The following is a 144,179-nucleotide window of genomic DNA, read 5'->3' as shown; positions in this document are numbered from 1 at the left end:
TTCATAACAATACTTTCCCATTCTGCCTATTTTTATTCATTCTTTTCCATTTTAGAATTTCATCTTAGGTAATAATGAGAAATAATGAAAATTGAACCAAACATGGCCTGTCCTAATACTTTTCACATTCAACGTAGTAGCTTTTGCAAACAGGTTCTCATTTCCTTTCCCTTTCCCATTTTTTTACTCTCTTGTCTTTCCCATTTCAATTCTGTCATGAGGTTTGATTTACTATCTCCATTCCTCATTCTCATCATTCAATCTGAATTGGCTTGTTTCAACTTCACTATTTTGAAATTTTGAAGAATTATTAAGGGTATGGACTTTCTGATGATTTTGTTAGGAACAAATAAACTGAGAAGGTTTTTATAAACATATTTTTCCCAATGGGATGTGCCTTGAATCACAAATTGACAAAACATCAACTTGTAGGAACAAAAAAGTGTAGTAAGTACTACATACCAATTTTAATTGAGCCGATCAGTTAATTTAATTAAACCAATTAATTGATTTTTCTTTACTTTCAATATAAATGGTAAAAAATAGTACATTCCATTTTCATATTTCATTCATCCAAGTATGAAGTATCCAATCATTGTATGATTTGTAATCTGTATCATTCAAATTTAAATGAAATAAAATTTATATTTGAATTGTTTTATTTATTTATTTTTTAGGTAATTCATTTAGTTTAGCCCTGTTCGGCCCAAGCCCAAGGCTTGTCCTATGGCCCAGCCCGGCATGGGCCTGGGCCGTGCCAGGCCGAATCCCAAAATTTTCACCAGGGAGGGCAGCACGGCCTACGGGCTGTACTGTACCAATCCGGCATGGCCTACTTTATACCTCTATTAACGTGAAACCTTATCATTGACTCCACAGCCAGCCGAACAGCCATCGCGTTCAGCTAATTCAAATTTGCATTCAGACAAAAGATTAAAACAGAATGGAAAATGTGTGAAGAGCTATCACTGATAGAAAAAAAATGTGAAGAGCTAATGGAATAAACTATAAGGGCATAAAGCATGTTAAGGACACGGTAGGCGATTGGTAGAAATGAATGTTGGCAGAAAATCTGGACTCGTATCTGGGAAGAATTGCAAATCACCATATTATTTTTTAAATCGTTTGAAAAAGTAAAAATATGTCAAATTTGACTTTTTCACACTCAACGTTCTCCTTTTTCTTTTTCATTAAACTAATGAGGAGGCAAACAAGATCCATGAAACTACTGAATAGTAAATAAACTTGTCTTTTTTTTTAATTATAAAGTGCACCTTACAAATGGAGAGTAGATCAAATATGTAAAAAAGATTTTGTTATTTCAGCGGGTCCCTCCATTGGCTTAAATGTTCAATGGTCGAGTTCACGGGTGCCTCTTCCTCGTTTAGCATTCTACATTGTTTTTTTTGTTTTACTTTTTCCCCCCTCTATTTGTTTGCTGTTTTTTAGTCAAACAAACACACACTCCCCATTAACATTACACCTATCCCATGCCCCCATGTGCTCAATCAGCCCAAAATAGTTGTAATTAAGGACCTGTTGGTTTGCTTTGAAGGTTTACATCTAAAAATGCAATAATTACATTAAGAGGTATATTGATTTTAAAAGCATAAAGAATATTGTTTTGAATTCTGAAAATGATCAAATATCCATTTAGCCTTATATATGAGAGTTTTTACTTATCTTTTTGGGAGTATCATTGGAAAATAAAAAAGTGTATGATTGCACTTTAATAGATAAGAGTAAACAAATAACCATTTTTCTCTTAAAGTTAAAATAATTCCTCTTAAGAGATAAGAGTTAAGAGGAAATGAACATGCCTTAAGAGTCAATTTGAAATTATAAATACAAATATATACAAAATAATACAAAATGCATGGTTTTGCACTCTACATATTTGAATTTGTACTCCTTCCAAATGGAGCATAAAGTTGTGTTTGATTTGAAAGAAAAAGGAAGATAAAAAGGGAAAGATAGGAAAAATCTATACATGCAGGGGTGGGAGAGGGGGGGGGGGGGAGGGTCCTTCGCACCCCCAAAACTTGTTAAACCATAATTAATTATTTAATTAATTATGTCCTTGCCCCCTTCCCCCTCCCCCCAAGCACACTTCAGTGTCCCACTAAAAGTTTAAGAATCACTCTCTAATACTTCTTAAATTCTTAAAATAAATAATATTTTTTCTTAAAGAAATCTATAATAGATCCAAACTTTAATACCCATTTCTCTTCAAACCCTACCTCTTCTACTCCCCATCTCATTTTATCGTTCAACTCCCCCCTCCCTCCCCCAAAAAAAAGAAAATTTCTAGCTCCGCCACTATATACAAAGTTTATTAAAAAATGGATTTCCTGCCCACTACTCTCTACCCACACTCTACCAGCTATGAATTGCAGCCACACATTATCATCTTGTGATTGCAATTTAGGGTGAATAAAGTGTAGGTTAAAAAAGTGAATAAAAAATCTGGGTTCAGTTTGTTATGGTTTCCTGTCTTTTCCTTCTTTTTCCTATCTTTATTTTTTTAAACCAAATACAGGCTAAATTCTAGATTCAGGATTACACTATGGTAAAATGTGTTACACGAGCTGCATGACTATGATTAACTCGTTGGTGGGCCATGAACACTATAGAAAAAGCCGTCTTCACCAGGGTATGGGGGTGGGGGGATGGGCAACCCTTCATGGCTTCATTGTGTAATTCAAATACTATTGAGTAGTGAGTTTCAGTTGTATTTGAAATTTATTTACTTAGCTATAACGCACAAATATTCTAGGCCCTGGCTGTCTTGATGAAGCAGGACCATTTTAATTGATTGCATATTTATTCCCAAAAACCAAAACCACGACTGTGCACAACCACAGTCCCCAACCTGTGATCAAATAGATTCTCTTTATGAATCACTACTGCCAAATCAACAGTTCAGACAAGTGATGCATGGAGAAGACATGGATTATGGTACATTCAGTCTGGGCCACTTGGAGTGATGGGCTCATCTGAATTCTGATTTATAAAAGAGTGACCACCTTTATGGTTAGGTACATAGAGCTTTCCTAAACCCGAGTTTGCTGGTTGAGGAGATGATGTTCATTCCTAAAGCTAACCATACGAGCAATGGTTCAATATTCGGCGCCCATAGCGTTTCTACCTGTTGAACAGTTGCCAAGAAGTTCTGCTTGATTTTCTTAAAGTATTTTCAAGTCTAATCCAATCCAATAAATATTTTAGACCATTAAATTTAGACAGATTCGACCCAAAATCGGTCCATTGACATTTTTATTATGAACCACTCACGACCCGCCTCAGCTACCAAATTTAATTTAATTTAAAAATTGTTTGACATAGTGAGGAGAAAGTGATTTACGCAAAACAAAAGGAAGTTAACGTAGGTTGTGGCATGGCCTCCCATCCCACCTAGTTATATATATATATATAGTCTCTGCGCATTGCTCTCATTCTCCATTGTGGTTTTAAGCAGTATTTTCGAACTGTTGTTGATTTGAAGAGTCAGGTGATAGACTATTTGGCCGGTTGGCCCGAAAATTGTCTAGGCAAGTGATTCAGTTTTACCCTTAATCTGCTTTTTGGCAAAAAATTATTAATTTGATTAATAATTTTATTTGAGCGATTGAATCATTGACCTGTTCAACTCGGATAATGGTTTTGGCATTTTTTTTATTTTTAATTATTTTTTAATTTAAAATGGGCCATCCATTTAAATAGGATAATTGAACCAATAACTTAAAAGCCGATGGCCAAAGTGGTTGACCTTATATTCTCCTTCAATCCCAGGGACTATCACAACAATCTAAATTAGATATGCCATGCAATTTTGATTTCATAATTTTAACAATTGAACAAAACATAATGGTTAAATAGAATTCATGAAGTTTCCCGTTGGGATTAGACCTGGTCATGGGCTTGGGTTTGGGTTTGGTTTTTGTCAAAATTTGAATGAGCCCAGCCCGAAGCCCAAGCCCAATACAATGTAAGTCAGGCCCAAAACTTGGTCCATGAATAGTTCTTATTGGAACAAGGCCTGGACAACGATGATGATAATGAATTTACAGTTTTTGTCTCATATAATATAGTGAGAAAATGTGCTAAAGTAAGACCTAAATAAGTAAATCCCTGTTAAGGGAGGGGAGTTTCTGAATCAATTAAGAACTAGTTGTAAAAATGTCATAAGGGATATCCTGATTAATCGACAAAAATCTATCTAGCAAAGTGGCTAAACTGAAATCTTTTAGTTAATAAGTTAATAGAGAGACAGTAAGCTCATTTTATTATTTAATTATTTTATCTACTAAAAGACAAAAAAGTGATGAATAATTCGTTCAGCCACTTCAGCGCCTCTAAGAGAGATCTCAAAGCAAGAAAAAGAAGCCTAGTACATATGAATAATCCTTTCTTATATTTCCAAAATTTTCCAATGGATATTGTATTATATCATGTCATCCTATTCGATTCAGACTTTCCAAAAGAAAACGATGACGCAAGAAGAAGGTAAAATATATAACAGAGAAATTAATTCGAAACTATGGAAAACGAGAGAATCCTTTTCATGAAAATGTATTCTCCAATTTGAACCATTTTCCTTGTTTTGGTTAAAAAAAGGGTTTTGATTATGATACGTAAAAGATATGATATTTAAAGTTTTTTGACCAATCAACTGATATCATAAGCGTGTAGTAAAAAGTGTTATTTATCAAAATTGATGAATAAATTTTGATTGGTCAAAACTCTTCTGATACCATATCTTTTTTTATTATAGATTTTTCGAAAAAAAAAAAAAAGTCCCGACTCACAAATGTTTTTGTTCTTATTTGTCAGACAGGAGGTCTAAACGCAAAATAACAATAAAAATAAAAATAAAAAGCCTTTTCAGGAGGTGTTCTCCCATATGAATAATTTTCTTTGTTGTGATTGAAAGAAAATTAGACCCCGACCCACCCACAAATGTCTTGTGTAGTGGATTAATTAAAGAATTAGAATAAGGTTGTTAATAGGCACAACGATTAGACTAAGGGGGTATAATGTCAACTATATTACTAATGGTGCACAAGTGTGCAACGACATCGCTACTTGTCTCAATGACACGGCATGAACTAGAAAAAGCAAGGTGCCCAAGTAGGGCTGCTGATTCTTTAATATGGTAGGGTTTGAATTGAATTGAAAGGAGCTATATAAATTAAATATAATGTGAACGAGCATGCTAAAAAGACAACAACATAAACAAATTTTCAACATCTGTGATGAGGATGGAGCAGACCGCAGAGGTTTTCAACATGGAGATGCTTTGGTGACGTCAAATTAGTTCTTTAATAATACAGAAAAGAAAAAAAATCTCAGGCTACGTTTGGTAGAAGTGTAAATACAAAAGTCCATCGGTGTAAATACGGAACCGTCAAATGTGTCAGTGCAAAAGATAAACCGGCCGAATGCACCTTTTACACTCTTTTACGTTTGGAGGAACGGTATGAAAGATCGGTGGATATTTTATACGCATTTGGAGTGAACAATGGGGTGAACTGGTGTAGGAGGCGAAGGCATCTCTGATCAACGACTGGATAAGGCCAATGGTGGATCTATTGGAGGAACGGTGACCGAAGCCCAACCTGTCAACGAGTTTGGCCATCTCTCTGTGGTCTAGATTAGAGCTAGAAGAGTTGGATTTCAGAGAAGGGAAGCTACCGCACATGCATACAGAGCCTCTGATACCAGAAACAGATTTATGTCTAAGGACCAGCAACAGAGAGTGAGATTGAGAGGAAGAGGAAGAGGAAAAGAGATAGATAAATAGATAGAGAGAGAGAGAGAGAGGACAAATACTGGCAGGGGAATACCTTCGCTTGGGCTAGATTTGCAAATGCGTATACCAGAAACAGATTTATGACTATCGGCTGCGAGATGAATGTGTATCTGTTCAGTTGGGTTGGATTTACACCGATGTTCACTAGCGCCTTTTTTTCCCCTTCTAGGTCCTCTACGGCTCTCCCTTCGGAGGTGGGATTCAGATCTGCCGCCGCAACTGCGCAATGACGGAAAGAGAAAAGGAGGGGAAGAAGAAAAGAGAAGGAGAAGAGAGTGAGAGAGTGAGAGAGAAAGAGCAAGCGAGAGAGAAGGAGAAGAAGAAGAGAGAAGGAGAAGAGAGAGAGAGCAAGCAAGCGAGAGAGAAGGAGAAGAAGAAGAAGAGAGAAAGAGAGGACGAGCGAGCGATGTAATAATCGATGTAAATTTAAATCAAAATGTAATTTTACACCGATTTTCGATGTAAAATTATGTGGCTGAGAGTGTAAAAACCTTTGATTAAGAATGTAAATTCTGATTTTGTCATGGTGAAAGCATTGTTATGACCGAAGTACCTCGAAGCATCTGTTATCCATCATATTTTGATTATTAGACTCAGTTTGGAAGATTATAGATACAAATATATACAGTACAAATATATATAAAATAATAGAAAATATAATATTTTTTACTCTATAAATTTATATTTTGTACTCCTTCCAAACCGAGCTTTGTAAATCAACTCAATCTACACGTAAATTATATGATAGATACAAAACTATGGTAACTGCTCATTCTCCAATGCTTCCTTCCAAGTATCCAATTATTATAGCCCATCCAAGCCTGATGATCCACCCTTAAGTCCTAGTTTTTGCACCGGCTGGGCTTGTATTTTGGGTTCTCTCTGGGCATGAACCTGAGATATGGGCTTGATCTCAACATGGATTAGACTTGTTGTTGAGGTCTCCATTGGGTAACCCAAATCTGAACTAAGTCTAGCCTGAGTCCTGACCCACCCTTCCACAACATATTTACTCCATGTATCCTTTCTTGTAAATCAAAACAAACTAGAGCCGCTCATAGTGTGAACTGTGTTTCTTTTGTTCAAAGCAATGCATTATAGAATTAATGGTAAAGCTTTTGTGTTTGGTACCTTACATGATACATGAAACGTTTTGGGTTGATCAATACAAATTACTGAGAGATTGCGTTCCTACATCTCATGTGAGAACTACTTCAACTAGAATGGTTAGATTTCACCTTCTAGAGAAAGAAACACCAATTTGATGTTTCTACAAACAGCCTCTCATACATGCATTTTTAGGTATGCCAATTTATATTGACCAACCCAAAACTTTTCAGGTAGAAACAGCAAAGGTACCAATATAACCTAAACCTCAACAAAAATTGAATCTCAAAACCTGAAAGCCATCCATCATAATTTGCAGTCAACCCATTTCTTAATCTCACCTCAGAGTCCAAGTAAATCCCAACCATTCAAATCAACACCAACAAAACGATCACAAGTAACAGAAGAATGACCACCCCATTTTCTTAATCTAAGGTAACATATCCAAACTTGTTGTTGCATTTGGTCCCCCCCCCCCCTCCACAAGAACTCTACCCATGCCTACCCACAAAACACTACCTCCATACATTGGGGACATCTTCCCCGTGTGCATAATAACATGTAAGAGGATGAGATGTTCCCTGTGGCTGTGATGCTACGTGGGTAAAGTTTTCATGGGTAAGAAATCTGGACTTTTTAAAAATATGTTTTCATCTGATTATTTAATATCATATTCCATAAATCATATAATTTTTATATATATATATTTTTTTGTTTTAAAAACCATTATTTTATTTGTTCAAAAACATGTATTGTTTTTTAAACAAAACAAACATGTTTATTTCTTTGAAAACAAAAACAGAGTTCAAGAACTTTGTTTTTGTTTTTTGCTGATGTGGCGATTCCAAAAACCAATGAAAACAAAAGCATTAGTGTTGTAGAACACCCCCTTAATTAGTCAAGTTTCTTTTGAAGCTCCCTAGTCTACCTAATTTCTCCTGTTTTCTGTTTTTGCTTTGCAATTCTTAGATCAACCCTTGTTGAGTTGGGAAGTTTTGGGGAAATAGAAGCAGCTTAACAGGAAAGGGTTTCTTATGATGACGCGTTGGTGTTAAGAAATCACCACATTCAGTGGAATCTCTTCCATGATACTTGTATGATGTACCAGCTGCAATTCTTATGGTGTAGAGCTGAGGTTGGTGTGAAGAAAGATCTAAGCAAGGTAGCAATTTAAATTAGTACCCGAAGTCTCTGAAGGAAGATCAGCTACTTAGAGATATAACTTTTTTAAGCATGGAGACATTGATGCGTTTGTCACATCCCAGATATGTGTTTATCACATGAGCTGCTACGATGCTATACTATTATACTGAGTATCTGTATCAGTCTGGAGTATGCTATTAATCCATTTTGAAAGGTTCACATTGTAGATTTGATTATAGATCATTTTGGGATTCTGAACTCTTTTGCTCAATTGGTTTCACTGATCACCTTTTAAATTACAGAGTCGGCAGGTATATATATACACAGATCACCACTGAATAGGGCATGAGGTATTGCCCTATATATAGATCACAGAACAATGTGAACCTCTCTTTTTTTATCTTGACAGACACAATACATAATTTAACTTAGTGGTTTTGTGGCACAACTTCTCACTACTTGAGACATCACCATATGGGGATCGATGCACGAATGTACAGTGGACACAGTACTTAAAGACATCCCATGGACGCGAGACAACCAGAACACTGTAGTCTCCCAACTTTCCCTGCACCGAAGCAAACTGGTAATATGATATCTAGAGGGGTTTACTTGTTGACCGGCCTAGACATGGTGTTGACATTGAAAACTCCATTTGAGAATCCTCAAGTTAGCTGGTTTATCTCAAACAAGTGTCGATCTATTCTCCATTAATTTGTCGCTTGGTTTTCTCTAACTCAAAGTTTGCATTGTTCTGATGATGGCTGATGATAAATTAGAAGCGTTTTCTTTTCTTTCATCTGTTTGCCTGATATTTGCTGATATACAGTGAATGAGTTGACCTCCCCACTGGGCTGATAAATTAGGTAGGATAACGCAGGTGAATCGATTCCACTCACACTCACACGGGGAATTAACCAAGACAGTTCTCCCCTCTAAATCCCCTATTCAACTATATGAAACTGTCCTCTAGAAATACATTAGCAAACTCAAATGAGTTGACCTCTACATCAGTTGGCGAGGTGTCAACTGATAACAGGGAAGGCATCCGATGCGTTTACTCGATCGAGTAGTGCCCAATATAATAGCTCGACCGAAAACATGAGTGGTTGCCAATTTGTTACTGATTGAACCAAAATTTCAAATTCATGATTCATTGTCCCGCCTTCCTGTAATGGTATTACCATGGATGGTGCTCAGATTCAATGCCGTACGGCTAATTAAGGAGTTTTATATCATTTACGTTCTAGATGGAATCCATTAATTAAATGGAATAGGTCTATTTCATTCTCATGCACGCACCACAACGAGCATCCAGTTAAAGTGTAGCTTATACTTCATTGCCTTCGAGGACGGTGTGTACGAAGTAGTAATAGATTCCCTAAGCTAAAGAGGTCTTCGTCCCAATCAAAATCAGGCTGAGCATGGCTAATGGTTTCCAGTTACGTTCCTATCTAGACGTCTAACATGGTTGACATTGTCGTGGGTGGTGGTGGTTGTTTTTTTTTTTTTAATAGGGGCCTAGCCGTAAGTCAGCGGCTTGTAATATTTTTGTAAGAAAAGGTTGGCAATGAAAGTGAAGTGTGGTAGTATGAGTACTGTCGAAATTGGAACCGAGTATATGTTCTTCTGATGTGGTCTCGTCTGGGACGTGGGCTTTATTTCCTTTTCTGATAATGCTTCTTTCTTTAAACTGAACAAAAGTAACTTATTCCATGGATGGGACAGACTGGGTCACCTCTCTGCCCTATAAATTGGTGCTCTTCAACCCGGTATTTGGTTGTGGTATGTACCCATTAACACACAAACACGCAAACACAAGCATCAAGCAGTCTCTTGAGACAAGATGGACAATTCCACTCAAATTTCTAGGAAATACGAGCAGGATTGCCAACATCTCCATTGTTGTTTCTCAGGTAGTACGGATCTTTCTTCGCAGGCCAGGGGAGAAGGGTAAACACTATCGATTCTTGGTTGGGTCATGGGTGGGTTGCTTGTAGAAAGGATAGCTTCAATTTGAATTGGGTTAGCTTTTGTGGGTGCAATTGTAAACTAAACCTTCTTGCTTTGTACTATATATTTTAACCACAGAAGCGTTCCTCTTGGACATTTTTCTCATGAAAATTTTCTGTTCTTGGGTGCATACTAGTCAGTTCTCCATATATAATATTTCTGATCCACTCTTGGCTCTCTTTCAACCAAGGAACTAGTAGCAAGTGTGAAGGCTAGGTTACAAGTTTTCTTCTATATATTGTATTGTTTTTTGATGCCTTGATGGATGATGATTAAGTCAATATTAACTGATGACTTGATTACTGATAAGCAGGAAATGGTGTAACGAAAGATGGAAAGCTAATAGAGATCCTTACACATAGGAACTTCCAAGAGTACAAGCTTATTCGCCAAACCTACATTGCTCTCTACAACCAAGATCTTCTTCACTTCCTCTTTACCTCTCAGCGGAACAACCCATCTGCTGTAAGCTTTTAACATGGCCTCAAGTTCAGAGTTATATCTATGATTTCGTAGATCTACATTGTACTGCCGATGTTTATTATATGTGTTTGATCCACAGAGGTTGGTGTATCTTCGTATGAGTGAACCACAGGAGCGTGATGCTGAGATAGTAAGGTTTGCACTTTTCGGAGGAGATGTAGACCTGAGCACCCTTACTGCGATAGTCTGCACTCGTCCTTCTAAAGACCTTCACTCTATCAAGCAAGCATATCGCCCTCGATATAATTCTGATCTTGAACATGATGTTTCCCTTAAAATTGGTGGTGGTTTTAGAGAGGTAAATATTAGCAAAGTGAACAAAATTGAGCTCATATGTCTTTCTTAATTCAAACATTTCTTGTGGTTTATAGCATGTCTTTCTCCAAACAGTCAAGGAACAATCCATCAACATCTCAATTGACTAATCATCTTTGGTGCTCTTCCTAGATTCTACTGGCATTTCTGAGGTCTAGTCACCACTACAGTGGCAAAGTTGACATGAGCATGGCCATGTGTGACGCAAAGACGCTGTATGAGGCAATGGAGAGTGGAAAATCTGTTGACGAAAGGACTATTATTACCCTACTGAGCCAAAGAAATGTGGAGCAAATTAAGGCCATTCTTATCTCGTACAAGCAACTCTATGGACATGAATTCTCAAAGTCACTTAAGCGTAACAAGTGTGGAGATTTTGGAAAGGAGCTCCGCATCGCGATTCGCAGCATGCAATATCCTGAAAAGTACTTTGCAAAACAACTTCGAAGAACATGGAAGAACAATGGCACTCAAGAAGTTCTGATTCGAACAATAGTTACACGATCAGGAATCGATATTGGTGATATTAACAACACTTTCATTGCCAAAACAGGATGGTCCCTAGAGAACCTTATAAGAAGGGAATTTAACCCCACTGGCAGGAACAGTAAGACTGATGGGGCACTTGGTTTGGTGGTTGAATGTCTAATTGGACTTGTTAATGGTTGTTGACAAAATTTTCATGTTTCTATGGATGTTTCTGCAGAATTTGTGTCAGTTTATAGTTTTAGTCAAAAATACTATGTAAGATAATTGTCAGCTTCAGTCAACCTATGAATTTTATTACTTATGAAGACTTGAGAAACATAGGTGTTTTTTGGTAGGTTTTGTTAGTTAGAACAGAACATTTTTGTTGTTCCAGTGACTAGAACAAACAAATTATTTTTTTCCCCTCAGAACAGTGGAATATAGATAGCCAAAATTTTTAATTTTGCATTTTTTTCAAGGAAAAGTGGAGTTCAGGTTTTTTTGCTCAAGGATGCAAATGCCATTTAGGCTTCTCTAACTGAAGTATTACAGAACAATAATCTTCTGCTAGCTCAAACTAAAATGACGGCCCTTTGTATGGATACACAGCCCAAAAAAACAAGCACAATTCAAACCACAATACCTGAAACCTCCTAAATTGAACTGCAATAAGAATATCATACCTCGATAGTATTTCCAAAACAAGATTAAAATCTCAGAAGAAAAATGAAAAGTAGATGGTTCCCGATTAAGGAGATATTCTCTGCTTTGAATCTAAAAACTCCATTTTGTGAACAAGAATGTGTTGTTTTCCTCTACAAACAAATTGATGGCAGAAACCATTATATTTCTTTTAGAATTTTATGACTCCCTTGAGCATATGAGCTGCATCATTTAGCTAAAAGGATGAGCAGACAATGTAATTTAGCAAGTAGCTACATCCCATCAATATTGCACTCTGAAGGTGTGAAAGATTACTCTATTTGTAATCCAAGGTTCATGGTTGGGTAATGCTTTTGGACTATTTGTTTGGACTTGGCTCAAACAGGTTACAGGGACCAGCTGGAACCTCTGCTTCCCTTTGGTACCAAACCAGTCAACAACAAGACCTGGTCGTACTCTATAAATTTCAAACAATTTATTATTTCTGAAGGCAGGAAATCGTTGTAAACAAGATTGGATATGTTAATATTACTTACACCTGCAAAACAGGCCAAGAAGGTAGGTTGCAAACAAATGCAAATGAAAGGCAGATTCACACAAAGAATACTCTTGAACAAAAAATTTCTTTGTTCATGATTTTTCGAGCCATAGGCTGCTGAAAAGAAGCCAGTTAACACAAAAACTTAACTACTGTAGGGTGACTATGGGACTTCAAAGTAGTTTTTTATTATAAGAATCCTTGGCATCGGCTATGATTCAAAATACAACGGTAACAGGGAACTCTCTATCTCCCACGATCAAGAAATGTGATCCTTCCTCTGTCACTAACAAACCATCTTGATAACCTTTACTGCGGTGCTCTCAGGGTTTCAGTATAAATTCAATTTCAGCTCTTTCCTCGGCATTTAGGTGCAAACTCTGGAATCCAACCAACCGTTTCACTGGATTCCCATGTCGAGGTTTGGCCTGGCGTATAAAGAGCAATACTGAATGCTTACCTGCCATTTCCCCATGATTTTTTACTTCAACAACAGCTGAGAATGTCATTTTCTGACAGACATCATCACCCATTTCTGCCACAGAAACGAAACGAATGGAATTTGAATCCTCTTCTACTGTTTGAATGGTGGCAGATTTGTTCAAGTAGAGCTGATTTTGCGTGACAGAGGTGAAAGCATAGGAGTAGTTCGAGTGGCTGAGACCATAGCCAAATTCAAACATTGCTTTGCCTTTGTAGAATCTGCACGTGCGTCCAGGATACCCAGAAGCTAGATCGGGTCTCATCCTCATGTCTGCCATTGGTACTTTAGTGAATTCTTGGGGGTACAAAGTAATTGGTAATCTTCCCCCTGCAGACATAAACATTATAATCAGGCCAGTTGATTCAATTCATGGTTATGTTGTGTAAATGGAGAACTGACTTTTCAGTCACTTCAACAGTAACTATATGAAGACTAAGACATTTCTGCTCTATCAACAAAGCCCGGCCTGCTTTCAAATAGAATGGGAGAAACAAGAAAAATACTCTTAGTAAAACAGTAAAGTTCACCTGGGTTATGGTCGCCGAAAATAATCTGGGTGATTGCAGTTCCCCCAGCTTGACCAGGATAGCCCGCCCACAAGATGCTGCGAATGTTCTAATCATATTTTGCAAAGGAAATACCAAGCGGAACACCATTGAGAAGCACCAAAACCACTGGCTTCTTTGCAACTCTGGAGACACTCGTTATGAGACTCCATTGCTTCCCTGGGAGTACCAAGTCCTCCCGATCCTTCGCTTTTCTCTCCTGTGTTTGATCCAAACCCATGCTGTGAATGGCATCTAATCCAGCTTATAAGCTAGATTGAGGTCAATCCTAATCCAATCCGAGTTGTTGAACCCCCAGCCTACCCTATTCCAATTTCTCATTTCATTTTGCAAAAATGATCATATGGATCAAGATTTTATGGTTTTAATATGATTATATACTTCATGAATGCAAAAAATTGCATACATGCATATGTATTACATAATATTTATATTTATATAAGTTATAATTATGAAGACAAGCGGTATTTGGGTTGACCTGAAGTAAAGCTGGATTCATTTTTTTTTAATCCTAAACATGGCCTCATTGATTGGAAAGTCTTTGAGGATAAGGGTGTTAATGGACTGGACCCCATTCAGTCCAAAATCAATTTGAACGGATTGGATGGACCAACAAGATATATTTGATTGGACCAATCCGGTCCAAAAATTTTATTAGATTGGACTGGACTTGGTCCATCCATAATAAATTTATATTAGATTGGATTGGATTAAGCCAATATTTGGTCCATTGGTAATATAGGTGTAAATAGACTGGATTTGAATTGGAACCAATTTAAATTAAAACAAATTTGAACAGATTGGATGGTCCAAACATTGAATTGAACTGGTCCAAAGTATTCATTGGATTGATTTGAACTTGGTCAATTTGCAATGGACTCACATTGGACTGGATTGGATTGGACCAAATCCAGTCCAATTGACACCCCTATTTGAGGAAAAACTTTGGTTGTTTTGAAAAAACAGCCTGGTATTGTTTTGATAGCATGCTGTGATGGGTAAAACAGTATTTACACTCGACATTCTTTTAATTAAAAAAGGAATGAGGACCTGAATTAGCTAAGATGTCATGTGCAGAGACTCAAAACAGCCAAAGCTCAGTTTTTGACCCTCCTGCATGACAGTTATAGTTTATATAATTAGGGTAAATTGGTAAAACCTCCCTTGAAGTTTTGGATCATTGTTAAAATCTCCCCTGAAATTTGGTAATTGCAATCACTTCTAAGTTTTCTGATACAATTGTAACTTGTAAGTAGATCCCTTTTGTTAGAATCCTCTAAAACAAGGCATAAAATGTCCAAAATACCTATGCAGTTACTGTTGATGTTAGTTTTTACAGAAAAAATAAAATAAAAAGAAAGAGAGAATTTAAAGTTACAGCTTTACCTTTGACGATTAATATGAAGGTCAAATTTGAAAAATAAATAAATTTCAGAAGGGAGAGAAGGATTTGAGGTAGCAATTTATTTGCAGAGAAAATTTGGAAAATAAACATTTTTGACAAAGTAAATATATGGATATTTTAGACATTTTATGCCCTTTTTTTAGAAAATTCTAACAAAAGTGATCAACTTGCAACTATGTCAAAAAAATTTAAGGCAGGTGATTGCAACTAATAAACTTTAGGGGAGGTTTCAGAAAGACCAGAAATTTCAAGATGTTTTCAGCAATTTACCCTAGAAATTATTATTAATTCTATGTAACAGCGACAAGCATGGACTGTCGAGCTTGGACTGACAAGTTTTCTCAGATTGATAACTGCTTTTTGATTAGGGCTGTCAACGGGTCGGGTTTGGGCCGAAACCAGTTAGAATCGGAACCAACCCAACATGAAATGTTGAGGACCCGGACTCGGACTTAATAGGGTCTGTAATTTTTTACTTGGAATCAAATTGATCAGTTCTTAAGACAATCGGGAATGACCTGATAAATCCAATTATAATAAATAAAAATAAATATTTATATTTAATATATATTAAATATTATATATCAGTTCGGGACTAGATGAAACCAGTTCCGAACCGATAGTAATCGGAATCCAGATCCGACCTGTTGTTTCCAGTTCCCGGAATCAGAACTGATTGATTACCCTTTTTTGGGACCTCCATTGGTTGGTCGGGCTACCAACGGATTCCAAAATCCGATTCAATCATCTCGGACCAGGTGAGCTGTTATGTTTACATAATTGGGGATCAGATTCCCCATCAAATTCGATTAAAATCCAAAGCCCAATAATTTTATAATATATATTGATTTAACATATAATAAAATAACTATTTCAAATAACCATTAAACATATTGATGAGGGCAGATTTGGCCCTCTAGTGAAATTGTGACACGTGGCACCTCGTGACAACTAGGAAAACACCTAGCCAACAAACTTACGAAGTTGGTGACCCACCCGGGCACCAGTCTGGCCGGCCTGGCGCGACCTGCGCGCGGCACACGTGACCTGCGCGACGCGTGCACGCGGCCTACGCGACCTGGCCGACCTGGACCAGCCTAGCGCATGATCCGGCCAAGGCACCCACCAACGAACCTGGCCTAGACACTGACCCACTGACTGACACAGGCGCTAGCTTGATGACCTAATCTAGACACTGACCCGCCGACTGACACAGTCGACCTGACGACCTGGCCTAGACACTGACCCGCCGACTGACGCAGGCACCCCTCTGACAACCCGGCCTAGGCGCCGACCTGGCTGCCTGACACAAGCGTCAGCCTGACGACCTCGAGGAGTTCACCACCGTACCCCGGTTCTGACAAGATGCGACGAGTCTTACCGTTTGGAGGCTTTTCACCCACCTAACCCGCGAGGACTCCGGTATATAAAGACCTCACCCCCCAAAGGGGAGGAGGAGGAAAAAGAAAGGGAAGTAACCCTGCTCTCTAGCTCTCTCATATTATCCTCAAAGCTCTCTACAATAAGAGTGCTAACTTAAGCATCGGAGAGCCCCCACCGAGAAAATACCCCCGGGACCTCTGATTCAGTTCTCGCAGGTCCTTCAGCTCCCGTCGCCTACGAAGAGGAGGAAAAGATGCAATTCTCGGAAGTCCCTCAGCTCCCGCCACCTAAAAGGAGGAGGAAGAGATGGAGTTCTCGGAGGTCCCTCAGCTCCCGTCACCTACAAGGAGGAGGAAAAGATGGAGTTCTCGGAGGTCCCTCAGCTCCCGCCACCTGCAAGGAGGAGAAAAAGATGGAGTTCTCGGAGGTCCCTTAGCTCCCACCACCTACAAAGAGGAGGAAAATATGGAGTTCTCGTAGGTCTCTCAACTCCCGCCACTTACAAAGAGGAGGAAAAGATGAAGTTCTCGCAAGTCCCTCATCTCCCGCAGCCTACAAAGGAAAGAAGACTACCTCATGCTGAGGGCAGTCGGATTGCGCCGCACCAGGGAGCTCCAACATTCTCTAAGGCATCGGCCGCCAAGAAGGGAGTTCGCCAGGCAGTTCGCCACCAAGGAGTTTGCCACCATGCAGTTCGCTCCCAGGCAGTTCACCACCAGGGAGTTCGCCACCAGGCAGCTTGCCCCCAGGCAGTTCGCCACCAAGGCAGTTCGCCCCCAGGCAGTTCGCCACCAGGGAGTTCGCCACCATGCAGTTCGCCACCAGGCAGTTCGCCACCAGGCAGTTCGCCCCCAGGCAGTTCGCCACCAGGGAGTTCGCCCCCAGGCAGTTCATCCCCAGGCAATTCGCCACCAAGGCAGTTCGCCACCAAGGCAGTTCTCCCCCAGGCAGTTCGCCACAAGGGAGTTCGCCACCAAGTAGTTCACCCCCAGGCAGTTCACCACCAAGGCAGTTCGCCCCCAAGCAGTTCGCCCCCAGGCAGTTCGCCACCAAGGAGTTCGCCACCAGGCAGTTCGCCCCCAGGCAGTTCGCCACCAGGCAGTTTGTCACCAAGCAATTCTCCCCCAGGGAGTTCGCCACCAAGTAGCTCGTCACTAAGGCACGCCACCACCGGGTCGAATAACGAGGTACTTTGCCAAAAAATTTTACATCACAAAACATTGGTACGTGGCCGAAAACGGTTACATCAATTGGCGCCGTATGTGGGAACACGCTACAAAAAGCTAAGTTCTCATCCTACCAAAGCTAAGTTCTCATCTTGCTAAAACTAAGTCCTTACTTTTTAGAAATTGAAGCTATCGCTTTATAGTTTACATTTTTTATGAACTCAGAGACTATGCAGGGAGCTAACGGACTAAGTAGCTCTACCAACCTTACTTTCAATTCAGATAATGCCACATCAGTCCTCTCCATAAGGTCCCCCCTACAAAGATGAGCTCTTCGTGTTTTCTGCGGGAGTTGGCGGCCAACTGACTACATAGGCGCCCTTACTGGTCGAGCCTTCCAAGGCTCCCGTGTGAGCTGGCAACCTAAAGTTAGTGGTGTTGCCCCCGAATGTCGAGCCCCTAGTAGCTTCTTGTTGGAGTAGGTGACCGGCATTACGAAGCTAATGCAGGCCAAGCCTACGGGCCACCTCACTACTTAAGACCCGGTTGCCTCTCCGGCACGGGCAAAAGTCAAAAAAGAGTAGACTACGAGTCGCTCCCAAAAGCCTACGAGCCACATTACTGCTTAAGACCCGGTCGCCTCTCCGGCACGGGCAAAAGTCAAAAAAGAGTAGACTACAAATCGCTCCCAAAAGCCTACGGGCCACATTACTGCTTAAGACCTGGTCGCCTCTCCGGCACGGGCAAAAGTCAAAAAAGAGTAGACTATGAGTCGCTCCCAAAAGCCTATGGGCCACATTACTGCTCATGACCCGATCGCCTCTCCGGCACGGGCAAAGTCAAAAAAGAATAGACCACGAGTCGCTCCCAAAGCCTACGGGCCACACTAGTAATTGGATCAGCACTTACTAGCTCATCGACTTACGGGCCAAAAGAAATCTACTCCCTTCGCTGAGTTACTATCAGCTCGGGAGTGAGGGGCTATTGATGAGGGCAAATTTGGCCCCTTAGTGAAATTGTGACACGTGGCACCTCGTGACAACTAGGAAAACACCTAGCCAACAAACTTACGAAGTTGGTGACCCACCCGGGCACCAATCTGGCCTGCCTGGCGCGACCTGCACGGGGCCTGACGCGCACTTGTGCGACCTGCGCACAGCCTGACGCGCGCCTACGTGACCTGCGCGGCGCGCGCGGACGAACTGCGCACGACACACATGAACTGCGCGAATTAAGCGCGGCCTACGCGACCTGGACCAGCCTAGCGCATGATCCGGCCAAGGCGCCCACCGACGAACCTGGCCTAGACACTGACCCGCCGACTGACACAGGCGCCAGCTTGACGACCTGATCTAGACACTGACCCGCCGACTGACACAGGCGCCCCCTCTGACAACCCAGCCTAGGCACCGACCTGGCCGCCTGACACAAGCGCCAGCCTAACGACCTCGAGGAGTTCACCACCGTACCCCGGTTCTAACAGGATGCGACGAGTCTTACCGTTTGGAGGCTTTTCACCCACCTAACCCGCGAGGACTCTGGTATATAAAGACCTCACCCCCCAAAGGGGAGGAGGAGGAAAAAGAAAGGGAAGTAACCCTGCTCTCTAGCTCTCTCATATTATCTTCAAAGCTCTCTACAATAAGAGTGCTAACTTAAGCATCGGAGAGCCCCCACTGGGAAAATACCCCCGGGACCTCTGATTCAGTTCTTGCATGTCTTTCAGCTCCCGCCGCCTACGAAGAGGAGGAAAAGATGTAGTTCTCGGAAGACCCTCAGCTCCAGCCACCTACAAGGGGGAGGAAGAGATGGAGTTCTCGGAGGTCCCTCAGCTCCCGCCACCTACAAGGAGGAGGAAAAGATGGAGTTCTCGGAGGTCCCTCAGCTCCCGCCACCTGCAAGGAGGAGGAAAAGATGGAGTTCTCGGAGGTCCCTTAGCTCCCGCCACCTACAAAGAGGAGGAAAAGATGGAGTTCTCGCAGGTCTCTCACCTCCCGCCACCTACAAAGAGGAGGAAAAGATGAAGTTCTCGCATGTCCCTCATCTCCCGCAGCCTACAAAGGAAAGAAGACCACCTCATGCTGAGGGCAGTCGGATTGTGCCACACTAGGGAGCTCCAACATTCTCTACGGCATCGATCGCCTAGTAGGTAGTTCGCCAGGCAGTTCGCCACCAGGGAGTTCGCCACCAGGTGGTTCGCCACCAGGGAGCTCGCCACCAGGCAGTTCGCCACTAGGGAGCTCGCCACCAGGCAGTTCGCCCCTAGGCAATTCGCCACCAAGGCAGTTCGCCCCCAGGCAGTTCACCACCAGGCAGTTCGCCACCAGGCAGTTCGCCACCAGGCAGTTCGCCCCCAGGCAGTTCGCCACCAGGCAGTTCGTCCCCAGGCAGTTCACCACCAAGGCAGTTCTCCCCCAGGCAGTTCGCCACCAGGGAGTTCGCCCCCAGGCAGTTCACCACCAGGGAGTTTGCCACCAGGCAATTCGCCCCCAGGCAGTTCGCCACCAAGGCAGTTCGCCACCAAGCAGTTCGTCACCAAACAGTTCTCTCCCAGGGAGTTCGCCACCAAGTAGTTCGTCACTAAGGCACGCCACCACCGGGTCGAATAATGAGGTACTTTGCCAAAAAAATTTACATCACAAAACATTGGTACGTGGCCAAAAACGGTTACATCCCATATAATAAAATAACTATTTCATAATGAACATTGGACCAAATCCCTCTGCCACTAGGGGTTTGGGGGGTGGGTGGGTGTCAAGGAAAAGGGGATCGGCTACCCCTGACGGCCCCTGTTGTGTAGCCCCATCAAGCGAAAAAATAAAATAAAATAACTATTTCATATTTATAATAATTTATTTTTGTCATTTTAAATAGAATTGAATTAAATCCGAATCCAATCGCAGATCGGATTCGGATACTACTGAATCGGATAGTGACTCATACGCATCCATCAAATTGGATCCACCAATTGACTGACAGACCTAATAAAAAGGACGCAAAATAGGTCAGACTGCGTGGGAGACCGAGAATCTGTCTGTGGTTCACAGTCACACCATGAAGGGATCCTAAATTTGCACTGTACCACGTACCTGCTCTGAGGACATCTTCGATTGCATCTACCGGCGTTTTAGCGTAATGGTGGTTGGTGTAGATAATGGAAACAACGTCACAGTCGGATGTGATGTACCTGGTTATCAAACCGAATCAGTACTGTAACAACCGGCCGAAAACCATCAGATCAGATTGCTTTCTCTCTATAACTAAAATCACAGAGATGAGATAAACAAATGAATTAATTTTTTATATTTACCTTTAAACCCCCACTGTTTTCTTGCTGTTTTGGATAAAAGATTGTAATCTGCGCAGCTTGGGATTCCATTAACCCGATTATAAGCGCACACGATCCCACTTGCCCGGCCTTCTTTAATACAGCTCTGGAATGGGGACTGGTATGTATCTTCTAAATCCTGAAGAGAAACCTGTACTCCATTTCCCAGAATCCCAGAATAAAGAAATAAATTCATATTTTAGGCAAAATCTTGAAGAGGGGCGAGAGAAGAGAAAAGAAAAGGAATCACTTACACTATTAATTCACCTATCTATTACTGAAAAACACAGACAGAAAAGTAAGACATGTTTTGTTGCAGTTTCAGAATGCTGCTAAACAAAACCAAAACCCCAAAAGACATCTCCACCAACCAATTAATGTTTAAGGAAATTTGAGCAGTGGGGTTCATTGTTAAAAGTTTTATGGGGGAAAACACTTTTGTCAAAGCAAATATCAAATAAGTTTAAAACCGATTATTGGCAGTTTTGGTTTCCATCAGAGAAAATGCAGTTTCGGTCATTCACTTTGTCCGATAAAGGGGCTAACCTTGTCTTTATGATTACCCATTCGAGTAAATTCTCAAACTATCTCAACATACCTAGGTTTTGACCCCCAAAGGATCTTACTGATTGGTATATCAAAGACAGTCAAATCCGACACTCAGTGAAATACCATAATCGAGTTTAGGGGTTGTGTAACTTTTCAATTTTGCCCACTAGTCTCCAAGGTCCAGGGCATGATTGGAAAATGGTATGGGTTTAGTGTTTCAAATAAACACACATTACATGTGCATCGAGTTTAACCATGGTAGTTGAGACAAGCTGCCCCAACCTACTTGGTAGCACATTAGTGTTAGCCTTGGCAGGATAAACTTCCTCAAGTCTATCCAATAACTGAGAACATTCTAAACAAATACGAGTCTCATACGTGTTTAGTTTAAGGGTAATTACACAGAAACACGCCAAATATAACATGAATCAATTATGTATTTTTATTCATTTACAATAAATGCATGTATACATCAATCTGATTGGAGCTAAGGGCATACACTATCTAACATATGCTTCCAGTGTATATAAGCAATTGGGCATGGCGTGATAGGAATCATATCCCTAGATTGATAGACAGTGTGGACATTTCTGATGATCAAGAAGCCAATTAAATAATGAGTACTCATGAATCATATGAGAAGGAAAAGAAAAACTATTGTTAGCACTTAGCACTCGAAGAGGTGGTACGTACACAATTGACAAGGAGATTCACCATTGCTGCAACTAAATTCTATAATTCTATTATTTTTCTGGCACTGTTTTAAGTACTAATATTATGAAACCAAAGTTGCAAAAAGAGTTCGAAAGAAATTAATAATTTTGTTGAGCATGAGTATATTATTATTATTATTATTATTATTATTATTATTATTATTATTATTATTATTATTATTATTATTATTATTATTATTATTATTATTGATGAATGAAGATTTGGCCCGACCTCGTAATCACTCAACACGTGGCAAAGGCAACAACTCGACACAACAGCGCTCAAGCACCGAAGGGAGGAACCAGCAGTCCAAACTCCCTACTAGGAGCCCGAACTCCCTACAAGGAGCTCGAACTCTCCCTTAGGCCCCAAGCCTCACACAAGGCAATGACCCGAACTGACCCGCCCCATGACAGTTTGGGGCACTCCCCTATCCAAACTCAAGACTTCACCTCACTCACCACTTCAACACTTCGCCTCTAGGACGCCGAACTGAACAACCGTACCTCGCTTGACACCGAGGAAGTTCGTACCCAGGGGCGGTGCACCTGCCTGACTTGGGATCTGACGCTTGACAGCCGCACTCCAACGGCCACCTGCCACCGCCACCTGCTACCGCCATCTCCAATTGCAGAGACGGCTCCAACAAAGAGAGAAATGGCGGTTCTATCCCAACAAAGGTGATGACACCCGAAATGGCAGGAGCACAAAGATAATCATACCCGACCTGATAAAAGCTTAGGAGTGAGTGCGCAAGGTGGTTATAAAAGGCTCCCTGCCCCCCAAGAACAAGGCATGTGAACTTTGCGTCATCTGGTTTTATCTTGCCTTCAAGAGAATACTAACTTGAGCTTCAGAGCAATCTCACTGGGTTCCTCCCCAGAGATTCCTCATCTTCTCCGTTTCAGGCTCCCCGTTGCTCCAGTCGGAGGCAAGGTCATTGACAGCTAAGACCAGCCGGATTGCGCACCATCAATTGACGTCGTCTGTGGGAAACGCTTATAAAAGCCTCCCTCTAAAATTCTCATCACCTCCTCTTCTTCCAAAAACCCCAACACTCATGGCTTCTTCCAGCAATGTCGGACATGGCACAGAGATGAACACCACCGGGGAACAACTACAAGTCCCCATGGTATGCATCGGATAGTTCACCATCCCCCTTCCGGTGGATGGGATCCCCAGCTTGAATGCGCCACAAACAACGTTGCCCGTAAACCTTCCTGCCATGAACGTCCCTCTCCCACTCCCTATCGAAACAACTTTTGTTGAACCAACTACTGTCCCCCTAGCGACCCGCCAGAACCAGTTTGACGACCTGATGCAATGCATGCAGGCAATGCAAGTCCAAATGCAACAATTCCAGCAGCATCAACTCCAGCAACACCAAGTACTACACCACCTCTCTCAACATCACTATCAACAGTAGTTCCCCCAACTACCCCTGAACTATTCACTGCTTCCACTTCGGCACCCTGCTTTGAAGCCGGTTAAGTCCTCCCCTCAGGGTGGACGCCCTCACCAAGGAGAAGCCTCCCAACTCTAGAACCCCCCTAACAGGCAGGCCTCATCCCCAGGCTGAAGGGAAAGGAAAATTACCCCCACCTCGCAGCTCGTAGGCGGGTCGGGAACCTCGGCCACAAAGTCAGCACCTCGGCGCTCCAAGCCTGAGTTCCCACTCACAGAGAACCGATTCAATGCCCTAGCAGCAGACTACCAACATTCTGGGCCCATCGAGCTTTGTAACACAGAGGCCAGTAGTGCCAGTACCAGGCCCGCTCAACAACGAAGGCACCGGCGAAGTCGCCGAACTACCACCCCTATCCTGCCCGAGCTCAGAGATAAGGAAGAGACGAGTTCGGACGAGGTGAAAGCAACCCCAATTCTCTCAGTTCCTTCCCCCTTGCATCAGAACTCCTGGCAGTCCCCATGCTTAGAGACTTCAAGCTCCCACCTTTGGACAAGTATGATGGGTCCTTTGACCCCAATGACCACATCGATGCTTTCCAGTCCCAAATGCACCTCACTAGGGCCAGTGAATCATGCATGTGCGTGGCCTTCACCACCACCTTCAGGGGGGTGACCCGCACCTGGTACAAGAACCTAGCCCCCGGGTCAATAAGAAACTGGACCCAGTTCGTACAGGTCTTCACCGCACACTTCGTTACCAACAAGCGGTGCCCCAGAACTGAGGAAAGCATCTTCAGTGTAGTCCAGAGAGAAGGAGAATCCATCAGGGGCTACATCAAGCAGTTCAATGAAGCATACTTGCAGATACCGCGATTAGACCCCATGGTACAGCTCGCGGCGGCCAAGAGAGGAGTAACGCACAAGGAGTTCAAATGGCACATGGTAACCAGCCAGCCCGCGACCGTGGCCGAATTCCTCATGCTCGCGGACAAGTTCATGAGAACAAAGAAAGAGATCAACTAAAGGACCAAAGGTAGGGTCGAGAAAAGGAAAAGAGAAGGTGAGCCCTCCAATCCAGGTGATAGAAGAAACCCGGCCCGGGAGGCAAAGCCAAGCCAGCCATCCCGAGCTCCCTTAGCAGTTCGGACGGATTACACGCCATTAAACAGAAGGCGGACCGAGATCTTGATGACGATCAAAGATGCCCCATACGAAAAGTGGCCACCTCACCTAAAGGGAAACCAAACGAGAGAAATAAAAATCTGTATTGTAGTTTTCATAGAGATCACGGTCATAGTACCGAACAGTGTAATAATCTCCTAGACGAGATAGAGGGACTCATCCATCGCAGATACTTGAGAAATTTTGTACAACATAATAATAATAATAACAATAAGGCAGGTCGGCAAGCGGAGCATGGAAAGGATGCCCCCGAATCCAACAGCAGATCAGCCATGTGATAATGGGAGGTTCGGTGGTAGCAGGGTGTACTTCGGCAGCAGCCCGGACGTCAGTTCGTGAGGCAACCCGAGAAGAACAGAACCCTCCAAAGAGGTAGAAGATAGAAGAACCGATCTTCTTCATGGAAGACGATGCACGAGGTGTCCACTACCCCCACGATCACGCGCTTGTCATAAAACTAAGGATCAACGACTTTGAAGTCAGATGCGTACTTGTGGATTCAGGTAGTTCGGCGGGCATCCTCTTCAAGTTGGCACTTGACCAGCTATAGTTGCAGAGAAGCAAGCTGAAGCCCGCAAACACTCCTCTGGTGGGCTTCAGTAGAGAGGAAGTCAGGCCCCCCGGGAAGATAACAGTACTTGTGGAAGTTGGCACATGGCCTTGTGCGGTCAGACTCAACCACGATTTCCTGGTGGTCACGACCCCCTCCCCATACAATGCCATAATAGGGCGGTCAATTACGCATATTCTGCGTGTAGTGGTCTCCACCTACTATCTGGCAATGAAGTTCCCCACAAACTTCAGTGTGGGGGTAGCGCGGTGCGACCAGCTTGAGTCCCGCAAGTATTATGTTGCCCCGCTGAAGGGAAAAACCAAGGCAGCCGACGACCTCGTGCTGGAGCGGCCTACGGAGCAGGGCAAGGAACGAGCTTCGCCCACAGAGGAAACGGTCGCAATCCCGACCTCGACTATAGATCTGGCTCGAACGCTACAGATCGGTGCTTCCATCAAGGAGCCTATACGAACCGAACTGGTGAGTTTCTTACTTCAAAATTTAGATATTTTTGCATGGTCCACGGCCGATATGCCCAGTATTGACCCTGGCCTTATAACTCACAAACTTAACACTGACCCTATAGTCAGACCCATTAAACAGAAGAAACGCAACTTAGCCTTGAAGCGCTGGAGGGTGGTCGACGAGGAGGTTGAAAACTCATCGCAGTGGACTTCATAAGGGAAGTTCATTACCCGAGCTGGGTAGCCAACTCAGTACTGGTGAAAAAGGCAAATGGCAAGTGGCGCATGTGCGTCGACTACACTGACCTGAATTGAGCTTGCCCAAAAGACTGCTTCCCCCTCCCTAGAATTGATCGCCTAGTGGACGCGACCTTGGGACATGAGTTGCTAAGCTTCTTGGATGCCTACTCAGGCTACAACCAAATCAGGATGGACCAATCCGATGAGGAAAACACCAACTTCATAACCGAGTTCGGCCTGTACTGCTACAAGGCCATGCCCTTTGGACTGAAGAATGCTGGGGTGACCTTCCAAAGACTTGTAAATAAGTTGTTTTGGCCCTTAATTGGCACGAAAATAGAATGCTATGTAGACGACATGGTCGTCAAGACGCAGTTCTCACAGGAATTAATACAAGACTTAGATTCTGTCTTCCAAATTCTGCATCAATTTAGCATGAAACTGAACCCCAACAAATGTGTCTTTGGTGTCACCTCAGGTAAGTTCCTAGGGATTGAGGCCAACCCGGACAAAATAAAGGCCATCCTAGATATGAGACCACCCCGAAAAGTAAAAGAAGTTCAGAGGCTAAACGGCCGCATAGCCGCTCATAGCCGCTTCATGTCCAAATCGGCAGACCGTTGTCTGCCTTTCTTTAAGGCAATCGAAGGCAAAGGGTTCGAATGGACCCGAGACTGCCAGCTCGCGTTCGACAAGCTAAAGAGCTATCTCACTACTGTGCGAACCTTAGCTAGGCCCGAGGAGGGCGAGCTCTTAGAACTGTACCTCTCGGCAAGCGATGATGTGGTCAGTTTGGTACTAATAAAAGAAGTAGATCGGGTCCAACGACCCGTCTATTATGTTAGTAAAATTTTATAGGGAGCAGAGACGAGATACCCGTAGATAGAAAAACTAGCATACGCACTGTAATTGCAGCTCGAAAACTCCGCCCATATTTCCAGGCTCACACCGTCATCGTCTTGACTAACAAACCTTTGAGGCAAGTCTTACTCAAGCCCGAGGTTTCTGGTCGGCTGACAAAGTGGGCCATCGAGCTCAGTGAGTACGACCTTCAGTATAAGCCACAAACTGCTATTAAGGCCCAAGCCTTAGCAGATTTTATCGTCGAGTGCACGTTCAGCCTTGAAGCCCTTGGGCCGATTGAGCTTGAGATCCCCAGTTCAGGTGAGCCTAGAGCTCCTAAGCCAATAGAGTCTGAAATTCGTGAAGTAGCAGCCAATGTGGCATCTCTCCTGGTAGGCCAAATGCAAACTGGGATAAGGAGCCCTGGATCCTTCACGTAGATGGCTCCTCGAACCAATAAGGCAGCGGGGCTGGAATAGTCCTACGCGGCCCGAGTGGCACAAAATTGGAATACGCACTACGCTTTGAGTTCGTGGCATCCAACAACGAGGCAGAGTACGAGGCACTGATATTTGGGCTGAACCTAAAGCAAAAGGTAAGAGCAAAGGAGCAAATATGAAGTGATTCCCAGCTCGTGGTTAACCAGGTTACGGGAAAATATGAAGCACGCGAGCTCTCTATGATCGCATACTTGGAAAAAGTAAAGGAGGCTTTGCTCAACTTCCAGTCACACTTCATCAGGCAAATCCCGAGGTCAGAGAACACTGAGGCCGACGCCTTGTCCCAGTTAGCTAGCACGAGTCACAACACCATGAGAATCATGTACATAGAGGACTTACCTCGGCCTAGCATTCTCGGTGGGGTAGAGGAGGTCGCTCCCGTCCTTGAAGCAGAGCCAAGCTGGATCGACCCACTCGCGAGCTTCTTGCTAGATGGAACTCTCCCTGTGGGCCGCAATGCAGCCAAGAGCGAGCAACGCCAGGCAACCAAATACGCCATAATAGACGAACAGTTGTATCGACGGTCCTACATTCTCCCCTACCTACGTTGCTTGCGACCTGCCGAAGCTAAGCTCGTACTACACGACACTCATGAAGGTCTATGCGGAGGACACCTGGGGGGCAGAGCCCTCGCCCAGAAGGCACTTCGACAAGGATACTACCGGCCAACGATGAAGGCAGAAGCTGTCGAGCTCGTCAGAAAATGCAACAAGTGTTAGAAGCATGCCAATATCCACCATCAACCTACTGCCGACCCCAAGTACCTCACCAGTCCATGACCCTTTGCGCAATGGGGCATCGACCTCCTAGGGCCATTCCCACCAGCAACAGGTGGGAGAAAGTTCCTAGTGGTGGCAGTAGATTACTTCACAAAGTGGATAGAAGCTGAACCTCTGGCAACAGTTACAGCCCGAAACATACTGAACTTCTTTTGGAATAACATAGTATGTCACTTCGGGCTACCTCGAGTACTGACCTCCGACAATGACAAGCAATTCGAGGATATCAAGTTCCAAGAATGGTGCCAAAATATGGGAATTTGTCAGAACTTCACATTGGTCGCACACCCGTAGGCAAACGATCAGACAGAAGTAATGAACAAAGCCATCCTTCGCGAACTAAAAGCACGACTAGACCAAGCTAAAGGGTTGTGGGTGGATGAGCTACCAAGTGTTCTATGGGCTCACTAAACTATGAAAAAAACCGCCATGGGAGAGACCCCATTTAACCTCACCTATGACACTGAAATGGTAATCCCAGCGGAAATCGAAATACCTACACTGCGACTAGAAGCATATGATGATCAGACAAACGGAGATGAGTTACGTACCAACCTCGTCCTACTGGATGAGGTAAGAGACCTCGCACACATCCAGACAGCGGCCTACCAGCAAAAAGTAGCTCGGTACTACAATGCTAGAGTAAAGAAGCGGAGCTTCCGCGTCGGAGACCTAGTTCTCTGTAAGATCATGGTACCCGAACCCCGCGTGAGCAAACTTGGACCAAATTGGGAAGGGCCCTACAGAGTAAAGAGAGAGCTCGGGGGGCATATGAGCTCGAAACCTTAGAGGGCCAACAAGTACCTCGAGCGTGGAACATCGTCAACTTAAGGCGATACTACCTATAGACCACCAAGCGAAGTAGACAAAATCGCTACCAAAGACTAAGTATTAACAAGGACATAGGCATCTCAAAGACTAAGTATTAACACCAAAACAGGCCGTGCGAGTGCAATAACTCGGGCAAGAAACAAATCGGCCATATGGTCAGTTCGACAAATATGATCAGTTCGCAAAGTGAATATGACACTGATATCGAGCTCGGGGAACATGTTCCGGATCATCCACCGGCTCAGTTTAAAACCCCTTCTGTACGAGTCCACCATCAGGTCATCAAAGCGCGGTGAGGCAATGTACTCATCGACGGCCTTCTTCTTGGCATCTTCAAAGCCTTGAGAAAAGATCTGCATCCTCTCCCTAATATCCTCTTGAAGGTAGTCAACCTGATGCTGCAGATCCAGCCTTAGGTCCGCCATGTGCTTCACCACTATTCCCATGGCCTTGGCATCTCTTTGGGACCTCGCCTGCCTGGTCTGTGCAACGCGAGCAACAGCCTTAGCAGCGCGAGCAGCCGCCTCAGCAGCTCGGGATGTCGTTTCGGCAGCACGGAGAGCTTCTTCGGCAACTCGCGCCTGCCTCGAGCTCCTTTCCACCTGGGCCACCAAGGCATGGATAGAAGAGTTCACCTAACAAAAGGAAAGAACAAGTGATCAGAAGAACGACAGCGAGAGGGATAAAAGCAAAAGAGCTCGACAAAAAATTTGACTTACCACCATGGCATGAGTGACAGCACGACAGGCCACTTGGTTCAAAGGGAGATCAGTCCACGCTGTGACCTCCTCGGGGTAAATGGCCTCCCTACTCTTCTGAAGAGCATGGTTCGGTGATAACACACTCCTGAATTCCCCTTGGGCTCCCGAGCCAGAGGGCCCAACACACGTATAAGCAGACCCAGAGTAAGCGGGAGCCCTCGTGAAAGTAGTCTCAGCATAAGGGGCCCCTGCCGCTTCTTGCATTGGAGGAGCCATCTCGGGCTCCCTGGGCAGATCCTCTGACGGGTAGTCTGGTACCTCGGGCTCCGCATCCAGGGGCAGTCCTTTCTGAGTCCATCACACCTGCAAAAGGAGTTCAGCATCAGAAAAAATAAAAGAACAACAAAAACAAAAAACCTCCGAGTAAGGAACCTACCCGAACTCAAGCCGGCCAAAATGAGCTTGGCCTCCGTCAGATACTGATGGCATTTTAGCCCAAGCCGTGCCCATTGCCGGAGGCCCTACACCGTCTCTTTATCAAGCGTAACACCAGAGTCAGGGGCAGTCATTCCTCACCCGGTCTGAAACGGCCACCCCTATACACTTCGCACCCCGAAGTAGTCCCGCTTTCACGCCGAGACCTTGTTGGGAAGTTCATGTAAAAACTAAAAACCCAGACGAGGAGACAGGTAATATGTCCGCCTACGCCCGGGAAGGGGACCCGCTTACTTCTTAAGCATCAAAATGGAAGAGAAAATCTCTAAGTCTAAAGAAAAGCCATGTTCGCAAAATAGGGAGGTTGTCCCAACCAAGTTACAAATGGAGTTCGAGTGAAGCTGGCCGACAGTAACGCCGAAGTGGTTCATGACCTCGACATGGAGAGGGTGGAAAGGCAGGCGCAACCCCGCAGCGAATTGCTCCTGGAATCTCACGATCTCATTAGGACCGTGCTCCCAAGGGAAACTGCCCGCAGGTATGAAGTAGGCGTACTCCCCATGCAGGTTAAACTGGGTAATAAGGGATTGAATCCCCTCGAGCGTCATGGTCGAGGGCCCAAACTTGTCTAACATCCGACCTCGATGAGAGGTGGATGCCAAACTGCCCGAGGCGACTCGGCCTACGGGCTCGAACTCTTCCTCATGTTCTACCTCAGGTTCGCTAAGACCGTCGGGGGATGCAACTCGGTTCGTAGAACCTGCATCATACCCCCTTGAAGAACTATCTGAGCTATCCGAGCTAGACATCGGGAGGAGAAGGATTCCAGGAAAGTACTCACCCGGAAAAAAGGCTTGAACGGACTGCGAAAACTTGAAACACGAGCTAAAATCTTGAGTGCGAACTAAAAGCCTGGACGCGAGCTCAAGAAACAAAGCGCAGAAGTGACAAAGCGACTAGGGTCCCCCACTATTTATACCCACAGTAACCAAGAATCAACGACTCAGATCAAAGCCAAACCGACGGCCCGCAGTCGCATTGACTGCAATTCTCCTGAGACCGAGACATGACTGGCCACACGTCTCTCGAAACTGAAAGCGCATGTCTCCTCACATTAAAGGCAGTAGCGACACGTTTTCAAATTTGAAAAGACGCCTGTTGTCACGTCCCCCAGCGGTGCGCTTTTTGAAATAAAGCACGCGCTGTCACGTCTCCTAGCGGCGCGCTTTTTGAATTTTTGAAATAAGGCGCGCGTTGTCACGTCTGTCAGCATTTGTAGGTGGGTCGGCGCGTTTCCCGTCTTTATGGCTCTCAAGAAACCCAAAGAACCCTGACAACACACTTCGCGCTATCAGTTAGCCGAAATTCAAAGTACGAGGCAAATCCACCTGCCACCTTGCGAACTCCCCGCGCCAGGGCAAGACCCTTAGCACGAGAAGTGGGGGGCAATTGATGAAGGAAGATTTGGCCCGACCTAGTAATCACTCAACACGCGGCAAAGGCAACAACTCGGCACAATAGCGCGCCCAAGGCGCTAGCACCGAAGGGAGGAACCAGCAATCTGAACTCCCTACCAGCAGTTCGAACTCCCTACTAGGAGCCCGATCTCCCTACAAGGAGCTCGAACTCTCCCTTAGGCCCCGAGCCTCACACAAGGCAATGACCCGAACTGGCCCGCTCCATGACAGTTCGGGACACTCCCCTATCCGAACTCAAGACTTCACCTCGCTCACCACTCCAGCACTTCGCCTCCAGGATGCCAAATTGAACAACCGTACCTCGCCTGACACTGAGGAAGTCCGTACCTAGGGGCGATGCACCTGACTAAATTGGGATATGTCGCTTGACAACCGCAGTCCAATGGCCACCTGCCACCGCCACTTGCTACCGCCATCTCCAGTTGCAGAGACGGCTCCGACAAAGAGAGCAGTGGCGGTTCTGTCCCAACAGAGGTGATGACACCCGAACTGGCAGGAGCACAGAGATAATCATACCCGACCTGACAGAAGCTTAGGAGTGAGTGCGCAAGGTGGTTATAAAAGGCTCCCTGCCCCCCAAGAACAAGGTATGTGAACTTTGTGCCATCTAGTTTTATCTTGGCTTCAAGAGAATACTAACTTGAGCTTCGGAGCAATCTCACCGGGTTCCTCCCTGGAGATTCCTCATCTTCTCCGTTTCAGGCTCCCTGTTGCTCTAGTCGGAGGCAAGGTCGTTGACAACTAAGACCAACTGGACTGCGCACCATCAATTATTATTATTATTATTTTCTTTTGTGCACAAAATTAAACAAATGATAACATGTTAAATGTTTTGGAAAGGAAGTGAAGATGTATAGAAGAAAAATGTTCTGCCATTTTACCTTTAGCATAAACCAGGTTTAGCATAATTTACATTTGAACAATACTTGGCATATACTAATGGTTTCCAATATAGAAATTAGATATACAATTATTAATTACAGCATTTAATAGTTATATTGTATAGCCATTCACAAGACTTTTTTTTTATTTATTGAATAATTATAATAATTAACTTAAGACAATTTACTATCATCGAATTATGATGCATTTCAAATATTTATTGCAGGTTAAATCAAAATTTCAACCAATCACATTAAAGCTGCAACAGTATATCTTATGATGTTAAGAATTCACTAGTAAAAGTGATTTTGATGCATGTTTTATACACAAAAACTTAAAAACTGAATAGTTTGGATTATTTTTAATAGTTCTATCACAACATGGGAGGGTAAAATGGGCTTTTGTCAAAATTTAAATGAACTTGGCGCAGGCCTGAGCCCAAAGAAGTGTAAAATGTTAAGTTGGGCCTACAAGTTGCACCTCTAATTCCATCCGGTTAACATGTTGGGAGTGTTATTAAAGAAATCTATTCTCCAATCTCCATTTTTCTTGGAGATAACAACGAATTATATTTACTCAAAAAAGGAGAGTACAAAGAATAATACACTGAAAGTGCAAGCGAAAAACACAACAAAAAACTCGAAGAGACATACTGCAACATAAGTGCAGTCTTTGTATTCCCGCTTGTGGTAAAGAATCGGATGTTGTCTTCATCTATTGGAGTCTTAACAAAAGAGGCCCTTAGTGCAATTACAACGTCTCTAGATTCATCCAAAAAGAAGTCGCCAAGGGCCTCCCCCTTCATTTAATGGAATTAATTTCAGAGCAAAATTTTTTTCCTGAATAAATGATACCCATCTTCCAGATATATAAGTATGGGGGAGGGGAGGGGGGAATCATCATTGACTTTTATCTTTTAAGTGACTTTCATCCCATTTAATCTTCAAGGTGAGAACCATTGATTGGTTAATTTAGGTCATTGCCGCGATGAGCACAGAAGAATGTGGGCCTAAGGATAGATGCCAATGGGTTAGGTTGATCATTAACCCTGCTTGACCCGACCGTATATGGTTGGATTAGGGTCAAGCATATTTAGCTTTAGGGTCAGGTTGGGGTTTTGATTTTTGATCCAAGTCTAATTGGGTTTTGGCTGATCTATCCTAGTCATGATACCTCTGTATATATATATATATAGTATTCTTATAATTTTTTGATTTTTTGACTTTTAACTAAAGTTTAAGATTTCTTTATATGTTGATTCTCGTTTATTTTTTTAATAAAAAAAGTGACACCTTATAATTAATAAAACAAATTCCTAACATAAATTAATTGTTTTCAGAATTTCAAAATAAATGTATTAAAAATAAAATTGAAATGCTCTAAGTCACGTCAAATGGAGATTAGACCTTATGGGATTGGATCGAAAATTATGTATTTTTAAGATGGGTCAAATCGGGTTCAAATTAAGACACTGGATCATCGGATTAAGGTGGTTTGGACTGGTTCTTTTTGTCCAAATAATTCAGACCCAAAATAATTATATAATTAATAATAAATAAAGATTTATAATTTTTATTATATTTTATGTCAATAATAAATTTCATAAATAGGATACAAGATGCTTATGGTTAAAAACACATCTTAATGTTCTAAATTGTTATTATCATTCGCAATTATAGGTGTCTAGTATAATCGGATCTATCTAATTGGTTCTGGGTATGGTCCCGTTTAAAAATAGGAATGGAATTGGTATACACTATCCCAAACCAAACCTGATCCATAACAGCCACTTTACTTAGGGGGCAATGACACGTAGGTAGGATTATCAATGGGCAGAATATTGGTCCAATCCAACCTGGTCCAATATGATTTTATTACAAATGGACTGGTCCAATCCAATCGGATGAATAATTTAAATTATTCTGAAAAAATCCAATTTAATGTCTGAACTATTCAATCTTTTCAATTTTTTTTTTTTTTTATAATCTAGAATGGGTCCAACCCAAGAACCCAGGTTTTTCTATTCACTTTTTCAATATATCGACACTTTACTTGCCGTAAATTACAGCCACACATCTCACAATGATGGCGATGTGTGGCTGCAATTCGCGATGAATAGAGTGCGGACATCCATATGCTTTATCTTCTGTTATATTAGTTCAATCTTACAATTCAGTATAAATCTATTATAGATGGAACAGGTCCAATCCAATCCTCTAACGAGTACTTTAGAGTTTGGATCATTAAATCTGGACCAATCCAATTCAATAGTCTTATTACACCATCAAACCCGTTAAAATTGATTTTGATTCGGATGAAATCCAATCCAAACTTGATTTTGAACTAAAGTCAACAGGATTGGGTGACTTTTATTACATTTTTGTTTTAATTAAAATACCATAATTTTTCGTTAATTGTAAACACCTACCATACTAAGAGCCAACTGGTTAACATAGTAGTGGGGGGAGAGACTGGAGAGAGTACTAATTAACATGGTAAATCCTTGCTCATCCAGATGATATGCATTCAGTTAATGGACAAAACCATGTCAAAGAAATCTATTGAATGAAAAGTAAAAAACAAAAGTAAAAAAATCATATTTTCCTGATGTGTCAATTATTTTTGTGCAATAAAACAAAAGTAAAAAAATCATACAATAAACAAACCTTACGACCAAGTCACCTATGAATTAAGTGCTTTAAGTTCAACGGAGTCAGGCTTCATATTGGTCAAGCTCTTGGTCATTCTGACGGCTCCCTTAGCCTGGTTTTGATTCCATTCTGTAATGGTTAATCAGGGGATGCCCAGTCATTGTCAACTTTGCACAGGCTGAGCACAATTTTATATAATTACCATCTGTTCGGTCAAATGTCTGAAAGGATAATCAAATAGCGATGCACGACTTGACTTTTGTTGCGGCCTTGTGTATATAAAGACCCCTCAAAGCATGGGGTAAAAAAGTTTGGATGGCTCTAAAATTTGACATGAGTATGGCTTATGACATAGTGGAGTGGAGTTTCTTGGAGGGGGTTCTAACAAAGTTAGGTTTTGGAAACAAATGGGTAGCTTGGATATTGGAGTGTATCTCATCAGTATCCTAACATATCTTGATAAATAAATCTCTAGGTAGACCTTTCTCTCCTGAAAGGAGAATTAGACAAGGAGATCCTCTATCCCCATACCTTTTTCCTATTTGTACCTGAAGCTCTCTCCACTTACCTTCATCACCTTGTTTTGCATAAAAGAATTTCAAGTGTGAAACTAAACAAGAATTGTCCAATAATTTCCCACCTTTTTTTTTGTAGATGACAGCTACCTCTTTACGAGGGCAACCCCATCTGAAAGTCAAAATTTGATAGTGGCAGTCAAACTTTATAAAAGCCTTCTAGCCAACAAGTAAAATTTTCCAAGTCTGAGATTTTTTTCAACAAAAAATTTCATCCAAAGTTATAAAAACTCTTAGCTAGAAGATTAAAAATAAAAAAGGTAAACCATCTTGGAATCTATCTGAGCTTACTCACAGCTGTTGGAAGATCAAAGAAATATTTATTTAACCATTTGACAAGGAGAATTCAGTCCAAAACTTCCAAGTGGAATGAACTTCTCCTTTCAAATGGTGTGAGAAAAAAGTCCTTCTGAAATCTGTAGTTGCTGCCATTCTAAATTACACTATGTCTTGCTTTTTGCTCCCTAAAGCCATCTGCCATGAGATGAAAAAATCTCAAAGAAGATTCTGGTGGGGATCACAAGAAAAACATAACAAAATAAATTTGGTAAGTTAGGAGATCACAAGTAGAAACAAAGGTAATGGTGGGCTGAGCTTTAGAGACTCAATGTGTTTCAACAAGGCCCTTCTAGCAAAGCAGGCCTAGATACTAGGTACAGAAGAAAACAACCTCAGGTGCAAAGTAATAAAAGCAAGATATCTAAAAGGAAAAAATTTTCTAACTAATAACCTATAGCACAGAGGATCCTGGGGCTGGCAAAGTATACTAGCTGGAAGAGAAATCCACAAGTTAAGGGCTAGCTGGGAAGATCCTTGGTTGAAGGACATCCTAGATTTCAGACTAATGGGCCCAAACCCAGGAAACAATGGGCCCGTTTGGGTAAAGGATCTCATAGATCAACAAAGAAGATGTTGAAACCTAGAAATCATTAGAGAGCATTTTACAAAAGACTTTGAAGACCAAGTTAAAAAAAAAAAACCCTTTAGCTACTAGTAATTGGGAAGACAGACTAATATGGAATGGGAGTAAGAATGGTTTGTTCTCTGTCAAGTCGGCCTATTTCCTTTCTAGCAAAGAAAGATTTGAATCCCATCTTGGAAACCAATATGCAATTAGAATCAATAATCAAAACAAAGTACATTAGAAAGAATTATGGAAACTAAAAATTGACCCAAAGATCAAACACTTCATCTGGAAATGTCTATGGGATGCAATAGCAGTCAAGAATAATTTAGCAAGAAGAAAAATAGTTCAATCTAATATTTGTCCAATTTGCTCCAAAGAACCAAAGACAATTATGCATGCCCTCTTCAAATGTGATTTTGCTAGATTTTTGTGGTTTGGTTCATGCTTTAGCTATAACTCAGATCTTGCACCAAACGATTTTAAAATCTGGTTTAACATTTGGATAGTTAATTGCAGTTTGCTGAAAGACAGGAAAGTGGAGCTTCTAAACTATTGGACTATGTTGTTATGAATCATTTGGAAGAGTAGAAATAAACATGTTTTTGAAAATGAACTCCTTAATCCACAACTATCATCTATCTTTTAACAGGGCCTGGAAGGAAAGGAAAATGATTTTGCTAAAAAAATGGCAAGGTTCCTTGCAAATGGTTAAAGAAAATAGTCCACCTCTTTTGTGGAAGCCCCTAAAGTAAAAATCCCTGAAGATAAATGTGGGTGGTAGTTTTGTGAGAGTAGATAAGGCTGGCAAAAGGACTATCGGATTAAGGTGTTTACACTGAAGTGATACCTTTATGGTTAGCAAACTGGGTGGAGTTTTCCCTCCTTTGTAATTTCTGCTCTTTGTAGTTTGCTTTCCTTACCCCCCCAAAAAAAAATCTAGTCTCCCACTATCATCGGATCAAAATACTTTCTCTTCCCCTATACCATACAATCCATACTCTTGCTCAATACCCAGGGGCCTAATAATGTGCATCCTATGTATGTTGGTATATATTGAAGAGTTCCGGAGCTCCGGAGCTCATCCAATTCCATTAATGTTAATTTCCAAATTGGTAAGTGTTCACTAGTTTGCTACTCTTTTTTGGTCTAAAATTTTCATTAGCTAAGCTTTTCATTTTATTTAGGGTTCATTTGGTTCGAGGGAATAAGAATCTGGAATTGGAATCGGATTGGTTCATTCTCAATCTAGATGTTTGGTTAAATGGAATTCTAGGCGGAATGCCCATTCCCTAACCCACCCCAAAGAATGCATTTGCTTTCCAGGGGTGCCATTCCCATGTCGTGTTTCATGCTACCAAAATGTCATACACACCCACAATGAAACACGACATTCCCCCACATGGTTGTACGTGGTAAGTATTAACTCCACGTGGCACTTATTTGTAGTTGCAAAGGGATGGTGGTATTGGACCCTATACAGCCAACGGTTCCTCTCCCCATTTTAGAGTCAATATTTACCACGTGGTACTTACTATGAAATAAGTTGGACCCCACTTAATAAACACCTCTTAATAGAATTTTTTATGCATTTTTTGCAATTTCTGCAAAATTTGAGTATTTTCATGCATTTTTTTAATTTTTTTACAAAATTATTGTAACTTTTGCATTTCTTGCAAAATTTCTACAATTTCTGCATTTTTTTGGTATTTTCATGCATTTTCTGCTTTTTTATTAGGGGCAAAATTGAAAATTATGGCTGATTCCGATTCTAGTCTCTTAATGAACCAAACAGCATAAATCAGAATCTGATTCCAATTCCAATTCTGGTCTGAACCAAACAACCAAGTAAAATAGGCTATTCCAATTCCAATTCCAATTGCAAACCAAATAGGCCTTTAAATATTGGGATGCACCTGAGGGTTCATGTGTAATTGCAATTGTGCATCAATAACCACTCCTGTTAAATTGCAAAGATGTATATCGGAGGAATATAGGTTTATGATCAAAATACAGAATCAATCATATATTTAGGCGATGTTTGGTTTGAAGAAAAAGGTAGGGAAAGGAAGGGGAAGGCAAGAAAATTTATTTCAAAGCTTATAAGGATTTTCTTACTTTTTCTTTTCTTTCCCTACTTTTTCTTTCAAACCAAACATGGTGCCTTCTTTCGGACCATTTCTTATAGGAATTAAAAGGGCTGTTGCCGACGGTCAAATATTCATAGCTAACTTCTCCAAAATTTCCATATCTTGTTATCGGCTTATTACAATTAAATATTTTTTTAATTCTTGTTATCATTAGCGGGGACGCATGCGGTGCACGGGAAATCGTAAAAATTTAATAATTTTATTTAATATTATTTAATATTAAATTAATAATTAAAATTTATTGTTAATTAACTAAAAGTATTCAAAGTTATTATTAATATTTAAAATTTAATAATTGTATTTTTTATTAAATATTGATTTGTAGAAAATAATTATTGTTAATTTAATATAAATAAACATTTTTCAATAAATTTAGTTTTATTAATAATTTATAGTAATTTTAATAATTGTTATTATTTTTATTATCTTTAAATGAAATTTTGATTAACTTTAAAATAAATAAAAAATAATAGCAAAAGCTAACACTTTTTTATTAATTTCACTAATAATTAATAACTATATATGAATGACAATGGAGTGGGTTCAAGGTGGGGCACCCATCCCTATCCTTGCCCCATAGTCAAGACACTCTATTCCATTCCTGTCTCGTCGCCAATGTTAGGCGGATTCAGGGCAAGGCAACCACTCCCCAATGCCGGGCGAGTTTAGGGGCAAGGCACCACACTCCTCATCAAGGATAGGAACTCCTTGAATTTTCCTGTCTCGTCCCCAGTATTGGGTGGGTTCAAGTAGAGGTGTAAATCAGGTCGTGTTGGGCTGGCACGACACGACCCACATGTGGCCGCACAAAGTGGGGGTCGTGTCGTGCTAGCCCATGGGGCGTCCTAGGACGTGCCTCCCTCCCCTAGGATAATTTGGGGGATCAGTTCGGCACGGCCCATGGCCCATGCCATGTTGTGGGTTGGGTTAGTCCATGGGCCAAGCCTTGGGCCAGGCTACGGAATGGGCGAATCTATGAGAGGTCCATTTAAAAAAAAATTGAACAAGATGTTTAAATTTTTATTTCATATGGTTTTTTATGTATATACAATTAGACCTATTCATGGGCCAAGTAACCCGATGGCCTGTCCCGACCTGACCCGTTATTTTTTAGGCTTTGACAAAATTTCAAGCCTGTGGGCTCGAGCTCAAGCTTTCTCAAATAAGCCCAGCCCAATACTATTACATAAATAAAGAAGTACATATGTTATAATGTATAAATAAATAAATAAATATATATATATATATATATATATTCTTCTTAAATTATTAATAAATATCAATTTACTATTAAGAAATATAAATTAGTTTATTAATTTATCAATTTATTACTAAACTAATAAAACATTAGTTTAAAAAAATATATACTAAAAATAAGACATTTTGTGTACAAATCGGGCTTCAAGCTTTATATAAGGCCTAGGCTTGGGCTTAGGCTTGCACATTTTCTATTGATAAAGAGGCCCGTGTTAATTATAAAACTATGATTTTTTATTAATTAAAATTTTTATTTAATTCTAGTCTAGTATAAAAATATATATAACATTTCTATATATATTAATATAAAATTTGTTATTTAAATATTATAGGGTTGTTCACAGGTCGGGTTGGGTCGGTTTACTGGGGTTTTCCCAACCGACTAGACCTTGTCAAGTTACCTGAGATGGAAACCGAAACCAACCCAGTGTTAAGCAAAACCGACTTGGTCGGTTTGAGTCGGGTTGGGTCGGTTTGGGTCGATTTCGGTTTTGCTCCAGTACAAAAAGGACATAGAAGCCTAGAAGGAAATATCTATTCTAAAAACTGAAAACTGAAAACTGAAGTTTTTAAGATATTTTCTAAAAATATATTTAAAAAGTTAGAATTAGAATAGAAGACAAAAATTATCAAGAAAATAGAAAGTCAAACTGTTTTATAGAAAGAAGACTGAAATTTGTATATTTCAAGAAACTTTCTAATTTCTAATCTAAGTAAAAAATGACACCTAATTCTAATTGTAATTGCCTAATTGGTTGCCTATTTGGTGTAAAAGACTATAGAAACTAGGATAGAGACAACTTAATTAAATAGGAACTAGAAGATCTGGTTAGGTTGTAATTAGGAATTAGGATAGAGGCAACTTAGTTAAGTAGGAACTAAGTCGGTTCGGTTCGGATCGGTTTCAGTTTTGTGTGAAAACCAAAACTGACCCGAACCATTGGTTTATGAATTTGTACAACCCAAAACCGATCGGTGCTTATGAAAACCCGGCCAACTCGGATTTGGTCGGTCCAGATTGGTCGGTTTGGTCGAGTTGGGCCTTCTTATGAATAGCCCTAAAATATTATATAATAATATTTACCATATCTGCATATAACTTCCAAGTAGCTTATTATATAGGGGTTATTTAGTTGGGGCCCTATATGCTAAAACCATCATTAGACTCCAAAAGTTTGATACCTAATTAGACTTCCAATCTCATTATCATAGATAATGTGTGGGCATTGTGCATATCTCAGCTAGACCTAACTCAAAAGATAATAGTTGCTTGAGACTGCAAATTATCATATTAAAATATTGCTAATTTCTTGACAAAAGCTAATTAAATGTAATTTTCTAGAAATTAAATATAACTTTTTGGTAATTAAATGTAATTTTTATTTTATTTATAACTTAAATTATAATTATTGTTAACTACAATTTAAAAATAATTATTGTTAATTATATTACTATTAATAATTAAAGTGCATTATTTTTTCATTATTATTCAGTATTTTTGGCAATAACATACAATTCATTTAATTTTTTAATTATTTTTAGTATTTCAATTAAGCTTTAGGTTTTTCAGAATTTTCAGATTTTTAACTAATTTTGGTGTTTCTTCATTATTATTCAATATTTTTTTCATATGAGTATTTTTCAATAATTTTCAGTATTTTCAGCATTTATTTTTGCATATGAATCACTACAAAATTAATTTGCATTTGTATTCAGTAAAAATAAATTAAATAACTAAATAAATATCGTAGTTAATAAAAACTACTACTAACTTTCAATATTAAATCTTTCAAGTTATTACTTTAATATTAATTAATAGTAAATAAAATTATTAAATATTTCAGATTGTCCCATGCATCGCACGGGTCCCCGCTAGTAATTAAATAAATACCATAGTTAATAAAAAATACTCCTAATTTTCAATAATTTTTGGCTTGGGTGTTTTTTTTATAATTTTTGGTATTTTTTAATAATAAAATACTATTAACTATACTTTTTAATTATTTTCAATAAATACCCTTATTAATATAAAATATTGTTAATTTCTAGTATTTTTTTTTATTTTTAGTATTTTAATTATGTTAAGTTTTATAGAATTTTTTGGATTTTTAATTAATTGTTGGTATTTTAAAACTATCAATTAATTTTTTTATTAGCGTTTGTTAAAGTATCAACTGATAAGTTATCTAATAATATTATTAAAACTATCAATTAATAATTTTATATTTAAATTTCTTATTTTTATTAGCGTTTATTAAGTTGGATTTTTAAGTGGAATTGAAACATATTTTTAATATCTATTAAGTTCTGTTAATATTTTTTTAGTGAAAGTTTAGTGGATTTTTAAATTAATAATTTTTTTGATTATTTAACCTCAACATATTTATATTATTTGATTTATATCATGGTTTTCTAAACCGGACCGGACCGGAAAAATTAGAAATCGGTTACCCCAGAACCGTTATTTTGCAAACAAACATTGATTTGGTTGGCAAACCACTGACCCGAACGATCAAACTGTACGATCAAACTGTTTGAATCATCTAACGGTTTTGGCCTTTTTTTTTTGTCAAAATGGGTCATCCATTTGGTTCATATGGTCGGGACCGTTCGACCTGAAAATTGAACCTCTGACCGGTTTGTTGTCCGGTTTGATTTTCAAAACCTTGATTTATATTATTACTATTCTCTCTCTCTCACTCTCTCTCTCTCTCTCTCTCTTAAATGTCTTTTTTTAAATGTAATAATAACATGCATTAAAATAAGAGGCCTTGGAAAACCCATTGGTCTCCCTCTAATAGTGTGTAGCTTTATTAATCTAATCAAGATAAACAACGATTACTGTTTTATATTTTTAAAACAAAAGAAAATAACAAAAAATGCAAAAAAAATAGAGAAAATAAACAAATAACTTCTCCCAAAGGAGAGACATGCTGACATGGGCAGACCAATTTTAATATATAGATAGATAGATAGATATAGTCACAATTTTTGTTTATGTCGTTTAGTAAATAAATTTAAATGAAATAAAAAAGAAAGGCACAAAGTAGTGGTACCTTCTGCGACATTACAATATGATATAATTAGTCCTTTGTCTAGTTGTTTAAAAAGCAATAAATTGAAGCAATACTAAGGCTTCCGACTGGTTGTAGCAGGGAGACTTGGGATTTAATATGCTACGATCCATTTGTCCCATGTTTGTAGTATGGGAATCTAATATGTGAGGTATCCCACATCGGTAGTATGGGATGTTGTTGTAGGTTATATATGTGTTTGGCTTCCCTCCCTCTAACACCTAGCTTTTAAGGGTGGGTTCTCCTAAGTCACATAACAAATGGTGTCAGAGCCTACGCTATGTTTCTAGTTGCAATCGTGCAACACAGGTGGTGATGTCAGTATTATAAAGTTCGGTCGGGACTAGGTGGACTATCGTAAAGCTGGCCTACGTGAAAGTCAAGACTGTGGAGCATGGTGGAATGTTACGAACCATTTGTCCCATGTGGGTAGTACGGGATGTTGTTGTAGGGTATATATGTGTTTGGGTTCCCTCCCTCTAATAGTTAGTTTTTAGGGGTGAGTTCTCCTAAGTCACATAACAGAATTGTGCCTAGGTTGGGGGTAGTAGTGGCAATTGGGCAGTTTGGGTTGGGTTTATTTGGGGTTGAGCTTCAACCAAATCCATTTAATCCGCCAATCCATTAATGACCCAATTATATAAAATTAAATGGATTGGGTTCAACCCAAACCCGCCTTGACCCAATCCAACCTTCCCAAACCCATTAATCTTATAATTATGTACTTAAAACAAAAAACTAATTCCCACTTGACAAATAAGTTGATCATAGCTTGGTAGTAATAGCAATTGTTATTTATACAAGTGGTGAAGGTTCAAATCACAATACATGCATGTTATTTTTACACAAGTGGCGAAGGCATTTGATTATGTTCGAGTTCCGGGTTTGACCAAACCACTTAGGTTCAAACTCGTCAGACCTTGAACTATCTAATTGGATTGTTTGCGAGCTAATCACATTAAGACCGGTTGAACCGCTTGGATTCAAATCAATTCAGTCGGACCAGGTCAGACTGGTTCAAGGCAAATAAATGGGGCCGGTCCAAATTTGGGTCGGGTTGTACAAATACAGGTCAGACCAGTGATCCAAACTGGTCAAAGCAAGTGGGCTAGATCGTACCAGGTCTGGGTCGAACCAATCCATCCAGACCGCTTTGGGTTCAGGTCGACCCAGATTGGTATAATCTGGATCAGGTTGTGTTTGAACTGGACTGACCGAGTTGAAAAGGTCTGTACTTGGGTCGGGTTGATTTGGATTTATGTCAATTTGGGTGAAGTGTATCGAGGTAAAACTAATTTTAGTCAATAATTAATAGAAAATTAATGTATTAATTATAAATTATTTCACTTAAATGAAGAAAATTAAAAAAAGGCTAAAGAATTAATACTTGTGTCTTTAGTGGTTAATTCAATAATTATTTACAACTCAATCCGATCTAACCCATTTAAATTGACCCAATAGATGATCGACCCATTTTCAACCCACCAAATAAATGGACAGTTTGGGTGGATTAAATATAGAGTGAATTGGGTGAATTCAACATGTTGAATGAGAAATTTTCACCCCTAATTGAGGTTATGGGTTTATTGAGCTATAGGCTGAGATAAAAGTAGGCCATGCGAAGCTGTAGGGCTCTATATGAAAGGCCTCAATTTCTTATTTAGAGGCATATGATCAGATAAATCATAGAGACGAAATTTGATAAAAAAAAATGAAAAGAAATAAAATTTGGTAAGGCGAAATCAGCCCATATATGACCAACCAAAAATTCAATTTTATTAAGCTGTTAGATAACACTTAACAGATTTATTTACGCATATTTTCTGCCATGTTAGAAGATTTTTTAATACTTTACTGTGTTTGGTTTGAAGAAAAGGTAATTAAGTAAATATATATAAAGTTGTATAGGTTTTCTTACCTTTTCTTTCAAATCAAATATAACCTTATAGGTAGGGGATTCTTGCAGGCTTGCAGCCAAAAAAAATTGGTGTTGGGGGCTAATCTTTCCATTTTATCATGGTTTTAAAAAACAACCCAGAAATGGAACCATTCAGGCCACCAGTTTCTGGGTTGATGGTTCAATTATCCGGTTTGAATGGACAGCCTGTGCTGACAACAAAATTAAAAAAATAAAAATAATTAAAAATATAAAACGGCAAAAAACCATTGAACAAGTCAATGGGCTAATGGTTCGATCACCTGGATTAACGGATCATTGACCAATTCAACAGTTTATTACCAGAGATCGGGTTTGGGGTAAAACGGAACCGATTGTCTAAACTGTTTTCTGGGTCAAACGGTCTGACTGTCTGAATCAACAACTATTCGAAAACCATGCATTTTATTCATGCAATGTTGAATCATTGTTGTGAAACTCGCGTGAGACCATTTGGTCCAAATGGCTCTTGGAGTGTCTACATGAAATGCTGATTAGGGAAGGTGTAGAACATGAATGTTTTCGATTTTATTTGTTTTAGGGATCCCCTCATCAACAAAAACAAACCCAAAATAAACGTGTTCTTGAACTCTAAACAAAGTTTGTTTAGGCTTTATAAAATAAAACATGTTTTTTTGTTTATGTTTTTAGTCTAATGAATTATATGTATTGTGATCTAACCCAATCCGTTAATTATGAAATATTATATATTATATATGTATAATTTATATATTATTTATATAATTTTAATTTTTATATTTTAATATATTATTATATTATATAAGTAATATAATCACATAATATAAATATAATTTAATCAAGTCAGATATCCAATAATATATTCAAATTCAAATTCGAATCATGCTTTTGAAAATTCAAAGGATCCTTATCAGATTCGAATCAGTCAGATTTTCTTAACAGAACGGATCAGATATGCCTTTACTGAGTCAATCTGATCCGTTTGCAGCCCTATCCACAGTACCATGTAGCAGCAAACAAAAGATGTGGATCAATAATATTTTCAGTTCATGTTTTGTTAAATGTGAAAGTAGACTTTATGAAACTGAACCAACAAAATTCACCATGAATTTTCAGCATTTCTCTTAAATTCACAACTTTTTAAAATGTCTAAAACTCACCATGTCAGTAAGTTTTTATTTTCCATTAAATGTTTTTTTCAGTGTGATACTAGATTTGAACCTTGCTTGAGAGATAGGAGTATCAATCACACTAGATTTTCACTTTGACACTAACTTAGAATAATTTCTTGCAGATTTGTCTTTCTCTCACTATTAAATTTCCAAAATTTTGGTTAGAAACTAGAGAGAATACCTGAAAAGTAAAGTTTGTTAAGATCACATGTTTAAATGACCATGCCATTAGTAGCTAAGGGTGTCAATGGAACGGTTTTGGATTGGACCCCGTCCAGTCCTTAATCAATTTGGATGGATTGGATGGACCAATAAGACATATTGGATTGGACCAATCCGGTCCAAAATATTTATTAGATTGGATTGGACCTGGTCCATCCGTAATAAATTTATATTGGATTGGATTAAGCCAATATCCGGTCTATTGATAGAAGATAAGAATATAGGTCTCAATAGATCAGGTTTGGGTTGAAAACCAATCAAAATCAAAACAATTGGTAGAAAGTTGACAATACTTGAAAGGGATAAAAATGCCCCTTGTAATAATGAATTTTTATGGATAAAATGGTCATTACCTTATTTACAAGGGAAATAAAAAAACATGGGTAAATACACTTACCCGGGTAAATCTTTCCTGAAAACAATTACCTGGATAAGTGCATTTACTCAGGTAACTTAATGAAATGCGAATACGACCTTAATTTAATCATAGGTCTGGTGGGTTGGGTAACTCAATAAAGCAAGATTTAATGATTTGGGTGGACTAGGTCATGGCTATTCAATGGGTAACCCATTAGCCTCTTCATATTTTGACTTACCCCTCCTCTCAATAACCCTCTTCTAAACCCTAAGCAATTACTTTAGTTCAACGCCAATGATGAAGATCTCCAAACTTGCACTAGAGATTCAATTAAGTGATCAATTGATCATGATTCATGAATCTTAGGGCCCGTTTGGCAAGTCTTTTTGGGAAGATCTTTTGATAGTTCTAACAACCAAAAGACGCAAATTCGCTTTTGCATGAAGATCTGAGCAGCTCGAAGCTAATTTGACAAATACACACCTTTCCATGTGTCTTTCCCCACAAGAATAAAGCACAAAAAACACGAAAATGTTCATTTAGAGCTTCCCAAAATCAGCCTAAAATGGGCTTCTCGCAGGGGCAGAGACAAGAATTTTTTATAAGAGGGGTCAAAACTTATGGATAGGCCATAGGGAGAGACAACATTTGGGTGGAAAGTGGGGTGAGGAAAGAAACTAGCATGAAAAAATATATCGTGTGGAGATTTTTGGACCATGGGGGGGCATGGCTCCCCTAGGTCCCCCCTTGGCTCCGGCTTTCGGTGGTTAGATTTTTCACAAACCAATTGGGAATAGGCAAAAAACCGGTCTGCCTAACTTGTAAACAGCTGAAAGACCACGCAAAAAAAATGCACCAAACGGGCCCTTAATCTCATATGCACGGTCTCTCCCTGAACATCCATTGGCAGAGAAGGTCTGCTTCAGCTTTAAAAAAGTATTTCTATATTAAGCACTGTTACTCAGTTGTTGAAATCCAATAAGTTTCAGATATGAAACTAATCTAAACGATCCAAGTGAAGGTTAGAAAAAACCTGGTGAAGCTCCGTTAGATCCCAGATGATTTGCTATTTAAGTCAATATGCAAAAGGAATTCCATATCCAAAATTCAAATCTACCTCTATTCTCCTACAAAATAGATTTGATCTAGCATGATTTGAAGAAATATGATTTAGTTGCGAATTGCTTCTAAAAAGCCACCCATCTAACATCTAGTCGAGCTAAATGAAATTTATGACAGTATATTTTTATAATTCTAAAAAGCCACCCATCTCTCAAATCTGGAATGGGTGGACGAACTATGCATTTGTTTTCTGTAATTTCTAGTAGTTTTATACGTTTTCAGTATATTTTTATAATTCCTCTATTTTTTCTGCAATTTCTGTTGTTGTTTTTTTCATTTTTCTTTTTTTTTTGTTATTTTTTTCTACAATTAAGATGACTTTGTTTGTAGTTTCTGATTTTTTATTTATTTTTCATAATTTCTATTATTTATCATCATTTTCTGTGTTTTTATCATAGAATTTTTACAAAATGAATAACCAAGTTTTATCATTTGATAAAATCAGTTATGTTTTTAAAATAATGAAAAAAATAGTGAGCATTTTTTTTTGTCTAAACTGCCCCTTTTATAAATTTGTATAAGGGAGGGTGGAAGTTCCTGTTCATCATCTTCCTCCTCCCAAAAATACAAACAGTAAGAGAGATGCTATGATTATTGATGTAGGGATATTTGGCAGGGCTCGCATCATGCCACGTAACATCGGTCATATCAAATCCTGGCCGCACATCATCAATTGTTTCTAACGATTTCAAAGCAAGGCCAACTATAAAAGGGGTGCTCATCTCAAGGTAAACACTAAGTTACCTTGTCTCTAGCTCTAAGCCCCCGTCTCTAATTTGGTCTAATCCCTCTTAAACACTAGATTAACTTGATCATTAGAGTCTCCGCCTCTGAAATAATACTGAGGGCTTTTAACGTATACTCTTCTCTTATTTACAGAACGAATCTATCGCCTCAAATATTTCACAGCAACAATTATATCCTATAGTGGCTGTTGCTTCAATGGCTATTTTGATTCAAACCACTGCCTTAATTTACATCATTCCTTCTTCTCTGAGCTTCGGCGTCTCCACAAAGGTCGGTAACACTTGCGAACCAGCCACATGGTGCTGCAGCTGGTGTCTTAGTCTCGGTTGTTGAACCGAATGGATGATTTCACTCATAGTCATAGGTCAGAACACGAGTAGAGATCCCAATTTTTGACTGTGATGGCAAAGTAGGTTAAAGGGAGGAAAGCGATGATGTTTACAGTCACAGGTCAGCCGCATGTGTTCATGCATTATGCATGAGTAATTGACTGAAAATCCTGTTTGCGGTCTGCTACTGTGCTAATACTTCACACACATGTGGTAGCTTCTATTTACTGTTATCCATCATCTAAATAATATCCACCTTTAGCCAAAAATTCTAGACAAATAATACCCGCCTTTAGCTTTTGTTAACTTCCGCCTCAGGAGACGGAAGGGAACCAGTTTGTTACCGGTTCTTTGGGAGATACCCAAGCACAGAAAAGACGGAATGATATAAATTAAGGCAGTGGTTTTAATCAAAATACCCATTAAAGTAACAGTCGTTATTGATTTGAGCGTTTTCGGGAATAATTCCTCAGTCTTCTGATTTCTCCTTTCTTGACCACAGGTCGTGAAGCGCAGCCTCGTTCTTGTAGTTCGGCCCCGCCCTATCAGTAAAGATTATCTGATTGCTCCATTCATGCGTGCACCACTTCGGATTGAGCAGCATCAACTATTTTTGTTTTTTAGGAGGAGAAAGACGATCAATAGTAATTTCTGCATTCTTTTTTTATTTGATTTGCAAATTTATAAAAGGGGCAATTTGGTTAAAGAAAATGATTTTTTTGTTCTATTCATTGTTTTCGTAACGTATTTCAAAACATATCAAAATTTGCAATTTGATGAAACTTTATTTTTTTTTTGTAAAAAGCTTTTTTATCATTTCTGTTATATTTTCCTGCAATTTTTGTTTTTTTCAATATTTTCTGTTATACATTTCTGTATTTTGTGTTTTTTTTTTGCACTTTCTATGTTTTTTTATTTTTTTGTTTTTTTAATAATTTTTTTATATTTTCTATAATTTCTGCATTTTTTCTATGTTTTAATGGATTAAAAATTAATAAGTTGGATTGGGTTTAAATTTCTTTAAATGAGTCATTAATGGGTTGGCAGGTTAAGGTTAGTTGAAGCTCAACCCAAACCCATCCAATTACCTTTCCCTACACCATAGAACCCTGAAGCAAGGTTCAAAATATCGATACATTTGTACGGCCGTATCGGGCGAATCAATACTGTTTTTTTTAGTTTTTTGTATTTTTTTTTGAAACCGGTTCATGGGGGCCGGTTTAAGGCTCCTCCACCCCCTAAACCGGTCAAACCAATATACCCAATATAGGGGTGTATCAGAGGGGTCCGAGAACGATACTTATTGACTTGATACGAGCCGATAAATATCAATACTTTGAACTTTGCCCTGAAGTAATGGAACCTGATTCGGCACGTATTTGAAAAGTGTCAATCACTAAACCTGTTCATGGGCCGGATTCAGGCCTGGACAAATTTTTAATGGAACCTGGTTAGGCACGTATTTGAAAAGTGAATATTATTGTGCACATTGCGTCTTCTCGTGTGGACTATGGAGAGTCTTCCCTTTCTATTAGATGTGCTAAAATCATGCATGATTGAATAATAATATGTACAATTGTAAATTAGACAGCAGTTGATTAATGGAATTTACGAGAAAGTTTTCTCAAGGCTCATTTGTTTTAGGTGTAAATTCAGTTTTACACCGATGGGAAATATGAACCAGAGTAGTTATCGATGGAAATTGAGACCGTAGATTTTGAAAATTTACACCGATTATATTTGGTTGTCGGTGTAAATTCGGTGAGATGGGAGTTACTAATGAAACCTGACATGGGAGCTACTAACTATAGTCGATACAGAAAGAAGAGGGAAGCAAAGAAGAAAAAGAAAGAAAAAGGAGGAGAAGATGGAGAGAGAAAAGTCAGAGGTAGGTTCACAGATTTGCAGTGGCGGTGACAGAACAGAGAAATAAAAAACGGGGGGAAGAAGAACAAGAGAGAGAGAGAAATCTCATACTGCCGCTGCAATTAGGTTTTGCCGTTGTCGCCCTTGGTTCAGATCCGCCCTGAGAGAGAGAAATATCATACTGCCACTGTAACTCGGTTTTGCCACTACCACCTTGGGTTCAGATCTGCCCTGGGAGAGAGAAATCTCATACTGCCGCTGCTGGGTTTTGTCGCTGCCGCCCTGGGAGAGAGAAATCTCATATTACCGCTGCCGCTGCCGGGTTTTCCTTCTAAATGTTTGACGGAGATGCATCGGCGCCAACCAACAATTTTGATGTATATTTTACATCTATTATCGGTGTAAAAAAATTTAAAACTGAATTTTACACCGATTACACTCTTTCAAAACATGTGTAAAATCGTTCGACTTTCCACCCCGAACAATCGTGGCCTATAGGAAAAAAAAAAAGAGTCGTGTAAATATGGAGTAATGGAATTTACCTTTTCCTTCTCTGCGTGTGTCGTGGAAGGTTGGTGGTAGGGAGCAGAAACTGGCTCGTAGCGGCTGATACAACCATTTTAACTTAACGTCCCATGGTTCGTTCCTCCTAGAGAAACGGGAAAACCTTGTTTTCTGAAAACTAACTGCTTTTACTTTTATCAAGTACTTCCCACCTCCCACATGCACCGCATCTCCCTCTCCATACACATTGATATTACTCACTGATCACTGGATCTCCGGTAAAATGCCCACCCCTGTTCGATCAAGTTACGCCAGCGACTCCACATCACATGGCACATAGCTAGCATGACCTAAATACCAAGGAGCAAATGAGACTCCTGCTGGCTGCTGCTAACCACATCCCCGTCGAATGCTGCTGGCCATGGGCTGCTTCAACATTTTTTATCTGAAACACAGCGGAAATTCCAATTCTGGGTTGGTGGGAATGGCTCCAGGAGATCGATGCCCCATTGTGCAAAGGGCCATGGGCTGGCGAGGTATTTGAAGTTGGAGGCAGGTTGACGGTGGATATTGGCGTGCTTCTGACACTTGTCGCATTTTCTGACGAGCTTGACAGCTTCTGCCTTCATCGTTGGCCAGTAGTATCCTTGGCGAAGTGCTTTTTGGGCGAGTGCTCTACCCCCCAAGTGTCCGCCGCACAGGCCTTCATGAGTGTCGCGGAGTACGAACTCGGCTTCGGTAGGTCGCAGGCAACGCAAGTACGGGAGCGTGTAGGATCGTCGGTATAACCGTTCGTCTATTATGACGTATTTGGTTGCCTGGTGCTGCACCCTCTTGGCCGCATTGCGTTCTGCAGGGAGGGTTCCGTCTATCAAAAAGATCGCGAGTGGGTCGATCCAGCTCGGCTCTGCTTCCAAGACGGGAGCGACCTCCTCTGTCCCCCCGAGAATACTAGGCCGAGGTAAGTCCTCTATGTAAACAGTTCTCATGTCGTTGCGGCTTGTGCTGGCTAACCCGAACTCGGTTATGAAGCTGGTTTTTTCCTCATCGGATGGGTCCATCCGGATTTGGTTGTAACCCGAGTAGGCGTCTAGGAAGCTTAGCAACTCATTTCCCAAGGTCGCGTCCACTAAGCGGTCAATTCTGGGGAGGGGGAAGCAATCTTTCGGGCAAGCTCGATTCAGGTCGGTGTAGTCGACGCACATGCGCCACTTGCTGTTTGCCTTTTTTACCAACACCGGGTTGGCCACCCAGCTCGGGTAATGGACTTCCCTTATGAAGTTTGTTGCGAGGAGCTTCTCGACCTCCTCGTCGACCGCCCTCCAGCGTTCTGGGGCTAAGTTGCGTTTCTTCTGTCTAACGGGTCTGACTACAGGGTCAGTATTAAGTTTGTGAGTTATAAGGTCGGGGCTAATGTCGGGCATGTCGGCCACGGACCAGGCAAAAATATCTAAATTTTGAAGTAAAAAACTCACCAGTTCGGTTCGTAGGGGTTCCTCGACGGAAGCTCCGATCTGAAGTGTGCGAGCTGGGTCCATAGCCGAAGTCGGGATTGTGACCGTTTCCTCTATGGGCGAAACTCGTTCCTCACCTTGCTCCGTAGGCCGCTCCAGTTCGAGGTCGTCGGCCGCCTTGGTTTTTCCATTCAGGGTGACAACATAACACTTGCGGGACTCGAGCTGGTTGCCCCGCGCTACCCTCACACCAAAGTCCGTAGGGAACTTCATGGCCAAATAGTAGGTGGAGACCACCGCCCGTAGGATATGTGTGATCAGCCGCCCTATTATGGCATTGTATGGGGAGGGGGTCGCGACCACCAGGAAATCATGGTTGAGTCTGACCGCACAAGGCTATGTGTCGACTTCCACAGGTGCTATTATTTTTCCGAGGGGCCTGACTTCCTCTCCACTGAAACCCACCAAGGGAGTGTTCGCGGGCTTCAGCTCGCTCCTTTGTAACTGTAGCTGGTCAAATGCTGATTTAAAGAGGATGTCCACTGAGTTGCCCGAATCTACGAGTACACATCGGACCTCGAAGTCGTTGATCCTTAGTTTAATGACAAGCGCGTCATCATGGGGGTAGTGGACCCCTCGCGCATCGTCCTCCGTGAAGAAGATTTGTTCTTCGGTCTTTGGTCTCTTTGGGGGGTTCCGTTCTTCGAGGGTCGCTTCGCGAACTAAAGTCCGGGCCGCTGCCGAGGTACACCCCGCTACCACCGAACCTCCCACAATTACATGGATGGTTCCCCGAACTGGCCTCTCTTCCGGAGGTTGTCGCTGCAACGGTTCGGCAGGTCTGCTGCTAGACTCGGGGGCATCCTTTTCTTGCTCTCCTTGCCGACCTACCTTATTGTTATTATTGTTGTGCTGTACAAAGTTTCTCAAGTATCCGCGACGGATGAGCCCCTCTATCTCGTCCCGGAGGTTATTACACTGCTCGGTACTATGACCATGGTCTCTATGGAAACTACAATACAAATTCTTATTTCTCTCGTTTGGATTTCCCTTTAGGCGAGGTGGCCACTTCACGTACGGGGCGTCTTTGATCGTCATTAAGATCTCGGTCCGCCTTGTGTTTAACGTACGGGGCGTCTTTCTTTTCTCATTCCCGCCTTCGGTTCATTGGTTGATTTCTTCCTCTGTCCTCATGAACTTATCCGCGAGCTTGAGGAATTTGGCCACGGTTGCGGGCTGGTTAGCCACCATGTGCCATTTGAATTCTTTGTGCGTCACCCCTCTTTTGGCCGTCGCGAGCTGCACTACGGGGTCCAACCGCGGTATCTGCAAGCATGCTTCGTTGAATCGCTTGATGTAGCCCCGAATGGATTCTCCTTCCCTTTGGACTACTCCGAAGATGCTTTCCTCTGTTATGGGGCACCGTTGGCTGGTGACAAAGTGTGCGGTGAAGACCTGCACGAACTGGGCCCAACACTTTATCGACCCGGGGGCCAGGTTCTTGTACCAAGTGCGGGCTACCCCCCTGAGGGTGGTGGTAAAGGCCACGCACATGCACGATTCGCTGGCCCTGGCGAGGTGCATTTGGGACTGAAAGGCGTCAACGTGGTCGTTGAGGTCGAAGGACTCGTCGTACTTGTCCAGAGGTGGGAGCTTGAAATTTCTGTGTAAGGGGACCGCCAGGAGTTCTGATGCGAGGGGGGAAGAAACTGAGAGAATCGGGGCAGCTCCTACCTCGTCCGAGCTCGTCTCTTTGCCTCTGAGCTCTGACAGGACACGGGTGGCGGTTTGGCGCCTTCGTTGTTGAGTGGGCCTTGTACTGGCGCTGCAGGCATCCATGTTACCGAGCTCGATGGGCCCGGAATGCTGGTAATCTGCCGCCAGGGCGCCGAATCGGTTTTTCGTGAGCGGGAACTCGGGATTGGAGCGCCGGGGTGCCGACCTCGCGGGCAAGGTTCCCGACCCGCCTGCAAGTTGCGAGGCGGGGATGATATTTTTCTCTCTTCGGCCTGGGGACGAGGCCTGGCTGTTAGGGGTGTTCTGGGGCCGGGAGGCCTTTCCCTGGTGGGGGCGTCCATCCTACGGGGAGGCCTTGACCGGCCTCGGAGCGGGGTGGCGAGGTGGAAGTAGTGGTTGGTTCAGTGGCAGTTGGGGGAACTGCTGTTGATAGTGATACTGTGAGATGTTGTGTAGTACTTGGTGCTGGTGAAGCTGGTGCTGCTGGAACTGTTGCATTTGGGCTTGCATTGACCACATGCATTGCCTCAGGTCGTCCAACCGGTTTTGGCTGGCTGCCAGGGGGACGGTAGTTGGTTCAGTAAAGGTTGTCTCAATAGGGGGAGGAAAGGGGATGCTGGTGGTAGGAAGGTTTACGAGCGCCTCTGCTTGTGGCGTGTTCAAGCTGGGGATCCCATCCACCGAAAAGGGGATGGTGAACTGTCCAACGCACACCACGGGGACTTGAAGTTGTTCCCCGGTGGTGTTTGTCTCCGTGCCACGTCCGACGTTGCTGGAGGAGGCCATGAGTGTTGGGTTTTTTGAAGAAAAGAGGGTTATGGAAGTTTGGAGGGAGTCTTTTTGAAGCGTTTCCCACAGACGACGCCAATTGATGAAGCGCGATCCGGCCGGTCTCAGCTGTCCACGACCTTGCTTCTGAACGGGGTAGCAGGGAACCTGAAACGGGGATGAGGAAGCTCCGGGGGGGAACCCGGTGTAGCGGCTCTGAAGCTCAAGTTAGAATCCTTCAAAAGCAAGATAATACCAGATAGCGCAAAGTTTGCATACCTTGTTTGTTGGGGGCAGGGGGCTCTTATAATCACTTCGCGCACTCGCTCCGAGGCCCTTGTCAGGTTGGGTATGATTACCATTGTGCTTGTCAATTCGGCCGTTATCCTTTCTGCTGGGACAGAACCGTCACTATCTAACCGTCTCTCTAACTGGAGATGGCGGTGTCAGTAGCGGTGGCAGGTGGCCGTTTAGAGTGCGGCCGCCAAACGTCAGATCCCAAGTCAGTCAGGTGCGGCGCCCTCGGGCACAGACTTCCTCAGTGTCAGGCATGGTACAACTTCTTTGGTTTTGGTGCTCAGAAGGTGATGCGGAGTGCTGAGCAAGGCGAAGTCTTGAGTTCGGAGGTATCTATAGGGTAGGTCAGTTCGGCGAGGTGTATCCCGAACTGTTACAAGGTTGGCCAGTTCGGCGAGGCGTATCCCGAACTGTTACAAGGTTGGCCAGTTCGGTGATGTGTATCCCGAACTGTTACAAGGTTGGCCAGTTCGGATTACTCTGGTTTTGGGCCAAGGGTGAGTTCGATCCCCCCGTAGGGAGTTCGGTCCGCTGGTGTCCCCTTGTTCACGCCTTAGGCTTGGCCCTTTTGTCGAGCTGTTGTTTCTGCCACGTGTCGCGTAATAGTGAGGTCGGGCCAAATCTTCCTTCATCAGTTATGGCCATCGATTTCCAGGTGGATGGTCAATCGTCTAATTTGAATGAACGGCCAATCCTGACAATAAAATAAAAATAAAATAAAATAAAAAATGACCAAAATCATTGAACATGTCAAATGAGCTGATGATTCAACTATGTAGGTCAATGGGTCGTTAACTAATTTAACGGTTTTTTGCCAGAGACCGGATTTAGGGTAAATGGAATTGGTTGCCTAGATGATTCTTGAGCCAAACGGTCCAACTGTCTAGATCAACAACAGTTTGGAAACATTGTTTCAAACTTCTCAATATGGTTTTAAAAAATGACATGGAAATAAAACCGTTCTGACCACCGGTTTCTGAGTCAATAGTTCGACTGTCTAGTTCAGACGGATGCCCGTTTAAACAACAAAATATAACAAAAAAAATAATTAAAAAACAACCAAAAACCATTGAACGGATCGACAGTTCAATCGCCTGAATCAACATGTCATTGACCAATTCAATGGTTTTTGGTCAGAGACTGAATTTGAGATAAAAACATAACTAGTTGCCTGGGCGGTTTCCGGGTCAAATGGTCCGATCGTCTGAATCAGCAACGGTTCAAAAACCATGCTTCTCAACCAAAAGAGATCTCACAGCCTCAAGGCCACATCTCTCTCTCTGCTAACAATTGATTAAGATATCTCACAGCCTCAAGGCCACATCTCTCTCCTCTGCTAACAATTGATATATCCGGTCTCTCTCTCCCTCCTATCCGATGTTTGATTCTGCCAGGAAAACATGTAAAGGACACTTTTGCCGTATGTGAAACAATGTTGAACATCACCCAACTAGAGGGCACTTTCTCTTTCTCTATTATTTCCGTATTTTTCTTTGTTTTCTCTGAAAAATGATCATAATAACTGTATCAGATAATATGTTTTTGAAAGCCAGCTTGAATCTTAAAACGGAAAAACTCGCCTCATATATGGTTTCATGGAACATCACACACGATCCGTCAATGGGAGAACGATTTCATGGAAAACTAGATTTTTTTCCCTTTATTAATATGTTTTTGAATTTCATATTCAAGGATTGAACACCAATCTATAACCTCCCATTTCTGAATTCTAGGTTTTGGTTTATTTGTCATAAAACCTAGGGCAATATTGATATTATGAGAACGTTTGGAGTATGGTATTATCAGTTTCAAAGGGTAAATTAAGTTGGTCATATTTGTCTTATGTGGGTCGGCCAACAAGATATATTTAAGTTGCTTTTAAAAATTCAAAATATATATAATTAATTTTTCAAATATACAGGAAATATATAAATAATTAAAGATAATAAAATTTTTCATTTATCACATTTATTTTTGATGAGGGTGGATTTGGCCCTCCAATGACATTGTGACACATGGCACCTCAGAACAATTAGGTGACACCCGGAACCATTTTGGCAACAACTTGCCTTAGCCAAGTTGATGGTGTCCGACCTGGCGATCAGGCCCAGGCGTGACCTGGCAGCCTAGCACAGGCGTGACCTGGCGGTCTGGCACAGGCACCGACCCAGCGGCATGGTACAGGCACCGACCTGGCAACTTGCAAGATATGCTCGCTGACGAATTCTGCATGCATATCCAAACACTCCCACGATCATTGGAAGTTGGCCCATGTGTCAAACGATCTGGAGGGTGGTCAACGTGCATGGTGGTTACCTCTAGGAATCTCGATCACTTAGACGACATCGCAGAAATCTCGGATATGGTGCGTGAAGCCCACGCCAAACAATGCCTATATAAAGGCACCAACCCCAATGGCAAGGGGAAAAAAAAGAAGCAAGTAAGCAAGTTCTAGCTCTCAGACATTGTGATTTCTAGCTCGCAGTCTACTATGAGAGCACTGACTTAAGCATCGGAGCGACCTCGTCGGGTTAGCCACCTCGGGTCCTCTGACATTTGGTTCCTTGCATGTCTCTAAAGAGCAACGAAGCTCATCAATCCAGCTCGGCACCTCACAAGTAGCTCGGCACCTAGTCAGCCCGACACCTGGTTAGCCCGACACCTAGTTAGCCCGACACCTAATCAGCCTAACACCTCATAGGCAGCTCGGCACCTGGTCAGCCTGGCACCTCACAGGCAGCTCACCACCTCATAGGCAGCTCGGCACTATAGTCAGCTCGCCACCTAGCCTGCCCAACTCAACTCAACTCAACTCAGCAGCCAAAGTTTTCCACTTCAACCTGAGTCACCAGCCACTTGGAAGCATACCAAATGACGACGTATTTAGCACAAAAAGTTGGCCATCAGCCAAAAAATCGATACATCAACAAAAATCAATTCATCATTTTTCATTTATCAAATGTAACCTTTTCTGTGAAGTCCAAGTTGACCTGGACAGTAAAAACATTGACCAGTTGCCAAGCAAAGCACATGCTACTCAGTTTTCTCACCTACGAAAACTTGGTTGGATTTTAAGACATTTGTGTAGCGAGTAGCGTCTAGTAATAAAAATGGATTTCTTCAGGCTGAATCCAGATCTGATCCTCACATCAACCTTATATATCCTTATTATATATCTTGGCCACACATTGAGAACATTTTCTGTATTTATATTTAATATTCATGGTGAGGTATTCCTAATACAAGTTCAAATCAGCCCCCCACAACATACCACAACACATTTCCGTCGTGTATTAAAAACATCTTTTGATAATAATACCAGAAATAATAATGTTATTATCGAGAAATGTTCCCAATACACGGTGGAGATGTGGTGTGGGACATTATGGGGGGCTGATTGGGTCTCTCCTAATACAGGGTGGGATATAACTGTAAAATCAGTGTGAGGAGTGTTGTACGAGGAACAGATCCCAATTCCTTGGAGCTGTAGCCACTAGCCATGGTCTAACTGCCTAAGCAATACATTTGGCGTCTTAACTTAAGAGCTTAACCTTCCAAGTATGGTATTAAGAAAAAAATAATTACTAGATGCAATCCAATCTGATGAATATTTTGAACATTTTGGATCAGTATAATTTAATGTTTAGACCGTTCAATCTATTCAAATTGATATTAATTTAAATTAATTCCAACCCAAACCTGATTAGATTGATACCCATGTTTTAATGGATTAGATATTAGTTCAATCTGACCCAATCCAGTATAAATCTATTACAAATGGACCAGGTCCAATTAGGGATGGAAATTTTCACCATTTCCCCGATCCCCGTGGGGATGGGGATAGGGAAATTTTCATCCCCATTGACCCACGAGGCCCCTGATCCTTGCTCTATAGGGATCCCCGATTATATATGTGGTCAAGTATGTTTTAATATATTTGGATCTTGTTTAATAGGACCATAGATTTTAATTATTTATTTAAAAATTTTTATATAAAATAGAAAATAAAAACAAAATTATTGATATCATAACAAAATCAGGGGGAGTGGGAATCTTTGTGGGGACAAGGATGGGAATAACCCTATTCCCACCAGTGGGGATGGAGATAGGGTGAGAATAGGGCTTTTCGTGGGGACAGGGACCCAGAGCCACTCCCCATCCCTGCTCCACCCCATTGCCATTCCTAGGTTCAATCCAATCCAATAAATACTTTGAACCATTAAGTCTAGATTGGTCCAATTTGATATGTGTTATTGGTCTATTTAATCCAACCAAACTGATTTTGATTTGGACAAGGTCCAACCCAAAACTAGTCCATTGACACCCTATAACCCTAATTAGATATGCTAAACCAACCCGGGCTATGCTATAACCCTTATTACAGGTGCTAAGCCCGACCCATTATCACCCCCTACACGCAATAAATATATTTTTTAAAATTTTAATTATTTTACTATTGTTTTTATAAAAAAAATAATATTTATTGGTTAATATTAATTCATTGATACATTTTTCAATATATTTATCATATAAAATGTAAAAATTAGATATTTATGATTAACTATGTAGATCAAGGGTTTCGAACTACCGTTGACCCAGATGGTCGTACAATTCAGCCTGGGAACCGTCCAGGCAAGTGGTTCCATTTTACCCCAAACCCGATTTTTGGCTAAAAACCATTGAAAAAGTCAACAACTCGTTGAACTGAGCGGTCAAACCATCAACCCATTCAATGGTTTTTTACCATTTTTTATTTCTAATTTTTTTTAATTTGTTTGTTAGAATAGGCCATCCGGTCGAATCAGACGGTCGGACCATCAACCCGAAAACCAGTGGCCATAGCGGTTTCTTTTCCAGGTCATTTTTTAAAATGTTGGTGTAAATCATTCATAAAATGTACATGAAATACATGCACACTACAGAACGTCACTATGGGTGTGGACTGCTCCAATCCACAAACTTTGTCCACAATTCAGAACAACTATAGACTGTGGTGTGGTGTGGATTGATCCCTGCCATAGGGTGTGGTGTGGACTGGTCCACACCCACCAATTTCTCATCCACATTATAGAACACCCCTAATTGAACATCCAAATCTAATTTAAATGGATTGAAGTCAATCTATTAACACTTACGGTCCTAATTGACGGTCCTATATGAACTCAACCTCAACCAATGATGGGAAATTGTCGCTTTAGAAGCATATATGGAAATAACTTCATTAATAGTCTTAATTAGATGTTTTTCAAAACAAAAGAAAAATGGCAAATTTCTTAAATTACCTTTAGGAAATTGACTAACTATACCCTACTGTTTCAATATTGTCTTAAATTACCTCTATTATTTTTAACAATTGACTAAATCTTTCTTATCATTAGCATCTATTAACGGAAGGATTAAAAAAACTAATTTGCCCATCATTCTTCTCTCTTTCATGGCAAAGTACCGCCACTACCATTGGTATTGCCACCACCAGCATAAGATCTTTTTGGGAGCATGTAATCCTATCCATGGTTTTCAAAGTCAGATCAGACTGAACGGTCGGACCGAAAAATCAGGAACTGGTTAGGTGATAGATTCTGCTTTTCTCTAAAATCAGATTTTTCCTCAAAACTGTTGATTTTGATTAACAAACCGCTGATCCAGGCTGTTAATCGTTTGAACTGTTCAAACGGTTTTGACGGTTTTTTATTTTTTTTATTTTTTGTCAGAACAGGCCAACCATTCGACCCAGGAACCGAACCTCTGACCGGTTCAATCCCCGGGTCGTTTTAAAAACCTTGCTCTTGTGAGCTGGAATATGCTGTTGCCAATAGAAAAAAGTTCATAATTCCGTTAAACCCACCATAAACGGAGGCAATGCTAATGTTGGCACGCCAACAAGCAGTGGTCCATTGAGTGCTCTATCGAGATCATCCACCATTAGGCGGGAAGGTTCCCAAGAAGTTATGCGGTAGAGGAGTGGGACCTCTTCGAAGCATGAGGATAGGGCCGAGGAATTCGCCCTATCGGAGCTTGCAGCGGCCACCGATGGCTTCTCGCCAGAGAAGAAGATTGGAGCAGAGGACAGGTTCATTGGGTCTCGCCTCTGAGAGAATTTGATGGCCGAGACTCAATGCACTCTCCAAATTTGTCACAATGTCTGCCATCGTCGGGCGATCGCTTCCCTCGAAGCTCACGCACTTTACCGCCACTTGTGCAGTTAGCTCCACTGCCTCCGCCTCTCGTACACCTCCGGCACTCCCACCCTCCTATCTAACACCCTCGGCAACTCTCCCCCCATTAATCCACCACACTAATCAGTCCTCCCTCGTCGTCCTTCTTGAATAATTTTCTACTCTACCTCTTTCTCTCTCCAATAGTTTTTACTCCACCCAGGCTGGGTGGAGTTACAGGGCAATGCCTCAGCAACTGTTGCGGAACTGTTGTGGCTCCTATAGGAGCGAGACCTGAAGAAATGGAGACTCCATCGCTAACGTCATAATATTCACTGGATGTGGACTGCTTTCTCTTCTTTTTTGTCGTGTCCCCGTCAAAAGTCGAAGACGTGGTTGGAATCTTAAGTGTGCTACCGATGGACATGGCGATGGCAGGCGCAATACCGGTACCTGTAATACCGGTACTTGTAGCAGTCATGATGGCAGGTTCAGCGTGTTCAAGGAGCCACTGAATTGTCTCACCGGCATCTGGATCCTACGCCCTCGACCTTTTAACTTTGGTAGCTGGTCCTTCATAGAAGCCCTTCTCCTAGGAACCATAGAGGGAAGAGAGAGAGGCTGGAGGAGGAAGGGGATAAGGGTAGATTGGGTTTTAAAAATTTTTAAATCTTACATGGTGTCATGTGTTTATGGGTTTTAATGGAATATTAACGATTTTAATGGTAAAGGTAGAGTTAGTGAATTGTTAAAAATAATAAGAATAGCATAAGAATACATTCAGTCAATTAACTAAATTATAAGGATAATTTAAGAAATTTAGCTAAGATAAAATACGGTTCAAAAACATGCTTTTGCTTTTTGTTGATGTGAAAATTTTAAAAAGACAAAAACAAATGAAAAGAAAAACATTCATTTTGTGAAGCACCCCCTTCGATTCAACAAGCATGTCCTGATCAGGCGATCCAATATCATTCTTTGACTTCAAAAAAGTTTTTTTAGAGGTGTAATTTGGATTGGCCCCGAATTAATATTTTACACTACTTGGGTTTAGGCTTTCAGGTCTTGTTCATCCAAATTTTGACAATAGCCCAACATGAGTCCGCCCAAATTCCACCCTTAATTTCCAAGTTTTAACCCATCCTTTGCTGTATTATTACGTTCTTAATTGAATGCAAACGTAAAGAAAAATTGTTTATTCGTAATATCTATTTTTACACCAATTTTAATTTCTTCTAACTTAAATGCACTATGTTACCTTTTATGAAATTCTGTCACTTTTTGCTGTTTCCAATAAAGTTTATTTCCGTGGTTGTGCATGTTAATGTGTTTTACTTTTCAAGTGTTCTATCATATATGCTTTGCCAATATGTTTGACTGTACAATTTTATCCCTACCTTGACCGTGATATGAGAAAATAAAATTAGGGTCCCACATTATAATGAAGTTTCATTGGAGTGATATGGAGTATGAGATGCATATGCAAATGGATTATGGACTTACCAACTGAGCAGCAGCCCATTTGGTGCTCTAGATGAATTGTTCCATCGGTAGTGTAATTTCTGATTCCCCTATTATCATTTTAACAAGAAAAGAGCTGTTGGTGCGATGTTGTCCTATTCAATTTGGTAGTGATTAATACCGAAAAAAGTGTACTTTCATGAAAGGCTGCCATAGCTACGTGCCTATTTCTCATGCATAAACCTACTATACAAAGCAAAATTTGGACACATGCTGGGCATTTCGCAGCCCGACCTAAGGTTTATATGTGGAGAAATTACCCAAACTTTCCATCTGTTTTGACCTATAAAACAAAAATCTTCCTTCGTCATACATTTCCCTTCAAATAAATATGCAAACCCCTTTATTAAATAATTTTTCTGACATTTCTGTTATTTTTTTAACAGAAAACGTTGATGTAATGCTTTTAAACTTTTTAAAAGTCTAATTTAGTCATAAAAAAAACTTTGTTAAGATGAAGATCTATTCAACCTCATGAAAAATTTTTATTAAGATGGAAATGGAAGATCTATTCAATTATTAAGCTCCCTTCCGTTTTCTGGTAAATCACGTATTCCGATTGTTTTTTGTGTCTGTTCAATAAGTATTTTTGTCTCCTTCAAAATGCGCTCCCAATGTGCTTTAAATGCACCTTTCAATTTTTTCTCTTCCATCAACCTAGTCAGTGTAATTATAGATTTGAGACAGTTATTGTGTAATCCTTGTTAGGTGGAAAGAGGTGGAAGGAAACTGAAGTTGGATCGAAGTCATTTCGCAACAAAGGAAGCATGGAAGCAAGATGTGGGAAAGATTTATTCGGGAAGGTATTATCAGACAAACAGATGAATGCTCATGGAGTGCTGCAAAAGGTAAGAAATTTATGGGAGAATAACAAGTACGAAGTGGAGTGGCTCACCAAGGAAATTTTGTGGATTTATTTCAAGAAGACTAAAGATTTAAAGGAGTTTCTGAATCAAGAGCCGTGGTTGATCAGAGGGTATCCAATACTGTTTCGGAAATGATTTCCAAATGCTGACTCTGCATGAATGTTCGAATTCTTGGAGTTCCGCCGAAAAAGAGGACCAGAGTTGGGGTGCAAACTTGGTTAAGTGTCTAGGACAACCAATCAAGAACCCCACCGAGGATGAGGACCATGAGGATAGTCAACCAATGAGGAATAGGCTTTTTCAAATCAAAGTTCGTCTAAATATTGGACAACCGATCCTTCCAAGTACGTCTGAGAAAAATGAAGACGGAACCGAGACATGGTATGACTTCAAGTACAAAAACTTCCAATCTTTTGTGCTAGGTGCGGCATCCTAGGTCATGAGAAAGGAAGTTGTAATCTGGTCTCAGAGGAAAATATGGTCAACCAACTGACAAATAGGATGGGAAACCAATCCTTTCAGAGGGAAGAAAAAAAAAAGGAGTGCTGGGTTATCACCTCAGAGATGATATGGATTGTGATTAGTTCAAATTCATCAATAGAAGGAGAAATGATCTAGACAAAAAGCAAGAAAAAGAACACAACTCCTTTGGAACAATGGGGAAGGACCTGAGGAGAACCCAATTGCTGCTGGGAGAAGGAGACAAAGTTGCTAAATGGGCAATATCGCCAGAAGGAGTGGCTCTGAGAGAGGTGAGAAGTGGGGTAGGTTTCTCGATCATAAGAAGACTCTTCCAGGAGTAGTTAGAAAATCGAACGATCGGTATCCATGACGTGATCACTGGAGAACATCAATATCGGCTTCTGATCTCACCGAAAAAGGTAATGTGAGGTGCTGGAGAGAGGGATCTTAGACAAAGTACAAGCGGTGTAAAAGTAGAGGCGGTTGTTGATAGAAGTGGAGGCGGGGCAGGTAGGCTCGAGTCATTTCATACTTCATTTCGAAAAGATTGGAATTGGCCCTGACGTTGGAAGTAAAAGAAGCCCAATGGCATTTATAGATATTGAAGATATTGAAATCTACAGAAATCTTAATAGGAAGAAAAAGGGAAAGAAAATGTAATAAAAGAGAAGGATATTATGGAAGTTATGTGGGACAACATAGGAAAAGATCGAGTGGAGTGGTGATTCAGGATCTCTCAAAAAGCCAAACTGAAAATGAGACTAATTGGGTTGGACCGACAAAAAGAATGAAACTAAGCCAACCCAGTGGAATCAATCATGGTTCAATCTCTGAGTCGGCTCGAATATGGGAGAGAAAATTTCCAAAGAGAAAGGTATGCTTTTGAAAATGAAAATGAAATGTTTAATATCAACAAACTGATTAATTTGGAGGCAACAAGAGAAGAAGATACTTTTAAGGACGCTGAGGAAGGCCTTGGAATTGGCAAAAATGCAAATATGGATTTGGATGCTGATGATTCAGGTTCTTTAACAGGAGACCTTGCTTCTGAAGATGTAAGGAACATAGACTCTGAACTCCCAAGTAATTTATCCTACAGTAATTATTTCTCTACACCTGGTTTTATTTGTTACTATGATTTCAAAAAAAGGAAAATCCTAAAAATGCTTTTAAAAAAAGGAAAAAAAAAAAAAGTTGGAAAGGAATTCATATACAAAATCCAAATGGACCTGGTCAGGAAAAAAAGAAAATAAGTTCAATCACTACAAAAGGGATATGTTATGCTCTGTTAATTTCAAAAGAGAGAGGGTTAAATGGATCTCCTCAATGGAAAGACTCCTGAGCCTTGAAAAGAAATCTCTGCTCAGAAAGGAATGAAAAAGAGAAACATATTGGATTTGGGAAGATAGTTAAGGTCTTTTACCTACCAATCAAGTAAAATGGAGGTTGATTCTTGTATCCAACAAGTTTTTTTTTTTTTTGAATCCTCTGATGGAGGCCACATCAAAACTCGCCATAGTGTCTCAAAATAAGTGGGTTCTATCCCGAAATAGAACCTAGTTACCAAATGAAGCTATTAGCCTAGAATTGTCAAGGGATAGGGTTCCCCTTGACAATTCAAGCTCTAAAAGAGACCCAAAAAATATTAAAAAAAAAATGATGTCCTTTTTCTTGATGGAAACCAAAACCTCCTTAATGAAGTGCAAGAAAAAATAAGGTTTTTTGAAATAATGGGGCCATTGGGGAGTGGACTCCAAGGGGCTAAGTGGTGGTTTAGCCCTCTTCCCAAGCCATGATGTGGAATTAAAAGTTCTGTATGCCCATAAAAATTTCATCCATGTGAGGATCTATGATAAGGAGGTCAGGGAGGGGGAATGTTCTTTTATCTATGGGAAACCAAAGAAAGCTTCAAGGAAAATCCTTTTGAATAAGTGGTTGGCTCTTGCCACTCTAGTTAAAGGACCTTGGTTATGCATGGGTGATCTAAATCTAATTTTCAACAAAATTGAAAAAGAGGGTGGCAATCAATGCAACAAAAGTTATTTAAGAAAAAACAAGAAGTTTTTGAGGAGTTGTGGTTTTCAAGAGATAGTCAGTAATGGACCTTTTTTTACATGGTTAAACAAAAGGGAAGGGTCAATGTTGATCAGGGCAAGGTTAGATGGAGTCTTGTATAATAAACTTTGGTCAAAACTTTACAATCAGCCAGAATGTAAAAACCTTTGTTCAATAGGTTATGACCATACTCCAATCTGTTTAGACACATCAAGAATTTTGAGATGGAAGAGGAGACCATTCAAATTCGAGGAAATGCAGACAACACATGAAGAATGTGAAAAGGTAATTAGAGAAGGATGGCAGGAAGGAACCTCAACAGACCACAACTCAGATTTGGAGCAAAAGTGTAAAAAGGTCCAATTGGCCTTACAAAGTTGGAACAAAAGATCTTCCAGGCTCATTTCAAAAGAGATTGTGAAAGTTAAAAATGAAATAAACAAAGAAGAAAGCAGAGATAAGGAAAATCTAAAAAGAGAAAAAATAAAGAAGCTCAATGAAAAGTTAGAGGTTCTTCTAAGTAGAGAATAAATCATGTGGCACCAAAAAGTTCGGGTCAATTAGCTATTGTATGTGGACAAAAATACTAAGTTTTTTCATGCAATAACTCAAAGGAAAAGAGCAAGGAATAGAATCTTAAGAATACAGGATAAAATGGTTGTTGGATTGAAAATGAAGAAGAAATTGAACACACCTTATTAAATCATTTTCAAAAAATTTTCAAATCCACAAACCTAAGGTACATCGAGCTTTGTCTCACAAATTTCCTAAGTAAATTGAATGATGATGATAGAAGAGAGTTAGAGAAAAAGGTGACCACAGAGGAACTAAAAGAGGCCTTGTTCCAAATGGCCCCGAGGAAAACACCAGGCCCTTATGGTTTTCCAAATTTGTTCTTTCAGAAGTTTTGGAATGTTGTGGGCCCTGATGTAAAAAAGGAAATTAAATAATTCTTTCAAATGGGTTGAATGCCAAAGGAGTTAAATTCCACCTTCATTGCTCTAATTTCTAAAGTAAAGAACTCGGAGTCCCCCAATCACTACAGACCCATTAGTCTCTGTAACATTGGCCACAAGATAATCACAAAAATCATGGTCAATAGGTTGAAGCCACTGTTAAATAAATTAATCAATAGAAATCAGAGTGTGTTTACCCCTGGTAGGCTTATTCAGGACAATGTTCTAATAGCCCATGAGGTCATAGACTATATGAAGAAATCTAAAGGAAAGAAGAGATGGATGGCTTTAAAACATGACATGAGTAAGGCCTATGATAGGGTAGAATGGGGTTTTCTTAGAAGAGTCTTGCAAAAAGTAGGTTTCGGTGAGACTTGGATCCAATGGACAATGGAGTGTGTGACCTCTGTCACTCATAAAATTATGATAAATTGTGCTCCAAGTTAGACATTGTTCCCTGAGAGAGGCTTAAGGCAAGGGGATCCTCTGTCTCCATACCTTTTCCTCCTAGTTTTGGAGGTCCTCTCCACCAACATTAATAACTTAGTGGAGGCAAAACTACTGATTGGCATCAAGATGAACAAAGATTGCCATGTAATATCACACCTATTTTCCAGAGATGACAACTACTTGTTCGCTAGGGCAAACCCTACTGAAAGGAAGACTTTACTGGAGGCAATCAAATGCTATGAGGAAGCTTCGGGCCAACAAGTAAACCTAGCAAAATTTGAAATTTGCTTTAGTAGGAACATGCATGTTAAACTAAAAAAGATGATGGCTAGATCTATAAGAATGAAAAGAGTGGAAATCCCTTCGACCTATTTGGGGTTGCCCACTGTTTTTGGAAAGTCAAAGAAGACTTTATTTAGTGCCCTTGTGGAGAAAACTAAAACTAAGACAAAGAACTGTAGGAGCTTCTTCTCTTTCTGGTAGGAAAAATGCTATGCTAAAATCTGTTGTGGTTGCTATTCCGACTTATGCCATGTCCTACTTCTTATTGCTAAAAACCATCTATCACACTTCTTAAATTTCAAAGGAGATTTTCGTGGAATAGTCGAATGGGAAGAGGAAAATAAATGGGGTAAGTTGGTCAAATGCAAGTAGGAACAAACTGGATAGAGGTAGAGGCTTTAGAGACCCTTATTGTTTTAACGTGGCACTTTCTGGCAAAGAATGTTTGTAGATTATATTTAGGAGATGAGAGCTTATGGGCGATGATAATAAGAGCAAAATATTCTAAAGAAAAAGTTCCTCTCTCTTCCAATCTGTCAAATAGGGGTTCTTGGGACTGGCAGAGCATACTAGCAGCAAGGAATGTAGTTAAAGTTGGAGCTTGTTGGGTAGTCAACAAGGGAGAAAACATTAAGATTTTGGGAGATTCTTGGCTACCCCAAATTCTAGGTTTTAAAATTCAAGGCCCAAGACCTCCAAACCAAAATCCAGTAATGGTTAGAGATTTAACAAATCCTTTGGAAAGAGGGTGGAATGAACAACAAATCAAAGAAATTTTCATTGAATATTATGCAAATCATGTCCTAAATATTCCTCTAGCTAAAGCTCAAGGAAGGATAAACTAATCTGGACTCTAAACAAAAAATGGTTGCTTTTTTGTCAAATCAGCCTATTTTGTGGCAAGAAATCTAGAGCTTAAGGAAGAAAGCTCAATGCAAAGCTCCAGAATTCAAAGAGGCATGCAAAATTAACATTGGCAAGAGTTGTGAGCTTTAAAAATAAACTCAAAAATAATTAAAAATTTTGTATGGAGATGCTGTTGGAATGCTACTACTATGAATTCCAATCTGGTCAATAGAGGTATTGGGACCTCCAAATTTTACCTTGTTTGCAAAAAAGAAGAAGAGAGAATTTGTCATGCCCTCTTACAATGTGAGTATTCCAAATATTTTTGGTTTGGAAGCCCTCTAAACATTAGAATATAGAGTTTCTCGACTGTTCTCTCTTTTGCAAAATGGTCAGCCTATGGATTGAGTCCTGCAAAGAACAGTCATCTAGAAAGGAAGTTTTACTATCTTTAACTGTCATTATTTCGTGGGCCATTTGGAAGCATAGGAATAGCTTCATTTTTGAAAATTCATATATAAATCCTAGCATGGTTTTATTTTATATCGACAAGATGACAAAGGAGAGGACTTTGATTTCCCTGCAAGGATGGCAGCCCTCTTCCCCTATGGCTAACACAACTCGGAATGTCTCTTTTCGGAAGGCTCCTGATAGAGATGTCATCAAGATAAATACAAATTGGAGTTTTACTGTTACTAGTAAGGCAGGTTTTGGTGTCATCGCAAGGGATTACACAAGGAAAGTGATTACGGCAAATTATGGAAGTTCAAGGGTGCAATCAACAATCCAAGCAAAAGTAGTCACTATTTTGAAAGGGCTAGAGCTCCTACCTTTCCTTAGTGCCTCAAGGTTTATTTTGGAAATTGACTATAGTATCTTGATAGTAGCGATTTCCTCCGGGAAATTCTCTCTAGCCCATGATGCCCAATTTTTTGTTCAGGATATTGTAAATTTGACTAGGAACAGGAATATTTCCTTTTCATTTCAAAATAGGGAAGGAATGGGGTAGCCCATATGCTCGCAAGGAAAGGTCTATCGAGTTCAGGTTTGTTTTTGTTTGTTTGTCCAAAGTGGATCCAAGACCTGGCAAACTTGGACTTATTTGATGTCCCTTCCTTTGGTTAATCTAATGAAAAAAATAGTTTTCTTACCAAAAAAAATTGAGCGGAAAGTTGTTTTACCTGGGTTCCACATTTACCACTAAAACCAACTCTCTCCCAAAGCCCAATGGCAACTAAAAAATTTAGGACAAGTTATGATCGTACAACCTTTCATTAAGACATGAACTATTTTTATTATCTAAATTCAAATTCAAATTTGATCTTATTAAGGTTGATTCAAATTCGATTTGTTTATAATTAAATCAAACCAAAATTGATCGGGTTGAAAAATTGTTGAATCAAAGCCAACTTGGTCAAGTTAGAAAATCAATCAATTCGGGTTGAGTTGAGTCAGGTTGGTCGGTTTCATCGGTTTGATAAACAACCCTAGTTAATAATAATAATAATAATAATAATAATAATAATAATAATAATAATAATAATAATAATAACAACAATAATGATGATGATGATGATGATGGTGATGATTATGATTATAATTATAATTATAATTATAATTATCGCCGTCGTCGTCGTCATCATCATCATCATTATTATTATTATTATGTAAAAAATATAAATAATTATTAATTATTTAAAAAATTAAAATATAAAATAATTATATACTCTTATGTATTTCTATTATTTAGCTTTCGCTTAAAAAAGCTTGTACATTGCACAAGTCCCCACTAGTATATAATATATTGATCATTTTAGTCTAATTCATATATACCATTTAATATCCAATTATAATCCGATCCAAATCAGCTTGGATATGATCCAATTCAAATTCAGATGTGCCTATATCATATTTGATCTGATGTGTTTGCAGCCTTAATTACCAAATGAGGCTATTAGACTTCTTCTTGGAAGCAATTGGTTGTAAAAGATTTGCATTTCCATCTATACCAGGCTGGACCAAAAAATGTGAGTTAAAAGGGAAAGAAGAAAATTGATCATGGCACCTAATTATACGAACTGGTCAAATATCACAAAGTCTCTTATGTGTTGCAAAGAGCCAAAGAGCATTTGCATGAGGTGTGAAATAAATGGAACAAGAAATAATAGACTCTGGATCTGTTGCCAACAAGAGCTCTGTTCATGTTTATCCACAACACACTATCTCATGCATTCGGTACATCTCCCCATGCATAATACTAAATAGGAGAATAAGATATTATCCTTGTGTGATTGCAATGTTATGTGGGCAGACATGGACATAATTTTTGTGGGCAGTAGATCCAGACTCTAATGGACTACAATTAAGACTGTCAATGAATCGATTCTGCTTGACTGTCGGAACCAAATCAAATCGTTTATATTGGTTCCGATTCCTTAATTTCTGTCCCAACTAATAATTGGGTTGATTCTGATTACTGTCTGAAATCGATTTACAACTGAAACCAATTATATAGAATTTTTATCATATTTTATATTTGAAATAAAATATCAACAAATATTAATTAAAAATGTTTAATTTATTAATATATAAATAGTTTAATTAATTTTAATTAATAATAATATTAGTTTTAGGTCTATGATTTTCTCCATATTAATATTCGGTTCAGGACTGAGACGGTGCGGCCACCCTGTCCCAACCCAGATCAACCCGTTGACAGCCTTGACCACAATAGTAACTAGGGATGTCCAACCGCAGACAACGTGGTGCGTCTATGATCTATCCCATTGGCGCTCATTCCCCTCTATGCCTTTCTCACGATCTGTTACTTTATTTTTTCATGCTAAGCTGGGCGAATAGAAGCTTTTGGAACATCCTCTTGAATGAGATCTTGCTCACATCCCATGTGAAGAAATATAAAAGAGGAACCTCCTTTCCAAAGTTCCAATCCAAACCATCCCACCATGCTTTCGATTTCTACAACCTTTCAGACTTCTTAGAATATAGAGTTCTATAGACCACTACCACAGCCTACACCGGTAATAAGGGTATAGTCATAATCTCAACGTTTTCGGTACAGGAAATTTAATGAAGGGATGTACTTGTGTATTTATTTGAATTTTAAAAGGTATTGCATATTAGGGGAGTTTACAAATGATAGAGGTTTTTCATAATCACAAAAACCTCTATTCTAGTATTGAAAAAGCTTGCAATTATCTCCCTTTTATAATTAAAAAAAAACATTTGTATAATGCATTAGGTTTTCTAAAATATCCATTTTACTCTTATATTTATCAATTCAGATAGAAATTCATTAAAATACCCCCAAAAAATTTTTCACTTTTAATTAAAAAAAAATCCCCAAGCCAAATTGAATATTTCTCTAAGAAAACATTTAGTCTAGTATAAAAAGACAAATTTGACATTTTAAATTATATTAAAAGATGCCAAGCTGTGGAATCAATGATAATGTTCCACACTAGTGATAAAACACATTGGTTCAACAGCAAGTGGTTGAATGTTTGTGGGTTCCATGTATTTTATGATCAGTGTAGAGTATTATTATTGGTTCCACACTCTACCCAACAGCTATCGCATTTAGCTAAACCTATCTCTGTGCAACATGCCTCAATCTCCCTAATCAATAAATTCATCTTACAATGTATAGTTTCAGATTAGGGGGGGGGGTTCCTTTTTTGGATATTGAAAGTGGGAAAAGTTGTGAATCTCATTGACCAAGAAACTCTTTTTTTTCAGATTTATGTGGGGACTAGGAAAAGCCTCCTAAGTGGGTAAATTAACTTTCCCATCTTAGAAAGGTTGCCAATACTTAGATAGGACAAAAATGCCCCTTTTGATAGTAGAATTTTCATAACTAAAATGGTCATTATTTTATTTACCTGAAAACTAAAAGAACATGGGTAAATGCACTTGCCCAAATAAGTGCATTTACCTGAATAAATAACTTACCGAAAATCAAACAGGGCATAAGTTGTAAGAAAATCCTGGCTCTGATTTATAGTTTTGTCTCTCATAGTTTTTTTTTTGAAGAACTTTACTGAGATACGACATATTAGGGCTGTCAATGGATTTCAAAATTCTAAAACACAATCCAATTATATGATTCAGACAATCCACTTACAAGGGCAAGGTGGGTTTTTGGTTGAGACGTAGCCAATTTAACCAGTTCGGCTTTGGTTGGTTGAGCCAACCTTTACTGAACCCAACGCAATGACATCCTAAAACCTATTTCTGCCACTCAAGTATGATGTTCTGCTTAGGGTATGTTTGGTACTGTAACTTGTTTAGTGCCAATTAGAAATCGGGAAAGTGAAACTTTTTGGCACACCAAATAGCTTATTGTGATTTTAAATACATACCCTATTGGAGGAAATGTTTTCCTCCAACGCTCCAAGACACATTACTTTATACAAAAAGTGGTATAGACATTAGAAATTATCTATCTAGCCAAACGCAAATTTCATACCATAAAATCAAAATACCAATATGGTGCTTAGGCTCCTTTTGGATGAGAGTAAATGCAAACACAATTGATTATAGTTCTTATTCTACCATTCTAGTTACCAAGATTGATGTTCATTTTCTAAAGAGACCTTTGTTCCTGCAATCCAAGGAGGCGTTCTACAATATGAATGTTTTTGTTTTCATTTGTTTTTGGAATTGCCACATCAGAAAAAAAAATAAATAATTTTTTGAACACTGTTTTTGTTTTCAAAGGGAAAATAACTTGATTTTGTTTCAAAAATAATAATACATGTTTTTGAAATCAACAAAATATTGGGTTTTAAAACAAAAACACAAATTTTCTAGTACAGAAATTGTATAACTTATGAAACATGTGTTGAAAAATCAGATGAAAATATGTTTTTGAAACCCAATCCAAGAACATGTTTTTGGTTTTAGTTTTGAAAACAAAAAACACATACTCAACCAAGAACATGCTTTTTGTGTTTTTGTTTTTAAAAAGTAATCTGCTTTGAAACGAAATGGTTTTGATTTGTTTTTAGAACAGGCAAAAAGAAAAACAATTCACTTTGTAACCACTATTTCTAAGGAAAAATGAGAAACTTGTTGATGGGTGAATCAACTATGGCTAACTATCCATTGAACAACTATGGCTAAATGGCCAAAAGAGCGGCTATGTTGAAGCTTGAAGGTCAAACACATTGCTCTTAAAGACCAAGCTCTAAATATCTCTCACCTCAACTTTTAGGAGAATCCACCTATAAGTAGCCACATTCTCTAGCAATTTATGTTCATTGCAAATGTGCGAAAAACACTTGTGAGGTTTTGGATGATGACCAATTAGAAGGCAAGTCTTAGAATGGGTGGCTTTGATTTTTCTAGGGATACAAAATTGGCCATGTCATACCACGTGGTGACTAGTGAGTTACGACATAACAAAATTCCCATAATACAAATATTTACAGCCTAAGGATCTTATATTCTTTGTATATTTGTTTGTTTTTATCTTTCTCTTTCATTTTATTTTCTGTTAAAGTGGTATTAAATAAATATGAGCTCCGGTCTTTGAAAAACACACACAAAAAAGAAAAAAGAGTTTGAAAACAATCCTAAAATCCAAATAATCAGGAACAACTTTTTTTTTTTTGTTATTTTTCAAGTTCTACTTATAGGGAAGCTGTTTGGAGTGTAACACTTCTGTGCAGTACAGGCTTGTGCATTTAGCCTGTGACAAATGTTCCATTAGTTGTGTATGGATACCATGCATATGAGCCCACACACATGTAATGGGATAGTGACAATGCAAAAACAAGTTCAGTATGAAGAAGTGCATAAATTAAAATCAATTAATACTGCCAAAAACATTAAAATCAATACTATGTCATTTGGTGTTATGAATATTGGGAGACTTGGACCAATGTTTGTTAACATCTTACTTATTATTTATCACTAGTGTTAGGGAATTTTAGATTGGAAAGTTTTACAGTTATTAGTTTCTACTTAAAAAAGCTCATTTATCCAAGTAGGAGATGAATGTCACTTACCTCGACCTAAGTGATAGTTAGGCCAGTCCATTCCATTGATCAAGATGCTCATGTTCTTTTTTTTTTTTAATTTATGTGGAGTCCATTGAAAGTTTATTTTCCTTGGGTACCACTTAGTCTCCCACGTGGGTAATTAACTTTCCCACCTGGGAGAAAAGCTGCCAGCACTTTGAATGGGGCATAATTGCCTTATTTAATAATGAATTTTTATGATTGAAAGTCATTTTCTTGTTTACTTCGGAAATAAAAGAAAATGGGTAAATGCACTTACATGGGTAAGTGTTTCCTTAGGTAAATAACTTCATGAAAAGCGAACCAAGCCTAAGACCCACAACTAATTGAAAAGCGAATACAAGAAAATTGGTTAACAGGAGACACTTTCTTGGTGATCAACTTTCCCCCTCTTATCTCTTGGAAAACAAATGAGGCCTTATGGGTAATACACTTATCCATAGGACTCATTGTTAGCAAAAAAGCAACTTGAGATTATTGATCATAGGAACAATTTTCCATTGACCAACCCCTCCCAAAGTCCCATGTTGGCAAGGGATTTTTATAATTTAAAATGTACAACTAGCTATTAGAGTTGTATTGGTTTTTGAACCATCCTACAACACTATAAATTTAAATGTACAGTTCGTTCTAACTATAATTTTCCCAAAAGAATAAAGTAATTTTACTCTATAAAGACGTTAGGTCTAGTGAAGTTTAAAAACTCAAATATGGCATTTTAAATTATATTGAAAGATTCCCTACTACCTTGTAAGGATAATTTTGTAACTTTAAAATATTCATTACTGGAACAAATATGGAAAGGAGGTAACTACATGTTTTTGGTAAATTACAGAGGAGTTTAGCTTAAAGAATTTAAGAATTTAAGAGAAGTTTAGCTATATTAGGAATTTAGGATGCTTTAGTGAACCTTTAAAAGTATTACTCTGAGAGTTTTAAAGTTATCCAGCATACATAGATTATAGAACACAATAAGAATGATAGTCCAAAAGAAAAATAAATGAAAAAAATGGCAAAATACAAAAACCTCCCCTGAAGTTTCTGACAATCATAAAAACCTCTCTTATGGTTTCACTCTAGCAAACACTTCCCTTAGATTTTCAAAGAATTTGACAAAAACTTTCCTTCTGTCAATGACCAAGACCAAAAATGTTAAATCACTTAATCATTTTTAAATACCTATTTTACCCTTATCAGCATGTTATCCCCTTTTCCTCTCCCGCTGATCTCTTTCTTCTTCAACTGGCCATACCTTCCCAAATCCATTTGTAGTCCTCCACTTTCAACATCCAAGGTTCATGTCTGAACTCGACATCCAAATTCTTGCAGCCTTCCATCCCTTTATAAAGGCAAATGATAAGGACTCAGGCATTGGGGCAAAGGAGTATGTGCATGTGCATATACAACAAAGAAATGGTCGGAAAATCCTAACAGTGCAAGGTTTGAGGAAGGAATTCAGTTACTTCAAAATACTCAAGGATCTAAAGAAGGAATTTTGTTGCAGTTGTACTATTGTCCGGGACCCAAAGCTAGGCCAAGTTATTGAACTTCAAGGTGATCAATAGAAGAATGTGTCGACATTCCTCGTTCAGGCCTGAATTGTGAAGAAGGAACATATCAAGATTCATGGTTTTTGAGCAGCAAGCAACAGACTTATCCCTGCATTATCATACTTTACGCATGTCAGCAAAGAACTCCACTGTCCAAAGAGGAGGGACGCAACATTGATTTCAGCAATCCAAACCCATTATTTATCTCTCTTTTCTTCTCCATCGCAAATACAACACCACCGTTGGAACCACGGTGGTCGCCATCCCCAACCAAGCGTCGTCTAAAGAAGAAGACAGGCTGTCAAGTTTGCACTCAAATCGATGGTGACGACTGTTGGTCAGATTCAAACACCAAACGGAGATTTGGAAAGAGAGAGGTCATGTTATGTTATGAGTTATGATCATTCTTCAATCTTCATTACATTTTACAGGATAGTTGATGGTTAACCTGCAACCTCCGCTTTTCCAGTATAGCAGTGTATGGTCCCTCAAATCTCAATCAAAGATTAATCAGATTCCATGTTCTATTCAGTTGGAATACGGCTGGATTAATTTCATGTTCTTGAGGTTAAAAGAGAGAGCTAGATTAATTTCATGCGTTGGAATACAACACCGAAACGCCCCACAGAGAGGTGGTTCCAATGGCAGTTTGATGTATTGTGTAGGGACGGTGAGGAGGGAGGAGAAGAAAAGAGAGCTGAATAATGGGTTTGGATTGGTGAAATCAATGTTGTGTTCCTATTCTTCAGACGGTGGAGTTCAGGGGTAAAGAGGTCAACGGGAGAGGAAAGAGGGTTCGCATCAGCCCCCCACAGAGTTGCCCCCCAAATACATCCCACGCATTGTGGGTGTGCCGTGTGTCTGCCTACACGTGGATTAAAGAAACTTGTGCAGAGCTAACTGGACGGCCGTTAGCTCCGCCCGATTAACTCCCTCTCGCCCAAAAGGGCATCATCCCCATTAACTCCCTCTATGTTCGTATCCTCTTTCTCCAGACTCTAATCTCATAGCTAAAACTCAGGTCCTGAACCAATTGATGGATTCTATATTGTGGTCTTGGCTAATTCCAAGCTTGGACTGGTCTTTGGAAACATGGGTGAAGAAGTGGTTTGTAAGAAGTTCAAGGTTGTTGTCTCGATTGCCCAATTCTCTTTGGTCTCCCAAACAGAGCATTTGTCAGGGAACCCTTTGTATTTGATCAAGGCGCAATTCTGCGATATTGGAATGTCCCACGACATTTTGATCAAATGCAGCGGAGAAGACGAAGGGTTGAAGTATCTGGTGCTATCAGTTTGTATCGATAAAAGGAAGGTAATTCGAGTGAAGAGGTTGCAGTGGAATTTCAAAGGGAACTAGACCATCTTTGTTGATGGGTTGTTGGTTGATATGATGTGGAATGTTCATGACTGGTTCTTCAATCCAGACTCTAGATATGTTGTTTTTATGTTTAGGACAAGAAGCGGGTTGGACAGTCAGTTGTGGTTGGAGGAGAAGACAACGCAGAAGGACCAAGAGAGAGTTGATTTGTCTTTGTTGATCTATGCCTATAAGAGCCCATAAAGAAATTTCTTGTTTTCATTTTTTTTTTCAATTTTATTTTCTCTCACTCTTTCAATTCTCTTTCTTCTAAGGAGAGTGAATGTAGTTATTCATTTGATGATGATTATAGGAAAGGAAAAAAAAAAACAGAAAATACTTGGTGATGACATTCTCGTTTTTGAGTTGCAGACATGTGTATTGATAGAACTTGAAATTGGTTGGTTTTGATCATACTTGGAGTTGTTTCTTTTCATCTCTTTCTTTCTTTTTCTATTTGAACTCTAAGTTTCTGACCCACAAGTTTTTATCTTTTCCCATTTTCCATGGGAGGAAGTAGACACATCAATTTAGATTCTCGAAGGAAAGAATTTTATTTAGTGTAACTATAACAACACTAACAGCACTGGTAGTGGCATTTGGTATGGTCGCCATGAGAAGCAAACAACAAGAAAATGATAAAAGGAAAAGCCGCCCAAACCCCAAAATGAGCTTTTGGGGATCTCGAAAAGATTTTAGTGGTTCCTTTTAGGAGAAAAAAAAGGAATCACAGTCTCTGGTGGTGGTAAACTGGTAATGTCTGATTCGTGTTCATGGCCTACATCACCAATGAAAGTAGTTAAATTTTTTGTGAAAAAGAAGGAAAAAGTTGTAAAGATTACATGTGAGAATCTTTTTAGGGGAACCATCTATACGGAGAAATCAGTTGGTTTTGTTACAGTGAAGAAAAACAAAGTCAAAACAAACAAACTCGAAGGGGGCTCCCACTCTTGCGAGTTTCAGATCTGAGAATGGTAGAAAATGAGAAAAAATAAAAAAAAAATGTAGAAAATGAGAAAAATTTACAGCGTCGACCGACGGGACTCGAAGGAGGGCAATCTCCGATGGGTTACGGAATGTGGAGGTTTCATCTATGAGATTAGAATCTGGAGAAAGATGATACGAACACATAGGGAGTTAACGGGGATGATTCCCTTTTGTGCAAGAGGGAGTTAGTAGGGTGGAGCTAACGGCCGTCCTATTAGCTCCGCACAAGTTTCTTTAATTCGTGTGTAGGCAGATACGCGGCACGCCTACAATGCGTGGGATGTGGGATGTATTTAGGGGGCAGATGCAAACTCGAGGAAAGAGTATAACGTGTCAATAAGGGTATTATTTCAATAAAAATAGATAGAAAATAATTTGCAAAAAGGTAAAATAGGTATTTTAAAAAAAAATTGTTCTATTTACTGTTTTCCGTCTTAGATATTGATCGGAAGGGAATAGGAGAGGATTTTACCAGTAAAATTATAGGAGTGATTTTTATGATTATCAAAAAAATTTAGGGGAGGTTTTTGTATTTTACCAAAAAAAAAAATAAGCGAGTGGTGGGATGCACCACGAACTCACAGGCGGTGTGGCAAGTGGTGACCCACCACCACGCACTAAATGCACTAACGCCGGATAGCAAGCAGTTGCTCTGATTTCCCTCCAAAAAAGAAGATTTGTTTAATCAAGCTGCAGGTACAAAATATTGGTATTCTTTGTCAATCCCACGTATTCAACTCAACTTAACCCATGGTCATGGATCCTAATCGGAAGATTCACTTTTTCTCCACATCATTTGATTGAAAAGGTATTTCAGGTTTCACCGAATGAACGTTTCAGATTGAGAAACGTATATTTCATGGGCCAAGATTGTCGTAACATACCCCCAATGGGTGTATAGCCCCCACTGCAGTGTAAACCGTAAACAAAACAAAAGGAGGTGGGGCCAGAGCCCGGGGGGGATTATTGAAGTATTGTCTTGAGTCCTTGACTCTTGATTAATAATAGTTATTATTAATTTTATTTTAATCAGTGGTGGTGGTCAGTGGTCACCATACCTGATTCCTGAATGCTGATTCCCCCCAAAAACCGGATTAGGGAAAGGAGACGTTAGAACTTAGGAGGGGCAATTCAGTCATATATTTTTCCACTGAAAAACGGCAGGTGCCTCTTCTGACGGATACACTGTGAAGAATTTCCTCCCCGTCTCGTTTGTTTTAATGCTCTCTGCGGAACAAAATACACCAACACAGAGGAGAACCGAGCTCAGACGGAGAAATGGTGACTGATACTGTACTACTGCTACTCTTTTTCCTTTCACACAAATTAAAATCTTGCTTTCCACGGGCATAGAGTGGAACTCTGATACCTGTCACACATTACGAGGCCAGCTCCTACTCAGAATCCACTGTTGCAGATTCCTCCCTCCCGCCCCCTCCCTGTCTCTCTTCCCCATTTGGCTTTTTCTCTTTACAACTTCTCTTTCATCATTTCGTTTCTTCTTGCTCTGCATACCTTTGTTTCCAACCTGAAAAGAGAATACATTTCAGATACCCACTTCGTTTTCCTCATCGGATTCAGGTTTCTATTTGAGGGGAAGATTTTGTGAATCCCCAACTACTGTTATAACAACACAACACGAGGATTTATAAGGGAACGTGAGGTTGCTGTCCTTTTTTTTTTCTTCTGGGTCTTGTTGGGATTCTGAATAGACGAAGGTTTCTCCAACTGGGTTTTCCGTGGAGAACTCTGCTGGTTTTTCAGCGGGACAAAGGGTTGCTCTGTTCCTTCTAGAGAGAGAAAAAAAACTAGGGTTTGAATAAGTAACAAGTTTTTTTGAGGTTGGTTACATGAAGTGGGTTTTCAGTTATTTCAAGTGGTAATATACTAATACCTGTATTTGCTTGCTTGCTTTCCCTTCTCTCAGAGTGTTGGTTCTTACAGCACAGCAGAAAACGCGTGAAGGTAATTGTTTCCTACTGGGTGGCAATGGAGTTTTGAGAAGAATGGAGTTCGTTTCTTGAAGTGGACTTTCCGTTTCTTTAGCGCGAAATGGGTTGTGCTATCTCTAGAGCTGAAAAGGACGAAGCTCTGCGTCTCTGCAAGGAGAGAAAGAGATTCATCAAACAAGCAATCGATTCAAGGTATGCTCTTGCTGTTTCTCATCTCTGTTATGTTCAATCTCTCCGAAACATTGGTGTTGCTCTTCGTCGATTTGCTGAGACAGAGGTATTGGCGGAGTCGTCTCTGTCGACCTCTGCAACAGAGCTGGACAAATCCCCTTCTCACTTCTCATATCCCTCGCCATCTCCTTCTCATAATGCTGAGGCAACTGGTTCGCCGATGCACAACGAAAGCCCCCTTTCACCTCCACCCTCCAACTTGAGTTACATGAGATCAGGAGGAACTGCTGCAGTCACTGTCACTATCAACCCATCTTTTAATAATACTAGTTTTGTAGACGATGAATCTTCGTCATTTCCTCTACCACCACCACCACCTCCTCCTGAGACGGACTCATCATGGGACTTCTTCGATCCTTCTGATGAGATGCAGAGCTTCAGGTTCATGGAGGATAATGGGTTCGATTTTGTGAACGGGTTAAGGCAGTTTAGGGAAGACGAGATCGTTCCGTTTTCAGAAGAGTCAGGGAAGAAACAGACGAAGATTGGTTTAAGAAGGAATACATTTGCAGGATCCCTACAGCTAGAATGTGAACAGAGGCCTGGTCAAAGTTCTGGCAATTCAGCAATTGAAAGTAAAGGTAGTGGAGGATTGGCAATCACTAATGGACATTCTTTAAATGCTGCTATCTTGGAGAAAAATACACCTGTTTACGAAACTAAGCTACATAAGCCCGACTATAATGCAAATGGTCCAGCAGAAGCTTTGTCCAGCAGTGCTGTTTTGGAGAAGTCCATTTCACAGAGGGAGAAGACAGGATCACAGAAGGATTTCTGTGAAGAAAGGGAAGATCCTTCTGAGTTCATCACTCACAGGGCTAAAGATTTTCTCTCGAGCATAAAGGATATTGAGCATCGATTCTTCAGAGCCTCTGAATCTGGAAAAGAGGTTTCAAGAATGCTTGAGGCAAATAAAATCCGCCTCAACTTTTCCGAGAGTAGAGGTATTTTAATTGGCTCTTATATGCATCTATTGATTAGAATCTAGACCAGGCATTAAGATATTAACTCATTTGTTGATCGAGGGTTGCAATTTTTTTTTACATCCTTCCCAATACAAATGCTACTCATTTGGGTTTATTCTTTTGCTGTTGCAAGATCCTTTTAGAATTCCCACCATCCTAGACATGCAGGGACATCACCTACCTTGGCTTTTCTAGCATCTTTCCATCTAATCTGTTCCAGTGTTAGTACTTCTTATGGTAGGTTTTTACCTACAAGTATACAGGAGATGTCCATTAAAATTAATGTCAGTGCTCATGCATTTACTGTGTTTGTGGTTGGCTTTTTTCACATAGAATAGGAGAATCCTGCCATTTGAGTTATGGTTTCCTGGGTTACCAAAAGCAAAACCAGCTAAAACATATACTTCCATAACTAGTTGAACTATCTGAAGAGTTTAAAGGAGGTATTCTTGTCTGTTACCCAATAGATGGCTCCTAATTTAATTTTGTATGGTGAAACATAAATATTTTGTTTCTACATCAAGAGAACATTTATTCTTGTTTGTTGTCTTACCTAATCTTCCAATATCTATGTAGATCCACAACAAATGACAAAGATAATTACCTGGAACCGCTCAACATCTTCAAGATCTTCTTCATCCAAGAATCCTCTTGCAACAATGTCAAAGGATGACATTGATGACAGCGGGAGTGATTTTGTAGAAGAGTTTTGCATGATTGCAGGCAGCCATTCCTCCACTTTAGACAGACTATATGCATGGGAGAGAAAACTCTATGATGAAATTAAGGTACTTGATTTGATATAGTTAATCCAAATCAGTCATCTTCTTGGTTGATTGGCTATTTGCTTTGACATTCATTTGTAACTAATATTTCATATTCTGAACTTCAATAACACACACATACACACAACTTCTAGCTAAGTATCATGTCCGGAAATTTAGAATGTTGAAATGTTTAAAGATGCATTGTGCATTATCATATATTAGGTCTTAGTGTTATGGGCCCGCGCGTGTCCATAACACTTAGGTACATATCCAATCTATCCATCCTGGACAGCCAGCCAAGGCCATCATTAGGTAATGCCATATTTGCATTTTATGTTTTTAATCTTTACTAGTATCAATACCACTGGTTTGGAGAATCAGTTGAAGATATCCAAGTATACAATTACATAATTTCTTTTCTTATTTGGTGGGACCAAAGCAGTAGTTTTTTTAAAGGAATGTCATCCAGGTCTATAAGTGTTCAATCTGTTGATTTGTTCTCCAGAGTTGGCTATGTTGCATAGTTTTCTGTATTCACATCAGATATACATGTCCGCATTTACTACAGTGAGAAACCTATTTCAGGTCTTCCAAAGTTTCTGTAATAGAAAGTGTTGATAGTAGCGTAACCTATCTTAAATACCTCTTGAATGTAAAGAAGATTCAAGGCGACAATCATTTACCTATATGCATGTATGTGTACATGTATATATGCATGTATGTGTATCCCAACTATATGGCGTCAGCTACATGAATCTTGTTTTGCCGTTCCATTCTATGCATGTATGTGTACATGTATATAAGATTCATGGTTTCAACTTAAGTTGCCTAGAATTGAAATCACATAATTTTAGACATGTTCTTCGCTTCTGAAAATTTAGAACATCAACCATCGTCATCATCATCCAAGCCTTATCCCAACTATATGGCGTCAGCTACGTGAATCTTGTTTCGCCGTTCCATTCTATTTAAGGCCATATCCAGGATGATCATGTGAATGCAAATCAGGATCCATGTCATGGGAGTTTTGGCAAGTTTTAGTGCCATCTGCTAACCTGATGCAACCCTCCTCTTTTATCCAGGATTGAGACCAGCAGTGTAAGACAAGCTTATACTGGCAGAATTAAAATTTAGAACATGAATATCCCACACAATGTGTTGACATCATGATTTTGTTTTTTTTTCCCTTTGAGATACTTATTTTTAATATTTATGTCTTGCCAAATTTGGTGTGTATACACAATTTCATATAACAAGGCTTGTTAGGATGTCATTCCTGTAATTCTGTCAACAATTATGTGAATTAATAGGGCATTAAACAGGGGGGAGGGGGTTATGGTTTGGGGGATGGGCTACCCCCCCCCCTCCCTTCAAATGATATAAAAAAAGGGGCATTAAACAATAATCAGAAGCAATTTTTTATTGCTGTAATAGGAAGCATATTTGGATTGGAGAAACTTGTAATATAGACTCTAGAAGTATTCATGTAACATCTAGTTTCAATATTCATATTGTATTATGTTGTTTTGAGTAAGCTTAGCATGTGATTGGATTATTGAGATCTCAAACATAAAACTGTAACCCTGTTTGTGTGTGTTGTAGTACAAATCCACTCATGTTGAACAGGATCCCTGAGATGCAGGATAAATGCCAAATACAGTCTAAGCAAATCTGTAAAATAAACAAAGTTAGAAAGATGGATTAACCTAACAATCAGAACCTAGAATTATCTAGACTCTAGGCATCAACCTGGGAGTCAGCACTTAGCAAAGGATTGAAGCAATTGATAGCTTCAAAGACATACTTAAATTGTAAATTCATTCATTGTGTAATTTAGTAATTTTTTTCTGATGGCAAAAATAAAATTTCTTTAAAAGAAAAAATAGACACACCCGGATGGGTGACAAGGAATCATCACAAACAAGAAAAAAATCATAAAATTGCTAATCTAATCATACAAAATTTTCCAAATTACCCACTTGAAACCCCAACATTTCTCTCTTCTCTCCAATCTTCCTGAGAACCTCTGGATCCCAAATAACCACTAAGCCACCCAATAAACCCACAGCATTCACCTATACCCATTCCCCATATGCCCCAAATTTCATTTTTCATTCTCAAGTAAAATGTCTCAGGCTTTGTTCTTGCAGCATCATGACATCTGGGTCGAGATTTCTCCGATTCTTCTTCTTTCTTCTCTTGATCCCCTAACATTCCATGATTCCAAATTCATCTTTAGACTCTGCTTCCACCCCCCCCTCCTGATTTTTGCTAATGTCCCCTTCTATTCTTTGTCAAGAATTCCTTCTTCCTTCCCTTCTTCCCACTTCTCTCCCACTTCCCCTATAGTTTTTCTTTTACTATATTCTTCCCTTCTGTTTCTCTCAAACTGTTCAATCACTTTTCCCACTGCCCCCCCCCCCCCCCCACCACACCCACCCCTTGAAAGAAAAGTCCAAGTGATTTCCCAACTTCCACCTGCCTGTCGACCAGAGTGCCCACTTTGTCTCTTCCTATCTGTGAAGATTCCTCAAAAATTCCATCACCCTTCCTATCTCCACTGCAAATCCACTGAGACGTTTCCTCTACAATATTCTGAGAGGAAGGACCTCCAAATGGATTTGAATCTTTGAAACTTCACTCATTTGGAATCAAATCCTCTTCCTCCTCACAGTTCTTGGTTTGCTGTTGCTTCTTCTTCTGGACTAGATTGTATCACCTTCTCCTGCAGCTCTTCTTGATCGGTGACCTTCCTGCCATTTTCAAACTTAGTCACCACCCAGACCCATTCATTGTTGGTTTGGTTCCTAAAAGTCTTATTGCTTAGACCTAAAGGAGTTCCCTATATTATTAACTCTTACTCCTTTTGCTAATCAAATTATGACTCACCAACTACTAATTCCTAAATATTTCCAACTCTTATGTAAGAAGGATTACAAAAGACTTGCATTTCTTGGCAAACAGAAACCAAAACTGATATTCCTGCCTCTACTCAATAGAGAAACCTATATGAAAAGGACTAGTAATTTTAAAACAAAAGCATTTTTTTCTAAATAAATCCTTGTTCAGATCCAGAGCTTACTTAAAAGGTCCTACTTGATAACAATTACTAAATAAACTTTGGCTTGTTGATTACTTTTCTTTTTCCTGGTTCATGTTCTCTTCTTTATTAGTGGAAAGATGTAATGATTCAGCATCTGTGCCATTTTTTTCAATTGTAACATTCAAATAAAAATCATTACATTCATTTTTGGAGTCATGAAGCCACAGAAAGTTAAGTAGATATAAAACTAAATATCTTTTTCTCCCAACAGAGTTTCTACTAAAGATTCAAAAATCATTTTGGCTATTATTAGATTTTGATGGGGAAAAGGTATTCTGAGTTGCTACAACCGGTATGTGAGGGACCTTTTTCTATTATCAATGACATTGGTAATTTTCCATCTTAGTGCTAATTGCGTAGGTCTACCAGTGGTTGGTATCCCAAGGGGATGGGCTTCCGTGGCAAGTTTTTCGCAAAGACAAGATCATGTTGGAATAGGGAGTACAGTTAAAATTGAATTATGAACTGGGCAACCCAGGGCCCTCAGGAATAGGGTGTGCAGTTAAAGATCTCTCTGGAACATATTCATGAGTTTCAGAGACATGTTGAGATTGGAAATTCATCAAGAGCCAAGATTCGTGCTCTTCTTCAAGGTCTGAGAATAGCTTGTTCACTGGAGTGGTCAAATCTGATTGTAGAAGGAGTTTATAGAGTGGTGCTGAACTAGATGGAAAAAAAAAAAAAAGAATTGGCGTCCTTGGGTGATCTGACAGATGACCAGGGAAGTTATATTTTTGGCATCCAATTTGAATTTCTTGTTCAAATGGATACCTTGATTAGCTAATACCCTTGCAAGAAATGGAGTAACTGGGAACCAGTTTCTTTAGGGAACACCAGGGCCATGATGGATGTACTTTCATCTTAGTTTAAATTTTGCATGTTCATGGCAGCCTTGAGCTGATTGTATGGCCTTTCTATCCTTTTGGATGCTGAGAAGTTTTCTCAATTTTTCATATTAGTATAATTCAAGGTTAATGACTATAAAAATTTTCTAGCATGAAGATCAAGATTCCTTTACAGCAGAACTAGCTTTTGGGCTTTGACCTTGTCTTTTTTTCCAAAGAAACTTTTTACCCTGTTATTGTAAGAAGAAACTCTGTAGATAGTGTTAACAACTGTCATGGTTCCATCCTTTTACTCATCATCTGCATTATTTGATGCTTAAAAAATTTGTCAAGGCTATTTAATCACTAAATATCTCTTGTAGGCTAGTGAATCCATCAGGAAGGAGTATGATCAGAAATGTGACCAGCTCAGGCACCAATTTGCCAAGGATGTGAACCCTAAAGTAATGGACAAAACTCGAGCAGTTATAAAGGATCTCCATTCACGAATAGGAGTAGCAATTCATGCTGTTGATTCAATATCAAAGCGAATCGAGAAATTGAGGGATGAGGAATTGCAACCGCAGCTTGTTGAACTGATACAAGGGTAATCTTTTTTATTTCATTTCTCTTTGTAGATAAAATTTGATCTTGATGACCTAGATCGTTGCTGTATTTTTGCTTCTTAATATTTTTGCTCTATATCATCTGTGGATTAGATACCCATGAGGTGTTTCTAATTATAGAAAACATCAGATTCATGACTGGTCGGCCCTCCGCAGATTGATTCGTATGTGGAAGGCCATGCTTGAATGCCATCATGCACAATACATCACCATCTCATTAGCATACCATGCCAAGGGCTCTACAGCGGGACCTCCTCAGGGCGAGTCTTACAGGCAGGTTTTGGCTCAGCTCCAGCATGAGGTTGAATGCTTTGGCTCAAGCTTTGCAGATTGGATTAGTGCTCAGAGATCATACGTGGAAGCTCTAAATGGTTGGCTCCAAAACTGTATCAGACTGCCCCAAGAACGCTCCAAAGGAAGGAGGGCATTCTGCCCTCGCAGGGCCCTTGCCCCTCCTATTTTTGTTCTCTGTCTTGAATGGTTGGCTGGGATCAAAGCCTTGCCATCTGAGGAGCTTGCTGGTGCCATCAAAACTTTCGCATCTGATCTGCACAGTTCCATGGGACAGAAGGTAGAGGAACAACAGAAAAAACAAGGACCCTCAGAATTGGACGATAATGGAGAATCAGGGACCAAAGATGAAACGGATGAGAAGTGCTCAAACCTCAGCAGCATATGTAAAAGCTTGACGAGGGTACTTCATCAGCTAACCAAGTTTGCTGAGGCTTCTGTAAAAACGTATGAAGATATCCGACAGGGAAGTGAGAGTGCTCGGCTTGCTTACATAAATGGCAGGACTACTTAGATTGTGAGGAGATTGTAATAAACCATATAAGCTGAAAACCTCTAAGAAGTGAGAAGCTAAATAAAAGCCTTCGATTTTTCTTGCAGATTGAGGGAGTAGATTAAAAAAAAGTGTGAAGCTGTAAAATGTTGACTAATAGAGGCCCTCTGCTGGGCGGTTCCAATTTGTACCTTTTTTTTCCCTTCTCAACTGTCAATTGGTCAATACTCCAAAATTTACCATTTTCTAGTATTATTCATTGACTAATATGATATCTTTATTTATTTGACGCGAGGAAATTTAGTTTAAGCATTTATTTTCCTTTCTCTTCACTCTGCTCACCTCTTCACAAATTACACTGGTAAATGTAATTAAAAAATAGTGAAATTAAAAGTCAAATAGTTTTCATGGATCATCCTTGGTTGTGAAATTAATATTGCAGGTTTACCTTTGAGGATTGATGTGAAGGAAAAACTTGGGAAATAAATCAATTTTGGAAAAGAGATTTCAAGGGTTTGGGGTAGCCATTGGTCAAAAATAACTGCATAGGTATGTTGGACATTTTCATGCATCTTGTTAGAGGATTCTAACAGAAGAAGTCTACTTGCAATGATATCAAAGTTCATGGAAGATTTCAACAATGATCAGAAACTTCCGGAGAGGTTTTAACAATTTATCCTATTCTAAAAGATAATACAGATAATGAGTTAATTTTGAAAGTGCTTTTATCCTTAAACCATTCTAACATTGGGCAGGGATCTACTACCAATAAAACGTTCCCATCATTGTCCCAACAAGCCACTGCAGCCGCACATTGGGAACATCTCAATTGTCATTCATGGGGAGATGTTCCCACTTCCCAATGTGCCATTGTCATGGCTAGTTGGAACAGTGTTGTGAACCTTCTTTGTTAGCAGATATGAACTCGCTAACATCATCCAAACCTTTATACGTGGTTTCCTATAAACAAAACAAGGTGTTCTTTAAATCAAAATAAAATAGCACCAGTAGCTCAATGAATGAAAATTCTCTGCAAATGGCAACTTGCAGGTAGAAGGGAAGTTTGTGTGTGTGTGAGAGAGAGAGAAAAAAAGAGGAAGAGTTTTCACCGTCACAAGTTACAATTACAAGGGAAATTTGTAGAATAGGATGTATGCATCAGAGTACATGGAGACCGGATTTGCTCCTGAAGAAGCACGCCTCACACCACTACTGCAATGTGCTGTGAAGCACGCTCTGTGAGGAGCAAATCCAAATTTGATTTCATGGCTCAAAAATCAAAATATCAATACTGATGCACAAATTCCAAATACATTACTCTTTTTTATTTTCATTTTTTCAGATCAGTGTTTCATGCATAGATACACTGGTCGGTGCTCGTCAATGTATGAACTTTGTTAATTTTTGGCTTGGATGGGGTTTGTAAATTTTTATTATTTATTAACTTGAATTATATTTATATTTAGAACTTGTTTATTTTAAAATTAATTTTAATTTTTTAATTGATTTAAAATTTTATTAATGTAATTATATTTGGTAAAAGAATTAAACCCCCTTGATATTTCATCTAAATACGGAAACGTCCCCACTTTTCAGATTGAACTTAAACCTCCCCTCTTAGATGACATTAGCGGACAAAATTCTCCCATCGTTAAACTCTCCATCTCTGTTAGCGCGGTTTAGGTTTACTTAAAATCCCAATGATGCCCTTTATTATTTCTTTACGTTGATTGTATCTTAGATAGACACAAACTTCTCTTCACCAACAAAAGGCAACCTTGAACAAAGGACCTTGTTTATGAAAAGGTATTGTTTCTTGGTAGTTCTTATGAACTATTTTCTTTCGTAAATACACACAACCAAATGTGAACGGGAAACGTACCCTTTTGCTATTAAATTTCTAATTTCAGATTTTTCTTTTGAAACTATGAAGATAGGTGGTTTAGTGGATAGATGCAGCTTCGTTGGTAGTTAAGTTTTCACTATTAGAGATGATGATGGTTTATAAATCTGAGAGGGAAGGTGTAAGTCCAATTTGAAAAATGAGGGGGTGTTTCAGTATATCAGGGGAGATTTAAGTTTTTTTTCCAATTATTTTTAAATGGAATTTAAGTGAATATACATTAATCAAATAGGTTTCTTGTCACTAAAACAATCATTTAATCTGACCCCACTTTAATTATTTTAAATACCAAAAAAGTTAATTATTTTTCAAATTTTATAGATAATAAATTAATATAAATATAACATGCTGAATTTATATATATATATATATATATATATATATATATATATTAGTTTTAAATTAATAAATATTATAATATAGTTGGATTTTAATCGGATGGGATGGAGTCGAATCTGAATCCAATCCGATTGCATAAACACATTATTTGAATATGAGATCTTAAGGTATCATTGACATTTGACAGATCTATTCACACCCATACATAATAGGAGTTATTGAAAACAAGTTTGAGGAAACCCATAGCACTTGTCTTTTTACCTAGAATGAAACAATTCAGGTTCTACAAAACTCAAATCACATAGAGGTCACATTAGTGACCATATTGATCTGAAAATGGATGGAATTCCTTCTAAACTAAAAAACATCCATGCTTAATAGAATCCCGACCACCAGTTGGCAGGTTATGGATGATTGGCTCTTGGCTCATATGATGGGAATGAGAATTAAAATGTTAATGTGAATGGGAAGTCAAAGATATGCTCATAGTATTCAATTTTTAGAACAATAAAAAATATATTGAAGAGGTGTTTATTAATGTTCAAATTATTAGGAGTATAAAAAATATAATTTTTAAGATGTGTATTAGAATATGCTTTGAATACATATGAGCAAGGTGGAAAAATGTCACACGCACATAGATATACAAGGATATGTTGTGATTTGTGAAGAGTCAAGTAAATGCGAAAAGTTACATTAAGACACTAAATCTACACCTTAGATGATCATATATGAGGTATATTTATGCCATATAAAGTAGATATTTGTTTTTGGGTTCCATGCAAGTCATAAAGTTAAATCCAAATACCTTATACTATATATTTCGTCAATACTTGTACATGTGCACTACACATGCATTTACACTAGTAAAACATTAAAAATGCATATTTTAATCGTTTATGATAAGTATAAATTATCAGGAAACAATAGAGAAAAGTTGATAAAATAATTAATATGCACATGCACGTATAACTTAATCCCTATTGATGAGGGCGGATTTGGCCCTCCAATGACATTATGACACCTGGCACTTCATGACAACTAAGTGCAGCCTCTTGACAACTAGGTAGCTCATCATAGGCAGTTCACCCTCATGTACCCTGGTACCTCAAAACAAATAGGTGACATCGGGACCACTTTGGCAACAATTTGCCTTTGCTAAGTTAATGGTGTCCCACTAGGCATAGCTTGGCACAGGCGCAGTCTGGCACAGGTGCGGCCTAGCACGGGCATGGCTTGGCACAAGCGCGGCCTGGCACAGGCGTGGCCTGGCGCAACCACGCGCCAACCTAACAACCCCGAGGAGCTCACCACCGTACCCTGTGTTTTATAGGATTGTGACTTGTAATGGCTATATTAGCTCACCCACTCCCCGACTTAGGTGGAAATGGGCAACCTTACCAGCTGGTGGCTTTATCATCACCTAACACGAAAACAAGTCCCATCACATCAGGAATCTAGGAACTGCTCCACCAAACACGGCAACCTTACCAGCTGGTGGCTTTATCATCACCTAACACGAAAACAGGTCCCATCACATCAGGAATCTAGGAACTGCTCCACCAAACCCGCAAGGACTCCAATATATAAAGGCCTCACCCCCAGGGGCGAGGGATGATGGTAGCCCTTGCTCTCTAGCTCTCCCATTCTCTAATATCATTTTCAGCTCACTACTAAGTGTTGACTTAGCCATTGGAGTGACCTCGCCGGGTAAACACCCCCGGTTCTCTGATTTAGTTCTCGTAGGTCCCTCAGCTCCCGCCGCCTACAAAGATGAGTAGATCATCGCCAGTAGGGAGTAGCCAATTCAGTTTCCGTCGCTGCTGGTAGCCAGATCACCTCCAGCAGGAAGCAGCTGAGTTGCGCTACGCTAGGGAGCTCCACTTTAGCCCCTGAGTCACAAGCCACTTGGGAGCAGATGAGCTGACAAGGTACTTAGCTAAAAAAAATTAATACGTGACCAGAAACCGTTACATCGCTTATGAAGCTAATATAACTTTTGTTAATATTTATTAATATATATATTTAATAGTCAAATGTTCATTAAAATTTGTTGATGTTGCACTACAAACTACAAAGAGTATATGTAAGTTAGAACTCTTATGGTTGGGTTTTAATCTCTTTGGTTGTACTTTTTTGTGATTGCAAGATTTATTTGGTTTAGTATAAAGATAAGGAAATTTTCAACAGACAATTTAATAGTGTATTTGAAAGGATAATGTTGATGTGAGTTTTTGGAAGAGAGGTAACTTCAATGTAGGTATGTTATTTTGATTTGATAACTTCAATGAAGGTATTAATGAGAAAGAAGGGGACTAGGATGCAACTTGGGCTGGGTTAGCCCCAGGAAAAAAAAATCGTATTGGGTTGAAGTTGGGTTAGGGTTGAGGCATTGGCCAACCTGAACCCAATTAATCTTTATATTCGAAAGTATATAAACATTTATTTATATAAGTATATATATATATATATATATATATTGATGTAACCGTTTTCGGCCACGTACCAATGTTTTGTGATGTAAAATTTTTTGGCAAAGTATCTCGTTATTCGACCCGGTGGTGGCGTACCTTAGTGACAAGCTACTTGGTGGCGAACTGCCTGGTGGCGAACTGCTTTGGTGGCGAACTGCCTGGTGGCGAACTGCCTGGGGGTGAACTGCCTTGGTGGCGAACTGCCTGGGGGCGAACTGCCTTGGTGGCGAACTGCTTGGGGGCGAACTGCCTGGTGGCGAACTCCCTGGTGGCGAACTGCCTAGGGGCGAACTGCCTTGGGGGCGAACTGCCTGGGGCGAACTGCCTTGGAGGCAAACTGCCTGGGGGCGAACTGCCTTGGTGGTGAACTGCCTGGAGGCGAACTCCCTGGTGGCGAACTGCTAGGGGGCGAACTGCCTTGGTGGCGAACTGCCTGGGGGCGAACTGCCAGGGGGCGAACTGCCTGGGGGTGAACTGCCTGGTGGCGAACTCCCTGGTGGCGAACTGCCTCGGGGTGAACTGCCTTGGTGGCGAACTCCCTGGTGGCGAACTGCCTTGGAGGCTAACTCCCTGGTGGCGAACTGCCTGGATGTAACCGTTTTCGGCCACGTACCAATGTTTTGTGATGTAAATTTTTTTGGCAAAGTACCTCGTTATTCGACCCGGTAGTGGCGTACCTTAGTGACGAGCTACTTGGTGGCGAACTGCCTGGTGGCGAACTGCTTTGGTTGTGAACTGCCTGGTGGCGAAATGCCTGGGGGCGAACTGCCTTGGTGGTGAACTGCATGGGGGCGAACTGCCTTGGTGGCGAACTGCCTGGGGGCGAACTGCCTTGGTGGCGAACTGCCTGGGGGCGAACTGCCTGGTGGCGAAATCCCTGGTGGCGAACTGCCTGGTGGAAAACTGCCTTGGTGGCGAATTGCCTGGGGGCGAACTGCCTTGGTGGCAAAATGCCTGAGGGCGAACTGCCTTGGTGGCAAACTGCCTGGTGGCGAACTCCCTGGTGGCGAACTGCCTGGGGGCGAACTGCCTTGGTGGCGAACTACCTGGGGGCGAACTGCCTGGTGGCGAACTCCCTGGGGGCGAACTGCCTTGGTGGCGAACTCCCTAGTGGCGAACTGCCTGGGGCGAACTGCCTGGTGGCGAACTCCCTGGTGGTGAACTGCCTGGGGGCGAACTGCCTTGGTGGCGAACTGCCTGGGGGCGAACTGCCTTGGAGGCTAACTCCCTGGTGGCGAACTGCCTGGGGGCGAATTGCCTTGGTGGCGAACTGCTTGGGGGCGAACTCCCTACTAGACGGTCGATGCCTTGGAGAATGTTGGAGCTCCCTGGTGTGGCGCAATCCGACTACCCTCAGCATGAGGTGGTCTTCTTTCCTTTGTAGGCTGTGGGAGATGAGGGACCTGCGAGAACTTCATCTTTTCCTCCTCTTTGTAGGTGGCGGGAGCTGAGAGACCTGCAAGAACTCCATCTTTTCCTCCTCTTTGTAGGTGGCGGGAGCTAAGGGACCTCCGAGAACTCCATCTTTTCCTCCTCCTTGTAGGTGGCGGGAGTTGAGGGACCTCCGAGAACTCCATCTCTTCCTCCTCCTTGTAGGTGGGGGGAGCTGAGGGACTTCCGAGAACTGCATCTTTTCCTCCTCTTCGTAGACGGCGGGAGCTGAAGGACTTGCGAGAACTGAATCAGAGGTCCCGGGGGTACTTTCCCGGTGGGGTCTCTCTGATGCTTAAGTTAGCACTCTTATTGTAGAGAGCTTTGAAGATAATATGAGAGAGCTAGAGAGTAGGGTTACTTCCCTTTCTTTTCCATCCCCTTCCCCTTTGGGGGGTGAGGTCTTTATATACCGGAGTCTTCGCGAATTAGGTGGGTGAAAAGCCTCCAAACGGTAAGACTCGTCGCATCCGGTCAGAACCAGGGTACGGTGGTGAACTCCTCGAGATCGTCAGGCTGGCGCTTGTGTCAGGCGGCCAGGTCGGTGCCTGGGCCGGGTTGTCAGAGGAGTGCCTGCGTCAGTCGGTGGGTCAGTTTTTAGGCCAGATCGTCAGGTCGGCGCCTGTGTCAGTCGGCGGGACAGTGCCTAGATCAGGTCGTCAAGCTAGCGCCTGTGTCAGTCGGTGGGTCAGTGTCTAGATCAGGTCGTCAAGCTGGCGCCTTGGCCGGATCATGCGCTAGGCTGGTCCAGGTCGCGCAGGCTGTGCATAGTTCGCGCAGGCCATGCGCAGTTCGCGCAGGTCACGCGCTAGGACGCGTGTAGTTCGCGCAGGCCGCGCGCGCGCCGTGCAGTTCGTGCGTGCCGCGTAGGCGCGCGTCAGGCCGCGCGTAGCTCGCGCCAGGCCGGCCAGACAGGTGCCCAGGTGGGTCACCAACTTCGTAAGTTTATTAGTTGGGTGTTTTCCTAGTTGTCACGAGGTGCCACGTGTCACAATTTTACTAGAGGGCCAAATCTGCCCTCATCAATAGCCCCCGACTCCCGAGCTGATAGTAACTCAGCGAAGGGAGTTGATTTCTTTTGGCCCGTAAGTCGATGAGCTAGTAAGTGCTGATCCAATTACTAGTATGGCCCGTAGGCTTTGTTAGCGACTCCTAGTCTATTCTTTTTTGACTTTGCCCGTGCCGGAGAGGCAACCGAGTCTTGAGCAGTAATGTGGCCCGTAGGCTTTTGGGAGCGACTCGTAGTCTACTCTCTTTTTTTTTACTTTTGCCCGTGCCGGAGAGGCGACCGGGTCGTAAGCAGTAATGTGGCCCGTAGGCTTTTGGGAGCGACTCATAGTCTACTCTTTTTTTACTTTTTCCCGTGCCGGAGAGGTGACCGGGTCTTAAGCAGTAATGTGGCCCGTAGGCTTTTGGGAGTGACTCGTAGTCTACTCTTTTTTGACTTTTGCCTGTGCCGGAGAGGCGACCGGGTCTTAAGCAGTAATGTGGCTCGTAGGCTTTTGGAAGTGACTCATAGTCTACTCCTTTTTTACTTTTGCCCGTGCCGAAGAGGCGACCGGGTCTTAAGCAATAATGTGGCCCGTAGGCTTTTTGGGAGCGACTCGTAGTCTATTCTTTCTTTGACTTTTGCCCGTGCCGGAGAGGCGACCAAGTCTTAAGCAGTAATGTGGCCCGTAGGCTTTTGGGAGCGACTCGTAGTCTACTCTTTTTTTACTTTTTCCCGTGCCGGAGAGGCGACCGGGTCTTAAGCAGTAATGTGGCCCGTAGGCTTTTGGTAGCTACTCGTAGTCTACTCTTTTTTGACTTTTGCCCGTGCCGGAGAGGCAACCGAGTCTTAAGTAGTGAGGTGGCCCGTAGGCTTGGCCTACATCAGCTTCATAATGCCGGTTACCTACTCCTACAAGAAGCTGCTAGGGGCTCAACCTTCGGGGGCAACACCACTAACTTTAGGTTGCCAGCTCACACGGGAGCCTTGGAAGGCTCGACCAGTAAGGGCGCCTATGTAGTCAGTTGGCCGCCAACTCCCGCGGAAGCCACGAAGAGCTCATCTTTGTAGGGGGGACCTTGCGGAGAGGACTGATGTGGCATTATCTGAATTGAAAGTAAGGTTGGTAGAGCTACTTAGTCCGTTAGCTCTCTGCATAGTCTCTGAGTTCATAAAAAATGTAAGCTATAAAGCGATAGCTTCAGTTTCTAAAAAGTGAGGACTTAGTTTTGGCAAGATGAGAACTTAGCTTTGGTAGGATGAGAACTTAGCTTTTTGTATCGGGTTCCCACAGACGGCGCCAATTGATGTAACCATTTTCGGCCACGTACCAATGTTTTGTGATGTAAAAGTTTTTGGCAAAGTACCTCGTTATTCGACCCGGTGGTGGCGTACCTTAGTGACGAGCTACTTGGTGGCGAATTGCCTGGTGGCGAACTGCTTTGGTGGCAAACTGCCTGGTGGCGAACTGCCTGGGGGTGAACTGCCTTGGTGGCGAACTGCCTGGGGGCGAACTGCCTTGGTGGCGAACTGCCTTGGTGGCGAACTGCCTGGGGGGCAAACTGCCTTGGTGGCAAACTGCCTGGGGGTGAACTGCCTTGGTGGCGAACTGCCTGGGGGCGAACTGCCTGGTGGAGAACTCCCTGGTGGCGAACTGCCTGGGGGCGAACTGCCTTGGTGGCGAACTGCCTGGGGGTGAACTGCCTGGGGGCGAACTGCCTGGTGGCGAACTCCCTGGTGACGAACTGCCTGGGGGCGAACTGCCTTGGTGGCGAACTCCCTGGTGGCGAACTGCCTGGGGGCGAACTACCTGGTGGCGAACTGCCTGGGGGCGAACTGCCTTGGAGGCTAACTCCCTGGTGGCGAACTGCCTGGGGGCGAACTGCCTTGGTGGCAAACTGCCTGGGGGCGAACTGCTTGGGGGCGAACTGCCTGGTGGCGAACTCCCTGGTGGCGAACTGCCTGGGGGCGAACTGCCTTTGTGGCGAACTCCCTGGTGGCGAACTGCCTGGGGGCGAACTACCTGGTGGCGAACTCCCTGGTGGTGAACTGCCTGGGGGCGAACTGCCTTGGTGGCGAACTGCCTGGGGGCGAACTGCCTTGGAGGCTAACTCCCTGGTGGCGAACTACATGGGGGCGAATTGCCTTGGTGGCGAACTGCTTGGGGGCGAACTCCCTACTAGGCGGTCGATGCCTTGGAGAATGTTGGAGCTCCCTAGTGCGACGCAATCCGACTACCCTCAGCATGAGGTGGTCTTCTTTCCTTTGTAGGCTGCGGGAGATGAGGGACCTGCAAGAACTTCATCTTTTCCTCCTCTTTGTAGGTGGCGGGAGCTGAGAGACCTGCGAGAACTCCATCTTTTCCTCCTCTTTGTAGGTGGCGGGAGCTAAGGGACCTCCGAGAACTCCATCTTTTCCTCCTCCTTGTAGGTGGCGGGAGTTGAGGGACCTCCGAGAACTCCATCTCTTCCTCCTCCTTGTAGGTGGGGGGAGCTGAGGGACTTCCGAGAACTGCATCTTTTCCTCCTCTTCGTAGGCGACGGGAGCTGAAGGACCTGCGAGAACTGAATCAGAGGTCCCGGGGGTACTTTCCCGGTGGGGTCTCTCTGATGCTTAAGTTAGCACTCTTATTGTAGAGAGCTTTGAAGATAATATGAGAGAGCTAGAGAGTAGGGTTACTTCCCTTTCTTTTCCATCCCCTTCCCCTTTGGGGGGTGAGGTCTTTATATAACGGAGTCTTCGCGAGTTAGGTGGGTGAAAAGCCTCCAAACGGTAAGACTCGTCGCATCTGGTCAGAACCGGGGTACGGTGGTGAACTCCTCGAGGTCGTCAGGCTGGCGCTTGTGTCAGGCGGCCAGGTCGGCGCTTGGGCCGGGTTGTCAGAGGGGTGCCTGCGTCAGTCGACGGGTCAGTGTTTAGGCCAGGTCGTCAGGTCGGCGCCTGTGTCAGTCGGCGGGACAGTGCCTAGATCAGGTTGTCAAGCTGGCGCCTGTGTCAGTCGGCGGGTCAGTGTCTAGATCAGGTCGTCAAGCTGGCACCTTGGCCAGATCATGCGCTAGGCTGGTCCAGGTCGGCCAGGTCGCGCAGGTCGTGCATAGTTCGCGCAGGCCGCGCGCTAGGACGCGTGCAGTTCGCGCAGGCCGCACGTGCGCCGCGCAGGCACGCGTCAGGCCACGCGCAGGTCGCGCCAGGCCGGCCAGACAGGTGCCCGGGTGGGTCACCAACTTCGTAAGTTTGTTGGCTGGGTGTTTTCCTAGTTGTCACGAGGTGCCACGTGTCACAGTTTTACTGAAGGGCCAAATCTGCCCTCATCATATATATATATATATGTACGTTTGTATGTATGTATGTATGTATACATGCATGCAGCATGGATGTATACGTGCAATTATGTGTATGTGTGTACTTATAAATAAATATTTACGTTTGTATTCATGCATGTATTCAAAATATTTAAGTTTAAGATAAAGTTTTTCATAAGCATGATAATTATGTCATTTTTTTTATAAAATATCAAAAGATTAACTTCAATAAAAACATTTGGCAAAAGGAAGTAGAAAAGTTAGGCCAATCCAAGTCTAACCCAATTTTTCAAGTTAGATTAGGATTGACCTCAATCCGACCTAACCTCGCCCAACTTGCACTCCTAATTAGGGGTGTCAATCGATCAGTTTTCATTTGGATCCAATCTGATCAAAACGGATTTGGACGGTCCATTATAATTATTGAATTGGATCAATCCAAAATAAATTGGTCCATATTCTTATTGGTTTGAATTAGACATAAACCAAATTTTCAACAATTCGACCATGAGGCCAAACCCTTGTCCAATTTGAAATCAATCAAAACTAAAAACAACATAAAATCACTTTTATGAAAGTACTTTTACAAAAGAACTTTTACAAAAATATTTTTATAAAAGTATTTTTATGAATAGTATTTTTACAAAAATACTTTTACAAAAGCATTTCACAAAACTACTTTTATGAAAGCACTTTTACAGAAGTAGTTTTATAAAAGTACTTTTTTAGTAATTTTATGAAAGCACTTTTATAAAAGTACTTTTACACGAAAGCACTTTTATGAAATCACTTTTACAAAAAAAACTTTTACGGAAGTACTTTTACGAAAGCACTTTTAGAAATCATTTTTATGAAAGAACTTTTACGAAAGCACTTGGACCAAATTTGTCCAATTGACACCTCTATTTGTGATGCATCCTTTGCCCCATCCGCTAAAGTTGCCACCATTGCTTGTGTTATTAGAGACTCCTAACTCCTAAGTAAGGAGTTGTTCTTAGAGTTGTCAATCAACAAGTCTCATGTTTATTAATCGCTCATGCTGAATCTTAGGGGTGCAAATGGATTAGATCAGGTTTGGTAAAGGGTATACTTGATCCGATAAGTAATTAGATCAATCCAAATCTAATAAAAATCCATCGGATTTTTAAGCCTATGATTAGAATATCTTATCTAATTTTAGGTTCAATTTGAATTGTAATAAAAAAAAACATGATGATATAATATTATATTATATTATATTATTTACGTAACATTACTTATAAAAAATATTATGTATATAACATAATAATATATAATATATGATTATATAAATAATATATAAAATATACATATATAATGTATACTATTTCATAACTAATGGATCATATTGGATTGAAGTATATCCAAGTTTGATCCATTAACTACACGGATTAACTTTAGCAAGGGTTCACGTGCTTTGCACGTGATAATTTTTTGTGATGATTATAGCAAATAATATTTGCCTAAATGTTTTCTATAATTTTTTTATATTTTTATTCTTTTATGTGTTCTCATCTTTTTTTAATTTTTATTATAATTTAATTCTGACATTGAGGTTTTACACATTTGACCCAAAAGGTTGAATTGTTGACTTGCCACCAAACATGAAACAACTCCATTTTTTGGGTTGGTTTTAAATTTATATTTCATTTCTATTATCTATAAAAATGATTGTTCTTTGCGACATACTTTTTAATATTAATATTAATATGATCAATCAATATCAGATTCAATAAAAAATGGGTTAATACCATAAGTATAAGACTTAAAGAGAATTGAATGAGGAGAAATGTAGCAGTTTAAATTACATTTTGTGCCCCCACAATTAAAGAGGGACCAAATACAAAAATAAGGGCATTCTAGTCAAGAATAAGAAGAATCAATGAATGTTAATGGGAGTTAATACCTTAAATATAAGACTTAAATGAAAGGGATTTGAATGAGGATTAAATGTTGCTGAAATTACATTTTTAACTTCAAAATGAGAGAGGGACCAATGTTAGTCAAACAAAATTTTTGCACTTTAATTTACACTTTTAATAATATTAAAGATATAGATATAGATTTGTATTTGTTTTCTCAATTATTTACCATTAGTTTAAGCTATATATTCCATGTCCATCATTACTAAAATTATGTCTATTTTATCATACTTATTTTTTTAATATGACAAATATATAATAATAGAAACATGTCCAATTTTATCAAAATTTCTTTATTTTCTTTATTTTTTATATTTTTATTCCATCGTGAAATCATCCATTTGGTCCAAATGGTTGAACTACTTACCCACTGCCTAGATGGAAAATATGATTTCATTTCTAGGTTTATTTTAAAAATATAAAATTTCATTCTATTAATAATTAAGATTAATTACTTATATAGTTATATATACCTTATATATTTGAGAAATTACTTGTTTATACCCTGAACTTTTAAAAACAACTTATATATACCTTGTTGACTTTTCCAGGGTTAAGTTTAATAGATTAAGTGTAAAAAGATGCAAGTATCCCTAACTATTCATTAAATTTTCAAAATATGCCATTTCATTCATTCATTCATTTATTCAAATATATTCCATTCTCTCTCTCTCTCTCTCTCTCTCTCTCTCTCTCTCTCTCTCTCTCTCTCTCTCTCTCTCTCTCTCCATCTTCAACGATGCAAACACCACTGCTAGGACCTGATAAGCCAAACAAATTTGACTTTTGTTTTATTCTTCTTTAGTGCCTCATTTTCTTGATGTATTATGTCACTTGAAACTTGGAACCATTGAAATATTACAAAAAGGTGGAGTCTTAGTAGGAACATTACCTATAAAACTCTTTTTCTCTTTATGGGGATTTTGACAATGAATAGATGGTTCTCCCACTTGTCAACAAGGGTTTCACCCAAGCAATACTGTTTGTAAGTCTTTATGAGGGAACAAAATGGTACAACTTCAACTCTCACTACACTCCACCTTTGAAGTAACTAATAAAATTGATTCTTTTTTATTATTTTTTTTTTGTTATAACAAGTTTGGGTTGGAGAAGGTGTTTATTAAAGGCAAAAGGAGTTTATTAACGGTGTGGATGTTAGAATAGTCGTAGTTCCTGTGAGGTGTTTAAGAAAATAATGAAGCAATGGATTTGATCATATAATCTCCATTCTGGGTCGGAGCAGAATCAAAGGTATTAGAGATTTGGTTCCTTTGTCTTTCCAAATACAATCTTTAGTGTTTATGCTTTTCTTCTCTTCTTTAGTGTTTTTGTTTTTCTTCTATTTTTCTTCAGATAACATTTCTTTAATGAATGAACAATATTTTCAACATTCCATCTACTTTTTTTGTTTTAAGTTCATCTTGTTCTAGATCTATGACTACGCCCTTTGAGTATAGAGAGGGGAGAAAGGAAGAACAAGGGTAAAAATAGAATTATAAAAAAATAATGGCATATCTAACAACTCTGACACTTTTTTTAATAAATGGTTTATTTGTGTTATGCGGGGCCATATTATAAGGTATATATAAGTAAGTTTTGAAAGTTTAGGGTACATTTAAGTTGTTTCTCAAATATATAGGGTATATTTAAGTAATTAACCCTAATAATTATTGTGTATGAATTTATTAGTAGAATTTAATGGTGATAAATAAACATATAGATGTTGGATTCAATGAGAGAATATGATTTATCTAATGACTTAAATGTAAAAATTAATGAGAGGTCCTTAAATGTATTTAATAGTATTACTTTAATTACATTTTTTGTCCTCTCAATGGAAATGAACCAAATTCAAGAGAGGAGGGGTAGTTTAGCAAAAAAAATTCCAAAAGCCCATTAACTCATTCGCACTTTTATAAATAGTATAGATATAGATTAAAGGTTACCAAAAAAGGAAATTACATTGGAGTAACCCTGAACGACTTGATATTCAAACACATCCAGCATCCTTCAAGATTAGGGTGGTGTTCGACACTGTGTTCATCTCGTGGGCGATGTTTCGGTCCCATCCACACCCCAATTTCTCATCCACGGCAAAATCTCGTGGTTACGGACCGTCCACACTTGATTTTTGATCCCCTACTTTACGCTTTCCCTCAAAGGATGAAACCTTATTGTTTGTTTTACATTTTAATATTTTTGTTAATAAAATAATAATTATTTTACTTATTTTTTTAATTTTGTAAATTTTAATGTTTTATCAATAAAATATATTTTTAAAAATTTTAATTATTTTACTATTATTTTTATAAAAATTTAATATTTATTGGTTAATATTAATTCATTGATGCATTTCTCAATATATTTATCATATAAAATGCAAAAATTAGATAAATATGGTTAACTGTGTAGATCAAGGTTTTTGAACTATCATTGACCCGGTTTTTGGCTAGAACCGTTGAAAAAGTTAACAACCCGTTAACCTGAGTAGTTGAACCGTCGACCCATTCAATAGTTTTTATCATTTTTTATTTTTAATTATTTTTTAATTTGTTTGTCAAAATGGTTCGTCCGTTAGAACCAGATGGTTGGATCATCAAACCGGCGACTAAAACGATTCATTTTCAGGTCATTTTTTTAAATATTGGTGTAGATCATTCATAAATGTATATGAGATACATGGAATCAAAAAGTGTGGTGTGGAATGGTCCAAACTACGCCTATATAATGCCACCGTTGGTGTGGATTGGTCCAATCAACACAATTTATCCACAATTCAAAACAACTGTGGGTTGTGGAGTGGTATAGATTGGTGCCTGCCGCAAGTGTTATCTACAATAAAGAACACCCCCTAGATAGGCATCCCACTAGCACCCCCACAACACCTGCCACCCATGTATTTGAAACATCTCTCAATGGTTATTTTTTGGGAGAATGACCGAAAACCGTAGTGTTAGAATTTGTAGGTTCAAAGTACATTTGGGGCAGGTATGGGTGCAAAGGGTGTGTTTTTTTGACACAAGGTGTGTCAGAATTTGTAGTCGAACTTGATGCCAATTCACGGGCGGGTATGAGTGCATAGAATGTGTTTTTTTATGTTTTAAATGTTTATAGGTATGTGGTGGAAATCAGAAATATGCATCGTATGTATCCATACTTCTGTGTTAATTTTTTGGCAAAACAAAAGAGTTCGAATCTTCCCCCCCAGACCCGCGCCCCAAAAATGTCCACATAGTGGAAACCTGTCGCGTATCCTCTCACACGCATACCCCCTTAATGCCCTGTGGAACTCCCATTCACACAAACACCAATCTCCCCATATTCCAATTACAATATATATCGATCCCCATGTTCCCTTTCCTGACCGATGCCCCTGACCTTTGTTCACTCTCCTCCATCCCATATGAGCTCGGAATCCATGCCTTCTCCAACGCATCTTCCATCTTCATTTGATTTTAGTTTTTAAATCTGGATCTTTGAAGAGAAGAGAATCATTGAATGGAAACTAGAGAGGCGGTTGGCTGGTTCCCCTTCTTCCAATAGTCCGAGGTGGATACATTTTGTTCTCCACCGCTCGAGTAGGAGTGGCGGTCTGGGGCAGCTGCTTTTCGCTTTCCAATTCCCCCCATTTCTTCCTCTCTCAATTTTGAGTTTTTTTTTTCCTGCCATCTATTTTCTTGCTTTCAAAATATGGGATCTACATTCTTGCGTTTCTCTCCGCTAACTTCATTTTCCATTTCGTGATTGATAAGTAGAATAAGAAAAAAAAATGAATGTCACATTCATTCGTACGTACATTTAATATGAACCAAAACCGATGATCCTCAGTTCCAATGAACTTTGATTGTTTGAAATTATATTACTGTGGATTGAAAATGAAATTAATTAAAACTCTACTTTATTCAATTTATATTAATTTCGATATCCAAATGCCTACTCTCATGAACACCAATTTGGTATATAGTCCAATCGTCCTGCAACTCTGTATTGTGGTGAACGAGTTTCAGCAGCTAAACTGAAATGCCAGTGAGTTGGCAAATTTTGTGCTTCACGTCTCGCACCGTCATTGCTCGTTAAAAATCCACAATCATTTTGAAATCGTAGTTGACAGACCGGCTTAAAAGTTAAAATGTGTAAATTCTTGGAGGAAATCATAGACGATGCAATCACGGGTGTGGCATTCAGAAAAATGCGCGTTCTCAGCGATTCTGTAAGATTATAAATCATTGTTGTCTTTTAATTCCAACCAATCAAGCGACAGTGTTTGCTGACCTACATCAATTCCCAACATGTCTTATGTGGTTTCTTTCAGTTCCTGAACAGTTGTGGACGATAAGGGCACAAGGGTGGACTTGTGCGGTGGTGGTTCTATGGTTTCTTTCAGTTCCAATGGTGGTCGTGAGGCGGTGGTTCAATGGTGAAACAGGAAAAACAGGGGCTGGGGAGAACGAGAGAGAGGGAGAGAGAGTGGGAGAGGAAGAATGAGAGAAATTGAAGAGAAAGAATGGAAGAAGTAAAAAGAATGAGATAGAAAAGAGGTGCAGAGGAGCCGCCGCTGTTAGAAGTTGCAGAGGCGATAATGGAGATGTGGGAAGGAACAAGGGGATAAGTTTTTGAGTCTGTTACGGGGAAAACGACCAGAAAAAAAAAAGGTTGACGAATATGGAGAGAAAGGGAGAGAAGGGGGATTAGAGATGTGAGAGATACCTCCAAACGGTGAGATTGCCATAATAATCATTGGCACCGGAGAACGCAGGGATTCCGAGCTCGGATCGGAGGAGGGGTATCAGATTCAAACATGTGAGAGAATAGATGAGATGAGAGGAACGGGGAGTATCTCCGGTATATTTTCCGGAACGATTGCCAACGCCGGATTTTTTGCCAAGCTTGGATGAAGAGGTGCAGGGTCAGGGTTACACAAAGTCACAGAGCAGGTCGAGAGAGGCGAGTACGAGCGGGAATAGCTGAATGGGGAAACATTTTCGTTTTGGATAAATTTCTTAAACTATCATTATGATTTAACTGTTTCTCACAATTGACCAAGTCTTACCTTACCGTTAATATTGTTAATTTTTCGATATATATGATGTCATATTATCATGTGAGTAATTTATTTATCAAAGTTCTATTAATACCCTTCTCACCTCCGTTTCAAAAAATACTCTTTGACCTGTTTTCACCGGGTCACCCCATTAGCCGGTCGGCTCGACAGTCTTCGGTGTGAGCGAATTATCGTCAATGTCGATGTGATTATCATTGATATCGTTGAACTCTTGATTTTTGGTCACATCAAATTCGATGCTGAACAAGTGAGTATTGCGGTTGCCGCTGTTGGTATGGTTGACGAAGCCGAGATGTTGAAAAGTGCCATTGATTCCGCCGGTGTGTGTGAAGATGAAGACGATATCGTGGCCAGAGAATTGGCTGTTGTTTGGAACGATGGAAAAGATGAATGATCGCTGACGTGTTAGGGCCCTTGTGGGTATTCTAAAATTTATAAGTGCTCGACCAACGGTAAAGGCGCGAAAGAAGGAGAAATACCAAATCCACTGCTGTAACTTGCAGCGGCGGTGGCAGAACAGAGGTAGTGAAAGAGGAGGGGAGAGAAAGAGAGAGTAGAGAGAAATTTCTTTCAAAATTTTAAAATGAAACAGGGTAAAATTTTTCTAATCCCAGAGGACTTCTGTGATAAGGAGAATAGCTTGGAGAAGGATGTCTGAGAGCTACAAATTGATGGACCGATATAGGATGCTGTTGAAGTAGATTCGTTCCCAGTGGCAGAGGTGAAATTCCACCATGTTGATGTCTGCCATGGCTGTGCTCACCTCCTGAACTGCCACTATTGTCGTCGTATCCAGTCGGAAGATGCCACTGTTGCTGCTGCCCATACCCTCTCTGTTTTTTCTCATCTTTTTCATAGATATAGCAATGAATTCCACCACAGACGAGTCTCTGAGCAACGGAATACGATGCCCACCAGATGACATTCGAGGGTGTGTAGGTTAATATAGATATTCCGATTTGCTGCAAAACCCATCGGCGGTTAGAAACCCCAAAAGAGTTGAGCTTCCATGACAGCATTGAGTCTTGCGGAAGCGTTGGCAATTGCTGCGGCTATTGGCTCTAGAAACCCCAAACTATGACCAACCCTTGTGGACCCTGCTTCCACTGCTATGACTGTAATTCGTGACATTGAACAAGCTAAGAATCGTTGGTGGACCCTGCGAATCGATTGCAACTCATGACGTTGAACAGGGCTGAAAATCGCCAGTGATGACATCGGTCTTCTCTGTGTCGTAACCCCATATGCGATGATCGTTCAATTGGGAGACATCGGACAAGAGATTTTCACCCATTCTAGTAATACCAGGCGGTGGTGTTTTAGGTAGAGGGCCTTGAATACAAGGTGAAAATCTCTCTGATCCTCTCTAATCGGCAGTGGCAGTGGTGTTTGACCAGCGAGTGGTGGAGAGAGATGTATTGCAGTGGCAGTGGCGGAACAACGTGAGAGAACACTCCACCGGCTCACCATTAGCTCGTTCGTCTCTAGCTTGTCTCCGTAGCATGAGTAGACTCGTGTCAAATGAGAACACTCCACCGGCTCACCATTGGCCTTCACGAATGGCTCCTCTTTCGATCCACCGCCGCCTCGTGCAGGATAAGCATACACGACTTAAGATAGACCCTCGTCAGTCACCAAGGTTTTTTCAATCTCCATAAGGAATGCTTGTCCTCTGAGGAGCCGTCAGCAATTTGCTGGAAGTTGTTCGGATTGGCAGCTTCAACGAAAAGAATGAAATTTAAGAAATTTATCCTTAGTCAATTGTTACAAACAATAGCTAATTTTCAAACAGTAACGGTACATTTAATCAATTAACTAAACTATAACTGAAGTTTAAGAAATTTATCCTCGTCTTCTGGGTGAAAATTTTGGAGTTAACAGCTGTTCCATTAACTCCGCACGATCTAAAGGGGGCATTCGTCTGAGAGGATATATAGTGGGTTTCTATTGTGTGGGACATATTTGGGGAGCCAGGCTAGGGGATGGGGGCAGATTGGAAATCAAAAGAAAAGCAGCTACTTAGGTGAATGGACTCATGTCCAATCCAATCCAACGAATGTCTTGCACCAATTTGGATCGGTCCAATTCAATGTCTGGACCGTCCAATCTGTTCAAATTTATTTTGATTTAGATTGGTTTCAAGTCAAACCCGGTTCATTGACACATATATTCTTATCTTATATCAATGGACCAGATATTGGCTTAATCCAATTCAATCTAATATAAATTGGGAATTTGTCAAAAATTCATCACGAGTTTTCAATATTTCTCTTAAACTCACCACAACTTTTCAAATCTCTAAAACTCACCATGTCACTAACTTGACGTTAAAGAGACTAATGGCTGTCAATATATTACCATTTTAACCTTCATAAAAAAATATAAAATATATACATATATTTTAATATTTAGACATGAAAAAAAAGAGGAAAAAGTTCAAAAAATATTTTCAAATATCAAATGCATATAAAAACACAGAAATTACAAAAATAAAATAAAAAAATTATAGAAATTGCACACAAAATAAAAAATATATATTTTCAAATTATATAAACTATAGAAATTAAAAAACAAAATCAGAGAATAAAATTGTAGAAAAAACACCAAAAATTATAGAAAAACACAAAAATTGCAAATAAATAACAAAAAATACAGGAAATTTTATAGATGGTAGAAAATAGAAAAATGTAAAAAAAACAAAAATTAAAAAAAAACATTAGAAATTATAACAAAACACTAAAAATGTAAAAAAAAAAAAACAGAAATTTGAAAAATGAAAAAGACCCTTTTTCCTCTAACTCGCTATTCAAGGGTGATTTGGTCATAAAATTTGTTATTTATGCTAGCGTGTACACTTATGTTAAGAAACACTAACGGTGCACTAACATAAGGTGAGTTTTGGAAAATAAAAACTTAATGACATTGTGAATTTTAGATGTTTTGAAAAGTTGTAGTGAGTTTAAGAGAAATGCTGAAAAGTCATGGTGAGTTTTAGATAATTTCTCATATAAATTTGTTACTAAAAGACCAACTCCAATCCAATTTAATAAATATTTAGGACCGGATTCGTCCAATCTAATATGTTTTGTTGGTTTGTCCAATCCATCCAAATTAATTTTGGACTGGACGGGGTCCAATCCAAAACCGGTCCATTAACACCCTTATAGCCATTTCATTACGTAGCTAAAGATAAGGAAAATTTTCCGATTAGTACCTTATACTTGGGCTCGAGTGATAATTTGGTCCTCGAACTTTAAAATGCGACAATCAAGTATCCAATCTTTCAAAATGCAACAATCTACTACCTGTCGTTAATCATTTGAAAAGTCAAAAATGCCCTTTGAGTGCCATCTAATTCTCTTTATCAACCATCCAAACGTTGACAAAAAAATTGAACAGTCTCAAATCCTAACCTCTTCTATTTAAAAAAGTTGGTGACTATTTAGAAGAATCTAGAATTTAGGATTGCTCATTTTATTGTCAATGTTTGGATGGTCAATAAAGAGAATTAGATGGCAATCTTAGGGCATTTTTTACTTTTCAAATGTCACCTAACGATTGATTAACGGCAGGTACTAGATTATCACATTTTAAAAGTTCGGGTACTGGATTGTCACATTTTGAAAGTTTAGGGACCAAATTGTCACTCGAGCTAACTGTACATGTGGATATAAGGCTGAGTTATATATTCTCCTAAGTTGACCTTTGCATGCTAGATATGTTAGTGTATGAGCAGCTCTATTATAGTTTTTGTTTATATATACAAAAACAAGTTGATAAAAATTGGACAAAAGTATCCTCATGTAAGCACAATGTAGCTGCTCAATCCACTTTTTTGGTTGACTTTTGTCTTGCAATAATCTCTCCGTGATAGGTATGGGAGATGTTCCCAATGCACGATGAGATGTGCCTGGGGGCGCCCATGTGATCTCCCATCCTTTAATTAAAGGCAATAGAAATTGCCATAAATTTTCAAAATTACCATGCATTGAGTTATGAGTGGACACATGGAAAGTTATCAAGGAATTGGATTTATTTATAGAACCATAGTCATTTGTTCACTAATCTAAGAAATTCCATACTTTTTTTTGGTAGAACAAGAAATTCCATAAATGAAAAATATGATATATTCCGATAGATTCTTTTGATAGTGACTAATAAATGCGCATATGCTTTGGACGTGACAATTTTAGATGATGAAGATAATAATATACATTCAAATATTTTGTCCCAAAGAGAATAATATTATGTCTATAAAATAATTCTATATTAGAGATATTCGAAATGTTTTCTACAAATGTTATGTATTTTTTATATACTTTGCACTTTTGTCTTTCTTTAATATTTATTATTTAATTATGACATAATGGCTTGACCCATTGACCCAAATGGTTGAATTGCTTACCTAATACCTAGACAAAATGATAATTTCATTTTTTGGTTCAATGTTGGAAAAATGAGATTTAGGGTCCGTTTGATTTGCAGACATGACCGAAAGTAATTTTATTAGTCTGTTTATTATTTTCTTATTAATTTATTAATATTTTATGAATATATAATTGTTATTTTATTAGCATTTTGTTATTATTATTTTATCAGTATTTAATAATTAACACCTTAGTATTTATTATTAATTTATGAATTTATTTCATTTTATTATTACTTTCTTATTAGTTTATTAATTTTTATCCTTTTGATTATTGTTTTATAATTAATTTCTTATTATTTAATAATTAATATGTTAGTATTTTATTACTACTTTAATTATATTATATATATTATTTGTAGTTAAGTATTCTTATTATTTAATAAATAATATTTTAACTTTTTATTATTACTTTGTTTTTATTACTTTATTAGTATTTATCATTAATTTATGAATATTTAATCAAAATATCATTGTATTATTATTACTTGAATAATCTTTTTATTATTACATCTTATTAATAATTTATTATATTATTATCTATTATTCTTATTTTCTTATTGATTTATTGATATTTTGTTATAGTATGATTTGTTTTATAAATGTTTTACTAATATATTATTATTATTATTATTATTATTATTATTATTATTATTATTATTATTATTATTATCACCATCATCATCATCTTATTATTACTTTCATAACATTTTATTGTTTAATTATGTACTTATTTTTATTATTATTACTTTAATTATATTATATTAATATTTTATTATTAATATAGTATTACTATTTTGATTACTATTAACTTATTATTAATTTATTATTTTATTAACATTAGGGTTTGGGGGCCCTTTTTGTCATGAGTCCTTTATTTCTTGTATCTTGATAGACTCTCATATAGGAATCCCAATCCCATTCCCAGGGGGAAGCCTAGAATGGCTATTCCCTCAAGAATGGGAATCGGCATCTCGTTCCATCATATGGGTGTTAGCACCTTAAATATATGACTTAATGAGAGAGATTTGAATTAGATGAAAAATAATAGTTGTAATTACATGTTTCGGCCTCACAGTTAAAAAGGGACTAAATCCAAATTACATTTTTTATATTTTCATGTGTATAAAAGTAATTCTTATTTATGAAACTTGTTTTTATTCTATAAAATGAATATACAATTATTAGAGATGTGCTCAAATTTTTTTTTTGCAAAATTTATGTATTTTTATTTTTTATTTTTTATTTTTTTATTATTTAATTATGACATCAAATATTGACACATTTGACCTAAGAGTTGAATTATTGACCCGGACCAAATAGGAAATCAATTTCATTTTTTTGATTGATTTTGAATTTGTATTTCATATGCATTATCAATAAAAACAATTATTGTTTATGACACTTATTTTTCTTTAATATGATTAATAAAATACCAGATAAATGGCCAATTTTTATACATCTTTTTTTTGTGAATTTGTTATTATTTTAAATATTTTATTATTAATTATGATATCATGGAGTCACCCAATTAACCGGGATAGTTGAATTGGATTAATTTTAAAAGATGATGAATTGTTGAAACCTCCCCTAAACTTTTTGACCACTGTTGAAATATCCCTTGAAGTTTGGTAATTACAATCGCCTCCTTGAACTTTCTAATATAGTTGCAAGTAGACCCCTTCTCTTACAATCCTCTAACAAGAGGCACTCAAATGTCCAAAATATCTATATAGTTACTATTGAGGTTGTTTTTTGCATAACAAACAATACAAACTTTAGGAACAAAAAGAAAATTAAATTGCAACTTTGAGGGATTCATATGAAGGGAAAATTTATAAAATAAATCAGTTTCAGAAAAAAGATGGGAAGGGTTTGGGGTAGGGATTGATGTGAAGGGAAAATTTGAAAAATAAGCATTTTAGTCAAATTAACTACATGGTTATTTTGAACATTTTCATGCCTCTTGTTTGAGGATTATAAGAGAAGGGGTCTACTTGCAATTGCGATACAATGTTCAGAAGGGTGACTGCAATTACCCAACTTTAGGGGAGGCTTTCAGCAATGGTCAAAAACTTCATGGGAGATTTTAGAAATTTACTCCTTGAAAAACATGGGTTTCATATTGTTAAAAAGTATTTGATAAACATGAGTTTCAATTTTTTTTTATACAATTAAAATTAATGTTGTGCCTTTAATCAATAGAATTTAATGATGAAAAAAATATATATATTGAATATAGGGTTTAATGAGAGAATATATCCAATTAGTTTTAAATTTTACATTTAATTTCCATCATTAATAAAATCATTCATTATTTATCATACTTATTATTGTTTAATATGTCGATTATATGATGCTCAAATGTCCCCAATTATTTTTTATTTTTATATTTTTGTATTTTATTATTTAATTCGACATGAATTAACCCATTTGACCCAAAATGGTTTAGTTTCTTACCACCACCTAGATGAAAACACTATTTTTTTTCCTAAGTAGATTTTAAAAGTATAAGTTTTTATGTTATTTGAATGATTAATTTATTATATATGGATTTAATTAATATAATTTAATGATGGAAGAAACAAAAATGTTTTAAATATATGATTTAATGAAGGTGAATGTAAGTTAATTCCTTAAATGTTGGATTTAATGAGGGGTAATTGAACGCATTGAATATCTTAAAATTATTTATTTTCAACTCATTTAATATCAATAACTCATTACCTTATTTGTCCTCATTTTTCATCAATAAATTTAAATATGAAGGGGTAACTTTTATCCTTAAAAAATTCCAAAAATACTCTCGAGGCTATTTGTACTTTTTAAAATAGTATAGATGTGGTGAAAAGAAGTGCTATGCTCTCTAGATTTTACTGGAGGGGAAAATATATCTCTTCCATTCATTTAAAGGGTTATCTTGCGAACTTTTACTCCAACTCCAACCTTATCTCATACTGCTCAGTTGGTAGAGCGAAGGATTGTAGTGGGGATATCCTATTAGTTATCCTTAGGTCGTTGGTTTGAATCCGACAAGTCTGAACCGTTTGACTTTACCTTTTTTTTTACTTCATTCTATTAATTATTTTGGGTAAAATACAAAAATCTCCCCTAAAGTTTCTAACAATCATAAATGTCCTATAGTTTTATTTTAATAAATACTTCCCCTAAACTTCTCAGAAACTCAATACATGCCTCACTTCTGCCACTATCCCAGATGGAAAATGTTAGACTGATGCACCGGTTTTTTTTCTTTTTCAAATATCCATTATACCTTTTTATAAATTGTTTTACATACAAAATTACTGAAATGATCCCATTTTAACACAACAAAATACATATTTTAGTAATTTTGTATGTAAAACCATTGAGATGATTGTTAAAGGGGGGGTTGCTGAGTTAAAATGGGGTTATTTCAGTAATTTTGTATGTAAAATATTTTATAAAAGGGTAGAATGGGTATTTAAAAAACTGGTGCATCAATTTTATATTTTCCATTTGGGACAGTGATGGAAGGGAGATTTTTGTTGAGTTTCTCAAAAGTTTAGGGGAGGTATTTGTCCAAATAAAACTATAGGGGAAGTTTTTATGATTGTTAGAAACTTTAGGGGAGATTTTTTTATTTTGCCCAATTTATTTTAAGATGTGACACATCACATGTTGGGCCCCATCTTTGAGCGTAGGAATGGCAATGAGATGGGTTAGGCGGGGATTACATTCCCCATCCCCAACCAGACCCCCAAATCACCCCATCCCCATTAGGGAAAGGAATTCTCCTCCATCCCTAGCCTCGACAGGGATGAACTCCTTGTTGGAGACCCGAATTCCCAATGTGACTATTTGGGGATGGGGATTGGGGGCCCGAAGACTGATGAGAGAAAGAGAGTCAGAGAGTCGGGGGGGGGGGGAGAGGAGAGAGAGAGAGAGAGAGGGAGGACCGTTGCAAGTTGAGGTCGATGACGATAAACAAAGGAAATTGAAGAACTGGGTTTTAGTTTTCAGTTCTTTCTTCTTTGAGTCTCTCTATCCTCTGTCGAGTGGTAGTCGGCAATGAACGATAGACATCCGATGTCTGACAAGCGAGTGGCAACAACGTCGATGACAAAGACGAAGGAAGAAGAAGAAGTGAATAACTAGGGTTTAGGGTTCTCTCTATGGCGAGTGTTTTTAAGAATGAATAGTATTAGTTTTTGTTTTTAAGTTTTAATCTTTTACAAAAAATGAATAATATATAATATAAATATTATATAAATAATATATAGTATTATATATATATATATATATATATATATATATATATATATATATATATATATATATATATATATATATATATATATATATATATTAATTGGGGTCGGGGAGGGGTGGGGATTGCATTCCCCTCCCCATCCTCGAACCCGATTAGGGAGTAAGGGATAGCCCCATCCCAACCCTGACCTTGCCAAAATACCCCCATACCCGACCTTGTTGGGTTGGGGATCCTGAGTAGACATTGGGGATGAGAAAAATTGCCACCCCTATTTGAACGGGACCAATGTCCCATAGTCCCATTGTTGAATGACTTTGATCTAGACCTGGCAAAAAGTTGACCTAACCTGCAAACTCGACCCAACCCAACCCGAGAAAAACAGGGTTAGGGTCTCATATTTAGCTACCTGAATGTGAGAATGACCTGACCTGACCCAATCCAAAAATTTGAGTTGGGTCATGGGTCAACCCACTGACCCGATTGTCAAGTCTAATTGGGATTATTTATGCATTGTTAGAAGTTTCCATTCTTTAATTTTTTCTATTTAGTCTTTACTTTATATTGTTTACTCTTTAAATTGTTAAATGTTTAAGTTTTTTATTTTATATTTGGAATTTTAAGGTTAATTCTTTTAATTTTGACATTTTTCATGTAATTTTCTTTATTTTTTAAATTTCAATTATTTTGTGGAATGACCTGAATTGACCCATGGGTCAACCCTAACCTGAACATTTAAGGTTAGGGTCTAGCATTTGACAACCCAACTCGAAATTCAATACGACCCAAAATCAACTCAAAGTACCTTGACCCAACCCAAACCCGACCCACCAACCCAATTGCCAGGTCTACTTTGATTGATACTTCACAAGGGAAAGGGGATGGATTCCCATCCTCTATCTGATGAGAGTAGACCTGTTCATGGGCCGAGTCGGGCTTTCACTTTGTGTTAACAAATTTTCCTAAGGCTCGAGCCCAAGCTTGACCCTCATCAAAAGCTCGAAGCCCAGGCCTGGGCCCGAGCCCGAAATTTAGCCCATGCTATTACTATTGCTGAAGCGGCTAAATATATATATATATATATATATAGAGAGAGAGAGAGAGAGAGAGAGAGAGAGAGAGAGAGAAATGTATATATATTTAAATTATAAATATATATTTCAATAAATATTATATTATTTATATACTTTATATAATATATAAAATACATATTATGCATTTTATAAAATATATAATATTGAATCGGGTTAGGCTTTTTTGACAAATCCTGAGCTCGGCCTGAAACACAGTCGGACTTACTATGTTAAACCCGAGGTCAGGCCTGCGGGCCTAATTGCATGACCAAGCCCGACCAAGGTGCGGGCCGGGCCATCGGGCTACCCGGCCCATGAATAGGATGAGACCGAATCAACTCCCAAAGATTGTCCGCCAGAACGTCCCACAGCGCATCGGCATCTCCCGATGATGACATCATCATTCTTGGTATTATGATCGTGAGATGTTGTCAATAGACGGCGGGGATGTGCTGCGGGACGTTGTGGGGGCTGATTTGAACTTCATCTGGGCTATCTCTCCAGTTTTGTGCGTAACAGCGTAAGCGATAAGCGTAATAACCTGATTCGCGCCAATAAATTCAAAACGCGGTTCAGAAAGTCCAAATTTGTGTAGTTCCCGCCTGGTATTTGATTGATGGTATCGCGTATTCAAGCTCAATTTCTCCCATCACTTGAGGCTTCAGATAGGAAAACATCCGAAGTTTTCTTTTTCTTCATGTTCAAGGTCGGTGATTTGCATACTATTTGTCTCAAAATGTCTACGACGTCTTCAGTTTCATATATATTTTTTTCTTGTCTCAAGGGTTTCACGCATTCCTGGTTTTACCTATCTATTCCCCTCACGGACTTCATTTATGTTTGATTGTGAATTATTTTGTTTAGTTGATTTTGTTATTTTTTTGGTGTTCTTCTAATTCGAAGTTTTGGATCGACCCGTCATTGTTTTGTGGGATTAGTTTAGGGAAGTAAAAGAAGAAACATGGTCGATCAATTTCTTTTTAATATTTTATACACCTGATTCAGTGGAAGCGTCGATTTTTGGATGCTATTTATATATACACATTTTTTTCCTGTACTATTAGCTTGAAGTTACTGTGAATTATTGTTAGAGTTTAGGTTCTCTCTCTCTCTTTCTCTCTCTCTCTCTCTCTCTCTCTCTCTCTCTCTCCCTCCCTCTCTCCCCCTTTCGGTGGGAGTCAAAAGTTGTTGAATTGGAACATCAATACGGCATTTGGGAGCTAACCGTATTTTTGAGCATCCGCTTTGAAGTTGATTGGAGTTAGTCCCCAAGAATTGGTGATGAATAGAGATACCATTGATGGATTGATTAAAAAGCGTCCCGTTTTAGTTGATGTAACCAATCAGCATGGGAAAAGGGGATTCTTGTCAATTTCGGGAAGTTCTGGGCTCCAGAATTCAATTGGGTTTCACAGAAAGGTGGAAGACAAAATGGGGGATTCTGAGTTTGCCAAACAGGTTTGTCTGGGAGTGGAGAATCTAGTAAAAGGGAAATGCAAACGTGAATATGCTGACGATGTTCGTGGGAAGGGTTTGCTTTTGTTGAAGGCTAATGATTCTTCAAAGGATAATATTGCTTCTGGTAACTCAAGAATCCGCAGTGAAATCAAGGATACGTCGAGTCTGTTCAATGGTGATCTGCGCAGTGTAAGTGGTGATGCAACGATGCACAGAATTATGGAAAAAGACAATGAGCCAAGAGACGGCTGTATTTCTAGTGCTTCATTGCCTACAGGCTCTGGACAATTTGGCAATGTTGGCGGCTTAGCATCACTATTTCAAGGAGAGAGCCAAGATGGCAAAGAATTGGTTAGTATTGGTGTTAAGGAAACTGCCATTGGAAGAATTCCTATTAACGAAGCACTAGATCCTCGTGATCATCAAAGCAGTGAAGAACAGATGGCTGATGCTCATGAGTCATTAGAAGTTTCTGGTTTCTTTGGCTCATCAGCTTCTATGGAGTTTGAGCCAGAGAAGCGCACAGGTTTTAATGGTAATGGTGGCTCTAATGCTAGCGTGGATGTAGACTCACTGAAATCTTGCGCTTGTTCTTTCTGTCTTAAAGGTATCCTCATTTCCTTCTTAATTGATCTCTTCCTCTTATGCTTGATTATGTTTATACTTGAATTAGGCACGTCTTGAGTGTAGGAGTTATTAGTTTACATGTAAAGAAGTAAAGGTAATGTGTGATTTTATTTTTTAAAGTAAGTCTGCTTCCTTGTTTCTAATTTATCTGAAAGGATATAGACATTTTGTATTATTGTAACCAGCTGCGTATATTTTGTCGGACCTCCATTATCAGGATATCAAGGGTCGGCTAGCTGGTAAGCTCACCCAACATATTATTGAAATTAAGTTGGTCATTGCTTTATTTTGCTTCAATAAATGGTTTATTGATGAGTGTTGTATCATTTCTCTACTAGCCTTGAAGAGAACCAGGAAAGAAGTTAAATTATTGGTAGATAAAAGTTGGTATCAGTTAGAAGCAGACAAAAATGAAGGAAACCATGACAAATCAAACAATTTAGAATTTGATCTCATGGGCCAGTGGAGATCTTTGTTTCTTCATACGGAGAATATTCTTGTTCGTGAAAGCAGCCAGCTTGTGAGTCTCACACCCTCTGTCCTATATTCCATGCTTTCAATTCTCACGGTTTTTCGAAGTGGGGATGCATTCTTTATATCAGTTGTCCAATTTGATAAATACAGAAATTATTGCACTAGTTGATTTGTTTTGGAGTATGAGTGGGTAATTAGGAGTCTAATGGGCTGAGCTTGAGGGTAATTAGGGATGTAAGCAGCCATGCTACTCACAAGCTGCTTGATCTTGTCTCAGTAAATACTTGAGCTTGACTTGAATATAACCGAGTTCAAGTTGAGCTCAACTTGAACAGAGTAGTTGAATTGAGTTCGAGCTTCACAATACTTGGCTCAACCGGCTCACAAGTCTAATTGAGCTTATAATAAAATATTAGTTTTTTAATATTTTAATTTATAATATAAATAAATATTAATGTATTTATAATACAAGTAAATAAATTTATAATTTAGTTTCCTAATATATTTTTATTTATATTTTTAATATTAATTTATTTAAATTGAGGGTGGGCCTTGGTACAATAGTGGGGTTGCTCCATTGCGACATGGGTGGCTAGGGTTCAAATCTTAGAAACAACCTCTCTATATGTGCACTTGTGCAGGGGGATTTCTCAACAGATTGGATCAGATCAAATTTGATCTGATAAGAGTTGAATTCGGATACCTCCCTTGGTCCTAACAAATTGGATCAAATCGGAAAAGTCCATTTAGTCAACATATTGAATTTGGATATACCCCGATATGATCCACCACAATCCGATCTGATCTGTTAGTTATGAAATATTATATATTATTTATTATTTACATATTGATATAATATAATATGATCCACCATGATTGCACACTATATAATATGTAAATAATAAATAATATATAATATTTCATAACTAATGGATCAGATTGGATCGTGGTGGATCATATTGAGGTATATCCAGTTTTTATTTATTTTTTATTTTTTCTAATCAGATCGGATATCTGATAAGATATTTGAATTTGAATCATGCTCTTTAAAATCCAATGGATTCTTATTGGATTTGGATCAGCCGGATTTCTCAACAGATTGGATCAGATCAGATATACCTTTTACTGAATCCGATCCAATCTGTTAGCAGCCCTAGTGGGAACCTCGTGCATTTGGCTGCCCCTTTAATTTACTTATAATAGGCTTGAGTAGCTTGTGAGTATCAACTGGAGTTGAGTTTGAGTAGAAAAATTAAAACTCGGTCAAGTTTGAATTGAGTTGAGCTCGAGTAGCACAATACTTGACTCAACTTGGCTTGATCACACATTAATTGGATGAAATCTGGAAATTGTTGCATTCTTTATCTTTTCATTATGGTTATTTTGTGTTATCCTTGAAGTCTTTCAATTTTGCATGGCAGCAATCAAGTCTTCTCACGTTAAAAGATTTGAGAGGGAGTTGCAAGACAGATCTGGAGATGATTAATGGGATGCCCTCTCAGAAATGAATACTTATGATGTTTGGGGTGGGGATTTGAAAGTTGGATCGTATGATATATAATGTATAAGGATGCCTGATTAAAAGTTCAAGAGATTGTTTATGGTTGTACCAGTTTCTTTATTTTTGTGAAACATTTGCAACAAATGTTTAGTACTAATAATAACTGATATTGATTGGTTGAAGTCTACAATCTTCTCTGATTCAGTATTTTGGATGGGTTGTGATAATATTTATATTGGTTCTCTAGCTGCAACTACAAGGGTCTTGGGATCATAGTTTGGATTCTGTATCATGGGACTGAGCTTTAGATTGAGCCATGCCCAAGGAGGCTAGAAATGGTAGGTACCTTGCAGATATGAGTCATCGATTATCCTCACGGTCTACCTGGTTGAGGAGCTAGATGTTTCCCTTCCATAGTTGTAGGTCCGTTGTACCTGTGCTCTTTGAGTTGATCAGTTATCAATTAGAAATTTTTAAAAGGTCATCTGGAGTCTTGGGAGGGATGGACTGGACTGAATAGCCACCAAAATTAGCATCTTGATAGTTGGGACCTGTTATGTTCGAGGCCTTTATCTGTCTGCAAAACTGAAAAGTTTGATCCCATTCTGAAGTATAAACTATTAATCGTTAGGCCTATCATTCATGGGTAGTGTCGTAGGGACAGCATTCTTTTTAAGGAAGTGAAACAACTTGGTCAACAAATATGATTCTAAAATAAAAAAAAAAGAGAAAACCCTAAAAGTAACACCATCAACCCAGGCAACTGTAGCATTTAGTGAAATACTGCAGTTTCATATATAGTAGCACTTGGGATGGTTGGTACTTGGTGTTGGTGCAGTATATTGGTATGCTAAATAGCTGAGTGTTAAGTTCTGCAAATACATAACCAGATGTCTAGATAAGCCAGTTTATCTGTTGGCATCATAGGCAAGGTTCAAAGTATGAGAGTTTTATTGGATTGATGCTCATCTTTGTTTTTTTTTTATATGTAATGCTCATCTATTTTTTATCTTTTTTGCACGACCATTTCTTGGTGGCTATGTTTTATGACTCTGAAACTGGTACTCGAACCTTGATCATCTAGTCAATATTATTACTATGAAGCCATACAGGAGTGTACTGAACTACCGATGCATCATGTATGCTGAATGTTCATGTTTCAGTTGGTAAATGATGATTTTTTTTAGTTTTGCATACAAACAATAAAAGAACATTTATTTCTAGAAGGGCAGGTGATACATATCTCAATCAATTGGAAAATTTATAGTATAAGTTGAAATTTCAAATTTACGCATGAAGTATAGATGGAGCAGATATTATTTATATTCATAAAGTTTCTCATTTTTCGAGTTTGACAAAGTGAATATTTGTAATTCCAACTCCAAGACGATTCACTTGAAGAATTGAATAGAGGATGATGCAGTATCTAGAGTGATCTATCAATTACCCTGCTGTGGTAGATGCAGTGTGGATACTCTTTTCCATGATATAGGTTAGCAATTATGGTTTACACTATGTCAACCACATGCCATTTGTCATTTCTTTAGTTTCTGATCCCTAGATTGGAAGCTGACAAATTTGTGACTGACCGAGAAATGCTCTTATTTGATGCTTCAAGCCTTTAATTCGTTTAACATTGGGGGGATGGGGGCATTTATTTGGGCAGGTTGATACTTTGGAAAGAGAGTAAACAATGGAAGTATGGAACTCAACCACAATCATTTTTTTTTTTTTGATTTACATGAAAAAACAATTATCGTTTTTTGAAGGCATGGGCAATCTGTTTCTTTTCAGAGTATGGGGGAAGACTGAAACAAGAGGGAGAGAGATTTTCATGGCACACAATAATCGATGTTGCTAAGAGCAACGGCTACATGGGAAGCCATTAACTTTGGCACAGGAGAATCGATTTCTGTATTCTAAACAGCTGATGCATCATAGAGCATCTGTGGGAGCTCTACCCCTCTTCATGAAAATAAAAACTTTCTTTTGCAGAAAGAAAAATTATATGCAAAATGTGGGTCTGACTTCTGAGCATCTCTCTTTTTTTTTTCTCTCTCAAAAGGGAAGCCTGGACAGATAGTCAGATGCAACTAATGCTTACGATTGGGGCTTTTGGCTCTCACTAGTGACAAGTGAGCCGCAGAATGGAACTCAGTCTGTGTGCTCATGCAAGCTGAGCACAATGGTGGTGTAGCCCTACCCTACTAGGGTACCAGTACCATCTTGCACTCTGGATTTCGGGATTTTTGAAATTCATGGAAGAGTAAGGTGGGGACTGGGTCTGCATTATCCACAGATTGCCATAAAGATGAGTTTGGGAACATCATTTTCAGTTTGAGCTGACCCCACTTTATCTGTGCCTAATCACTGTTACATTTACCCTGGCAACGCCCGGCAATAATGGTTCTGTAAGCCTTCCTTGTCCACATTACAAGATAGGGACTGAAGATTGAAGACTGTTGTTTTGTTTTTCATTTCTTTTTCTTTCAGATTCAGTAAGATGGTGACTGTTCAATCGTCTTCCAATTGTCGTCTACATGACACACATACTTATGTTCCTGAGCTTGAAGCTGGTTCATCATCACCTAAGGACTCCATTTGGAGCTTGCCATCTTTATGGACTCTTGCCCATATCTTATTTTTCCTTTTTTTGTCAACACTAGTCTACTTCGGATAATTGTATCTGAATGTCAACAACACCACCAAACAAAACGTGAATCTGTTGTAGTCTATTCACACATGAAAAAAATTTCCACCATGCTCTCTCTCTCCTCTCTCCTGTCATAACTCATAAACCAAGTTTTTGGGTTTAAAACTTTAAATGCATTTTACTCGAAGGCTGAGAATGCGCCATTGAAACATCTCCTTTGCACCCTTCAAATGCTTCCAAGAGGCAGCAACAAATGTGAAATCCTCTCTCCTCCTCAGGGCTCAGACTCGTCAGTCTGGCGAGAACCATTCACCTTGTCTCTCTCTGTCCTCTACAAATCAACCTCAGTGAAAAAAAAAGAGAACGAGAAAGATCAAGAAAAAAAAGAGACCCACTTCGGTATTACTGTCAACAAAAATCGGATTTACCGCAGATTAAACCAAAGACCAAAAGAAGACAAGATAAAGAAGATCCCGATGCAAAGGACCAAAGAAAAGGAAGTAGGGGGGTGCTAAAGAGGAGAGGAAAGAAGGGAAAACGAGAGAGCCTCAGTCGTGATGTGACGTGGCAAAATTCAAACCGTTAGCCTGGAGCTGGAGGATCATGCCCAACATGAGAATTGAGCAGTGAGCAGCACACCCTGTTAGCCACGTAACAAGAATATGGATGATTCTGTCGGCCAAATTTTTACAAAAAACAGGACAGGCTTACTAGGTTTTTGGCCTTTTGGGTGATTGATAAACCTCCAATTGGGCCTAAGTTTACAGATACGTGATGCTCATTAGTCCACGTCAGACAATTATTATTTTTTTTTTCTTTTGACTCACCCACGGATGACCTAATAGTTACTGAAAAAAGAAAGAACACCTGATGATAAATGCAGACTTGTAAAAAGCAGCAGGCACCTATCCAATTCCAAATTGCTAGTACCCTTTTTCAGCTGTCGGTGTGATGATGGAAGAAGATCCTTACTGTATAAATCGAGAGATAAAGTATCGAATTTGTCGGTAGACGATATTATAGAGGATAAATAGGGGAGAAGTTGCGCTTATAAGTTATAAGAGAGAGAGAGAGGCCTCGACGAGCGGGCGAGGTAATCGTTTAGCTCTGTTATATAATATATACCCTAAAGGAATGCAAAGGCGAAGAAGATTGATAGAACACTATAGCTTTGCAGGCTTTGGTTTGCTTTGATCTTCTCTCGGAAAACTTGACACCCCAGGTGGGGTGGGGTGTGGACATGGGCGACGGTTGCTCTCTTAACAGTAACAATAACGGTAGCGATAACGATAATATCAATAAGAGTTGCAGTATTAATGCTACTGGAGGAAGCATGACTAAAAAGAAAACGAAGAAGAAGAAGAGTGGCGGTAAAAGGAAGAAGATGACTGTGGAACAGATTCTCGCTGCCAAATATGTGAACGAATGGGTTTTTCTAGATTCTAATTCGGCTTCTACTGCATCTTCTGTTGATGATTTTGGGGTGCAGAGTCATACAAAGTTTTCTGATAAGGTGGTGTTTGAACTGCATTCTCATTCGATTTGTAGTGATGGGTTCTTGTCTCCTTCGGTACTCGTTGAAAGAGCTCATAGAAATGGGGTGAGTTATTCTTTCTGGCTTTATTTTCTATGGTTGTTGTCCTTGAGTGAGTATACTAGGTAGATTTTGCTTCCGGATTGGTATTATGTCTTGTTTGTTATTTTGGTCTAGTTGAATGAATATCTGACATGGATTTTCTTCACTCACGAAGATTGTGGGTTATTTTAGCTATCTTATTTGGCATCTCAAATGGTTCACTCCATTTTTGTTGTTTGGCATTTTCTTTGCTTTTACTTTGGGCTCTCAGTATTGCTTTTGAAGTAGGCTTTCATTGCTTTTTGCTATGTTTTCTGCGTTCGTATTTCTTCTTTATGTTGTTATGGATGGATACCTGGTCGATAATTCCAATATATAGATTTGGTGTTTATGTTGTTTTTACTTATTAGTTATCTCAAGTTGCTGAGTGGTGATCATATTAGGTATTCCTTTCTCTGTTTGTTATTGTTTCTTAAGTGTATGCTGTTCATTGCTGTGGCTGTGGAGATCTTTTTTTGTGCTTTGTTTATTTATTTTATAGTACTGTGTGTGGATGTATGTTTCTTTTTTGTGTTCTTGGTTGTGTGTGTGTTGGGGGGGGGGGGTTACAAGGTTCTGTGCGTCTGAATTTACTTACCGGGACTTTGGATGGAGTACCTCTGGTTTTAAACCTCTTAAAGAAAAACTGGTTCTACATTTGATCTAGTAATTAAGACCTGTGTGTTGAGGGGGGGGGGTTACAAGGTTCTGTGCGTCTGAATTTACTTACCGGGACTTTGGATGGAGTACCTCTGGTTTTAAACCTCTTAAAGAAAAACTGGTTCTACATTTGATCTAGTAATTAAGACCTGTGATGTAGTAGGGCGATTGTGCAAGAAGAGATTGAATTAGCGCCTTATAATTTGCAATACTGTTATCAATTACTAATCCTATATAGAGAAGAGTTTTCAGTTGAGGCTGATTGTATTTGGGGTTGTGTGTTCCTCCAAGAATGAGGCTGCATTTGGTTGGTCTTGAATAAGGTGTTCATGAGTCATGATTGATCATTTAAACCATAGGGGCATTCTGATTCCGAACAGATGTGTTATGTGTAAGACAGAAGATGAACCACTTGTATAATTTGTTTCCTTTTTCCCTGGAGACCTCTGCTCTGAGGATTTTCTCCTCTTATACCAATGCTGTGTGGATCTGCCTCTCATTGATTAGCACTGTTTTACTTTTTGACTATAAGACTTTGTTCAAGCATATCGAAGAGATAAAGCTTAGGTTTAGAACCAAGGACAATTGTTTGGATAAGTGGACTTTGGGCTTTGAAGCTGGAGGGCTTTAATAATCTTAAAAGCAGGGTTTTCATATTTAACTGTCATGTTCTTTTCAGTGTAGAAGGTGGTACACTAGGCCGGGGTCCTTCTTGTACATAACTAATGAAAATGTTTTGTTTACTCAAGAAAAAAAAAAGTAAACAAATACAACCCTGACCTTGAATAGATACCACAAGAGAGCTCTAGTTAAGACTTCCTCCTTGCTGTTTTGCTGAACTTCTCTGAATGGTTAAATAAAATATTGAGATGAACCTCATAATTTTCTTTATGAGGGCCACCAAAGGCATCCTCATTGTTGTAATCCTTAAAGCCATTTTAAAGCAACAGGTAGGTGATGTGGAACCATAAAAAACATTATAGTTGAGTAAGAGAGCTCTAGTTAAGACTTCCTCCTTGCTGTTTTGCTGAACTTCCCTGAATGGTTAAATAAAATATTGAGGCGAACCTCATAATTTTCTTTATGAGGGCCACCAAAGGCATCCTCATTGTTGTATTCCTTAAAGCCATTTTAAAGCAACAGGTAGGTGATGTGGAACCATAAAAAAACATTATAGTTGAGTTGCTTTTAAACACTTGTACAAGTCTTCATGAAATAAGTATATACTTGTTGACCCAAAATATAAATCGGACTGACTGGATGACATACAACCTGAGATCAATATTCAGATGCAAAAAACTCTGGTGTTTTGTCTAAATTCCCAAGAATGCCTTCGGATCAATGGCACAAACAGAACTTGCTACCTGTTGAGTTCCAAAAGAGTAGTATTCTTTGGACTGATCAAAATAGTCCTAAATTGTGGCTAGAAACCAATGAAACTTCTCAGCAGTCTTAGAGAAATTCTCTATATTAGCTAGTATATGAAAACTAGGTGTTTCAAGGATTTTTGAGCTCTTGTTGCATAACCCAAAAAACTCCTATATGGTGATCCAAGAATGTCATCCAAGTTGAGTTGTTAAACTTCCAGCTGAGATCCAAGTTAAGATAAAAACAAAACCCAAATGTTTGCGCTAAAAAAAACCATAAAAGTTGAAGGATGTGACCAAATTAAAAAAAGCCCCCCCCCCCGCAAAAAAAAAAAAAAAATTCAACAGTTAAACCTCAAAATTGAGCCAATTGGGTTTCTGAAAAGTGGGCAACTTTTGGACTGATTGGAACAGTCTAGAATACTCCAACAATTCTGAAAAAATCCACTCAAACTTTGAATTATGAAAAGAAACTAGCTGACATATTGTCTTCATTGAAAACAACACTTGTATGCATATGTACACAGATCTGAGCATTGCAGGTCTATCTTTGAAAAGGGTCATTACTCACAATGCTGGTTCCAGCTATCTCGTTTCTTGCAAGAGGCGAAGTGGATATGCACCAAACCTCTAGCATTTGTTTCCAAAAAGTGGCAGCTTGCATACTTGAACCTAAGTTCTTCGATTTTGCTGTTGCATTAAGCAATGGCCCCAATGATGTGTGTGTGTATGTTAGTGCTGTTGTGTATTCATTTTTGTGTCTTGGAGTAGTGGGCATTCATTTATGATTTGTTGGTCAGAGTCATGGATCTTATCTGTTTTGGGCAAAGGTCTTACATGTAAAGGAGTGCAGACAGTTATTCTATTGGGTTGATTTATTGATGTCACTATTCTTCTCATTGGTGTTTTTTTACTCTCTCTCTCTCTCTCTATGCTTTTCCTTTTTATTATTGAACTTTCATCATTATCAATTGTACAGACACATAAGCCTAGAAGACTGAGGTGTAAGACACTCTATGGTTGTATTTTGACTACTAACAACTGCGCAAAACTCTAGTTGGACTGAAACTAGATTTGATAAGAAAAAACCTGAACATCTCCTAATTAGACTCCAATTAGGACTGAAAATTGATAAAAGTAAAACACAAAGTAAGACAAGTATAGGATGCTAGAAACAAAACTACGATGCATCCTTAGGTTCCTATTTTGATTCACAACAATACGCTATCTACTTTCTGCCTGGACATAAAAAGAAATTCTGAAGCACTTAAAGATGGAAACCATAGTTGTCAAGGTGTTGCCTAGGTGACTAAGCGCCCGCCTAGGCGACAAAAATGACAAGGCGGACGCCTTTTATAATATCATTTATATTGTTGTATCTTATTAATGTATGTGTTAATACATTTTATTATATGCTATATATATCAATAGACTTTGTTTTAATGTTTTACTATTGAAGTTCCAAAGAAGCTTCCATAAGAATTCAGTTTAATCCTATTACCATCAGGGGAGTAATCAGAAATTCTAAAAGGAGAATATTAGCATTGTTCTCTGGACCTATCGGCATGGACAATTTTCTAAAAGCTGAGTTAATGGCTTTGCTACAAGGATTGAAGATTGCTAAGCAACTAGGGATGAGGCATGTTGAGGTTGAAGGGGAATCCAAGGTGATCATCTCTTGGGATAAAAACAATAGAACTACTCCGTGGACTTCCAAACAAGTGATAAGGGAAGTGGAAAAGGTCGCAAGGGAGGTAGAGGCTGAATTTAAATGGGTTAGAAGGAGTGCAAATGAGTTAGCTGATTATCTTGCTAAACAAGGGGCTTTGAGGCACCAATTTTTTTAGACTGCATTGTAAAGAGGGACAGAAATATGTAATAGTGTGGGAGCTCTAACCCCATAAACAAAGTTGTAAAACTTTTTAACTCTAATTTCAAATAAAATTCTCCTTTGCTGATAAAAAATGTTTTACTATTGAAATTTAAAAGATCAAAGGGTTTTGAGGAGAGAAAAAGAAAGAAAAAAAAAAGAAAGAAAGAAAGAGGAAAGAAAGAAAGAAAGAATAGAATTATAAAGAGGTTCTTTTTTTTTCTATTATCTCTCTCTAATTAAATAAAACAAAAATTCCACCCTTATTTTTTCTATTTTACTTTCCATCTTGAATATTTATCATATAAAATTGACCTTTTTTAGTTGCTAATTGATATGAAATTCTCTATTAAATCCTTAGTATAGCAGTATTATTTTTGAAAATAATTAAATTAATATATGTAAAAGATTTTTTATCTTTTAGATGTGATGATTTGCCACATTTTTACAGGAAATTTAATGTTCTCAATAAAGAGAATTGCTATTTTTTTTTTCAATTAATATACATGCTGAATGGTATAAAACTAGGGAACTAGCCAAAAGTTAGATTATTATATTATAAAGTTTTTATTGCTTAGGTGTCGCCTATGCGACTAGGCACCCTAGTGTCGCCCTGCATTGCCTAGGCGCCTTGAAAACTATGATGGAAACATAATAGAGTTTACTATTGAAACTTAGGTAACTGCGAAATAGGAAAATATTCGTTGATCCTGTTCTTTTGTGTTTTCTTTTTAAGGCCTTCTCTCTTTTCACCCTATCACTACGTAGACTTTTGCAGTAAATATTTGGAATGGGCTAGTTCCACCTAAAACTAGGTTTTTTTTTGAGGATATTTCACTTGAAAATTAACACTTGTAAGACCCTTTAAAAGAGAAGACCTAGCTACCTAATAGCTTTTGTCTCCTCAAAGTGCTTTCTTTTTAATGCAAGCTATGAATCAACCTTCGTATTAATAACCTACCTGTCTATATCTAGCATTTGGGAATGTCTTCTCTCTCTCTCTCTCTTGTTACAGATGGGCTCCTCTAGGAGATTGTGAAAGTCTCTTTAAGGATTCTTTCTACATCTTATAAAGAGAAGTGGGAAGATAATATGGACTTATGGAGGTGCACAAGAGCAGCTACCTTATGGTGAGCTTGGGAGGAAAAGGAATTATGGAGTCATGCCAGTAATGTAGCATAGACATGGACTTGTGAATCAAAATCCAATGTTTCTGAGTCTAATATTGCAAGATGAAAAACAAGGACTTATGGACACGTTTATAGGAAAGCATTAACTATTAAAGTAATCTATCTCTTTTTGAATTCTAACCTTGTATAGCTCTGAAAAAGGTTTAAATGGTTATTTCTTACTTGACAATGTTTCATAGGGAAAAACATCCATTTTTTAAATTACTATAAGGGCAGCCCAGTGCACGCGGCTCCTGCCAATGTGGGGTCTGGGGAGGGACAGACGTACACAGCCTTGCCCCTGCACATACAGAGAGGCTGTTTCCAAATTTTGTAAATTAGTATCACTTCTGTTAAAACAGTTCAGGAAAATATTGTAGAATTGTCCCTGAAGGAACCTATGAAGTGTCATGGTCTGACATAGGTCCAACATGGACACTTAATCCATTTAGGAGATCCATGCAACACTACATACTTGTCTTATTGTTAGGGTCCATATACATTGGAGACTCAGCAAAAACTGAATTGCTAGCTGTCATAGGGGATTGAGGCTCAGTGGATCTCTAATTTCAGAAATATAGTGGTTGAAGGAGCTTCTCAGGTAGTAGACTAGTAATGTCTAGCATGATGGATACTATAGAGGCTAAAGATCAACAACCAAGGTTGTGGCAATACCAACACATCATGATGGATGTTAAATTCCTGGCAATGAATTGTGAATCACCCTTAATTGGGTTCAGAGATCAGTGAATTGTTTAGTTGACAGTTTGGCACAATGGCCAAACTTGGGGTGAACAGGGCTCTGTTGTTTTGGGTGGCATTCTCCATTCTCCATGTGCTTGCTGTAATTGCTAAGAACAGGGTTAGGTGGTAGAGTCTAGCATATCAAAAGAAGGGGTGTTTAACACTGTACTCTATAGTGTATATATTTTATTATTTACTTCACCATTAATAAAACACTGGCTGTTAACAGTAAGACCATTACCCAATGTTGGTCCCGGAAATCTGGGGTGTTTGGGAGTGGTGGACTGGATGCAGTCCTAACTTTTGGCACCTTTTGCACAAAATGGCTGCTCTCACCCTTGTTTTCATGCTTGACCGCCTGAGATTTTACCATTACACCAAGTAATGGTGTTATTGATAAAAAAAGGTGTAATTTAAATACCCACGTACCCAACAATGTTGATTTTTTGACACATATATGCTCTCCATATATTTTTTTTCTTGCAACTCTCGCAAAACAGATCTGAGAATTGTGATTTCAGACTTAAACCCACGTTTTCATGTCTGAATACCCAACAATGTTGATTTTCCTTTTACACATATATGCTCCATATTTTTTTTTTTATTTTTTTAATAAATGACTTCAAATTTTATTAAGGCTGAAAGTATAAACATTACAAGCATCCCTTAGAGAGGCATGGGATGCTACCTCTCTGTAAAAACAAAAACATTACTAATGAGCCCAAAACAAACAAGACCTATTCACCCTTTGCTTGGCTAGAGTATCTGCTAACCTATTTGCCAATCTCCTCACCCATTGAATTCTCAAGTTCATGTTCTTGGTGATCCATTTGAGTTTTTTCATCTCACCCCTGTAGCACCTATTGATCCTTTAGCCAACCCACCACCAATTTTGAGTCCCTTCAATCACCACATTGGCTATATTCAATTCATTAGCAATCTGTGCTCCTTGTAAAGCTGCAAACACTTCTGCTTTGAGAGAACCCCACAACCCCACTGGGCCAGAACGCAATTCTATAAATTTACCTTCCATATCTCACAAAACCCCTCCTATACCAGCAGGTCCTGGATTACTCCCTCAAAATTCAACTTCACATTTGCTATATTTTTTTTTCTTGTAATACTCCCAAAACAGATCTGAGAATTGTGATCTTGGTCTAATTTTGGGTAAGTAACTGAATGCCATCTGGACTACTAAATTAGAGGTGATTGAACTCCTTTTGACATAGAACTGGGTGGTTACAGGTAGAGTAACCAATTGTTGCATTAATTCGTATCACTTTTTCCTTTAGATTCTTCAAGAAACTTTGCTATTCTTTTAACAGACTAAGCTGTATGATTCGTCATAGTTTTATTTATTTTTTTATAAATTTAATTCTGTTTCATCAATTAATTTGCCTAAATTATCCATTGGAAAAAGTTTGAATTGCATTTGTCTGCAATCAACAGACCTTACTTGAGGTTTATCTATACTAATGGCATTTTTTTTTCTCTTGGCATCTTATCCTCAAAAACCTATGGTAATTGTTACCCTGTTTTTATTATTGTTAATGCATTCCTGTGTACCAAAGATAATAACCATTAGTGTATTTCTCTCTAGACTCTTTCTAGTTAGTATGAAATGATACACTCCTTATAATATTCAATAACTCCGTATTGTTTCCAGTTAAACTCCCTATATTGATAGGCCTAGTTAAATTTTACTCTCTTGGTCCATTTTTTTTTGTTGTAATTGTTTTAGGATGGCCCAATAACCTTTTCTAGATGTTATAATTTGGAAATGCTTTCCTCATTGCTACTATGGATGCTCTATGTCGCATACACGTCTGCCTATCTTGTGGAACAGTCACACACACACACACAAAAAAAAAAAGAAGAAGCTGTGTTAATAGTATAGAATAGGTACAAGAAAACATTGAAAGGACTTCAATAAGAAAAGGGAAAAAAACTATTGATTGAGTCCTTCTGAAAAGTGTGTTAAGTCCCCTAAAATCCATCATCATCATCATCATCGTCCATGCCTTATCCCAATTATATGGGGTTGGCTACATGAGTCCTGTATTGCCAACCTATTGTATTTAAAGTCATATCCATTGTTAAATTATTAGTGCTTAAATCATTTCTTACTACTACCCATGTTCTTTTTGGTCTACCCCAAACTCTTTTAGCCTCTTCCACTTGTAACAAATCACTTCTTCTAATTTGAGTTGTTGGTGGTCTTCTGTGCATGTTACCAAACCATCTTAGTCTACTTTCTCTCATTTTATCACCTATTGGAGCTACTCCTAGGTTCCTATGGATGAGTTCATTCCTGATCCTATCCTTTTTAGTTTTTTTCACTCATCTACCCTAGCATTCACATTTCTATTACATTCATTTTTTGGACTTGTTTTGCCAAGCACTCTGATACAACATAGCTTGCCTTACAACTATTTATAGAATTTTCCCCTTTAATCCAAGTGATATTCACCTATCACACAAAAGTCCAAATGCACCCCTCCATTTTGCCCAACTTGATCTAATTCTTTGGGTGACATCCTCCTCAATCCCTCTCCTGTTATGAATTATTGAACCAAGGTACTGGAAATGGTCACATTGAGTTATCTCTTGGTTGCCAATCCTAAGCATATCCTGATTTACATTCCTATTATTACTAAACTTGCATCTCCTATACTTTGTTTAGTCCTACTTATTTTAAAATCTCTTACTTTTAAGGCATTTGTCCATAAGCTTAATTTTGCATATAATCCTTCATTAGTTTCATCAATTAAAATAATGTCATCTGCAAACAACATGCACCATGAAGTTTCTTCTTGATTATCTTTAGTCAGTTCATTTATGACCAGTGCACATAGATAGGATCTAAGTGCTGAACCTTGGTGAAAGATCCATTGTAATTGTAAAATCTTAAGTCTCTCCCATTGGTGTTCTAACATTGGTTGTTGCCCCCTCATAGATATCCTTAATTAGGTCTATGTACCTATTTTGATCACATTTCTTTTCCAATACCCACCATATTATCTCTCTAGGAACTCTATCATAAGCCTTTTCTAGATCAATGAACACCATATGAGGTTCTTTCTTCTTCTCTTTGAACTTTTCTATCAATTGTATCAAAATAAATATAGCATCCATGGTTGATCTCCTTGGCATAAAGCCAAATTGGTTCTAAGTCCCCTGAAATCCATCTCTAGAATATGAAGCTTAAAGCATTTTGATCTCATTTAAGTGGGGAAGCCTCCAAAGGCCTCTTCAAATATTTTCACCTCATCTAATAATATTAGAAAGCTTTCCTTAATCAACACCAATTGGGGCCTTTTGAGATAGGCCCTCTAGAATAGCCTTTACTTAGGCCTTGGTGGAATTAGAATCTTTAGGTGGACAATTATAAACCCAAATTACATTATCCATTTTTCTGAAAGACACATCCTCCTAATGTTAGACAGGCCCAAGTTTTCTATGGATCTAGGATCGAATCTTGACCCCATCTTTTCATTAGAAGTGTCATCACAAACATGTTTTGTAATTTCGATATCAATGAACATTTTGCCATGTAGAGTTGGAGAAATTTTGGAGATATTTTGCTAATTTGGCTAAGATATTTGGAAAATCTAAAAAATCAGAAAAGTTTTCTAGAAACATATAATTAGTTAATAAGCCTTCAAGAGGTCATTAGAAGAAATATAATTGCACATTTAAGGCTCAAAACCATAGCAAAGAACTATATAAATCAAATAGGAAAAATTAAGAGACTAGAATATGTATGTTTCTCTTTGTCTCCCTTTTGGTCTTTGGCCATCTTCTCTTCCTTGTATATGTCAATTGTTTCCATTTTAACTTTTGTCTTTATTGTTATTATATGTTTTGATTAGATTGAGAATACTCTTTTGTAGTTATATGTATTTTTCTTTTTCTTTTAAACTATAGCGACTCAGTAAGTAATCATATCTAAGTTGTAATCCAATTATCTATAGAGAACACCGATGTGGGCCCCACAACTGTGGTCCCCACTGTGTTCGTAGGGCAGTATGTATAATTATTTGTTTCAGTCATGGTAGTATCAGTTGGTGATCAGTTTGTTATTTCAGTTATTTATTTCAATTTTTATTTGCTTTATTTGTCATGTAAGTACTGAGGGCAGATCTGTCCTTTTCCCTATGTACTGAACATAACCTATAAATACTAAGAGAGTGGCGGCAACAGATCTATCAGAATCTGTCATTTCTTTCAAACCTTTGTGTTCTCCAGTTCTTCTCCTCTCTTTTCTCTCTTTCTCTTGCTTTTCTTCTACTTTTCCTAATCTGAAATCCATTAGGGTTCAAGGTTGATTGTAGTCTTGATCATCTACTTGGCATCAGAGCCTATCTAGGGTTTCTCATGTGAGTCTAGTCCAGACGAGGAGTTGTTTACCGTTCCCCTTAAAACCTTTGGTTGTACCTGTTTTGTTCAGCTTCTCGAGCCCCATCACTCCAAGTTTGAACCTAAGGCCTCCAAATGCATTTTCCTCGGTTATGCACAAACTCAAAAGGGTTATTGCTACTATGATCCAGTTTCAGGGAAAAAGTTTGTCTCCATGGATGTCACTTTCTTTGAGGAGACACCCTATTATCCTAGGGTTTCTCCTCAGGGGGAGAGCAGTGAGTGGGGATTTGGGTCTCTTTCCTCAAGGGGAGCGCAGTGGGAGTGGGGCTGTTCCTTTATTGGGTGATGAAGGCTGTAATGGTGAGGGTGATCAGAGGGATCTGGAGTTGAGAGTATCACAAGCGATGCAGGCAGGTTGAACCCAGTCATCAGCAGTCCAGGCCAACTCCAGTTCCTTCTGCGGCTCCAAATCCAGGTATTACAGTCCTAGGGCCCACTGAGACACCTTCCACTATTGCCACTCCCCCTCCTGCGGATGACCTTGACCTCCCTATTGCCGTCCGTAAAGGGAAACGACATTGCACCACATCTACAGCTCACTGCATTTCCTAGTTTTTATCCTATGATCGCCTATCTCCCTCTTACCGGTCCTATCTCACTTCCATTGCCAATGCCCCTATTCCAAGAACAGTGCAAGAAGCCTTATCAGTTCCAGAGTGGAAAGATGCAATGCAAGTTGAAATGGATGCCTTGTTGAAAAATAATACTTGGGCGTTAGTTGACCTACCCAAAGGAAAGAAACCAGTTGGATGTAGATGAGTATTTACTGTGAAGCATAATGCTGATGGCTCCATTGAAATGTACAAAGCCCGACTGGTTGCAAAGGGGTTCACCCAGACTTATAGTATAGACTACTTGGAGACCTTTGCCCCAATAGCCAAGATGACTACCATCCGAGTTCTGTTATCCCTTGCAGCAAGTCATTCTTGGCCCTCGTTCCAGATGGATGTAAAAAATGCTTTTCTGAATGGAGATTTACAGGAAGAGGTCTACATGCAGTTGCCTCCTGGATTCTATGATACAGAGACAGGTAAGAAGGTTTGCCGACTGAACAAGGCATTGTATGGTTTGAAGCAGTCACCTAGAGCTTGGTTTGATAGATTCAGACTAGCCCTTGGAAAATTCGGTTATGTACAGGCCCAACCAGATCACACACTGTTCATTAAACGGGTGGACTCCTCTCTGACCCTGCTTGCTGTATATGTGGATGATATTGTAGTGACAGGAAATAATAGTAGTGAGATTGAGTCCCTCAAACAACTCCTTCATCAAGAGTTTGAGGTGAAAGATCTTGGTACACTACGGTACTTTTTGGGTATTGAGGTTGGTAGATCTAAACAAGGGATCTTTATCTCTTAGAGAAAATATGTTCTGGATCTGTTGGCGGAAACTGGAAAGTTAGGTGTTAAGCTTGCCGATACACCCATTGAATAGAATCATAAGATTAGTGCAGAGGGCGGGGAGCCTCTTGAAGACAATGTTATGTTCCAACGGTTGGTTGGAAAGCTCCTATATCTCTGCCTCACTCGGCCAGATATCAGTTATGTAGTTAGTGTTGTCAGATAGTACATGCATTCCCCTAGAACTACTCATCTTCTTGCGGTTGAGAGAATATTAACATACTTGAAGAGATGCCCGGGTAGAGGTATACTGTTCAAGAACAATAATCACATAAGGGCGGAGGTCTTTACAGATGCCGATTGGGCTAGGAGTGCTGATGACAGGAGGTCCACCTTTGGATATTGTGCCCTTGTGGGAGGTAACCTTGTCTCTTGGAGGAGTAAGAAGCAGAGTGTTGTTTCCTGCTCTAGTGTTGAAGCTAAATACAAGTCAATGGCTAACGGAGTGGTTGACCGTATTGATTATGAGAAGCCCTTGATGCTGTATTGTGATAATCAGGCGGTTATTAATATAGCCCACAATCCGGTACAACATGACCGAACTAAGCATATTGAAGTTGATCGACATTTTGTGCGAGAGAGGGTCTCCTCACAAGAAGTTTCTCCCGTATATCACATCCAACATGCAGCTCGCAGATATCCTCACCAAGGCTATACCAAGGAAGAAGTTAGAGTCAGACCTATCCAAGTTGGGAATGACAAATATCTATTCCCAACTTGAGGGGGAGTGTAGAGAATACTGATGTGGGTCCCACAACTGTGGTCCCCACTGTGTTCGTAGGGCAGTATGTGTAATTGTTTGTTTCAGTCATGGTAGTATCAGTTGGTGATCAGTTTGTTATTTCAGTTTTTATTTGCTTTATTTGTCATGTAAGTACTGAGGGCAGATCTGTCCTTTTCCCTATGTACTGAACATGACCTATAAATACTAAGAGAGTGTCGGCGGCAGATCTATCAGAATCTGTCATTTCTTTCAAACCTTTGTGTTCTCCAGTTCTTCTCCTCTCTTTTCTCTCTTTCTCTTGCTTTTCTTCTACTTTTCCTAATCTGAAATCTATTAGGGTTCAAGGCTGATTGTAGTCTTGATCGTCTACTTTATCTAATCATCAATTCCTTGTTGGTTGTTTTAGGAAACCATTTTTTAAAAATTATGATGGTTTGAATGAAATCTTAAATTTTAAATTTTAAATATATAGTCTATCAACGATATCTGAAATATTGCTGACATATTGGCAAAATATCGGGGATATTTGGAAAAAAAAAGATTCCTGGAAGATTTCGTATTGCCGCCCAGCAAATGGGGATATTTCAGGGATATATCGCCAAATATTATTGATATTGTGAACCATGATCATAAACTGTACTAGTTTGTGAAGGGAATAATAGAGACTGTACGACCAGTAGACCTCATTCTGGATCAACACAACACAAGGTTCAAAGTATCAATACACCTAATATGCACTAACCTGCATATTGGGTGTTTTGACTACCATAACTTTTTTTTTTTTATTTAGTTTTCTTTTTTCAGAATTTGGTCAGGGGTGCGGTCTTAGGCTTGCTACCCGCTGAAACTGATCAAAAACCCAAAAGACCCTTATTTAGAGTATCATTTACTTGCCGATATTGGGCTATACATTGTGAAATTTTCATCCTTTGATCTATAGACAAGAAGAAAGGGAGAATGGAACCTTGCACAGAAAATTGAGGTGTGGAAAAACTTATTTCCATAAATTCTTTATTCCCATGTTTTCATGTAACCCTTGTAAAACATTAATTATGGAAAGTGCCTTAGCATGAGATGGAAACATTAGACCACGGTCATGAGAAGACTTGGAAATAGGGGTGATCATTTTCAGCCTGGCCCACAAAGCCCAGCCCAGAAATTCTAGGCTGGGGCCTGGGTTTTGTGTTCATGTCCTGCCCATCTCACACATATTTATATTTATATTAATTATACGTATTTGTATGTGTTATTTTATGTTATGTATGATATTTTATATTATAAAATGTATAAAATAATTTTTATGAACATATTATATGACATATAGTATAAAATATTATATGTATTCAATATTTTATATATAAAATTCATAGGCCCGGAATCAGGCCATGCCTGGCCCTAGGCTATAGCATTTATCACAGATGCTAAGCCTGGCCCAGGCCTGGTCCATGATAACCTCTACTTGGAAAAGATTCTCTCTTTCTGCCAACCAATCATAACCATCTTTCTTCACATTGTGAAATATAGTTACCTATCTATATTTCACAATGGTAAATTTTTAAGATACTTCTTGTGTCCAATCCACTTTGCATTTGAAAATAAAAAAATAACATTTGGGATTTTGAGTGAGGGTTGGGAGAATTAATACTCAAAAAAACTTGCTGTCAAGGGTTCTGTCATTTCTTTCCATTCAGAAGTGGCAAATATATGCATTGAACACAACCCTCTTTCTTCACCATATCTATTTATAAAAGCAGGAATGCACCAAGTTCAGCCCATTATCCCAGATTCAAGCACTTCTTCAAAGGTAGCCCAACATCCACACAGACACAGATAGATGTTGAGTTGTTGACCTTGTGATAAAAAATTGAGCCTGCAGACATTCATTAATTGTCTGAAACTGCTTTTTTAAGGTCGTATCATTTATTTCATCAATACATTTCTCTTAACCACTCCAGTTTCTGGTATTTATAGAGTTTAGAAAAGCTAAATTCCAATATAGCAATATGAAGCCACATCCAAGTAATGGATGATTGTGGTTTTCAATAGCTTGGCCATAGTAACGCATTCCCTCTATTTTTTGTCTTATCTTCCTCTTTTGTCAAATGACTTTTCTTTTTATGATTTTGTAATTAGATTCTTGTTCCTACTTGAGTCACATGCAGAATACTTTTACATACCTGCCATTATGATTTATCAGATTTTAGTAACATGCTAAACAATTTCAAATAACTCTGAATTTTCTGAATGATAAGCTTGTGTTAAATAAATAAAATAGTGCACCTTGATTATAACAACTGTTGTTGCTTATCTTTGTGCTTCTCCTGATATTTAATTAGGCTGACTATGGAACCCGATTTAATAAATTCAATCTGTTCAGAACAGGTGAAGGTACTTGCTCTCACTGATCATGATACCATGTCTGGCATCCCTGAAGCCCTAGAAGCTGCTCACAAATTTGGCATCAGGATCATTCCAGGCGTTGAAATTAGTACAATATTCTCTCCAAGGTCATAGAGCTTCTAGATTTTTACGAGTTACAGGGATTTTTTTATTGAGTTATACTTTCAAATATTTTTGTGGTGGAATTATTTTCAAATATTTAGGATTGTCATTAAATACCACAGTTAATTCTCGGAAATGATTTCTAATATTGCAAGTGGATATGAATCACTAACAGAGGAGAGTCTGAATCTGAGGAACCAGTTCACATCCTTGCATATTATAGCAGCTGTGGGCCCACAAAATTAGAAGAACTAGAGAATTGTTTGGCTAACATAAGAGATGGGCGTTATATCCGTGCAAAGAATATAGTTTCAAAGCTGAACAACCTCAAGATGCCTCTTAAATGGGAGCATGTTGCAAGGATTGCCGGGAATGGAGTAGCTCCTGGAAGATTGCATGTGGCTCGTGCCATGGTTGAAGCAGGGCATGTGGAGAATCTGAAGCAAGCCTTTAACCGATATCTATATGATGGTGGACCTGCCTACTCTACGTAAGAATCAAAGCCTCTAGCTAAATCTTAGTTTGGTTTCAATGCTCCATTCACTAACTACTGGCCATCTGGGACATGAACACTCAAAAGGAGTGGTGGAAGTTATTAGAAAAAAAAAAAAGATGAAATGTGGAACAGTGCAAAAAGTGATTGATTCTGCCTTTTAACATAGTTCTGCTTCTGGAATTGAATTTTTGATAACATATGAACTTCCTTTTGTTCATTATACAGCGGTAATGAACTACTTGCAGAGGAAGCAGTGGAACTGATATGTCGGACAGGAGGTGTGGCAGCTTTAGCTCATCCCTGGGCCTTGAAGAATCCTGTTGCAGTTATCAGGAGGCTGAAAGATGCAGGGCTTCATGGAATAGAAGTTTACAGAAGTGATGGAAAACTGGCAAGTATGAAACACAATCCAGAAAATACTGATAAAAAACACAATCCAGAAAAGAAAGCTTCTTTTTTCTTTTGCCCATTAAATCCTTGGCTCCCAGGTCAAGAAGCCAAAAAAGGGGAATCCGGTCTAATGCATGACAAAGTGGTTTTTAACTCTTGTGATTGATCTATAACCGATTTGGGCTCCAAGCAATGTTCTGAAAATTGTAATTGTATTGTAAATTATAGAGAAAGTTTAATTGAATTGAATCATGAACCATATAGTAAATCGTAAGATTATTTCTTCTTTTTGCAAACTTGTCAAAAAATTAAATATAGATAATAATTACATGCTAAATATATAGAAAAGTAATTCTATCCTATTTCTAATCCATGTCTATCATATATGTACCTAAAACAATAGAGTTTGCCACTTCTAGAATATAATTCTAAGATGATATAATCAAATTTGACTTGAAAGTCAAATAATCCACATACAGTGGCTACATATGATTGGAAAATAAATTCAATATATGGACTTCACTTAAAATAAATTTCTAGTAAGGTCTGTACAATGCCATGTTCTTTTTTTTGTAATAAGATGCACAATGTCATGTTCAACTGACCAATCAATCTGATATGAGTTACCTGTGCTAAATAATGCCAATGTGTTTATCTTCCAAGTATAATATACTGAGAAGTAATGGTTTGGAAAAAAAATCCGATTGGTTCACTTCATGTATTTAAGCTTGCACTTTTTTTAACCATATCATGCAGAAAAAGAAATCAAATGGAAAATAAACAATATGGTTTAATTGATGAAAAATAAACAATTTGGGTTCTCATTGAGACCAATCTGCTTCTTAATGGTGCTATTATCTAGGTAGTCAACCTGTCTTCTTGTACTTGGAGTCAGGTCATTCTTCTCTTCCATTACAAGGGTGACCACTATTTTCAAGTTGTCTATTCTCACCTATGGTTTATTTACTGTGATCCTTAAAATCTTTCTGGTGTTGGTAACCTTTTATACAAGGTGCAAAGAGTTCACTTGAAAGGGGAAAAAAAGAAAGTGGGCGTGGGGGGAGGTTGACAAGCAAGCTCAAAGTTGGATTGGAAAGTTGTATATGCGGCATTATGTAGCATCTTTATAGTATTGTTAACTAATCTACAATAGGTTATGACACATTATGATATTGAACAATTAGTTACCATGTATGTGGAAACAGTATAATATCTGACCACCATAGTACCACAATGATTGCATTATGGCATGATTTGGAATGACACTTTAAACCGTTTTTTTTTTTTTTTTTTTTTAAGTTAATTATCTGGCATGGTGAAAGAAACAAATCAAATGTGAAGCAGGGTTGGACCTTCTTCTGGAATTGTTGCAGTTGTGAATTGTTGTTATTGATACTCAAAATATTGAAAAGAAATAGGTTTAACCAGTGATTGAAGGTGTAGAACTTGCAAGTTCTAGTATATAGTATGGTAGAAGTAGAAAACCAAAGGGAAACATTGACATGATTTAAAATGATCAACAATATTGGACTGGTGTATTGCTTTCACCTACTACAATATTAGTACAATGATCTGCAAATAAGCTGATGGAGTTTCTGCTTTCCCTTCCAAAGAGAAAAAATGTTACATAAAGCATCTTCACTAGAGTGCATACATTGTTGATACCATATTGTATTACATCCTTCTGATGGATAATCTTTTTTTTCCCTAATTGTTTGGTTTTGGTCTTGTTCACAGCATTCAGTGACTTGGCAGACTCCTATGAACTTTTGAAGCTTGGAGGATCTGACTTCCATGGTAGAAGAGGTCAAGATGAGTCTGACTTGGGAAGTGTGAATCTTCCTGTGTTAGCTGTGCACGAGTTCCTTAAGGTGGCTCGCCCTATTTGGTGCAGTTCAATCAAGGAAACACTGCAGAGTTTCGCTGAAGAACCATCAGATTCAAACCTAGAGAGGATTGTGAAGTTCGGGGAGATCAGATTTCTTAAGGGTGGTTTGACTTCAAACTGTGACAAGGATTTACTTGATCTATGCCTCTCCTCCTGGTTGACAAATGAAGAGAGACAAACAATTGATGTTGAGACCCTCAGGTTGAAGCTTTCCCAGACTAACATAAATCAGAGAAGCATTCAGGTATCTGTGATGAGCTGACACTTTTCATCCGGTTACAGTTTCTAATTTATTTCATACGTTTTGTTTCTGGGGTGAACTCTTCCAAATTTACCAAAAAATCTTTGTTTTCTTCCAGTTTAGGCGGAATACTTGTTTTGTACTCTTAGTTCTTTTCTTTCTTATTCCTTTTCTTAAAATTATTTGATTTTTCTTATTTTTTTGTCATTTGGTTGGAAGAAATCACAAAGATGCAGAAAGTGACGGATGTCCCAGTTTGTTCCTTGTTCTGATCCTGTATTTTATTTTGGGTAGGCAAGAAATTTTTTTTTTTTTCAAATTTGATATTGCTAATACAGATTGTCTGATGATGTTCCATACCCTGCAATTTTTTTTTGGTAAATACCCTGCAAATTATTTCAATGTGATTGGAGGGTTGGAATTAAGATGAAGAGGGTTGTGGTTCTTCCACCTGTTCTGACTGTTATTATGGACTAGGACTGCACTCAGCAGTAGTACAGTATTGGGTTCCAAAATGTACTGGGTAATGTCTTTTTCTTTTTGGTAGAGACTGGGGTAATGTCTTCTGTTGTTGCATTGCAGTGTTCAAATATATTAGATTTACATCACTCCGGATCTCCACAAGACACCACTGCCGTGTATTGGGAACATCTCTCATGAATGACGAGGGATATATTCCCAATGTGCGCTTGTAGTATTTGTGGGTATTGAAGTTGGAACAGCTTGTGGGTGGGAGATCTGAGCTTTTCTTCCCTATAGCACATCTGCACAAGTGCACGTACTGAAAGGATCTGTTGTGGGTTAAACAAAATTTACGTCCATTTCAGGGTTTCAAGGAATGATGATCTCAGTATTTTCTTGTGTTGGTGAGAATTGTGGATTCAAACAAGGTCCAAGGTATCAATAAGATATGGATCCTTTTCTAATTCTGAGGGGTATGTATGATACACCCATTTGATTTTGACGCATCAAGCTCATTACACCATTCTTTGTACTAGCTCCATACGGATTAGCCATCTGATAACAAGTGTTTTTGGTGGCATTTTTGTTTACCTCAAATCTGGAATATCTCCCTACAAATGACAACATGCAAGTATGGGAGATGTCTCCAATGAGGCTATAGGTCCTACCCACAAGAACTCTACCACAGTTGTACATTTGGAACACCTCTCTATGAATGACAACATACTAAGTGTGGGAGATGCTCATAATGTGTGGCTATAGTTTCCACTCTCCTGTGGGTAGGAGATCCGAACACATCAATTACTGGGTTTTCGATCTTTTGAATTTTCAAAATTTGTGGGGTTTCTTGAGTCCAATTGCAACTACAAGTCGGTGGATTGCAGTTACATGTCTGATTGGGGGAGACCGATAACATTAATTCACTGATTTTTACCTCAAATGCTTCTCATTCAAGGTAAGGCTCGATATATATATTATTATCATGTTGTTGTAAACTTGCTCAAATCTAATGATTGATGGGTTCTCATTCTATAAGGTTATATCAGGTTTGATAGTGTGGGTTTTTGTACATCATCTATATGGTTGAGACTTGAGATTGATATATCACTTCTATGACTTGGATGATTTGATAGCGTGCATATGGGTATTGATGGAAGGGTAATGAAATGATCGTTTGTTATAACTTAGTGGATGCCACATTCCCTCAAAACACAGAGATAATTATAATTTTACCTAAAAACTATATGAAATGAATCTTAGATATCAGATCAGATATTTGTCATTAACCAAATGAGTAGTTTTCTGAAGCTGATTCTTGATATATAAATTTAATCCATCAGGTGTCACCGGCTTATTGGCAAGTTGTGATCCTCTGAAATTGCACCACCTGGTAAGTTACTAGATTCAGAATCCCATTTTTACCCCTTTTTCCCTCGTGGCAAATCGTTTTTTGATTTTTCTTTTTGGCATCTGTTGGATTTAATTTCATTTTTCAGTATGGCAGTTAGGTATCATAACACTATATTCGTTCTTATCCATATAAAAAAAAAGGAGAAAACAAACAATTAATTAGTTCTTGAGTACGGTATATTAAAATTGATTTGATGATGCAAGCTTCTAAATTTTTCCAAGTCTCAACTCCCAACTGATACCTCTATCTTGTAGAGTCATATTATTTAATCCCAAGGAAATGTCGGCAATTTGAATAATAAAAAAAAAGAGCTGACGTATAAAGAGTAAGGGTCCGTTTGGTTGGTAGTCAGAATTGGAATCGAAATTCTCCAAAATTGGAATCAGAAAGGTCCATTTTCATAGTCTGTTTGGTTCAGATAGGAATGAGAATGTGAATTAAAATAGGCCCTAAGATTTCTTGGGAATCGATCAACACCATTAGCGTTTTATTCGGAAAAAAAAATTTGACATCTTGAACGTTGGGTAACCTAACAGTGTTTTTCAGAGTCACCATTAGCGTTTTCGCTTTTAATTTTATTTTTTGTATTTAGTGGGCAATCCTTC

General features: G+C 39.1%; 4 protein-coding genes, 3 long non-coding RNA genes and 2 pseudogenes across 15 annotated transcripts; 7 read left to right on the top strand and 2 right to left on the bottom strand.

Annotated features, from left to right (window-relative positions):
- Positions 1 to 5,280: 5,280 nt before the first annotated feature.
- Positions 5,281 to 6,212, bottom strand: LOC148851342 (uncharacterized). Its single transcript, XR_016099514.1, has 2 exons — positions 5,847 to 6,212; positions 5,281 to 5,714 (listed from the first exon to the last, which is right to left on the bottom strand). It is a non-coding gene; the product is annotated as an uncharacterized LOC148851342 (long non-coding RNA).
- A 3,632-nt stretch (positions 6,213 to 9,844) lies between these two features.
- On the top strand, positions 9,845 to 11,678 carry LOC148851341 (annexin Gh1-like). The gene is made up of 4 exons (XM_088947707.1): positions 9,845 to 9,978; positions 10,389 to 10,540; positions 10,638 to 10,856; positions 11,006 to 11,678. The coding sequence occupies exons 1-4, from the start codon at positions 9,909 to 9,911 to the stop codon at positions 11,543 to 11,545; spliced, it is 981 nt and encodes a 326-aa protein (XP_088803833.1). The 5' UTR covers positions 9,845 to 9,908; the 3' UTR covers positions 11,546 to 11,678.
- Positions 11,679 to 12,640: 962 nt separating this feature from the next.
- LOC148851340 (uncharacterized) lies at positions 12,641 to 13,804 on the bottom strand. Its single transcript, XR_016098918.1, has 2 exons — positions 13,554 to 13,804; positions 12,641 to 13,353 (listed from the first exon to the last, which is right to left on the bottom strand). It is a non-coding gene; the product is annotated as an uncharacterized LOC148851340 (long non-coding RNA).
- A 47,156-nt stretch (positions 13,805 to 60,960) lies between these two features.
- On the top strand, positions 60,961 to 62,419 carry LOC148851339 (uncharacterized). The gene is made up of 2 exons (XR_016099525.1): positions 60,961 to 61,103; positions 61,251 to 62,419. It is a non-coding gene; the product is annotated as an uncharacterized LOC148851339 (long non-coding RNA).
- A 14,047-nt stretch (positions 62,420 to 76,466) lies between these two features.
- On the top strand, positions 76,467 to 76,805 carry LOC148851338 (protein translation factor SUI1 homolog pseudogene; annotated as a pseudogene).
- A 234-nt stretch (positions 76,806 to 77,039) lies between these two features.
- LOC148851337 (uncharacterized) lies at positions 77,040 to 78,278 on the top strand (annotated as a pseudogene).
- Positions 78,279 to 80,094: 1,816 nt separating this feature from the next.
- LOC148851336 (bZIP transcription factor, putative (DUF630 and DUF632)) lies at positions 80,095 to 88,612 on the top strand. Of its 5 annotated transcripts, none has more exons than XM_088947637.1 (5): positions 80,095 to 80,354; positions 80,989 to 82,188; positions 82,786 to 82,997; positions 87,287 to 87,510; positions 87,686 to 88,612. In XM_088947637.1, exons 2-5 carry the CDS (start codon positions 81,114 to 81,116, stop codon positions 88,332 to 88,334), a joined length of 2,160 nt encoding a protein of 719 aa, XP_088803763.1. In that variant the 5' UTR covers positions 80,095 to 80,354; positions 80,989 to 81,113; the 3' UTR covers positions 88,335 to 88,612. The 5 variants fall into 5 exon arrangements, with proteins under 5 accessions (XP_088803763.1, XP_088803766.1, XP_088803764.1 ...); XM_088947640.1 differs by having other exon boundaries at positions 80,220 to 80,354; positions 87,660 to 88,612; XM_088947638.1 differs by having other exon boundaries at positions 80,221 to 80,342.
- Positions 88,613 to 116,012: 27,400 nt separating this feature from the next.
- Positions 116,013 to 119,747, top strand: LOC148851335 (uncharacterized). Its single transcript, XM_088944081.1, has 4 exons — positions 116,013 to 117,565; positions 117,771 to 117,824; positions 117,924 to 118,105; positions 119,481 to 119,747. Exons 1-4 carry the CDS (start codon positions 116,782 to 116,784, stop codon positions 119,565 to 119,567), a joined length of 1,107 nt encoding a protein of 368 aa, XP_088800207.1. The 5' UTR covers positions 116,013 to 116,781; the 3' UTR covers positions 119,568 to 119,747.
- A 3,364-nt stretch (positions 119,748 to 123,111) lies between these two features.
- Positions 123,112 to 143,794, top strand: LOC148851334 (uncharacterized). 5 transcript variants are annotated; one of them, XM_088946182.1, is made up of 7 exons: positions 123,112 to 123,813; positions 138,567 to 138,691; positions 138,862 to 139,176; positions 139,408 to 139,577; positions 141,310 to 141,704; positions 141,921 to 141,991; positions 143,504 to 143,794. In XM_088946182.1, the coding sequence occupies exons 1-6, from the start codon at positions 123,454 to 123,456 to the stop codon at positions 141,942 to 141,944; spliced, it is 1,389 nt and encodes a 462-aa protein (XP_088802308.1). In that variant the 5' UTR covers positions 123,112 to 123,453; the 3' UTR covers positions 141,945 to 141,991; positions 143,504 to 143,794. The 5 variants fall into 5 exon arrangements, with proteins under 5 accessions (XP_088802308.1, XP_088802306.1, XP_088802309.1 ...); XM_088946180.1 differs by lacking the exon at positions 141,921 to 141,991; XM_088946183.1 differs by lacking the exons at positions 141,921 to 141,991; positions 143,504 to 143,794 and adding an exon at positions 142,529 to 143,203.
- Positions 143,795 to 144,179: the final 385 nt, after the last annotated feature.

Source organism: Nelumbo lutea, chromosome 5 (assembly GCF_056320005.1).
Source record: "Nelumbo lutea isolate HS-2025 chromosome 5, American lotus-T2T, whole genome shotgun sequence".
Taxonomy (NCBI): Eukaryota; Viridiplantae; Streptophyta; class Magnoliopsida; order Proteales; family Nelumbonaceae; genus Nelumbo; species Nelumbo lutea.
Note: the sequence above shows the minus strand (reverse complement) of the source record. Positions and strands in the feature narration are given on the sequence as shown.

Bases quoted from the DNA above. Each gene is read 5' to 3' on its own strand.
- LOC148851334 (XM_088946179.1), top strand. From the start codon at position 123,454: ATGGGCGACGGTTGCTCTCTTAACAGTAACAATAACGGTAGCGATAAC. The intron at 139,578-141,309 runs GTATGAAACACA...TCTTGTTCACAG, and splicing joins AAGTGATGGAAAACTGGCAA to CATTCAGTGACTTGGCAGAC. The intron at 141,705-142,283 runs GTATCTGTGATG...GTTGCATTGCAG, and splicing joins TAAATCAGAGAAGCATTCAG to TGTTCAAATATATTAGATTT.
- LOC148851336 (XM_088947637.1), top strand. From the start codon at position 81,114: ATGGGTTGTGCTATCTCTAGAGCTGAAAAGGACGAAGCTCTGCGTCTC. The intron at 82,189-82,785 runs GTATTTTAATTG...ATATCTATGTAG, and splicing joins CAACTTTTCCGAGAGTAGAG to ATCCACAACAAATGACAAAG. The intron at 82,998-87,286 runs GTACTTGATTTG...TATCTCTTGTAG, and splicing joins AACTCTATGATGAAATTAAG to GCTAGTGAATCCATCAGGAA.
- LOC148851335 (XM_088944081.1), top strand. From the start codon at position 116,782: ATGAATAGAGATACCATTGATGGATTGATTAAAAAGCGTCCCGTTTTA. The intron at 117,825-117,923 runs GTAAGCTCACCC...TTTCTCTACTAG, and splicing joins TATCAAGGGTCGGCTAGCTG to CCTTGAAGAGAACCAGGAAA. The intron at 118,106-119,480 runs GTGAGTCTCACA...TTTGCATGGCAG, and splicing joins TTCGTGAAAGCAGCCAGCTT to CAATCAAGTCTTCTCACGTT.
- LOC148851341 (XM_088947707.1), top strand. From the start codon at position 9,909: ATGGACAATTCCACTCAAATTTCTAGGAAATACGAGCAGGATTGCCAA. The intron at 10,541-10,637 runs GTAAGCTTTTAA...TTTGATCCACAG, and splicing joins AGCGGAACAACCCATCTGCT to AGGTTGGTGTATCTTCGTAT. The intron at 10,857-11,005 runs GTAAATATTAGC...TGCTCTTCCTAG, and splicing joins TTGGTGGTGGTTTTAGAGAG to ATTCTACTGGCATTTCTGAG.